This window comes from Bidens hawaiensis, unplaced genomic scaffold, assembly GCF_021521415.1.
Source record: "Bidens hawaiensis isolate Kalapana, Puna unplaced genomic scaffold, B.hawaiensis_p1.1 tig00049164_1, whole genome shotgun sequence".
NCBI lineage: Eukaryota > Viridiplantae > Streptophyta > Magnoliopsida > Asterales > Asteraceae > Bidens > Bidens hawaiensis.
The window spans coordinates 1-114,221 of record NW_027506111.1 but is presented as its reverse complement, the minus strand read 5'-3'; the positions used below and the strand labels follow the sequence as shown (position 1 = coordinate 114,221).

The following is a 114,221-nucleotide window of genomic DNA, read 5'->3' as shown; positions in this document are numbered from 1 at the left end:
GAATCAAGCCGACCATTATTAGATCTTCAATATACGAGATAACCAAGCAAACCGCGACCACACCGAACGTATAAAAGGTATGTTCTTGACCTTTAAAGTTTACGTAGTATTGAACGTTTTTACCTTAAAGGTCCAAGCTTTATAGTATATACGGGATATATATACGAACGAAAACGGTTAGGGAATGTAGGGGGTGATGTCGAACCATAACAAGGGTATTAAAATCGCCAAAATGCTTGATAAAAACCAAACCCGTAGCTGACCTGAACAACTTCGCCTGCAAAATCTTAACTTCGCCTTCAAAGCATAACTTCGCCTTCAAAGCTTAACTTCGCCTACGGCCAAGTTCGCCTAACTGGTAACTTCGCCTAAGGCCAAGTTCGCCTAATTGATAACTTCGCCTAAGGCCAAGTTCGCCTAATTGATAACTTCGCCTACGGCCAAGTTCGCCTAACTGATAACTTCGCCTACGGCCAAGTTCGCCTAACTGATAATTTCGCCTAAGGCTAAGTTCGCCTAACTGATAACTTCGCCTAAAGCTAAGTTCGCTTAAGGTTTAACTTCGCCTAAAGTTAAGTTCGCTTAGAAAATAAATTAAAAACCTAATGGAAAATGTGTTAAGACAGTTAATGTAAATAAAATTTTTCCAAGCTGACCTGGCAGCTCGACCCCAGCCAGGGGCTCTGCCCCTTGGACCCTGCTAGGGGCTGCCGCCCCTAGACCCCGCTGCCAGGGGCGCTGCCCCCGGACCCCCGTTCGTTGTGGGTAGTAGTTAAGACTAGAAAGATGATATGAGTAGTGATAGTTAATTGATACGTATACTTGTTATACAGTCAGCCGTGCATAACTGAAGAAAGGGATTACGATTAACGGTGAACGTAACCGTGTTCATGTGAGTTTCTAGCCCCAATTATGTGTTATGTTTTCGGGGCTGTGTGCATACTCGATATGTTTGTTAATACGCTTATCCTAAGAGATAAGTGTATGCCTTATGTGAATGATGTGATATGTATGAATGATGGCTTGACGGTACGTGAACGATCTTCGGATATTGCACGTACTGTCAGGTTGTAACGCTAAGTATAAGGTAAGTATGATATGTATGCTTATGTGTATGAATGTGATAAAGTTAATAAAAGAAGGAAAGGATGGTTGTATGGTTACGAAGAGGGTACCGGGCCCTAATAATACTCGAGGTATGATGTATGGTTGTATAGTAACGAAGAGGGAATCGAACCCTACTAATATTCGAGAACTAGGGAACCGAACCCTACTAATATTCGAGGAAAGAGGGTACCGAGCCCTAATAATACTCGAGTAAAGAGGGTACCGAGCCCTAATAATACTCGAGGAAGGAGGGTACCGAGCCCTAATAATACTCGAGGAAGGAGGGTACCGAGCCCTAATAATACTCGAGGAATGTAGGGCGTAATGCTCTTTATAACGTAAGATATGAAAGTAAGTTAATACAAAAGAAAGTATGAAAGTATGAAAGTATGAATGAAAGATTATAAGTTTATGTGTATTGTATAGTGTATGATTAACTAGAACTCACTCAGCGTAGCTGACTTTTAGTATGCACGCAGGTGAGTAGGATGAGGCAGCTCGCTTTAGGAGACACGTGGCACTGAATAAGAGGCTGGCATCGGAAGACTCAAGACGTTTAAGTTTAATGTTTCGTTTATTTTGAAAGACAAAATGATGTTTTAATACAAGACGTGTTTTGTTATGAAATGTTTTATGAAAGCTTTTATATTCCGCGAATGTTTTAATTAACTCTAATATTTAGAACTGCGTTTATGAGTAAATCCAACACGAAAGTAGGGCTACCGGTAACGGGGCCTTACATTACCAAATGCACCATTAGTAGTCATAGGAAAGGGTTTAGGTTTGCTATTGCAGTGTGCATGCACCTTTAATTATGGTGTTTGTTTGACATCATGAACTCATAGGGTACCGATACATAAAGAGAAATGGACTGCATCTATAGTGTTTGATATACTTTTGTGTTTAACCTTGATTTAAACATGTTATCTCTCTATATCGTACCCACATTAAAATAAGGTTTTAGGTTTGCTTGTGCATTAGGCATACTTCGTTAAATAAAGGTCAAAATAATGAGAAGTTGTTCCCAACTATGGTGTTTATTATGCTAATATGTTTAAGTTTGATTTAAACATACTATGTGTTTATAATTTAAAAATTCTTATGGAACTCACATTATACATAAGGTTTTTGGATTGCGTGTGCATTGTGCATGCACATTTTATTATCTATGCTTGACATTATAAGCTGATTAGAACCGGCAGTTCGTTAAATGAAAGTGATAATAATGACAAGTGGTATGTGATTTTGTTGTTTAATATGCTTATGTGTCTAAGGTTGATTTAAACATGCTATGTGTTTATGATAATTTAATATGCTTATCGTGCCAATGCCAAGCATCCAATGGAAACACATAAACAGCAAAAACATTTTATTCTTTTGTTTCTAACTATCAAATTATCTTATAATGTACTGCTTTTAAAACAGTTTGGGCATACCATTATTGATGTTAGTTTTATGACGACTTCTTAATCACATAAAAAGTCGAACTGTCAAATTACAAGGCACGATATCAACGTTTAAGGCTTAGGTGTGGACAGACTTGTATTTTGCATCCTAATAAGGAAACAAACAAAGACCGTTGCAACATTGAAGGCGGTCTATACAGAATGGCGGCGCATGCTATCCACAACCGAATTTCAAGAGGAACACCCATCGACTTCTTTAGCTGAAAGCACCCAAAAAGTGTTGATGGTCGGCAGGATGGGATGGAATGTTTATCCCATTGACAATCAAACAGGTGCGTATGAGCCTCCTGCAAGGATTGACTTCCCTATCCAACCATTCAACATGCTCGTCTTAATATTGGCACAACGTGTTACTGTTAGAAACCAAATAATTGGTACATTGGAACCCGAGAACCATGGATACAGATGACGACGCTCAAATGATTCCCATGTCTTTCATAACCCCATTAAAGGCAGTCTTGGGTTATACAATACCCCTTAAAATGACTACAAAGTTTTGCATATTAGACGTAATATAGGTTCCATTACCGGTCACATCTACTCAAGATAAACGGCCACTTGGAGACATATACCCTTCAACACCAAGCACGAATACCAAGAACGGCTTCAATTTGGTCGAATGGAACTCAATTTCAACATAGTTTGTACATATTCCTTTTAGAAACTTGGTTTGTAATTACGCATGATATTATTAAATTTGACAATAAAAAAAGAGCTGGTTATCGAGCTAACCTTCCCACCAGTTCCATCAAAGTCCATTTTTTGGACAGACATAGAAAACATTCACAACTCCCTACATATATGCTGCTAACTCTTGGAATACAAAACATATCACACTACCTATGATCCATGCAAGGAGATCAGAGGGTCCCCATGTTTCCGACACGTTCAATGTCACCAATATCGCTTAGATCATTGATACCAATTACCCAATACTTTACAAACGACTCATTGCTTTCTATGAGTGGCGTGACAAAGTTATATGAGATTGCCAAGGTCATCAAACCTTTATATCGTGCATACCACATGAATTGGTTTAGCAAGGACCAAGACATCTTGTTTAGCGAGACAAATACCCTTCCTAAATTAATAAATTTTACAATATCACAATATAAGTTATAACTTGATTATGAGTTACAACTTAACGTAAAATCGTAAGGTTACAACAACTATTTTTTGGAAAATGAGTTGTTTCTAAACTCTAAAGATTAACAAATATGGATACATTTGATATTTTTAATTATGAAACGTAAAATATATACGCCACAATGCATGTGCACAATCAGATCACGTATGGCCATCAGTTTACTCTTTTTACAATTCGTTGGCAGACCAATTTGTGGTTTTAATTTGAACATTTTTTTTAATTTTCTAATTAAATTTCAACTCTAACTACTCACCAATTAACACAGTTACTTTATCAACAAATATTTCACAAAACTCATGCATCTAATATATCGGCCCAAATCGCCTTACCAATAGGATGCCCCAATGCGTTACAAAATTTCGATTTAGCCAATGATCCAACCAGAGGCATAATTGGAACAATACTATCAAACTTCTTAATAGCATTATCGATTAAAAATGTATTTTCTAGCATTTGACCGCGTACCATTGAAGGCTTTAGCCGCACACTTGAACGATAACCCAGAAAGTCAAGGGAATGGTTGGATAATTGGTTTATTTTTATATAAATCCTTCCTGGGTGAGACCACAGGTAAAAATAAGATTTCCAGAAATTGACAAAGTAATATTTCCATTTAGTCATCAAAAGAAACGTCCCTTACATACGTTAATATTTGAATGCGCACTCCTGCACACAAGACAACATCCAACAAACCATATAAGCATGCGGCAGCACGCTCGCACTGATAACCCATTACACGCCTCATACAAACAAATACGAGAAGATAATTTGCGCGAACCCGCAGCAACGCGCGGGTACTTCTGCTAGTATTTCAAAAAGTCTAAAATAGTTATAAATAAATAAACTATTTATTGAAAACTAATATTCATGGGTTATATTTTCATGCTTAAAACTAAACACTTTTTGTTGGTAGTTGATGCATATATACTTCTTCAACCACCTTTGCTTCATCAAAACACTATATCCTTTTAATTAATTTAAGCATTTCAAAACCTTAAAAGTAACAAAATTAGATTAAAATCTATAGACACCTTTTTTTGACCTTTAAATAGAAGTAATTTTCAAAAGTATTTAATAAAAAAATAAAAGTAAAATGATGTGCAAACTCAAAATATGCACTAGTAATAAAGTAAAATTAGATTTTATAAAATAATACTATTATTCAATGTAATAAATTTTTTTTAATAGTTTATGAAACTTGAAAAATAAAAATACCAATAAATCAATAAAAAAGTTATTTTCTCGATTAATCTATCATCCATCCAATTCTAGTCTATTACCACATTTTGCATTTAATTTTATATATGTTTAAATTATATTATTTTATTAAATAAATTGTGTTTAAATACTATTAACAATAAATATCACAAAACTTATAGAAGTTCTAAGAATCCAAACTTAAATATAAAAAATTACGAAAGCTAAATGCTATAAAACATCGAAGAGGATATCAATTCCTTAAAAGTTTGATTTAAAGATTACAAAATTTATAAATTATTATACTTTGTAAAACCGATATTATTAAGGTTTATATATTTTAAAATAATCCATCACCAACAAAATCCCAAATTTAATCTATTGCAATTACATTTAAATATATTATAGGGATGAGCTTGATAAATGTATCGTACCAAAATACACTGATCCTGGAAATCATCAAAAGCTAGTACCGGTGCTAAAGGTATCGATCCCAAAAACTCAAAAAATGGGTACCGAAATACCTTGCACCATTTGCTCATCTCTATATAACATGGCATGGGCTAATTGTTTTTAGTAAATATTATTGATTAAAAAAACTTATCAACATTAATAGTAATCTAAAATCTTGGTATGCCACTATACTATATCATCAGTGTAGGCATTCTAGTTTCTAATACCTACACATATAATATACAAGTGTATAACCAAGTATCCCAAAAGCCATGAGTGCTTCTTATTGGGCCGGCCTTTTGTATGTTTTATTGGCGTGAGTAGATGTTTTTGGTTTTGGGTTGTGTATGAAGTTTTTTTTAAGAAAAAGTTGTTTGTGTAAGCTTTTGGTTTTGGATTGTATGAATTTTGTTACCTTGTTCGTTTAGTATATAATAAAAGGGGGTTCCGGCGCAGCTTGTTGTCCGCTTACCTGTCACTTCATTGTAAATCGTTTGGATGTTTCTATATTTCAATTAACGATTTATATGTTATATAAACAAAAAAAACATTAAGAACTTTCTACCATATATTTTACTAAACACTTGATTTGTTTACAGGCCTAGAAATTAGAATATCCTACTATTCCTAGGCATCTAAACAAATACAAGAGAGATATGTTTGTGTTAGTTCATTCAACTTTAACTGAACAGATGATTGAGCACATACAATTTTTTTTATCATACTCATTTATAAGAAAATAAGAGTATTCGTGTTTATTTATGTTCGTTCGTTAATAATAAAAAGCGAGCAATTCGTTAATAATATAAGCGAACAATTCACAAACCAAAACAAAAGAGCATAAATAAATACATTAAAATATATAATGACACATTTAAAATAACTTTTAGAAAAAAAAATGTTTGTTTTGATTTGTGAGTGCATGATTGAAATATGGGTGGGAGGGATAAAGTAGATGGTTTGAATAACAGAATAAAGTAGATAGGTTAAACCAATAAAATGTCTCTACTTGTCTTGACCTTAATCTATATATTATTAAAATGATAGGAATATTTAACGTGTAAATTTGATAACAAAAAACTAGATTATAACACTTATCATTTTTTTTCAAACTGTAAATTTCATTAAAACCATCTATCAAGACGCTATAAACCGACACAAACAACAAAGTTATTTATAAATCAATCTTATTTATAGACCATTACGTGTGTATCTATCTGCACCCAAATGATTGTATATCACGAATTAACGTTATTTTAACATAATATGATTTTTGAAGAAAAACAAGTCACCTAATGATTCCCACAAGAGAGAAAATGTAGCTAGGTAATAAAGGAAAAGTAAAAGAATATAAAAAGTGAATGTCCGAGGCTGTCTGAACATGGGTTTATATTCCTAAATTTATGCTACTTTTATTGATCTCATCTCCAAAGTCTTCATCCAACTCATATATGTTTGAAACTTTAAAAGATAACTTTGGGTTCGTTCGAGAAACTTAATTCACAAATCCATACTTGTTTTCATACTTACTAGTGGGTTACACTCGCGTTCGGGGTGGGGTGGGGGGGGGGGGTTGTTGTTGGCAGATTTTGAACAAAAACGGTCATGTTAAGTGTTAATGGCTCAACTCGGGCCGGGTCACTCAAGTATCGAAACGTGAATACAAAAACGTATCAAGCAAACTTATTCTAAAACCAACGATGTTCTACACACTACAAAACACAAAATCGAACAACACATAAACCACAACAGCAACAACAACAATCGACATTCTACTATAACGAAAATTATTCTAAAACCAACGTAATGGTCGAAGCGAGTGAAAAGGCAATGAAGAAAGCTAAAAAAATATACACACTAATAAAGGGGTATAATATGTATTCTCAAAATCTTAAGGGACTAAAGATGTAATGGTCAATAAACATGTATTCTCAAAATCTCAAGGGACTAAAGATGCAAAAATGTATACTCTAGCAAAAATGATTGTATATTTTTTTCAAAAAAAATAAACTACAATAAATGTTTTATTAAACTTAATTACTTGGATCATCCATCATCCTTGTTCTAACATGGATAAAGCAGTAGTAAGCGTTTGATTCTCTCTAAAGTTCGTGTTTAATTTTCACCGGTTCTCATGGATGTTAGAATATAAGAAAAGATAGGGTAACTAACTAGTTTGATTCTCTCTAAAGTTCGTGTTTAACTTTCACCGGTTCTCATGGATGTTAGAATATAAGAAAAGATAGGGTAACTAACTAGTTTGATTCTCTCTAAAGTTCGGGTTTAAAATTCACCGTTCTCATGGATGTTATAATATAAGAAAAGATAGGGTAACTATAAACGTGTAAGAAATGCTTCTTACATCATATGCTGAGAATCATGTGATCAATCAAACACTCGATAACTATTACACGAGATATTAAAACATGTACCCTCACCATTTTGGTGAGAGGTAGTCTTTACTACTACTTCATAACCATTAAGACCCGTGACGAAACTAGACATACATCAATAACCAACCATAAGAATCTGCTGTAAAAACATAACAAAACCACTAGATATAAAATATGTTCAATCATTTTGTTATGGTTTGTCATGAATTAGTTTTTTTTTTTTTCAATTTTTCTCACCTCTAATAAATATACAAAGGGAGTTGCGTCCCTACAAACACGTGTCTTGTATAAGAGGACACTATACATTTTTTAGCACACTATAGATTTAAACGAATCAACTACCTTGATCCAAAGGTCTAGTAAACCATGTATTCTTACCATAACACTACCCTATATATAAACAAGTATTTTATTATCTTTAGTTTGAGTATAGTGTTGCCTTAGTTTTTTTATTTAATTCAACAAAAATAACATGTTACGTGATTATCAACATCTGTGTTTCCAGTCGCATCGCGCGAGAATCTTTTTAGCTTGCATAGAGTAAAGAGAGAGAGTAGCCAAAAGTAACACGGGAAAGGGAGAATTTTGTTAGCTAAATTTTTGAAAATACATAACACCAAAGCATATGAAAAAGATGAAGAATAAAAATAACTATAATTAAGATGGAAAGATGCATGCACCCACCATAGATTCGTGTCATGTGTGTTTATAGACTAAGAATAGGTGTCCAAGAATATAGGCATCCATTAATAGAGAATTGAAGAACAAAGTGTGCAATGGGACCTGCCTTTAGATTGATAATAATAATGTTTAAAGGAGCCAAAAATTTGCTCTCTCTCCTAACAAAGCAAATAAAGAAGAGATAAGACACCACCACTAACTTATTACTCGTGCAGTAATCAACTAAAGAATATTTGCCTTTATTAAAGCAATAGTCTTTGCTTTTAAATTCAAAACATATAACCCACACTCAACCAATGCATTTGTGTAAACTCTAAACCAAACCTTTTTTTTGTTACATAAGTTCTTGCAAACTGTCTCAAATTGTTATTGATAACATATTAACATGTCGGCTCAACAGGTCGATCAAGCGCTGCTTTACCCGGTTACTGAGACAAATCCGCCTTCGAATGGTCAGTCGAAAGGATCATTTGGGGCGGTTTTTGTAGTATTGGCGGTGATTTTGGTGGTATCCGCTATTGCTTGCGTTCTTGGGCGGGTGTGTAATAAGCGGGTTAACAAGCCCAAACCGTCTAAGCGTGGCCGCCACAGTAAAGAGAAAGATATGAAACCTAGCCGTAAAGCGCTCCCGACGAAAGATGGGGATATCGAGTACGGGTTTGACAAGAGGTTTTCGAGTGCGAAGGTCGCTGCTAATGGTGAACCGAACATGGGCCCACCTAATTCGTTTCGTGAACCAAATATGGGCCCGAACCCGGGTCGGCCTAATTCGTTTCCTGAACAAAACATGAGCCCGTACCCGGGTCAGGGTATGGGTCGTCCTAATTCGTTTCCTGAACAAAACATGAGCCCGTATCCTGGTCGGCCTAATTCGTTTCCTGAACAAAACATGAGCCCGTATCCGGGCCGGTCTAATTCGTTTCATGAACCAAACATGGGCCCTAACCCGGGTCGGCCTAATTCCTCTCATGTACAAAACATGGGCCCAAACTTGGGTCGGCCTAATTCCTCTCATGAACAAAACATGGGTCGGCCTAATTCGTCTCATGAGCAATACATGGGCCCAAAACTTGGCCGGCCTGATTCGTTTCGTGAACAATACATGGGCCCGAACCTGGGCCGGCCTAATTCATTCAGAGAACCACCTATGGGCCGGGCTGACTCGTTCCATGAACCATCTATGGGTCGGCCTAACTCATTTCGCAAGGGTGAATTTAGAGATGATCATATGAGGTATGGTGGTAATGAGGATCATGACATGAAATACAACTCTGGTGCAGGACCACAATATTATTGAATGTAGAAACTAGATAGTAGTTTATTGTATTATACATTTGACCAAAGTTTGTTGTTTGATGTTATTTGATGTTATTTCTTCTGAATTATGTTACAGTTAGGGTATGGTTGTGTTACTTGTGTACCTAACATCTTCCATTTAATGAAGGATTAAATTCAAGTTGTGTTTTTTCTTTCTTATGCTTGCCTGTCCGATTAACCGACCATTCGGTTATGGTTAATGTGTATTTGTTAGCCGACTTTAACAAAACCAAACCGAACCTTGTATGTTTGTATTTTTCCAAATTTTATACCTATATTTCCATCTTTTATTACCTCAATTTCCGATTTCAAACATTTAAATTTATGTTGCAACTGTCTAAAACATAGCTTGGAACACCATAACCAAGCTTCGAAGTTCAAACGACATATTTCAGCTTCCAAACATCCTAATTGAGCTTGGAACACCATAACCAAACCATTTTCAACTTAAACAAATAAAAAGAAATGCATTGGACTAAACCATACTTAACCAAAACCGACCCATAACGGACGATAACTGGTCTTTTGGTTATGGTTAAGTCCCATAACCAAAATCTTTAGCCCAATTCAACTCATTTTTGCCCTTTTCCAATCATTGTCATTACATTCAGTAATCACATAAGCCCATTTCAAATCTTTAATACCAAGAATAACCCAATAAACTTATCCAGTTCCTCAGCTCAATTTTGACCAACAAAAAGTCAAAGTTCTCATAAAATCAAAACTACCCTTGCAGATATCTCTATACTGAAAATACTCAAACGTTTGAAGAATCAATCACTTTGGAAAGACAGTATAACTAAGATTTCACATCAAAATTTTCATTTTTACCAACAATATGCATGCATAACCTTCAGCAGCCCAATATTAAATTTTGTAAACCATAATTTCAAGTGTTCAGCTTCACTAGTTAATAGTTATAATCACCTTGTAACCTTGTTTCTATATATGCTAAAATAAATATACGATAGTGGGACTCTCGTCTATACAAAAAACAAAGATCAGAATCATAATTATAATGCCTAATCCCTACCCATAATATCTTTCACAGCATTGAGGATGCGAACATAATCATAAAAAAGAGAAGAGTGTTCACCTTGAAGTCCATCACGAGTCCGCCTATTGCCACCAGCAAGGTTGTTGCATGGACTGCCACCAATCACTAGATCAAACCCTCCAAAGGACCTGATCCACTCCTCTAATCTGGCATAAGTCACGTCTTGCACGTCTGAAATGTGAACCAAATTTCCTTCTTGGTTAGTTTGCTCCCACCAGCCCTGGATGATACCTCTGCACACCGATGACTTCTCAACTGAGACTACATTGTTCATTCGAATTCCTAGTCTGTCTAACGCGACCTCGGCACCACCAATCCCAGAAAATAGTGACAGGACATTCATACCATCTGGGTACAAATCCTTTAATACAGATAGCTGATAAGCAACTGTATCTACCTGAGGACAAATTATCAATTTAAACATTAGAGGATTGGAGATTAAACAAACTCATCAAACAACTATCTAACACTAACTAGTTACACAAAAACGAACTTCTTTTAAGAAAAAGCGTTTCAGATAAACTTTGTTGCTGAAGCACTAAATGCACATTTACAACATAGCACTTTAACAATCTAATTTGGGAAAAATAAATGTATTCTTTTAAAAACCCACAGTAGTTTTACAAGATTAAGATTATAATTGTGTGAAACATAAATGTATTCTTTTAAAATATAGAGATTAGCATGCACATAGTATATTAAGACAAGCAGTTAGGTAGGTACCAGACCCAAAGTACCTGCATCAGGTTCAACCTGGTCCAACGGGTCAGGATTTTAAAACCAGGCCCAATACAGATTATGTAACTCTGTTTCTCACCAATAGCCCGGCCCTTATGTGGGACCGGGCCACCTTAGAGACAAGGGCCCACTTGCTTATTTCCCTTAAACAGCATATTCATGAAAAGTTTTTAGATTCAAACCTGAAATGCATTCCCAAGCCCCTTATATCTTTCCATTCTGCTTACACCTCTTGTATGATTGTGTGGATAGCCCATTATCTTCTCAATCTCATTGGGCTCGAGGGGTGCGAGCCGATTCTTCCCGGTCCAAACCAAGTTCCATTTCTTGCATTGATTGATTACATGTTTTATAACATGTGGATTCGGCTCGCCTTCACAGTTCTCAATGGCAGATTTAAGCCCATCAGTTAGTTGAGCACTTCCTACACATGTCAATATGCAATTTAACTGTTCTCTTGTGTCCCATGATGGCCACCATTTTCGTGTTTCTGGAAGAGCTTCAAAGATGGTTCGTGGAGGTAACGGCTGAATCGGGAATCTGTTGTTTAATGGAAGGTTATGAATGTAACCTCTTTTTCTTGCTGCAGGACAGAAGAATTTTGAATCCACAAACTCTGGTTCGATTTCATATAGGAAATTCTTGATTGTGTTCCAAACGCCTTTTGGTGTTAGGGCGACATTTTCATAAAAGAAATATGGAGGGCCAACGGGCTTCTTTTAGGATGGTTCTTTTAATCACTTGAAACGATTCTTGAGGAACACCAAACCCGATCATTGGGTTTGGTAGGTGGAGGACATCTTCATCATCAGCCCGCCTTTTTCTCTCAGGTTTTATGATGTGATTCTTTTTTATGATTCGGATTTTTTCTTGTAGCTTTCGTTTCTTGTTATTCTGATGTCCATACACAAAAAGAGAATGTAAGTAACAAATATAGAAGCATGAGAGCTATATAATATTAAATATGATTACATGATCTAGTTGATCCATTTCAGCATCAGCCACCTTTGCTATATGAGCTGCAGTGATGAAATCCACCAGTTCTGACAATGGTGCATATTTGCCTACAAATGAGATGACACTTCATGTTTGCACAAATTATAGGTTTAAAGAAAAAATGTGGATCATATGTTTAAAGGTTAATAGGCACACACCACATCCACAAACAGCAGCTGCAGCTTCATCAGGTGAGTACCCCATATCAATCAGACTGACCACCGGGTCATCTTTATCAAGAGATTCATCAGTTTCTTCCTAGAAAACATGAATAACACTAAATATATTCAAGGCCCTGGAAATGAGCTTTTTATGACCAAGTTTGATCCAGTTTAAACATGTGAATATGAATATAAATTGTAAGTTATAAACACAGGACGAAAGCAGGACTTACACCACTAAAGTTGCTATCCAGATCTGAAAATTCAATCTCGAAATTGTTTTGAGGGTTTGGATTTTGATCTTTGGGTCTATTTTCTTGGTCAGGAATCTCATCAACAGCCTGCAAAACTCTCAGTTAGAACTTAGAAACGGCACATGTCTTTGAGAAAATATGTTTTACCATATATATAGATAGATCATAGATATTACTTAATAGGGCTGGGTAATGAGTCAAAACTGTTTATTTTCTGAACTGGCCGAATGGGCCGGGCTAAACTAGGTAGACCCGCAAACACTTCCATGCCCGGTTTTATAAATAAGATATATAATTTTCCTTATAAGTAACAAATGCACTGAAAATAATTACAGAAACAACATTGCTGCAACACTTATCTGAACCTTACGAATAACTTTACTTGGCCCGTTTGAGATAAAAAAAAAACAAAAGATCATAGATATTACTTAATAGGGCTGGGTTACGAGTCAAAATTGTTTATATTCTGAATGGGTCGAATGGTCCGGGCTAAACTAGGTAGACCCGCAAACATTTCCATGCCCAGTTATATAAATAGGATATATAATTTTCTTTATAAATAACAAATGCACAGAAAATGATTACAGAAACAACATTGTTACAACACTAATCTGAACCTTATGAATAACTTTACTTGGCCCGTTTGAGATAAATTCAAAACCAGACTCTACAGAAGTAAAGCATTGAAAATTTGAAACTGTCACCTCTAAAAGATAAATATAAGAAGTTACAAAATAAAGGCAGAATTTCTTCTAAAACATAACCATATATGTAATCAAATAGACATAAAGCAAAGGTGTAAGAAAAACTTACAGAGTAAGTAAATAATGTATCAAGTATCGCATCAGCATTGTTTTCACCTGGAAATAAATCAAATTTGAGAATATTAAAATGTGACAATAAAACATGTAATCATAGATAGAAATCAAAACTGCACTATTACTAAGTTCCCTTATGACTTTTGTCACCATTGCTTCTGGAAATCCCATTTTCATAAAGTCATTAACAATCTTCGAGGGATGACTGCTAGAAGAAGTTGCAGAATATGTAGATAATGCATCAAGTATCGCATCAGTATTGTTTTCACCTGGAGAAAAATCAAATTTGTAAATATACTAATGTAATGGGAAAACATGTAATCATAGATAGAATCAAAACTGCATATATTATTACCAAGTTCCATGATGACTTTTGTCACTAATGCTTGTGGAAATCCCATTTCAATGAAGTCATTAACAGTCTTGGAGGGATAACTGCTAGAAGAACTTGACTGCATCCACCAAATAGGAGAAAAAACAGTAAGTTTGACAAAAAGCCTAACAGCATAATAACAGCCATGTGCAACATTGTGTTAAAAACTTAAAATGTGGTGGGCTTATAATTGTATAACTACCTCTGCACGATCAGTTGTAAAGGCTGCATTAGCAGAGTTATGCATGGACACTGAGGGAGGTGATGGTATATGAGCTATCTCAAGATCATCATCGGTATCCCAATCAATGCTATCATTTCCTTCATGAGAGGAATTGTCATCCTGCATAAAGATAATCATTTAAATGACACATATAACAGGAATAATACATATGAAAGTATACATATTCTGAAACAAAAATGACCGAAATCATATTATTTGAGCTTAACACACATAATCAATGAAAGCTAATGACTAAAGTAACAAGTTGTGTATTAGTGTATTTGGCCATTTAGAATAGAAACTCTAATTATACAAGTCACCAACTTATTAAATTTCTAAAAGTTTAAAGACACGACAATGAAAAACATTTAAAATAGAAACTCTAATTACACAAGTCACCAACTTATTAAACATCTAAAAGTTTAAAGACATGGCCATGAACAGCTTTTCTAGGCTCAATCAATTAATTCTGTTTCCTTAAGTATTCACATATATGATAATATTTTTTGGTCGCTTCACCATTTATTCAATACAAAACATATGGAAACCACATTTGCACTTTGTCATTTCTAAAAGCCTAAAGCAAATCAACAGAACCAACTTACCATTTGTCCAAAATTTGTGGAATACCCTTATCCAGCAAATATATATCTGTTAAAGAGACCAATTTAGTACTTAAATGAAAGAGAAGATTAAATGAACGAAAAGATAAGATTAAGGATCAGAGTTTGATCCATAGAAATATAAATGAATTCACGTAAATAAGCTAATAATGATTAAAAAATATTGGATTGAATAATCTTGGTAATTTACATTTGATACAGGAAGTCCTATACATACATTGTTGTTGGCGGTAGTTGTTAACGAGCATAATTAACTGTTATACGGTGAAGCAAAGAGTCGTTAAGCAATCGCCAAAAACAACATTAACTACCCGAGTATATTATTTACTAATATCTACAATAATTATATACAAAACTTACATATAAAAATAACAATAATAAAAATCATAGAGTTTTGTTAACAATAATAAATACTTCATTTATAAGAACAGAACATGATTATACAACTAAAAGTCTAAACCCCCTCCTAACATTTAACGTTTCGTTCTTAGTTATATGAACCATACACAACCACAGCAAGTGAACAAACTAGTTGAGCATCTCAAAAAAAGCCGAGTTCAAGCTCTCATATGTCAAAACGAGCTGAGCTCGAGCCTAGTCAAGCTGAGGCTAGGCTCGGCTCGTTTGCACCCCTAAATTCTCCTATTATGCTTTAGATTTTGCATGACACAAGTTACCAATGCACAAATCAACCTTATCATTCACCAATCACCATATCACCGTTGTATAACCCTAAATAATAAATCTCTACACAAATATCTAACTTATCGTTATCAGCACTTGTATTGTACATGTATATCATGCATACATCACATAAACACAAAAATCATTTGCAATTTCTTCTCGCTCCTAGCATGTAACGTTTCGTTCTTAATTATATGAACAGCATACACCATTGCAAGTAAATAGACTACTTTAGCATGCCAAAACGAGCCGAGCTGAGCCTAGACTAGTTCAGTATGTCAAAACGAGCCGAGCTCGAGCCTAGTCTAACTCTGGCTTAGCTCGGCTCGTTTACACCATATATAATGCTATACACGGACCAACATTACATCAAATCTAGGCACAACATACAATAATAACCCTAATTTCATCAAATCAAGCTGACAAGCTGCAAAACGTTAATAAATCCACAAAATAATAAATATCTACACAAATATCTATCTAACTAACTGTTATCAGCACTTGTACTGTACATGTATATCATGCATTCATCATACTAACACAAAAACCGTTCGTAATAACTCATCGCTAATCCTAACATAATAACATTTAGCGTTTCGTAATTTCATTCTCAGTTATATCAATATCATAAACAAACAAACAGTTAGTTGAGTAACAGAATCGAAACTGTAATAGATCCAAAACCTAGCGATTACAAGCTGCCAGCTGAAGCATTGAAGATTAAATGATCGTAAATAGTTATAATGTACGTATAAGCATAACGAGATTGAGAATCAAAAGAGTGATTTGTAGGTTAATTAATTATTACCTTGTTCAGCAAGCTAGAGAGTATGAGTGTAACTTGGTGGCAGCGTGTGAGAATGAATGGCGTTTACGTGATTTCAGTACGAATTGGAGGGGTAAATTGGTCAAATGATGGAAAGTTGTTGAGGAAATATCTAGAAGGTTTTCGTCTATTGGTTAAAACGGTTTTGGATTTTTCCACTTATTTACAGCCTGGGATGAGTAATTATTAAATTTTTTTAAGGTAAAAAGGCAAAACATAGTAGTTCCTTAGTAAAGTTAATGTAAGTGAACTTCATGTTTCAAAACTCTATCACGTTACGTTCTTTGACACTAACCCTGTTAAATTTTCTCATTAAATCTGGTAATATGCATTAAAGATGAGGCTAATTTTGTAAATTCACATAACATACGAGTTCGAATTTATATCATAAAATAGATATATAAACGCAACTACGTATTCATATTTATACATAACACTATATTTTAAAAGTTGTAAATAGAAATTAATCGGTAAGGTTAGTAAATATTTGGGTGTAATAATAATGCCATCCATACCAAAGGGCATTTGGCCCAGTAGTATAATTTGGTGGTGTAATAGGTGTTCTCTCAAGTCGAGGGTTTAAATTATGTAGTAGACATGTTGGGTGGGTTTATGGGTAAAGCGTTACATTTTTGCATCAAAGTATAGTTTTAAAAGTTGATTATTTCATATTATATGTTTTAGAATTTAATACATACAATAACTTAAAAATGTTGTTTGTATAGATTCTACCCCACCTTTTGTGGTCTATAAACGAAAAATCTTTCGGTTGTTTCTCTTGTTACATACGTCTTAAATAAGTGCGCTACAAATAAGATTGTTTTCACTTATAGATTGACCTATGGATGAGATTGGTATCGGTACCAAAATATACCGAAAATGAATTAGAGTACAAACTATATACCATATCGATTTTGTCAGTTCGTTACCAATGGGTACATGTTTCATTGAAAGTACATAAAAGGACTAAAACCAAAAACATGAAAAAACAAAATACCACTACGGTAGTAAAAATGTTCCACGTGCCTCTCACTAATCCCGGGAAAGGTGACACCCGTGAGTAGTGGTTCGTGCGGAAAATGGGAAAATGGGCACCTGGAAAGATATCACTAACATATCAACAAACGGATATTGCTGACATATAACTATTTTAATAATCCGTCGTTGATCACAGATCACCAACGCAAGAAGCCATCGGGTGATTGTCACTTTTCTAATAGTGTTGGTCACTTTCAATTTCAAGTTTCAACAACCAGTATATGCACCATTTTTTTAATAGATCAAAATCTAGTAAAGTCACATTCATTTTGATTATCTTTTGTAGCATGTGTCTAGATTGTTTAATGTGTATGTAAGTATGTTGGCTGTTCATTGGTTGATATTCATCATATGAACTTGGCTATGTGTAGATAGATAATTGTGTCACTACATAAAATCAGGAAAACTTTCCACTAAAGGATTCTTCTAAGGATGTTAATCTAATATGTTGTGGGCCCCACATACAGAACATAAAAGACACTTTTGGACTTTTATAGTGATGCACTAGACAACTATTTGATGAGTAAAGCAAAGGTTACCTACAAAAAAAACCTTCAAGTGTTGGTCATGTAAGAAATTTACACATTTATGTACTTTTAAGCCAAGCCATGGATTCTATCTTAGCACTAATCTATTCATATAAATTAAAATCCCATGTTCCATTTGATTTATACAAATCTTAACCTTTTCTAAAACTACTAACATAACGCGTAAATCATGGGCAAAACCGTCTTTATTTCTGTTCTTGTTATGTTATTGTTGTTTCATGTAAGGGCTGTTGAAGACATTTTATCCGACAAGTTTGATGTTCTCGTCGAAAATCTTGAGTTTGAAGACGATGAAACCAAGTTGTTTGACTTTGACTTTGACATGCCATCATGGTCAAGTCAACATGGTGGCAAGATTCTTGTGAATGTGGATAGCTTTGGGGCAGCTGGAGACGGAGTTACAGATGATACAAAGGTGAATATGAATATACGACAATTATGAAACTAACAAACGTGTCGAATTAAATTTTTAATTGTGTTTTGTTATGTTAATACTTTAGGCATTTGAAAGTGCATGGACACAAGCTTGTTCTACAGCGAAATCTGTGCTTTTGGTTCCGCCTGGTCGAACTTATTTGGTTAATGCAACAAGATTCAATGGACCATGTTCTGGAAAGCTGATTATTCAGGTAATTTTACTTCAATATGCCCTAGTAGAGCAGTTAAAACTACGACTGTAAACGAGCCGAGCTGGCCTAGACTCAAGCTCGGCTCGTTTTCAGCATATTATCCAAAGCTCAACCTCGGCTTGTTAGAAAATTTTCAAACTCGAGTTCGGCACAAGCTGGCTTGTTTATTATATATTAATTTTTTAATATATATACACATATAGAATTATAATATTATATAACATTTATTTGTTTATATACGTGCGTGTGTGTGTAACATATGATTAATCATCATTATATGCATACTTATCTTTATTATGCAATTATCAATATACATAACTATCAATAAATAAAATGTTAGAAAAATAACTATTTCTCTAACATAAAAGCTATTATATATATATAATGTAATAGCTAAGGTTATGAGCATAGCCGAGCTCGGTATATGAAGCTTGGCTCGTCTATTAGGCTAGCTCATTTTTTGGCTCGAGCTCTTTAAGCTCAGCTCGATTCAAGCTTCTAACAAGTCGACTTCCAAAAAAGGTCAAAAGTGACTTGACTTGTTTATACCCGTAGTTAAAACAGATGTACATAACTATCAATAAATAAAATGTTAGAAAAATAACTATTTCTCTAACATAAAAGCTATTATATATATATAATGTAATAGCTAAGGTTATGAGCATAGCCGAGCTCGGTATATGAAGCTTGGCTCGTCTATTAGGCTAGCTCATTTTTTGGCTCGAGCTCTTTAAGCTCAGCTCGATTCAAGCTTCTAACAAGTCGACTTCCAAAAAAGGTCAAAAGTGACTTGACTTGTTTATACCCGTAGTTAAAACAGATGTACATATTTCTTTTTCCTATATATTTTAACCGGCTTATTTGAATTTTTCTGGTTCCGCCATTACTGGTTTTCATACTAGGAATGTTGCATTTATTAAGTAACTTGATCCAAATGACAAATGATTGGCTTTGCTATTCAAAAGGGGGCTGCGGCGCAGCTTGTTGCCCGTTTGCCTGCCACTTTATTGTAATCGTTTTATAGTAAATTATATTATTATTATTATACAAAAAAAAATGTGCAATTTGCATAGAACAAGTGAACATATCAACATAATACTTGTATTAAATGATTAACTAACATAATGTTGAAAATAACTGTATGCAGATTGATGGAACAATTGTAGCACCGGATGACCCCAAGAACTGGGACCCAAAAAGTCCTAGGAACTGGCTGAGCTTTTCGAACATCGAGGGTGCCACTTTCCAAGGCCGTGGAGTTATCGACGGTTCAGGCCATAAATGGTGGGCTGCATCTTGCAAAAAGAACAAAACAAATGTAAAATATTTTTTTTTTAAATTTAAATATCTCATACATTATAATTAACTTATTGACAGAATGTTTTCTGTTTTATTACAGCCTTGTGTTGGCGCACCATCGGTAAGAACTTATATACACTTAATCTTTCTTTTTTTTTAAGTTTGAATAAAAATTTGATATAAATGAATTTATGCAGGCATTTACAATTGATCATAGTTCTGCTATAAAAGTCAAAGGTCTTACATTCCAAAACAGTCAACAGATGAATTTTGTTATCTCACACTGTGATGCTGTCCGCATCTTTAGCGTTCTAGTTTCTTCTCCCGAAGATAGTCCAAACACCGATGGAATCCATCTTACCGGATCAACAAATGTTGTCATTCAAAACAGCAAAATTGGAACAGGTTTTTTTAACTTTTTCCCTTGCTTTTAAAGTTCTAACATGTAACGTTAGTAAACGGGCCGATATAGATTATGCTTATATCTTTGGTCTAGTATAATTATTTTAATTTTATGTGACATGCTAAGATTATACAAGAAAATAAAAAAAAATTGGGCCAAATGTCGTGTTTTGACCCGTTTGGACATCTCGCGCATTCTACTTGCTAAAAGTCAACACAATTCTTTTTACTTCTTGTGACTTTAAAACTGATATCTGTAATTCTATTTCATACACCACACTGCAAACATTAAATCCTTGGTTAATTTTTTGTTTCCGAAAGGCAACATCTATAGTGTTTGACCAGGGCCTGCTTAACGATTTTGGACGCCTGAATCAAAACGAGATTTTGTGGCCCTACATGACAAGTGTGAAAAAAATATATATCTATATTTAATGTGTTTTTTTTGGGATTTCGAGGCCTTAATTAAGTGCGGGCCTAAAGCCCTTGCTTGGTTTCTCTGGCCCACGGGCCGGCCCTGTGTTTGACCTCAAAAGTCAACATACACTAAACATGATCTATTTTCCCATATGTTACTCAGGCGATGACTGTGTCTCGATTGTGAATGCAAGCTCAAATATCAAGATGAAGAATATATACTGCGGGCCAGGCCATGGAATCAGGTGTGTTTTGACTTTTGATCTGTAAGAATGTTACATAATAACAAGGTATAATTTATTAATTTATATTTAGCACTAAAAGTGTATCTTGGTATTTGCAGCATAGGAAGCTTGGGTAAGGATAACAGTACAGGAATAGTCTCAAGAGTAGTCCTGGATACCGCTTTCATTAAAGGCGCTACTAATGGCCTCAGAATTAAAACTTGGCAGGTACTTCCATTTCTCAAAAATAAATAAAACACATCTCTAGTTCGACTCCCGCCAACTTCAACTCCTTTGGTTTGTGACCGCGTTTTTTTTTTAAATTATATATATTTTTTACTAGCACATTATAAGCAGTTTGGGTAAACACTAACCAGTCTCAAACAACCTTAAAAACAACTTTTAATCGTACCAAAACAGGTTATTCAGTAGGGGTGTGCGGTTCGGTGCGGTTTTGGGCTAAAACCAAACCAAAAACCAAAACTTCGGTTTTTGGATTTTTTTGAAACCGCTTGGTTTCGGTTTTCTTGGTTTTTGCCATTTTGAGCTTGAAAAATATAGGCCGAAAAGGAAGTTGGACGAAAATAATGAATTTAGTTATTAATAATTTTGTTAATTGTGAACTAATAGACTATTATTCATTTGGCCAAAGTATTCAAATTATATATTTATTAAATAACTTAAATAAATAAGAAAATAAAATTTTAAAAATTTGGTTCGGTTTGGTTTTTTCGGTTTTTATTACATGCAAAACCAAAACCGTACCGTTAATTCGGCTTTTACAAAAACATAAAACCAAACCGTCAGTTTTTGTTTCGGGTCAGTATTTTCGGTTTCTTGCACACCCCTAAGTTATTTTCTACTTTTTTTTATTTGTTTTGGATATTGTTTGAATTTGGTTTTTGGGTTAAATGGATTTGATATTTAGTTATATGGCAAAAATATTAAGTTGTGTGTTATATGAATATTACCATTTTACCCTTTTGAAAACTAATATTCATCTTGTTTCGGGCATGCACAGGGAGGATCCGGTTATGTAAAAGCCATACGCTACCAAAATGTGAAAATGGAAGATGTGGCCAACCCGATCATAATCGACCAGTTCTACTGCGATTCACCTAAAAGTTGTAAAAATCAGGTATAGTTTGTTTCATCATGTTTTCTTAACTTTATATATTAAAAATAAACAAGAAATTTTGAAATTAAAATATGTTTTCGTTTATACATTTTATAGACATCAGCAGTGGAAATAAGTCAAATAATGTATCTAAACATCACTGGAACTTCAAAGAGCGCAGAAGCGATGAAATTTGCATGCAGTGACACGGTGCCATGCAACAACATAATATTAAACAACATTAATTTACAAATGATCGATGGTAAAACGGCTAAAACGTATTGCAACTCTGTTACTGGCATAAACTATGGATCCATTACACCTTCTGCTGACTGTCTGACTTCTAATGACAAGTCAACTACTGAAGAATGTGAGGTCAACGGCACTGACACTGACACCGGGCATTTGATGCATACTGAGCTTTAGCTCTATTTCCTCGAGTCGTAGGTACTCTAGAGGTTACTTTATATAGTATTTGAATGTTATTTGAGGCTATCGCGTGTGATAGATCAAAAGATATATATATTTTTCTAGTTTACTGAAAATCTTGTAACATATACATTTGCCACTATTTTGGTTGTTTCAACTTATATAGTTATATTTTGGTCATGTATAATAAAGTTAAGTGATTCTGTGGTTGTTTCTTTTATTTTTGTGTAAGAAAGTTTGTATCTTCAAAAGATGAATAAGGGAAATAAAGAGGAGGTAACAAGTAACTTCGGTGAAACTTGTCGAACTGGCCAAATCAAGATGGACCGTTTCAAATAAGTATCAACTATTAATAATATAGTCTTATGTTTTAAACGGAGTTAAGCATTTTAAAGCATTAAAAACCGTAACAGTTCAACATCGCAAACAAACATAAATAAAAAACACAAATACAGTTAAAACATTCTGTTCAGAAACAAAAATTTAATAACATTGTGGTCTTAGGTGGACAGAGCTGAAACACCAATACACGACTAGCTTCATGGGTCATCTACGTTGAGGGCTCATCAGCTTCAGATTTCGACACCTCTACTTGAACGACATCAGCCTCACCGTCTTTTTGAGCAGACACATCAGTCAAGGGTAGTTCAGTCATTTCAGTAGGCTCAACGGTCTGATTTGCTTCATTAACGTGCTCCGTACCCTCATCTGAGATCTTTGTTGGCACATCAGTTTGAATGACATCAGCCTCACTGTTGGTTTCAAGACCGTCTTTTTGAGCAGATACCGAGTCCTCGGGTTCAGCCATATTTGCATCTTGTATGTTTGCTGCGGTTTCTTCTTCTTCTTGTTTGTACTTCTGCATGAGGTTATGAATCCTTTCTTGCTCAGCAAGTAAATCACCGTAACGGTTCTGTAAAGTTTTCTCTAATTCCTTTTGCTTTTGCACATCTTCCCAGATGCTGTTTATACGGTTTGATGCTGCTAACTTTTCTTGTCTTTGTAAAGCTTGAAAACACTCGTATTCGGTACCAGCTGTGTCCATTTGCTTGAAAGTTGACTCAATTTGTGACCAGATATTGGCAGCGCGCATCTACATATAATTAATAACTAATTAGTAAAAATATCAAACAAAATAAATGACAAAGTTTGTTAAATTGTGGCATGCTTCATTTAGCAATGTGCTTCAATGACTTTATTTGATTTCGGGTTGTGTTTTATCTCAAACACGCCAAACGGGTCAAATAAAAAAATCTAGTTAAAGAGTGTTCATAAACCGCCCAAACCAAAGTAAGGTCCGGTTAAAAACATATACAATCCGATTTTAATGGTATGACGATCTACGGTTTAGAACTTCAAACTGGTCGTGTAAACCAAACTAGCCTTTTAACATTTATTATTTAACTTTTTAAGTTTTAGGAACATAAAGTTGTGTGTATATTACAATATCATTAATAAAAAATCCTTAGGTTTAAAAAAATGTAATACAAAATTACGCATTTGACTAAAAAAGAGTCAAAAGCTGCCAAATCGAACCATCATACTGTGAAAAACAACCCGGCCCAGTTCAGCTTGTCTTTTCCCAAATTGTAGTTACCATAAACAACCCTAGCTAAAACATTAATGAGTCAAGGTCGATTGAGTTGAACAGGTAAAGAGTCAGCATAAGTTTACTTTTAATGATGATATATCTGTTACTTTTCTACTCAAAAACTTTTTTAAATCAATCAATCAATCATTGATTGATTTAAAAAAGTTTTTGAGTAGAAAAGTAACAGATATATCATCATTAAAAGTAAACTTATTAAAAACAAACATTTAAAAACTTTTTTAAATAAAAATTGTTTTTATATTCAAATTAACATTTTACTTATTAAAAACAAACATTTTTAAAAATACTATACAAAAAGCATTTGCTAATCAACGTAACTTGAGCTAGCTCGTTTTATCTTAAAATACCCAACCGCACATCCCGTACTTCAAGTAAAGAAAACAAGCAACTATGTGTAAACATTAAAGAGACAAAAAGCAAAAGGAAAATTATTTTTGTAACCTGATAGCCATTAGTTAGAAGTTTAATCTTTTGCTCGAGACGGTTTGCCTTTCTTGTATCCTCATCCATTTTCTTCTTAACAATATCAAACTCCTCTTGATAAGCAGCAAGCTTCTCCGTGTTTCCAGCAACACTTGAAAGACCATATGAGTTACGGGTTGGGAAGTACATAATATCGTTTAAGCATGTTTTGTGTGCTTCAACAAACTCATCAATATCCTCATCCTCGTGCCCCATTGCCACCCGCACAAATTTTGCCTCTTCTTTAATCATTTCATCCGCCTGCACATAAATTTATAACAAGCTCAATGACTTTCTCGACCGAATAATAACATTTTATAGAACAAAAATACAATATAACTAAAATATTACCGCTTTGAGTTCGTCTTCATCGAATTCTTCGATATCGGGAATGGAAACAGATTTCCCGCGTTTACTTCCCTTCTTTTTCTCCTTGTCATCAAGCGGATATTTGACATTATCATGTTCAAGTAATAACAAAAGTTCTTTTCTTATCATCTCGTCCGCTTGTTCAATCATAGTAGGTGGAACAAAAGAACTCTTATCTTCATCATCTCTTACTAAAGATTTCTTAACTAGGTCAAGTGAGCCAGCTGGCGGTCGAGGAAGCTCCAGCTGCAATACTTTTGATCTTTTCTTAAGTAACGCAAGCTGTCGGGCCTCCTCTTCAGCTTTCTCACGGGCAATCCGGTCAGACATGTCCTCTTCTATTTTCTCCTCGGGTTCTTCACTGTCTTCTGGAACGGGTTGGGCAACTATCTGATACTCGTTCTTGGGCTGCGGAAGACCGGTCAAACCCGCCCGTAAATTCTGCCTCATGTCCGCTTGCCTTTTTAACTCAGCTTTACCACTATCGTGCATTTCCATGTCATTAATATGAAGCTCATCCCGTAATGGAGTCCCTTTAGGTGTGACCCCAAACGATTGACCGTCTCTCGGTGTCATTCCAATCCTAGGTGTCATACCCGTGGCTCCAGGGGTCGACATTGGTGTCAACATCGGGTTTGGTGTTTGAATTTCCTTTTTCTTGGGAGTAACACCTGAAAAATCTGATGGGTGTAAATCTGGATTTTCGCCACCGAGTAACGGCGTTTGAGAGAGTCTTAATCTGGCTTGATTTTCTGCCTCCATCATAATAGCATCTTGTTTCCCAGCTGGTGTTCTTTGTGGGGTCCGCATTGGGGTCATTGATTGATGTGGGGTTTGAGTGTAATCAGCTAAAAGTGCACGTGTGGCCCGACTTCCTTCGGAAAACTCTTCATTCAAAGCGGGAAGACTAAACTTTGCAATTTGTTCCAATTCATAATCGGGAATTTGTGGTGTCGGGAGGTTCATTTTGGGTCGTTTTCTAACAGTTTCGGGGTCGTTCATTTTGTTTGCTTGAAGTATAGCCGCTGGAGCATCTTGCCTCTGTGCAATTTTGTTCCTTGCAACATCCTGCTTTCTCAAACGGGCCTCTTTATCAGCCCGCCTTTCACCTTCAAGTTCTTCAATCGTAGTCGGGAATTTCGGTTGTTCAACAACTGAGCTCTCTTCAGTGACATCATAAAACCCGGGTGGGGGCTGCTTCTCAAACGGGATTTCAGCGTTATAATCGATTCCCTTTCGCTTCCGCTTCCTATGTCGGTTACCAATCCCAGCCGCCTTTAATTCCCGCCGTTTTTGTAACGAAGCGAGCCGTCTAGCTTCTTCTAGTTGCTTCTCCCGCGCCTTTCGTTTCGCCTTTTTGCCACGTGTATTGGCTAAACGAGCCCGAGCTTCTGAAAGCATTTCCTTTTCATCTTCGTCCATGTCGACTGGGTCGGGTCGGGCCGGCTTTGACTCCGGGTTCGGGTCAATCTCTCCGGGTCGAAGCTTTCTTGGATCATCGCTCGGATCGTAATTTTCGTCTTTTGCACACGCAGCATCTAAAAGTTTTTCATAACGCTCTAAACATTGAGAAGGCGTACGACCCACAATTGGTGCAATTGTTCTCCATTGAGTTGGCATTAGCTTTGCAAGATGAAGCAGCTTCTCATCTTCTTCCCGTGTCCATTCGGTCTGTACAAATTATTAAAAAATAAGTCATATATCCATATCTAAGTAAGTAAACTAGAAGTGTTTACATGAGTCTAATATGAGTTGTATCAATATCTGTGTTGTTAAAGGTAAGTATGGATGTAAAGCTATTTACAATACAATGTTAAAAATAACTGTTCTGTACTTAGGTCATTAAAAATAGATGCAGAGTAAACTGTAATCAGATAAATAATTGTTTATTAATTATTAATTAAATTATACTTCTTTTTCATTATTTTTATATACTTTGAGAAACCATAAACGAGCCTAAGCTGGGCTCGAGCTTGTGTAGCACCTTAAACGAGCCAAAAGCTCAGCTCGGCTCATGAGTTATAAACTTTTAGCCCAAAACCGACCCAAACCAAAGCAATACTGAACATCGTTATACCTATCAAGCATCAACAACAATTAACCTAAAACCATTTGGAGCTCTTTTTCCAAAGCTCGAGCTCGGCTCATGAGTTGTTTTTCAAGATCGAGCTCAAATCGTTTATTAATTAAATTATACTTCTTTTTCTTTATTATTATATATTTTGAGAAACCATAAAACGAGCCTAAGCTGGGCTCGAGCTCGTGTAGTACCTTAAACGAGCCAAACCGAACCGTGCACACCCCTATTAATCTAATAATAATACTAAACATCATTATACCTATCAATCAACAACAGCAATTAACCTAAAACCAATCAATTAAAGTTTACCTACCTTTTTAATTGAAGGATCGAGCCACTCGTACCAACGAGCTTTACACTGTTTAGCCGATTTACGAACAAGCAAGGAAGATATACGAGCCCATTGATTCTTGCCGTATTTCATAACAGCAGCTTTCAAGATCTCATCTTCGGTGTTCTTCCAAACACCTCCCTTTATCATTATCCTCATCTTTGCTACTTCAAATTAGTACAGCTACTGAATAATTGATTGATTGAGAATGAATGAATGAATGAAGAAACACGAACCCTAATACTTGAATAGTAATAATAATATCGGCATCAATTGAGATAAAAGATACTTGAAGAACGGAATAATAATAATAATAATAATTTTGACCTAAATCTCGGTTTCTTTCGTTCGATGATATTTTAAACCGGCATACAAGAACCAGCTGAGACCAGTTATAGATTTAACTTCATAGCCCAAGCCCATCCTCTTAATAGGCCCATATTGTTAAAAGAGGGGTATTTTTAATTTTAGGAATCGAAACCGGGTAGGAAGTTCTGGGTAAGGTTAACAAAAGTTAAAACTGGTTTATGGTATAGTCGGGTATTTGTCCGGTTTGTATCGTGTTTCTGTAGGGTAGGGTCAGGTTTTGACCGGGTATTTCCGGTTCCGGTTCTGGCGGGTCCGAGTCGGTTTCGGGTATGGTACAGGGTATTTTGTGCACCTCTGTTAAAACTAATTAAAACCTGGTTACATAAACCGAAACCTTGTATGATCGAATAAAGTCAAACTCGGTTGGGTAGGAACTGGTTTCGAGTATAGTCGGGTATTTAATCAGGTTTTGACTGGGTTTTATGGGTTTTTTCGGGTTTTGATTTAGGTCAGATTTTGACCTGGTAAAGGTGGAACCGGTTCCAGCTAGTTCGGGTTGGGCCCCGAACCGAGTATTACCTATTTATTTTTAACTAGCTCAAGGTAGAGGTGGGCAAACGGGTTTTAGTAGGAACTGAACTAGTTCCAGATATGGTCAGGTTTTTGACCAGTTTTTATTGGATTTTGGTCGGTTCGGGTCTATTGTTGTTTACAAGTATGCCTTAAAGATGGACAAACATCATTCTCTTCTTCAAATATCTATTGATAACGACCTGAATCCGACCCCGGGTATTTCCAATACCCGGTTCTATTAGAAAAAACCTGATTTGTGCACCTCTAGGTAGAGGTGGGCAAATCAGAGGTTTATTTTTCAGGAATCGGATATGAACCCTAACCGATTCCAGGTGTATCGGATTTTTGACCAGTTTTGTCTGGTTTTTATCGAGTTTTGGTCAGGTAATCTTTTATGTTATGGTAAATTAAACTAAACAAAGGTAATAAATTTATTTAAAAGTAATGTTGGAAGATCTAGTAAAAAAAGTTTGAAAATAAAACATTAAAAAGATTTGAAAAAAAAAACACAGTGACGTTGTGTTTTGGATTTGCACGCATAAAAAAAGTGTATGAATTGATGAAAACCATGGGTGGGTTTAATTACAAATCCCCTGTATTGAATGAATAAAATACTCAACTAATTTGTGGTTACATGTATTAATAAGTATTATACGGGTTGATACTATATTTTATGTGTACTAATTCTACGCAATTTTTCTTTAAATACAAATATGATTATATGAATGGTTGATACCTGATATCAAATTCACATTTTCTACATGACAATTAACAAACACCAATAAGAACATGCTCGTTATATAACTAATTTTAGCTAAATAAAAGAGTATCACATAAACATTTGTACTTATTTTGATTTTGATATATAAGACAACTTAGTTAACCACTTAAATCACTATTTTCCCACCTCTCACGATATTGTGGCTAACACTATATACAAATTTCTTATACAGTTATTTATTTGTATTTAGTTATGCAATGAACATGTTCCTATATACATTTTAGTTATGTAATAATGAACATGTCCCTATATTTAGTTATGCTATGAACCTGTTCCGGTTAAGCTACGTATTATGGTTTTTAACTAGTGACGGCTACTTATAGCGTCACTGTCACGTAGGTAGTGAGATTTTAACCAAGAGGGATCACCCCACCTGAACGCTTGGCCATAAAGAGAAATCACAAGACAAGTTTGCTTAACCAATTGGACAACGAGCTTGCAATAATATATTGCATTTTGGCCCAAGTGGGACCATATGCTCAAACCCAACTATAATTCACATAAAAGAAAGAATTTTATTAATTTGTTTTGTTTTTTGAGAATAAAGAATTTAATATTGGAATGTCAGGCGCCATCAAACAATCTCTGATTAATTCTTTCAAGTCCCTTGCTTATATAAGCACCAAACAAACACATCATTTTGGCCATCTAAAGTCCACCAACAAGCATGGGTGATTTTAGATTTAGAAAGCTTATATTTGCATTTGTGATTGTGATTCTAGTGTGGGCTTCAAGCATAGAAACTTGCAATGCAAGAAGAGGCAAGCATTGGAGGCAAAGAAGAGGAGGCACTTTAAGTTCATTGTACAAGAAAGGAAAGAGTGACCATGGACACGAAAAGTCAAAACCGAAACAAGAACAAGGGCATCCATGTCCGCCTCCAGAAATACCACTCACACTGTGACATCTGCCCTGATCCGACCCGACCCAGGTACCCGTTTCTCTGACCCGATCTCTTTCTTTTATGATTTAATATTTATTTATACTTATATTTTACTTTTAATAATAATATATATTTTCCTTCCCGCCTTTTTCTCTCTCTTTCTTTCCGCCGTCCCCTCCCTCTTCCTTCTCTCTTTCCGCCTTCTTTTCCCTCTTGTCGCCGTCCCGCCCTTACGCCTTGTTTCCCTCCTCTTTGCTTGTCCTTTGGTTCTTCCCGCCTAAGGATGTCTGCAGCTCCACGCGCCAGACTCCTTACATGGAAGCCTGCGTGAAGACATCTTGTTCCTGCGATGCGTGAAGAGAACTCTTCGCAGCGCGCTAAGAATGCATGTTCTTCCCGCAATGCGCTAAGAATGTATGTTCTTCCCGCGATGCGCTTAGAATTCTTGTTCTTCACGCAGCACGCTAAGGATGTGATTCTTCCCGCAGTGCGCTAAGGTTTGTTGTGCCAGCCTTCGCGCTCGCGCACTCAGCCTTCCCGCGCTTAACCCTTGTATCTTCTGTTTAAATCTAGCCGTTTGCTTTTGTGTTGTCTTATCTTTTTAGCCGTTGACCTAATCTGCTTTATGTCTGAATAGTTACTTTCGGCGCAGCATGCGCACCAACCCCATTGGTTGACAGATAAAGTGACTGACATAATCTTTTGAGATCTGCTTTTGCCATGCTTGACCAGTACCTTTATCTGAACCGCCCATGTTTTTTTTTACTGTTCCCTGTCAGCTTTATCTTGCCCCCTGCAGCTGCCATATCTTTTGATATCTTTACTTTTCAGAACTTTTTACCGTTGATATCTTTTCTTTTACTTTTTGAGATCTTTTCCCCCTTTTTCTAGGGTTTGTGTCTCCTAGGGTTTTCCTATAAATAATAGTATTATTTTTCCTAACACTACACACACAAAACACTTACTCTCTCCTGACCTCCTCCTTGCTCTCTCTGCCGCCTCCCTCTCTGCCTCCGTCTTCCTCCCTGATCTGCCCTGCTTTTCCGGTAATATATATTATATAATAATTTACTTATTAATTATGCTAACTTATTATCAAGACTTAAAACAGATCGTTAAAACAATAATCTTAATTATAGGTTAACTTTGCTTGTTTAAGAGTTGATTCTTGCATATCTTTCACCGCATCGTTTATCAAGTGAGTTATCTCGTATCTAATCCCTTTTTATTTTAAATGCTTTGGGATGTTCATGTGTTCATACAAAACTTGAGTCTTAAACTGTTTATGAACTTTAGTCGCGCAGTATCCCATGTGTTGAGGACGTAGACTTGGCTGTTTATTTGTATGTGTGGATCATTAACCGTATGGACGGTCTATTCCGCAGTTTTCATGGTACCATTAGATGAACACGGGAGAACATTCGTTTATGATTTTCTCTTTTGTTACACTTGCACAGTTAGTCTTGTTTGTGAGCTCAATTGTGAGCACTGGCAGTCTTGTCTCTTAGAGTTGGTCCCGATCAGATTACACCCTTGTTGAAAACCAGACATACACATGTTGCGCGCAGATTTTATTGTTATCTATGTATTGTATTAAACTTGATTTCTCACCAACACGCAAGTGTTTGACGTTTATTTTAACACATGTTCAGGTTTGCAGTAGCTGTTTTGGAGCTTGTGGACACATAGGACGTTTTTACTTTTGGACCTAGATTAAAATGTATCAAGACAAGTTAATGTTGTTTGAATGTTATAATTTAAAATATATTGATTTATGTTTGATTTATGTTTGATTTATGTTCTATATTTTCCCCGCTGCGCGTGCGCGATAAAATGTGTATTAATAAATATTGACACCAATAGTGTCGCGAGTAATGAAGCAATATGTGGCGCCCCGATGTATAATCCGCCTTTGGTCGGGGTGTTACAGATTGGTATCAGAGCTCGTTGACTTTAGGATAGGTGGTTAGACGTAACGGCCTAGAATACCTAAGAGTCCCTTCTCGCGCATGAGAGAAATCTCATGTTTGCGCGCTTATTGTTAATTACTCGTTATTTATGAATATGCTCGCGCTTGCGCAGTATATGATTTTATGTTTTATTTCGCGATATTTCGATTTTTTTTGTTGAATTTCGATTTTTATTGATTTTACTTACATATTCGTTTGTGGGATTTGAAAATCCGAAAAGTCATGGTGATACATGAATAGTTGATTTTCAATTTCCATTTACGATTATGTTCTGAGGTTGGAGACTTGAAAAGTCATGGTGATACATGAATTGTCAACCTCCAATACTCATTTTCTTGTATATTTTATATTGAAGATTGGAAAGTCATGGTGATACATGAATCGTCAATCTCCAATACTCGTTTACTCGTATATTTTAAATTGGGAATTCGGAAAGTCATGGTGATACATGAATTGTCGATTTCTGATTTGAATTTGTTACCTTTATTAAGTCTGCATTTTGGGTCATTTATTTTACTTTAACTTTTGATAGCATCTAACTCCGTGAAACCAAGCTTTATAAAGTTATACTTTGCGATAAAACCAAGATATTAACTAAAATTAAAACTTTTATAGAATGCCTCCGCTATCTCGCCGATTTCAGAGAAGAGAAGCCTCGCGCATGCGTAGACAGCAACGTTCCCAGGAAATGGCCGCCGCAATAGCCCAAGCTTTGAGCCAAAACAATACCAACACCTCGAGTTATAACATTAAGTCCTTTAATGCGGGTAACCCTCCAAAGTTCACAGGTCTTGAAGGAGCCACTGTGATGCTCCAGTGGCTTGAGAAAATAGAAAACACTTTCCTCCACACCCAATGCCCCTCAGACAGACGAACCCTGTATGCTTCCAGTGTCCTGGAATCCAGAGCGCTTACATGGTGGAATGGAGTAGCTCATGCGCGTGGCGCAGAGGCTGCTTCTAGCATGACATGGGAGGAATTCAAGGAAATTCTTACGCGAGAATTCTGCCCTCCCAACGAAGTTAAGCGCCTGGAGGAGGAATTTTGGAATCTTAAGCAGTACAGTGGTGAAGCGCGAGAGTACGCGACGCGCTTCCACGAACTAAGTTTGCTTGTCCCTCACCTTGTTACCCCTTCCCGCCGAGCCATAGAGAAATTCCTTGGGGGTCTCCCCATGGAAATTCAAGATTCTGTATGGGCCAGAAACCCAGTTACCCTCTCTGACGCCATCGAGTTGGCCGCTGTGCTCAGCGACAACCATGTCAGAGCAGGAACCCTGTTCCTGCGGGGATCTGAGAAGACCAAACCCACCAAAACTGCCCCTGAACCCGCAGAAACCAAACCTGAACCCTCAAACCATAACCAGAAACGTAGGCGCAGACAAGCTTACGCGCTTACCAACCCGCCCATAGTCCAGCAACCCGCTTACCAGCCTCTAGCATACGCCCCTCAACCTCTGTCAGCCTACCCAACACCTCCTATAGGCCACAACTATGCCATAACCAATCCCGCACTCCCTGCCCCGCCTCCTAAGAAACCTTACACAGGAAACCATCCCTTTTGCCCAACCTGTAGATTTCACCACCCAACCCAAACCCCGTGTCGACTTTGTAACCGATGTGGCCGTACTGGTCACACTGCTGAAAACTGTAGAATCCTTCCCGCAAATCCAATTGCGCCAACACCACCAGTCTACCCGCAGAACCCACAATCAATCTACCAAAACCCACGACCCAGATCGTGCTTTAACTGCGGTGATCCCAGTCATTTCCGGAACGCGTGCCCAAGACTACAAGTTCAGATTACGCAAGCGAATCCGGTGAACCAGATTTCGAACCAAGTGACGCGTGGACGAGCTTTTAACATAACCGCGCACCAAGCGCAAGCGAATAATGACGTAGTTAATGGTACATTTTTACTTAACGGATTTTATGCTTCTGTACTTTTTGATACTGGCGCCGATCGAAGCTTTATCTCTCGCGCCTTCGAGCAGAAGCTTGCGCGACCGCGCAACGATTTAAAAGAAGATTTTTCAGTTGAATTGGCTAACGGTGAAACTGTTTTAATTAACTCGGTGATTAAAGATTGTACGCTTAACCTTAACGAAAACGATTTTCTGATTGACCTCATCCCTATGCCTCTTGGAAGCTTTGATGTTATTATTGGTATGGACTGGCTTTCGAATAATCGCGCCGAAGTTATTTGCGCCAAGAAATTGATTCGCATACCTCGAGAAAATGGTGATCTTCATATTTACGGCGAAAAACCCTCCCGCGGTCTTAAACTTATGTCTTGCGCCGAAGCCCAAAGACTCATGCGGAAGAAGTGTATTGCATTTCTAGCCCATGTGGTTAAACCTGCTGAAGAAAAGAAGCTTCGCGATATCCCTGTTGTGCGTGATTTCCCTGAAGTTTTTCCTGATGATCTTCCTGGTATCCCTCCCGCTCGTGAAGTCGAGTTCCGTATTGATCTTGTCCCTGGTGCTTCCCCCGTGGCTAAATCTCCTTATCGTCTTGCACCCGCTGAGATGCAAGAATTGGCAAGCCAACTTCAAGAGTTGACTGCTAAAGGATTCATTCGCCCTAGCTCTTCGCCCTGGGGTGCTCCGGTGTTGTTCGTTAAAAAGAAAGATGGATCGTTTCGCATGTGTATAGATTACCGCGAGTTGAACAAACTCACCATTAAGAACCGGTATCCCTTACCGCGTATTGACGACCTCTTCGATCAACTCCAAGGTGCCTCTTGTTTCTCGAAGATTGATCTCCGCTCTGGCTATCACCAGTTGCGCATCCGCGATGAAGATGTTCCGAAGACTGCCTTTCGAACTCGTTATGGCCATTTTGAATTCTTGGTCATGTCCTTCGGTCTAACCAACGCACCCGCCGTTTTCATGGATCTAATGAATCGGGTGTGTAGGCCTTTCTTGGATAAATTCGTGATTGTGTTTATCGATGATGTTCTGGTGTATTCTAAGACCAAGGCCGAGCACGAGCAACATCTTCGGTTGGTGTTGCAAAAGCTTAAAGCTGAGCAACTCTATGCTAAGCTTTCCAAGTGTGAATTCTGGTCTGATGAAGTACAGTTTCTTGGTCATGTTGTAAACAAGATGGGTATTCATGTCGACCCATCCAAGATTGAAGCAATCAAGAGCTGGATTACGCCATCCTCTCCTTCTGAGATCCGTTCCTTTCTAGGCTTAGCTGGTTATTACCGGCGCTTTATTTCGAACTTTTCAAAGATCGCTTTGCCTTTAACAGCTCTTACGCACAAAGGTAAACCATATATTTGGGGCTCGAAGCAAGAAGAAGCCTTTCTGACGCTCAAGCGTTTGTTGTGTGAAGCTCCTGTTCTTGCGCTACCTGAGGGTAATGATGATTTTGTCGTGTATTGCGATGCATCCAACCAAGGTCTTGGTTGTGTTCTTATGCAACGAGGCAAGGTTATCGCTTACGCATCGAGGCAACTTAAGATTCATGAAAAGAATTATACAACTCACGACCTCGAGCTTGGTGCAGTTGTTTTTGCCTTGAAGATCTGGAGACACTACCTTTATGGTACTAAGTGTATCCTTTACACTGACCATAAAAGCCTTCAGCATATCTTTGATCAAAAGGAACTTAACATGAGGCAACGCCGATGGAACGAACTCATCAGCGATTACGATTGTGAGATCCGGTATCATCCTGGTAAGGCTAATGTGGTAGCCGATGCGCTCAGCCGAAAACCCTGCCAACTTAACTGTATCTTGCCGCGCACCCAGCTTCACTTCGCGCCGATTCAAAGCAACCTTGAATCGCGTATTCGTGACGCGCAGCGCGCATCCATCAGTAATGGTAACCTTCGCGCCGAGTTAGCGTGTGGCGCGGAAGCACTCTTTGTCCCTAATCTGAGTGGAATTCTCTGCTATCTCAGTCGCATCTGGATCCCTTGTGATGAGAATCTTCGCGCTGATATCCTGAGTGAAGCGCACAAATCTCGATATTCTATTCATCCTGGCGCTGATAAGATGTACAAGGATTTGCGCATAACTTATTGGTGGCCCGGTATGAAAAAGGATATTGTTGTGTTCGTAGCTAAGTGCCTGACTTGTTCTAAAGTTAAAGCTGAACACCAACGCCCATCTGGTTTGCTCGAACAACCAGAAATTCCTACGTGGAAATGGGAATGTGTAGCGATGGACTTTATTACCAAGTTACCTTTGACAGCAAGCAAACATGATAGCATTTGGGTAATAGTGGATCGATTGACTAAGTCTGCTCACTTTCTGCCCATTCGTGAAAACTACCGTGTTGAGCAACTCGCGCAGCTTTATGTCAAGGAGATTGTCTGCCGTCATGGTACTCCTTTGAGCATCATATCCGATCGCGATGGCCGTTTTATATCTCGCTTTTGGAAATCTCTCCAATCTGCACTAGGAACTCGCTTGGACATGAGTACGGCATATCATCCTCAGACTGACGGTCAGTCTGAGCGAACTATTCAAACTCTTGAGGATATGCTCCGATCTTGTGTTCTTGATTTTGGAGGTAATTGGGATTCGCACCTGCCTTTGATTGAGTTTTCTTATAATAACAGCTATCATTCCAGTATCGGTATGGCCCCATTTGAAGCACTTTACGGTCGTAAGTGCCGCTCCCCGATCTGTTGGAGCGAAGTGGGTGAAACTCAAATCACAGGACCCGAACTTGTTCAAGAGACAACTGATAAAATCGCCAAGATCCGTGATCATCTGCTGACTGCCAGGAGCCGACAGAAGAGTTACGCAGATCGTAGGCGAAAGCCTCTCGAATTTCAAGTTGGTGATCTTGTTCTCCTCAAAGTGTCGCCTTGGAAAGGTGTTGTCCGCTTTGGGAAGAAAGGTAAGCTTACTCCTCGTTATGTTGGTCCATTCAAGATTCTCGCGCGTGTGGGAAAAGTTGCCTACAGACTTGACCTGCCGCTCGCGCTCAGTAATGTGCATCCAACGTTCCATGTATCCAATCTCAAGAAGTGTTTAGCCGACGAGAACCTTCACGTTCCACTAGATGAAGTTCAAGTTGATGAAACTATGCATTTCGTTGAGAAGCCTGTTGAGATTATGGATCGCGAGGTTAAGCAAACCAAGCGCAGTCGTATCCCTATCGTGAAAGTTCGTTGGGAGTCCAAGCGCGGAGCCGAGTTTACATGGGAAAGGGAAGATCAAATGAAGATCAAGTACCCGCACCTGTTCTCTGCGCAACCTACTTCGAGATAAATTTCGGGACGAAATTTCTTAAAGTAGGGGAGACTGTGACATCTGCCCTGATCCGACCCGACCCAGGTACCCGTTTCTCTGACCCGATCTCTTTCTTTTATGATTTAATATTTATTTATACTTATATTTTACTTTTAATAATAATATATATTTTCCTTCCCGCCTTTTTCTCTCTCTTTCTTTCCGCCGTCCCCTCCCTCTTCCTTCTCTCTTTCCGCCTTCTTTTCCCTCTTGTCGCCGTCCCGCCCTTACGCCTTGTTTCCCTCCTCTTTGCTTGTCCTTTGGTTCTTCCCGCCTAAGGATGTCTGCAGCTCCACGCGCCAGACTCCTTACATGGAAGCCTGCGTGAAGACATCTTGTTCCTGCGATGCGTGAAGAGAACTCTTCGCAGCGCGCTAAGAATGCATGTTCTTCCCGCAATGCGCTAAGAATGTATGTTCTTCCCGCGATGCGCTTAGAATTCTTGTTCTTCACGCAGCACGCTAAGGATGTGATTCTTCCCGCAGTGCGCTAAGGTTTGTTGTGCCAGCCTTCGCGCTCGCGCACTCAGCCTTCCCGCGCTTAACCCTTGTATCTTCTGTTTAAATCTAGCCGTTTGCTTTTGTGTTGTCTTATCTTTTTAGCCGTTGACCTAATCTGCTTTATGTCTGAATAGTTACTTTCGGCGCAGCATGCGCACCAACCCCATTGGTTGACAGATAAAGTGACTGACATAATCTTTTGAGATCTGCTTTTGCCATGCTTGACCAGTACCTTTATCTGAACCGCCCATGTTTTTTTTTACTGTTCCCTGTCAGCTTTATCTTGCCCCCTGCAGCTGCCATATCTTTTGATATCTTTACTTTTCAGAACTTTTTACCGTTGATATCTTTTCTTTTACTTTTTGAGATCTTTTCCCCCTTTTTCTAGGGTTTGTGTCTCCTAGGGTTTTCCTATAAATAATAGTATTATTTTTCCTAACACTACACACACAAAACACTTACTCTCTCCTGACCTCCTCCTTGCTCTCTCTGCCGCCTCCCTCTCTGCCTCCGTCTTCCTCCCTGATCTGCCCTGCTTTTCCGGTAATATATATTATATAATAATTTACTTATTAATTATGCTAACTTATTATCAAGACTTAAAACAGATCGTTAAAACAATAATCTTAATTATAGGTTAACTTTGCTTGTTTAAGAGTTGATTCTTGCATATCTTTCACCGCATCGTTTATCAAGTGAGTTATCTCGTATCTAATCCCTTTTTATTTTAAATGCTTTGGGATGTTCATGTGTTCATACAAAACTTGAGTCTTAAACTGTTTATGAACTTTAGTCGCGCAGTATCCCATGTGTTGAGGACGTAGACTTGGCTGTTTATTTGTATGTGTGGATCATTAACCGTATGGACGGTCTATTCCGCAGTTTTCATGGTACCATTAGATGAACACGGGAGAACATTCGTTTATGATTTTCTCTTTTGTTACACTTGCACAGTTAGTCTTGTTTGTGAGCTCAATTGTGAGCACTGGCAGTCTTGTCTCTTAGAGTTGGTCCCGATCAGATTACACCCTTGTTGAAAACCAGACATACACATGTTGCGCGCAGATTTTATTGTTATCTATGTATTGTATTAAACTTGATTTCTCACCAACACGCAAGTGTTTGACGTTTATTTTAACACATGTTCAGGTTTGCAGTAGCTGTTTTGGAGCTTGTGGACACATAGGACGTTTTTACTTTTGGACCTAGATTAAAATGTATCAAGACAAGTTAATGTTGTTTGAATGTTATAATTTAAAATATATTGATTTATGTTTGATTTATGTTTGATTTATGTTCTATATTTTCCCCGCTGCGCGTGCGCGATAAAATGTGTATTAATAAATATTGACACCAATAGTGTCGCGAGTAATGAAGCAATATGTGGCGCCCCGATGTATAATCCGCCTTTGGTCGGGGTGTTACACACACCTCCACCTAAAGGTTCAAAGTTTAATGTGATTGATTATGGAGCTAAAGGAGATGGTGTTTCTGATGATACAAAGGTGAGGTATCTGCTCATGCATTTAGATTATAATAATTAACAATTTTCGTTTTGTTGCATAATGTACACTTTACATAACGTAAAATACCTCTTAGATAGTTTAGGTAGTTAAATATGTGGGCCTTCTATGACACGAGGATTTGTAATCGTGCCCACAAGGGAAACAAGAAAGAAAGGTAAAACGTTAAAATGAAGTATACATATTGAAGAAACACTAACCGGACCCCGGGCAGATTACTGGTAACCTGGGGGTTAGATAGATGTTTCCCACGAGGGGTTAGACCCTGAGAAGATGGTTCTTCTGATAACCTGCAAAACAGACACCGTGAGCTTGTCACTGAGAAGGGGGGGGGTTCCTCCTTGTGACCACCCTCCGGCGTGAGAATCATACTAGATTGCTCTTTAAATATAAATGTATATTAAGAGATTGCTAGAGCAGATATCAGGTATAATATGATGATACGAGATAAGATGAGATGGTCATACCATTTGTGGTATTTATAGCCGAAGGTATGTTTCCAATGAGGTGTGGCCGGCTGCAACAGTGTTCCTGTTCCACCAACAGTGGCTTACGCACGTGCCCTGCTGGTAGTTGGTGGGTAGGCAACGGCTGATAGTGACCAGGCCTGCTGTGTACTATTCCTTTTCCACCAACTGGCGGCTACGCACGTGGTATGGCCGTAGTTGGTGAGTAGGCAGCGGCCAATAGTGACACAGTACAGGAGCATGCTGCTCGCCATACTGTTGTCAATAAGCTGTCGTATCTTTAGTCAGATCTTTTTCCCATACCTCGTCAGGTACAGTACAGAAGATCTTCCCGTATCGTACGGACTGGCTTATTTCGGCGGGAGTATTCCCCCTCTCGCCCTTGTGCGGGATTGTTCCCGGCTTTGCTCATTCCCTCAGGTGACACTGAGTGATTGAGAGCTAAGTGCCTTGTGCGTGTAGCCATGCTGCGCGGGTGGCCTTCCCTGATGGCTTGTATCCGAAGCTGCGGGAACAGGCGGAGTCCACCATCGGGAGGCATTTCCTGCGGGACCAGCTTGCGTACTGCGCGTAAGGACGTCACGTCTCTGAGCATGGTTGGTCCTGCGGATCCAGTTGGTTTCTGCGCAGACGTCCCTCTTCAAGGTGAGTCTTGCGGGTCCAACTGGGCTCTGCTGGGACCTACCTCTTCACATATATTAACCTAGTAAGCATTCGCTTTGAGTTATCTGAGGTGATATACCTTCGTTAGAAAAGTATTGTCTCTAGATGTGACAAGGATGAAGAAGTGAACACACGTCCGTCTAGTTTTAAATTAATTCCCAAGCATATCATGCATTAGTTACGATAACAAATGTATTAGCAAGTTAATATAAGCATAAGAATAGAGTAATTTTAAGATTATACAAAATAAAAAAATAATCTCCAGACGCTCATGTTTTACCTAAAAAATGTATATAAATCATTTGATCGTATAAACCAAATCGTGATCCAAAACCAACCCATAAACAAACCGAGTTTCTAACTCTAATGAATCTAGTAATCTAGGACTAACATTTTGTATTCACAATTCAATAGTATCATGCATGACTACTTGCTTTTACCACATCCACCACCTACTAACCATTTCTATACCACTTTTCAGTATAGCAAATGAACAAAAACAGTCACATAATCAAAGTTTGCATTTTATTTTGGAATTAAGTAATCCAATAAAGTTAGCATGTAGTACGTAAGGACATGCATTTGTCACAAGATTTACATTTGGTTCAATTTTTAACTCTAAAGTTTGATGCAACTTGTGTGGTTTCTAAAAGAAGACAGGTGGCTATTGAATGTTGTATGTTTTATCTATTAAAGGCATATGCATATAAAATCATAGAATCAAAAATAAACAAAATTAATTAAGTGGGACCACTCAGAAGCCTCACAACAGCAGTTTGCATGATCCAGATTCCAACAATAAATGTATACCTTCAACTCTTCAAGCCTTCAAGGTTTCAAATGCAAACTAACAACTTTATGACATAACTATGTGTAGTTGTGTAGTCATATTAAACTTTAAAATGAACAAAAACTTATAGGAAAACAATTTTAAACTAATTATAATAATCTAAACCTAGTGTACATATACACACACTAAGGCTATTCGTAATGGACGATATTGAAGGACGAAAAGGGGCGATTTCTATGGTTAACACCACCCCAGGCTACAAAGTGGCGATTTATGTGTGTGTGTGGGTGGTGGGAGGGGAGAAATAGTTGTCGCCTTACATTCCTTTTCTTTTATTATTATATTCAAATGTGTGTGATTATATATACATATATATATATAGGATCAGGATCATGAGAGAACCTTTTTGAAATTAAGAACTATGAGAACCATTTTGGATCACAAAAAACCCAAAAATAAAAAAAATCATAAAATAAAATAAAACACAAATGAAAAAAGTAAAAAAACCAAAATTCTTATTTTATCATCCCGGTTTCATATATAAAAAAAAACTCGGTTTAGCTAAATTATATACACATATGTATAATATATACATATATGTATATTTACATGTTTTTTTTGTACACATGTGTATAATTTAAGATAAATGATGTTGTACATATGTGTATATTACGTAACTAAAGATTAAATAAAATTATACATATGTGTATAATACAACGTTTTTTTTTTTGTTTTTTTTTATTTTTTTTATTTTTTTATGTTTTTAATGAAACCGGAATGAAATATAAGAATGTTGGTTTTTTTACTTTTTTAAAATTTTTATTATTTTTCGTTTTATGATTTTTTTAAATATTTTTTAAAGGTGTTTTTAGCGGTCCAAAATGGTTATCAAAGTTCTCAATTTGCAAAGGGTTCTCTTAGGATCCTTACCCAATATATATATATATATATATATATATATATATATATATATATATAGGGGCTACAACACCACTATGCCCCTAAAACAAAAACCCACATTTTATTGACTGAACGTCACATGGCACAAAACGTCATATTTTGTAATCACTCCACTACACATAGCCGAACAGAATTGTGGCCTCATAAAAACACGTGTGCGTAATGCAGGCATTTCAAGATGCATGGGCGGATGCTTGTAAAGTGGAAGCATCAACGATGATGGTGCCATCGGGTTATGAGTTTCTAGTGGGACCCATTTCTTTCTCTGGTTCATATTGTCAAAGAAACATTCTTTTTCAGGTAAACCATGTCGATTCCGATAATTTATGTCTTAAATATTAAAAATGGTTCAAAAGAAAACTGTATCGGTAAGTCGTACGTAAGTGATCCAAAATGTATTTTTAGTTCATACAACTATCATCATAATAGTATTTTATTTTGTAATTATATGTAATCCATTACTTATTTATTATTTTAAGCTATAAATAATTGACAAATTATAATGTTGCAGCTTGATGGTACAATCATAGCTCCAACAAATGTAGAAACATGGGGGTAAAGGTCTTCTACAATGGCTTGAATTTACAAAACTTGTAGGACTCACAATCAAAGGACAAGGCACCATTGATGGAAGAGGTTCTATCTGGTGGACAAAATCTAAAGTTGATGACAATGAACAACAATTAATTCTTTCATCATATAATACCACATTTAAACAAAATCCACAAGTATTATTTTATCCTTGCTACTTTTATTTTTGTTTCTTCCAAATTTTATAATCTGATACGAACTCTAACATGACAAGAACTTGAAAATCGTGTCAGATACATAAACCAGGGTACAACACAAGTATTTAAAAAATTAAAAGTAATTGTGTTTAAAATATACAACTTGTTAGTCATTTCTCTTTATTTTTGACATAGGATCTTCACACACACGGGTTGTATAGGGCTATACGAGTCATATAGGACATGATTTGTGTTAGTTTGTATCGGCTATATGAGTAGTTGAAGACCTATACAGCTCGTATAGTGTTATATGGGCTGTATAGGCTGAAAAAGCTATTTTTTGTCTCTTCCGTACATTTGTCAGCCATGCGTGGTCTATACAGCCCGTATAGCCCTATACGAGTCGCATAGGCTGCTTGTATAGTCAGCATGAGGGTGTTGTATGAAGATCACATTCCTTATTTTTTAAAGTCCGTCATAAAATACCCATTTAGTTAAGTTATAAAATTTTAATTTTCTTAATTATAAAACTAAACTGGTTAAACATTTTGACTTGTTAGATAAACCTGAATACGATCCGTTTAGCAGAAATGTTTGTGCGTTTGACCCGAAACAAATTAATTAAATTAAACCGAAACCAGTAAATTTCATGTTAGATTCTTTTCATGTTAGAAATTCACATCAATGTTTTTATATTCATCTAATCAAGTTAAGAAAAAATTGTTCATGACAGGTAAGCAGCTCATTAGATGGGAAAATGCCTAATACAAAACCAACTGTAAGGATAACATAAATAGTTAAATACATAATACATTGAATATACTATGTTAGTATTTTATGCTGACGTGTCACCTATTTTTTATACACAGGCATTGAGATTTTATGGGAGTTTTAATGTGACAGTCACAGGTAGAGGTGTTCAAAAAAACCGGTTACGGAACCGGTTTGGCCGGTTCAACCGGAAACCGGTTTTTTAAAAACCGGTTTTTTTAAAAACCGGTTTGACCGGTTTACGTAACCGGTTTACGTATCGGTTATACGTTTTGGAGCCAAAACCGGTTTTATAACCGGTTTTTTTTATAACCGGTTTTTTTTAATAACCGGTTATTAAAAAACCGGTTAACCGGTTTTTAAAATAACCGGTTTATTACCGTTATAAAAAAAAACCGGTTAACCGGTTTTTTAATAACCGGTTAACCGGTTAAACCGGTTTTCGAACGTTACCAAACGGCTTTATAGCCGTTTTTTTTTTTTTTTTGACCGTTTTTTAGCCGTTTTTTTTTTGTTTTTTTACCATTTTACCCCCACAAACATCTATATATAGTTTAGGTTGGGTATTGGTTAGATCACACTTGATTATACAACTCCAAACGCTCTAAACGTTTATTTCATACGCGATTATACAACTCCAAACGCTCTTCTTTCGTAGTCGTTTATTTCATACTCGAGTATACCACTCTTAATTCGTAGTCGATTATCATGGCCTCCCAAAGTGCTGCTTCATCGGTCAACATGGGTGCCTCGAACACGGGAGAAACCGTCGTTCGGGTCATCCCCACGAAACGAAACCAAGATATTTGGCAACATTTCGACCTATGCGAAATGTCTAACGGAACCCAAAAAGCTAGATGCAAACATTGTTTGAAGTTTTATAACAAAGAAGCAAACTCCAGTTTAAGAGCTCATGTAGAAAAGCCCTCTTGCAAGGTCTTGAAGGACGAATCCGGAAGTAGTTCGCAGCCGGAGATGACGAATCAAGGAACGGTGTTTACGTACGACCTTGAAGCGGTACGTCAACAGTTTGGCAACTTTGTGATTCAACAATCACTTCCTTTCAACCACTTCGACAACCCTCAATTCACGGAGATGATGCAAAAGTATGTTCAACCACGCTACCAACACGTAAGTCGTTCGACCCTTAGAAGAGATTGTCTTAAAGCATGGAAAAACGCTAAATCCGAACTAATTTCATACTTTTCAAACTTACAAACTGGTGTGAACTTAACAACGGATGTGTGGTCGGTACCTAATGGTTCGCCCGACTCATACATTTGTGTGACGGCTCATTGGGTTGACCCCCGGTCGTGGCAAATGATGAAACGAACCGTTGCGTTTCAATTGTTTGATTACCCGCACACGGGTAGAAATATTTTTAAACTCTTGGATAAAGTCATTCGACAATACAAGATTGAAGATAAAATCTTTTCAATATCGTTTGATAACGCGTCCAACAATACGGCCGCGGTTGGCCATTTAAAATTAAAGTATAAACCTATCTGTGATGGAGCGTTTTTTCATAGCCGATGCATTGCACATATTATCAACTTGGCCGTGCAAGATGGGTTAAACGTGATCGAAACGCAAAGAAACAATTTTAAAAGAATGTTACGAGATGTTTTTAGCAACAATTCAACATTTTCAAGATACAAAAAATTTTGTGAAGAAGCTAACTGTCAATGGTTGGGGCCTAATTGGGATTGTCCAACAAGATGGAACTCGACTTGTGAAATGTTTGAGAAAGCCATCCAACAAAAACAATCGTTAATTGCGTTTCATCAAATTTTGTCAAATAGGGGTAAATGTGCACCGTACGATCCTAGAAACTGGTTATTGATTGAGATCGTTACGGAGGTTCTTCAAATTTTTAAATCTTGCACAACTAGTTTATCCGGGGTTTACTATCCAACAAGCCCCATTGCTTTACCAAAAATTGCTGTCATGTGCACAAAGTTGACTGAAATTCATTGTAGGGGTGCACCTTATTTTGATATGGGTGCAAAAATGAAAGAAAAATTTAGAAAATATTTTCAACAACTACCCGCTGTTTTGACCTGTGCGGCTGCGTTAAACCCTTGCATCAATGTTGGTGGTGTTGAAGCTTTAATAGAAAAAATTTGTGATGAGCTAGAGTTAAACGACGATCAAAACCCCCATTATAACCAAACTTTAAAGAATGCTTTCAACACCACCTTGGCAAACATGTATGATGTTTACCTTACAAAACACGGGTCGTCTTCCCAAATTCATGACTCGTTAAGAGCTGTTGCCCAATCCCAATCCCAAACCGACCTTGAAATGGGGATGTACTACATGATTTGGGAAGACGCCGGTAAACGTCAAAGGGTAAACACCCCAAGCAGTGAACTTGGAAGGTATGGTGGTACCAACTTTGTGAAACACATGACTCCGGATGAATTTAGAAGTCTTGATATGCTGGCTTGGTGGAGAGGTAAGGAGGATGAGTTTCCGATCCTCGCCGCCATGGCCAAAGATTTACTAACGGTCCAAGCTTCCACGGTAGCTTCGGAGTCTGCTTTTTCTGTTTCTGGCAGGGTTATATCGATTAGGAGGACTCGACTCACTCCACCAGCTGTAGAGATGTCGATTTGCTACAAGGATTACTTGGACTCTTTAGATAGGGCACAACATCAACGCTCACTCGAGGGGGAAATGGAGTATGAGGCGGCCTTGTATGAAGACGAGGTCAATCAAGGACACACTCAACCAATGACCGATGAAGAAGCCGCGTACGACGATTACCTAAGGAATAGCTCGGGATCGGGTAGCGAAGAAAATGAGTAACAAACATCAACTTGTTAATGTAATCGTGTCTAAGCATTCTTTAATGTTTGTATTTTTGAGTTACGAATATGCGATAACGATTTAATGTTTGTATTTTTAATGTAAAAGCTATAAATGAAAGTTATGTGTTTTTAATCTTCCAAGCAAAGAATGCTAACAACGAAACCCTAAACCCTAAAGCAAAAAAAAAAAAAAAAAAAAAAAAAAAAAAAAAAAAAAAAAAAAAAAAACCGGTTAACCGGTTAGACCGGTTATTAAAAACCGGTTGTAAAAAAAACCGGTTTAATAACCGGTTCTAACCGGTTTCTAAACCGGTCCAAACCGGTTTGGCCGGTTTGAGTTTTCATTGACAAAAACCGGTTAATAACCGGTCCGGTTATTAACCGAACCGGTTTTTTTCTGGATAAAAAAAACCGGTCCGGTTAATAACCGAACCGGTTTTTTCAAAAAAACCGATTTGTGCACCTCTAGTCACAGGCATAACAATACAAAACAGTCCTCAGTGCCACCTGAAATTTGACAACTGTGATGGAGTTTTAGTTTATGGTTTTAGTGTTTTGTCTCCTGGTGATAGTCCAAATACTGATGGAATTCACTTACAGAACTCCAAGAATGTGTTAATCCACACTACAGATCTTGCTTGCGGTAAATAATATTTATCTCCTAAGTCCAGTTAACTTTTTTTTTTGGAACGTCAATTTTCTTTGTGTGTTAGGCTACCACACTCTTTAAATTTGGATAGCCCGTTGTACTAGGAAAAAAAAACACATATACTTGCATAGGAAATACAAGTAACATGTTTTATAATAATATGTAACATTGTTGGTGTGTAGGTGATGACTGTATATCTATACAAACAGGATGCACAAATGTATATGTACATGATGTAAATTGTGGGCCAGGGCACGGAATAAGCATAGGAAGTTTAGGAAAAGATGGCACGACAGCATGTGTTTCGAACATTACTGTTCGAGACATTAACATGCATAACACGATGACGGGCGTTAGGATCAAGACTTGGCAGGTACAGAGTACAAACTACCTATATTTTTCTCATTTTGAAAACGGGTTTTTGGACCAATGTGTGGGCCGAGCCCACTAAACTCTTTATAGGCCAAACCAGCCTATAAAAGTTCATTTCTTTTCCAGCCTATAAAAGTTCATTTCTTTTTCACATTATTAGTTTGTTACCGTATATTAAATTTTCGAAAATGGTTAAAAATTAAAAAAAAAACCAAGATGTAACAATTATTCCATGAGACGATTTTGCGAGTTTAAGTCTAATATAACTAAGATTTAACGCATCTCAAAATAATCACATGTAGGGAGGGTCAGGGTCAGTACAAGGAGTATTATTCTCAAACATTCAAGTTTCTGAAGTTGAATACCCGATCATGATTGATCAATACTACTGTGACCACAGTAGTTGCAAGAACCACACATCTGCGGTGACGGTCTCAAACATTGCATATGAAAATATTCGAGGCACCTACACTGTAAAACCAGTTCATGTCTCATGTAGTGACTATAAACCTTGTATGGATGTAAGGTTGACCGACATTGAGCTAAAACCTGTGCCTAAAGGCTACCACATGTACGAAGCGTTCTGTTGGCAAGCCTTCGGGGAATTATATGCACCCACTATACCAGAAATCGATTGCATTCAACAAGGTATACCATCAAGCAGTTGGGACCCTGACGAGACCGTATGTGTAGCATAGCTTTAGTATGGTTCGGTGTATTAGTCAGCGAGGTCGGTTTAGTTGCTAGCCTTCTTTCACATTATACTAGTGCTTGGTATGAGTATAAATATATGTAGCATTATGATATAGATTGGTTGTATTATAGGGATTCTTGATACTCATCATGTCATTGTTACATTACAAACATGTTAGCTTTGTTTTTGTTTGATATTGGCTAACTAGAGTAATTACACCGTAAAAATTGAAGTAGAGTAATAATTGTAACATCCGGCCTCTCGTACCACAAATATTGTCCGTTTTGTCTCTGGTGGATCGCCAATCCAAGAACTCACGGATTTGTTTATGTTGTCTTGATGCAGACTTTCCTGGAGGTCACCCGTATGGGTAGTACTCCCACATGAGTACGCTTAACTGCGGAGTTTTCATATGTTCCACAATTAACTAAGCCCAAAACGCGTTCATTTTTTAAGATGCTAACATTCTTTATGATCCAATAATCTCTTCTATCCACGACTGATGTGAGATTTGCTTAGGGTGTTACAGTTAGTCAGCCATTTGTTACAATAATAATGACTTTGGTTCAAAAAATAATAATTACTCTAGTTACGTATGTATTTCTCACTTTAAAAGTTGTTTGTTTGATCATAACACTATTTTTCTAGTATTAAAAAATAAAAAAGCCAATTATCATGTTATTTGGTTTCTTAAATTATTCTAAGAATGATACTTACTGCTGCAGTTGACTTTCTGGTTCAATAGTGATGGTTGAATCTTGTGAGGTATCTTGTGAGACAAACTTACAACATCAAAACTAGTATAACCAGATAACATCCGGCTCAGGAAGTTTCACCCTTATGTTGGAGGTAGTTCAAACGTCGTTAAAAAAAAGTTATACTTGTTATCGTTGCAATTTGACTATTTCTTTTTATTTAATTATATCATAGTTGATTAATATTCCCACCGTCCCATTATAAGTGTCCTAGTTTGATTTTTCAAGTCTCTCTTGCTTAACTTTGACCGACAATATTTTTGTTTGTGTTATATAATACTTGATGTAAAATATATGAATGGATTGAGTTTTAAATGTATTTTACAATGATATAATTTTCGTCAAGTATTATATGACACAAACAAAACTATTTACGGTCAAGATTACAAAAAAAAAGACTTGAAAAGTCAAATTGGGACACTTGTAATGAGACGGAGGAAATATTATACGAGCAATAATTGACATTAAGATCTATTTTAATCTATTTTAATGTCACAAATTCAAACAAACTTAAACATATATAAAAAGTCAAAATAACCCCATACAATATCTTATCTTGTAAAGATAATAAAGATAACAGAAATCTTTAACTACCATATATACCCACCACGCTTTCCCTCCATTTTCACCACCACCATGGCTGCCGGAAACCACCGTGAAACTGACCTGACCACCGTCACAAGGCGAGTTGCTGCAGTCAGCAACCACCTCAGTCCTCCTCAGCCGCATTCGAGTTACCCGATTATTAGTTCGGGTACTTGTAGTGCTTCGTTGAACGATAGCTATCATCGGGTTCATGGGGAAGTTGCGAGTCACATTCCAGTTTGGAAAGTGGCGTGTGACGAAGATGGGAAGGAGTTTACGGATATTATTTATGAGAAAGCGGAAGGAGAAGCCATCGCTAAGGTTTGACCTGAACACGACCTGTTTGACTTTTTTTTTCTTTTTTAAATGGTTTCACATATTAGTACTTGTTCAAAAAAGCTTGGGTTCGTGGCTCAGGCTCGGTAAAAACTCAAATATAACTAGTTAAAAAAACTTGTTTTGAAATAATATGAGCTGAGTTGGCTCATTTTTGTAACCGAGCTAAACTCGTCCCAAGCTCGGCTCGCTGGCTTGATCTTAGGCTCGTTAATTTCAAAATCGAGCTCGAGCCTAGCTGAGCTGTGGGCTCGACTCATGAATAGCTCTAATTAGTACCATGAATATACATTTTTACAAAAAATAAAATATAAATTTATATAAAACAATTATATTGTAATTATAAAATATTATGTCAATGTCTTTTTAGGCCTAAATTTTGGCTTAAGAGTTAAGACAACCAACCAATTTAATTTATTACATAAAACACATTGAAAAATAAAATAAAAAATAAATAGTTTAAACGAGACTACCCGCGAACCTGAACAACTTAGCTAAACGGGTTCGCGGGTTATGTCTGAAACTGACTAGAACCCGTTTTATACCAAACCCACAATTTCATGTTAGGTTCGTCATGTTCAAAAAGCTCGCGGCTCGAAGTTCGGGCTCGCGGCTCGCTCGATAAAAGCTCGAATAAAACTTGATTTGAAACAACCTGAAACAGAGTTGCTGACTTTTATAACCGAGCCAAAATCAACTCAAGCTCGGCTCGGGTCATGGTTGGGCTTGTTGGCTCGATCTTAGGCTCGTTTAACTTCAAAACCGAGCTCGAGCCTATTTGAGCTGCCACGTTTAATTTCGAGCTCGAGCTCGAAACCACCCTGGCTCGACTCGTGAACAGTCGTGTCGGGTTCCATGTTGTGTTAGAAATTTACACCCTTAGGCTACATTCAAATTTGGGGCATGAATTACAAACAAAAAATAGTTAATACTAAATTTGCAGCTTAATCTCTTGGTTTTGACTTATGCAAGTACCAAGTCTGACTTTTGAAAGTCAAAATGTAGTTTCTTAATAAAGGATATTATTGTTATCATAGTCTTCTTTCAATAATGCTTATATAGTTATGTGTCCTTCACTTAAGGGTTAAAAAATCAAACTTTATCGAATATTCGTCTTTGTATTTTGCAGATAACCATAAATAGGCCCGAGAGGAGGAATGCATTCCGACCGCATACTATTAAGGAACTAATCCGCGCTTTCAATGATGCTAGAGATGATAGTACAATAGGAGTCATTATTCTCACTGGAAAGGTACACTTTTTATCTTGACTAATAGCAATGTAATTTTTTTATTTGCTTGGTTATAAGCTAAAACCGAACCTATAACCGATGCTTTTTGAACATATGAGTGCATCAGGGAACCAAGGCCTTTTGTAGTGGCGGTGATCAGGCACTTAGAAGCGGAGATGGCTATGCTGATTTCGAGAATTTTGGCCGTCTAAATGTTCTTGATTAACAAGTAATCGTTTTCATTTCATGACACGTATCTCTTGTCAGACCCGATATTATTAATATTTATAACATTATTAACTCATTTAATAAACGCGCTTTTATCCCATTATAGGTACAGATTCGACGACTTCCAAAGCCAGTGATAGCTATGGTAAGTTTAGTTGTTTACCTTTTATGTTGCATATAATAATAATAATAATATATAATTGTGTCTATTTTTTTTATAAAAAGGTTGCAGGCTATGCTGTTGGTGGAGGACATGTATTGCATATGGTATGTGATCTTACAATAGCTGCAGATAATGCTATTTTTGGTCAAACTGGTCCAAAGGTGAGCTGGTCAACAGTCAACACACATAATAATTCATAAATACACTTATCCTCATTATCATCTAATGTCTAAAAGGTTGGAAGCTTTGATGCTGGTTATGGGAGTTCCATTATGTCAAGATTGGTGAGCATTTTTATCTTAAAAAAAGAAAAAAAACTAATTCGATTGTTTTTATAGTCGATTTCTTTTTATGGGTTAAATAGGTGGGACCGAAAAAAGCTCGAGAGATGTGGTTTTTGGCACGGTTCTACACCGCTCAAGAAGCGGAAAAAATGGGACTGATTAATACAGTAGTCCCTGTAAGTTCACTTTCACTCGTATAATCTTCTACAATAAGACTATAACACTTCATTTGCTGACGATATATTCTTAATCTCGTGTTAGCTTGAAAAGCTAGAACAGGAAACAGTTAAATGGTGCAGGGAGATCATAAGAAACAGCCCAACTGCCATTCGTGTGCTAAAAGCAGCCATAAACGCAGTCGATGATGGGCATGCAGGACACCAGGTATTCACACTTTTGTCTTCAAATACATTGTCGTTTTCGTTTTCTTTAATTTTCAAGTTAATGATAATACATATGATTGTTATTTAGGAGCTAGGAGGAAATGCAACTCTTATTTTCTATGTAACCGAAGAAGGTAATGAGGTGAAGAAACACCAGTCGAACCCCGACAGATTACGAGTAACCTGAGGGTTAGATAGACGTTTCCCACGAGGGGTTAATTCCGGCAAGATGGTTCTTCCGATAACCTGCAAAACAGACACCGTGAGCTCGTCACTAAGAAAGGGGGGGGGGGGTTCCTCCTTGTGACCACCCTCCGGCGTGAGAATCAGTCTATATTACTCTTTGAATATAAAAGTATATTATTAATACTAGAGCAGTTATCAGGTAAATTATACAAGATATTAGATGATGAAATGATAATACCATTTGATGTCTTTTATAGCCGAAGGTGGGTTTCCAAGGAGGTTTAGCCGGCCTACTACTCTGCCAACTGTGGCCTACGCACGTGCTCTGCTGGTAATTGGTGGATAGGCAGCGGCTGACAGTGACCAGGCGTGCTGTTCACTTTTCCTTTTCCACCAACTACAGGCTAGGCACGTGGTATGGCAGGAGTTGGTGAGCAGGCGGCGGCTATTGGTCACAGTGCTGTGGCGTGTTGTCTGCCATGCTGCTGTCAGTGAGCTGTCGTATCGTTGGTCAGATCTTTTGTCCATACCTCGTCAGGTATCACACAAAAGATCCTCCATTATTATACGGACTGGCTCATTTAGGCGGGAGTTTTCCCCCTCCCGCCTTTATGCGGGAATGTTCCCGGCTTTGCTCATTCCTTCTTCAGGTGACTACTGAATTATTATGAGTCTGAGCCTTATGCGTGTAGCCATGCTGCGCGGGTGGCCAGTCCCTAATGGCGGGTATCCGCACCTGCGGGAACAGGCGGATACTTGGAAACCATAGGGAGGCATTTCCTGCGAGACCAGCTTGCGTACCGCATGTGAGGTCGTCACAACTCTGAGCGTGGTGGGTCCTGCGGGTTTGGTAGGTCGCGGCGCAGACGTCCCTATGGTGAAGTCTGCGGGTTCAACTGCGCAGACGTCCGTTTAAGGAGTCTTGCGTGTTCAACTGCGCAGACGTCTCCTTTTAAGGAAGTCTTGCGGGTCCTAACCACCTCTGCTGGGACCTACCTCTTCAAGTCCCCCCAGTCCAATGTTCTGCTCATGAATGTTTAATAAAGTGAGGTGAACTTTTGGACTTAAGCAAGGGGTCTTTGAAAAGGGTTTAGTTTTATGGGTTTTCCGCGGGAAGTCTTACCCACGGGTTTCCCAATGTCACGCAGAATTTCCCAATGTTCTGCTTGATCTCTGGGATGATGCGGATAGGTCTGTAACCTCCCCGCAAGTCAGGAGCGTTTAGAACCTTTTGTGTAGATTCTCCATGAGGTCTTGGTGGTTTTGAACATAGTGATCAATCATGTTATAACCACCAATTCCATCCTGAAGTTTCAATCAATCTAGTTCTTGACGTTCCCGCTATGCGGGGATGTTAATCCCGTTTCTGCAAGCATGGCCCAGAAGATCCTTCTTGGTTTCAATTCCCATGGAGTGCTCGGTATGCGAAGGGTTTTGCCTTGACGCTGTACCCGCACTTCGTCTTATTAGTTACTTTACTCCCAAGGTGTCCCTGGCGTTAAATCCCTGCAGGGCTAGGTGCGTGAAGGGTTTTGCCTTAACACTGTACCCGCACCTGACTTATGGTTGCCGAGGTGTTCCTGGCGTTTAATCCCCTGCGGGCGCTAGGTATGTGAAGGGTTTTGCCTTAACACTGTACCCGCGCCCGACTTACAATTGGGTGCCGAGGTATGACTTTTTACGGGTGTTAGGTATGTGGAGGGTTTTGCCTTAACACTGTACCTGTGCCCGTTTTGTAGTTGGGTGGAATGCCAAGATTTTCTCGGCTTCACTTCCCTGTGGGTGCTAGGTATGTGAAGGGTTTTGCCTTAACACTGTACCCGCACCCGGCTTCATGATTGGGTTTTTCCGGTTTCCGTGCCCTGCGGGTGCTAGGTATGTGAAGGGTTTTGCCTTAACACTGTTCCCGCACCCGGCTTCATAGTTGGGTATTCTTGGCCTCTGTTCCCCGCGGGTGCTAGGTATGTGAAGGGTTTTGCCTTAACACTGTACCCGCAGCCGTCTTACGGTCAACTGGATAGCCAGGGTAAGGGGTTTTTCCCGCTTACTTTTCGAATCTTTTTGAATTTTTGAAATTTGAAAAGTTGTGAAAGGATAAGAACAGTCGTCGTGCGACGGTTTCTTCTGACTGTGTCAGGACGTGCTGGAAGTTATGGCGACGTGACATTATATGGTCATTCCAGACGCTTTTTACGGCGCGTGGGCGCGATTTTTCGGGCGCGTGGCCGCTAAATTAAATTCACTTGTCCTTTCAACAGCTGTTGCCAGCTTGCCTGGTGCCACATGTCACGGTTTCATTGCACCTTCAATTTCTCTCTCCTCCGCATTAAATTCATCGCATTAATTGCGATCACTATATAAAGGGGAAGAGGGTCCTTTGTAATTCACATCTTCACTTCTTCTCTTCATCTCTAAGGCGATTTCTGGTGAATACTCTTTTATTTAGTTGAGCATTCCTCCGAAATCGTTTCTTCTGCAATATGTCTTCTCATGATGCTGAAGCTGTAGCCGACGATAGGAGTACTGCTGGCGAGTGCCAGTGTGCTCTACCTATCGATCTGTACCAGTATGTCGTCAGGAAATTCATGCTTGAGTCTCTTGAGCCTGAGTTTCCTGAACCTCAGCAGACTGTGTACGATGCCCCCAGTTGCAAGATCGGGGTATATGCTGCATTCTTTGTTTATGGGAACCTTAGGTTCCCATTGACAAAGTTTGTGTACCGTGTCCTGGAGAGGCACGGTGTGCACCTGACCGAGGTGCATCCGATGGCGATTGCCAAGATTCGGCACTTCGAGTGGGTGTGCCGAATTCTGGGCATTGAGCCCTATGTGGACCGCCTGATGACCTTCTATACTTGGAGGTGCATCCAGGGGTGGTACACCCTGACAACCCGGATCAAGGGTTTGAAGATTTGCGCGACCGAGCGCAGTCTCCGATCGTGGAAGCGGGAGTTCTTCTACATTTCTGCCCGCGCCATCCCCATTGCCATGAAGTTTAAGAAGGGGCAAGCGCTTCCGAGCCTTCACGCTTCCAACTACCAGGAGGCGGAATGGTTCGCAAAGATATCTCGGGTCCAATCTCCGGTTTACCGGTTTGCGGAGTCCGGGATGGTGATGCTGGGGATGAGCCGGGTATGGAAGGAGGCGTCTCGGTTTCCCATCCTTCTCGAATACGGTTTGAATTCTATTCCTTATGGTATGTCTTGTCTTTCTTGCTGATATGAGTTTGTCTTCTAACTGTTTCTTTTCTTTCAAAGGGGAACGATTTGGAGTCGCTCCTGTACCCGCGGGAAGCTGACGGTCCCGTGCGGGTGGGTACTCGTGATCTAGACGAGAACGAGTTGCCCATCCTGGAGCAAACGGCGGATCGGTTTGTGGAGGTCTATCCGCTGGGCCACGAGATCCTGAGCCACCGGCGGCCAGGTAAGGCGTTATTCTCTCCTCCACCCCTCAATGCTGTACCCGCTGCTGGAATTCCTGACATCCTGTCTTCTTCTGAGGAATCCGCAGATGGTCCTCCGTTGGTGCGGAAGAAGAGGGCTGCCGGCGGGAAAGGGAAGGAGAAGGTGGCCTCCACAGCTGATCCGGTGCTTCTATCTGACACCGAGTCAGATAGTGAAGAGGTGGCGGGGAACCCCGGTGGTGAGAAGACCACTGCTCCGGAGGCTACGACTGTTACCTCCGGAGAACCAATGGCGACGACGGTGACCGGCATCAAGAGACCGGCTCCATCGGGTTCGTCCCCGCCCGTCCGTACGTTCAAGCTCAAGAAAACCCGTAAGTACAAACATCCTTCTTATCTTTGTAGATTTATCACTTTATAAATTTATTGAAATACTTATCTTCCTTGTGCAGGCGTGGATGTTGACGCATTCCAGGGTGGAGCGCAGAGGAGTACCTCTCCGCCGATGACGGTAGGCTCGGTCAGCCTACCTGAGGCGACGACCCAGGCGCCTGCGCCTGCTTCCGCTGGATCAATTGCTCACTCCGAGCCGACTGTTCCAGCCGAGATGACGTCACCGCCGGTGGTAAGTGCGATTTTTACAGCATCTTTCACCGAGCCGGCGGTTACGATTGCTGCAGATTCTGCGGCGGCGACTGCGACGGCGACCACGGCGGCCGCTACTATGCCTCCGCCACCGGCAACGACGGCCGGCCCATCAGGTACGCGCAGGGCTTCTCGCCAATCTTTGTCACCTTCCCATCTGCCCGACCTTTTGGATGGATTTCCCTTAGGTTCAGGCGATGGGTTCGGTGGCTATCGGCCTGTGATCGACCCTACAGGTGCGTAGGGTTCTTTTGGCCTTTCTTATATATCTCTTCATCTTTTTCCTAACTGCTTTGTTTCTTTTGCAGTGTCGGATTCCAATGAAGTGTATGTTCCGCGATGGAACATCCGCCGAGGAACAACCCTTCGTACCCCTGTGGAGTGCGTGGAATGGGCTCGCCACGCTGCTCCCCATGGTGCGTTGGGGGAAGCCATGGCTAGCTACCAGGAGGGTAGGCTAACCAATGAGCTTCGGGTTCTCCAGGCCCGGATGCAGCCGCGCGTCGAGCTGCTTTGTCGTGAAAACGACAAGTTGAAAGCAGCTCGCGCCAAGGAAGTATCTCAAGCGCGGGCTCTTCAGGAGGAGAACCAACAGTTGGCCGCAACTGCTGCGAAGAAGGAGAAGGCCTTCAAGGCCCTCGAGGTTGAGGTTCAAGCGCGACTCGAGGCCCGCTCCAAGGCTGCCCAAGCTGTTAACGAACAGCTTCGGCTGGCTAAGGAGACTGCGAGGAACGCAACCGAGAGGGCCACCAAGGCTGAAGCCGTTGCTGAGCCTTTACGCGTGGAGAACGAGGAGCTCAAGGCCAAATTAGAGGCTCTCCAACGTGCTCATGATGCCTTGGCGATGGAAGATGCCAAGAAGCTCCAAGAGATCCTGGACCAGAGGGGCGTGCTTGACCACACCGAGCGGAAGCTTAAGGGTGTTGAAGAGGCTGCTGCAAAGGAAGTGCTACTTGCCAACCTTAACAAAAGCGAAGCCGAACGCACCCGCACTCAAGCTCAAGCCGCCCTCCAAGAGGCTCTGGTTGCCAAGGAATGGCTTCTTCGAGAAGCGTTGTCTCAGGTATATTTAATTTTACGTCTTCACGCTTTCCTTTGTACATAGAAAAGGTGTTTGACACTTGTATTTTTTGTAGGTTGTGCATCGGGTCTTCTCAGAGACTACTTACGATGATGCCATGAGCGCAGCCCTCAACGCTTCTCATGAGGATGGGGAAAAGGCCGGCTTCCTGCTTGGTCTAGGGTTCGTTGAGAAAGGCGTCCCGCCTTCCAACTTCCCTTTGTTCGATGTGGACACCGAAGCTGCATATGACCAAGCGGTGAACCAATATGCCGCCTTCCCGCATCCGGTGGTGGAGAAGGTGAAGGAAGTCGCTGCTGCTGATGATGGACTTGCTATCCTCAAGGCTTTCCTTGAACCGCCACGCTCTGCTGATGGGGCGGGTCCAAGTGGAAGTGGTCCTGAAGCTTGATTCTGAAGATCCCTTCCCGCTGCTAGGATAGACTAGATTTTGTTTTGTAGGCGGGTAGTTACCCGGCCATTCTTGTAATATATCTTATGTGAAATACAAATCTTTTTGTGGATAAGACTGTTATTTCCTTTGGGTTCATTGCTTTATAAACCTTATATGACTTGCATACTTAGTTTAAATTAGCGATTTTCCAAGTGTTTAGAATAAGTTAACCTTGAATGTGGTTGACAGTAGGTTGAAGTTTTGCTTCCTCCTTTGTGAGTGTGCGGATATGACCGGCACTTGCACTTGGTAGGATGGCTAAACTTTACCTATGTCTGACCTGCGCGTAGGTTTTTCCTTATCCTTTCAGAATGACTTTTAACCGTTCGACGCGCGGTTGTTAATGAGTTAGTGTTCAGCTTCCGCTACCAGGATTCATGCGGGTATACCGGCACTTTCACATAGTGGGATGGCTGAACTCTTCCCCTTTAACTGTCCTGCATGAAGGTCTTGTCATTTTCTGGGTTTATGTGGGTTTTGCCGCCTTCCCCACGCAATGACTTCTTGATGCGATGACTACCGGCATTAGTGTTCGAATCGACCGTTCAACGCGTGGTTGTTAATAGGTTAGTGTTCAGCTTCCGCTACCAGGATTCATGCGGGTATACCGGCACTTTCACATAGTGGGATGGCTGAACTCTTCCCCTTTAACTGTCCTGCATGAAGGTCTTGTCATTTTCTGGGTTTATGCGGGTTTTGCCGCCTTCCCCACGCAATGACTTCTTGATGCGATGACTACCGGCATTAGTGTTCGAATCGACCGTTCAACGCGTGGTTGTTAATAGGTTAGTGTTCAGCTTCCTCTACCAGGATTCATGCGGATATACCGGCACTTTCACATAGTGGGATGGTTGAACCTTTCCCCTTTAACTGACCTGCGTGAAGGTTTGATGCTTTTGGGTTTGTGCGGGTTTTGCCGCCTTCCCTGCGCAACGATTCTTCACTTGATGCGGCGGATACCGGCATCTAATGTGCAAAGTTCATAAAATATAAATGTAAAATCATCAGCTTCAATTTGAAGGAGAATCGTTTCCATTAGAAGTGGCTCTAGGCCTTTTCTTTACAAATTTGGAATTGATCTACATACAAACTGTGTAATTGAGCTCCCATTAGGCGTGGCTTGGATGGGAGCACCATCGAGCCGACATGTATCTTGTTCGGGATCTCGTTGTTTACGCAGTATGTGGTCTCCTTTGAAGCTGCGATTTTTATTCGTGCGTTTCCCCAGCTGGGGTTCACGCATCAGCCTGCTCGACGCTCACTTCGCCACAAGGTGCGCGAGTGTCCCATCCTTGACAAATGCTTCGACCAAGTCCTTTACGTCTAAGCATTCCTCAGTGTTGTGGCCTTTGGTTTTGTGAAAATCACAATACTTTCTCCGATCCGCGTTGTGGCGATGCCGGATAAACGAAGCCTTTGGCCACGGGAGCTCCTCCGTGGCGAATATCTCGGTCACACTCTTTGTGAGTGGCGTCCACCTGGAGTTCTTCTCCGGTTTCACGTTATCTCTTCCGCCCAACCGATGTTGGAAACCGGACGGGGTGTCAAAGTTTACCCTTGACTGCCAAATGCCCAGCTTCCGCTTTTTGTTTAATCGGGCGGTAAGGACGTTGTTTTCCCTCGTCTTCTGGGTGTAGAGGTTCGTGCTCTGTGGAAGATCTCTACCCAGTTGCCTCTCGGTTTCCGCAAAGCGTTTAGCTGCGGTCATGATGGCATCCCATGTGGATGGCATGCCATCTTTGCCCGTCAGGGTGCGGATGAGTTCCGGGTCGTTTGCGCCCTGGATGAAAGCGGCGCGAACGAGATCTTCGCTAACGTTGCCCAGGCTTAGCTTCTTCGAGTTGAAGCGAGTGATGAAGTCAGGCAAAGATTCTTCCTCCTCTCGGACGCACTTGAGGATTGTCCACTGCTCCTCAGTGTACTTTCTTTGCTGACTAAAGTGTTGGCTGAACTTCTGTTGGAAGTCTGCCCAATCGTAGATGTGGTGGACCGGCAGACGGTCGAACCACGCTCTAGCTGCCCCGACCAGCGTCATTTGGAACATATAACACCACGTGGGTTCCGTCCAGTTACTGACGGTCGCCCCTGCGATGAATCTGTTCAAGTGATCGTCAGGGTCAGAAATACCATCGTACGTGCCTATGTTGGACATTTGTTTGGCACTTCTTGGGGCGATTGCTTCCGCAATGTCCCTTGCGAATTTGGACGTTCCCGCCCTTGCCGCAGTTGGCGTGAATGTTTTGGAGAAGTCCCGTGGGCTGTTGCCTACGTTTATTGGACTGAATGCTTCTCCAAAACGCCTTCTCGGTTGGGAATCCGTTTCTTTACGCTTCCCTTTCGCCCTATGACGAGGGTTCGCGTCTTCCTCGGATTCCTCCGAATCATCGTCGTATTCGAATTCTTCCACTTGTTGGAGTGAACGTAAACGTTCATCCAACTCAGCTTGGAACTCTTTTTGACGTGCTTCGGCCCATGCTTTAACCTCATCGAGTGTTTGGCAGGGGAGCCTCGTCTGTTGATTTTCTAACTGGGTATCGGTGAGTCCCAGTGTCTGATTATTTACTTCACTTGCCCCGGCTTGGGTAGCTGGGGTAGTGTTCGTAAAGTTTGTGTATTCGGTATTCCCCCTTATAGCTGGGGTCATAATTACCGGAGTCTCTTGGTTACTCGGTTTTGGGACCGGAGTATCCTTAACCATCTTTCCAGAAATTTTGAAAAAACTGGAGAAAAATAAAGTTCTAGCTTTATGCACGGATGGCGCCAATGAAGAAACACCAGTCGAACCCCGACAGATTACGAGTAACCTGAGGGTTAGATAGACGTTTCCCACGAGGGGTTAATTCCGGCAAGATGGTTCTTCCGATAACCTGCAAAACAGACACCGTGAGCTCGTCACTAAGAAAGGGGGGGGGGGGTTCCTCCTTGTGACCACCCTCCGGCGTGAGAATCAGTCTATATTACTCTTTGAATATAAAAGTATATTATTAATACTAGAGCAGTTATCAGGTAAATTATACAAGATATTAGATGATGAAATGATAATACCATTTGATGTCTTTTATAGCCGAAGGTGGGTTTCCAAGGAGGTTTAGCCGGCCTACTACTCTGCCAACTGTGGCCTACGCACGTGCTCTGCTGGTAATTGGTGGATAGGCAGCGGCTGACAGTGACCAGGCGTGCTGTTCACTTTTCCTTTTCCACCAACTACAGGCTAGGCACGTGGTATGGCAGGAGTTGGTGAGCAGGCGGCGGCTATTGGTCACAGTGCTGTGGCGTGTTGTCTGCCATGCTGCTGTCAGTGAGCTGTCGTATCGTTGGTCAGATCTTTTGTCCATACCTCGTCAGGTATCACACAAAAGATCCTCCATTATTATACGGACTGGCTCATTTAGGCGGGAGTTTTCCCCCTCCCGCCTTTATGCGGGAATGTTCCCGGCTTTGCTCATTCCTTCTTCAGGTGACTACTGAATTATTATGAGTCTGAGCCTTATGCGTGTAGCCATGCTGCGCGGGTGGCCAGTCCCTAATGGCGGGTATCCGCACCTGCGGGAACAGGCGGATACTTGGAAACCATAGGGAGGCATTTCCTGCGAGACCAGCTTGCGTACCGCATGTGAGGTCGTCACAACTCTGAGCGTGGTGGGTCCTGCGGGTTTGGTAGGTCGCGGCGCAGACGTCCCTATGGTGAAGTCTGCAGGTTCAACTGCGCAGACGTCCGTTTAAGGAGTCTTGCGTGTTCAACTGCGCAGACGTCTCCTTTTAAGGAAGTCTTGCGGGTCCTAACCACCTCTGCTGGGACCTACCTCTTCATGAGGGAAAGACGGCTTACATGGAACGCAGGCCTCCAAACTTTTCCAAGTTTCCACGACGTCCTTAAATTGACCGGACTCTTTTCCATATAATGATAATAGCTTCATTTTTGTATCATTATCTGTATTCGGAATAAGAGCTAATGCAAATTTATTTGGTATTTTATAATTATGGCCATTTAGTGACATATCTATCCATTTTCAAGTGTTTATCTTTCTCGTGCAAGTAAAATACAAAAATGTGTGTACGATACTTTCAAGTTCAGTTTATTGGTATGCTCTTAACTTTATATAACGGTTAATATGATTACATGTTGCATGCCATCATATTTTTATGGCGTGACGATGGGTTACATATAATATAAAAGTATGAGGTATGCTGCATATAACAAAACATTTACCATAATAAAAAACTTTAATGACTTGTATATGTGATTAGTAATAATTTTCCATTTATGATAATATATACATAAATAGGTTGGAAAAGTTTGTCCTAACATGAGCCGTTCTAGCTCAGTTGGTAGAGCGCGTGGCTTTTAACCACGTGGTCGTGGGTTCGAGTCCCACGGATGGCGAATTGTTGTTTTTGTTTTGTTTTGTTTTTTCACAAAAAAGGTAATGTATGGCTAGGGATGGCAACGGGGCGGGGAATGCCAATCCCATACCCGCCCCGGTTTATAAAACCCATTACCAAAACCGTCTAAAAACCCGCGGGGACTAAACGGGGAATCCCCATCGGGGATTCGGGGAAAACCGCGGGTATTCGGGGAACCCGTCTAGCATAAATGGTTTTTAAACGGGCTAAATTCCCCGTGGGGATCCCCATTTAACCGTCGGGTTCACCGTTTAAAACCCGATTGTAAGAAAATGATACAAAATTACAATACAATATTAATACACAAAAAGTTCAATATCCAAACACATTACACATACAAAAGACATTATTAATACATAAAAATGTTTATTTCTCCCATCACAACGGAAATTAACTTCATGATTGATCCTTCTTACACGTCCATACCGCACCCATTCAACCATTCAAACACTTGTCACGCCGGATTGCTATGATAATCAAACATTAACATATTAATTGGAAACTATATAAGAATCAATGTTAAACCATATTAAAATGTAAACGATAAACCATATATATATGTATTACCTCAATACCATCGTCACAATCATATTCAATAGTTTGGCAATATGCCTCGGAGGTTGTTCTAGGGTTAGGGTAAATGGCCAAATGGGAAAGTAGGAAACTGGTTTTAAACGGGTATACGGGAAAATGGGTTAGGCAGCCTTATTGGGAAAATAAATAATAAATAATATATTATATATAAATATAAAAATTATATTTAATTAAACGGGTTTTAAACGGGTATACGGGGCGGGTATACGGGGCGGGTACAGGCTATACCATACCCGCCCCGAACCCGATTAACTTAAACGGGGAAAACCCGAACCCGGACCCGTCCCCGATTAAGTGTCCCCGAACCCGCCCCGTTCGGGGCGGGTTTCGGTTTTCCCCATCGGGTTTGGGTTTTTTTGCCATCCCTATGTATGGCCTACTGGTCTAGTGTTGGGTGACTGGGTCTGGTTGAAAATAAGACTTGGACCTCTTCTAGTGACATAAACGAGCCCAAGCTTGAAGATGGCTTGGTTTTACTTACGAAAGCTCGGCTAGTGAGTTGCTTCATTTAAACTCATGCTCGGTTCGGTAATTCCTTTTAAAAACAGTTTACAAGCTTAAGCTCGACTAGAAGTTACTTAGCTACCTTAGAATACACACTAAACGACCGTTCAAAAAAAGTTACTATTAAACGGGCAAAGCCCTTTATGAGATTTTACTGGAAGTTGTTTAGAATACGCATGGTTAATAAAAGTTGGATGAAAACGAATAACATTATCGGTGATAAAATGATCATCAAGTTATACAATAGTGTGATCTAGGAGTATATTGTATAGCATAGTCTATAATTCACATCATATAAAAATAATAATAACAGAAAAAGAAAATAAGAAGGCAGTGTGGCCCGCTTTCTCGAACCGGACCGCTCAAAAACTACTCGATATCGGATCTATAAAAAAGGTTCAAAACGAGTCGAACTTTTTCGAGCCCAATCCTCAAATAAAGCTTGTTTAGTTGTCGAGTCCGAGCTCGACCCTTGTATTAAAGCTTGTTTAGACTCGTCGAGAGTTTTGCCTCTTTCAGACTTTTATGTATTAATTTCATATTGTACGTCTGAGTTTGGGTCGAGCTTTGTCTCGTTTAATATACTACACGAACACGAGCCAAGCTTGCTTAGTTAAGATACTTCTTGAAATATATAAAAATAAGTAAATAACTAAAAACTTATATTAATTAATAAATAATAAACGTTCAAACCTAAGTTTGAGCTTTATTTAATAATCCCATCTCCTCCACGTATATAATATTCGACCACCTCCTTTTTCTTTTCTCTCGTTGGCCTTTCACTCCTCGATCCCCAAAAGCTTTATTTCTTTCTGGTAAATCGAATCTTCATTTCAATCAATTATATAACAATTTACTCTCAAATTTCTGTTAATCGGACATCAGATCTCACTTATTGTTGCTAATCTTCGTGCAATTGAATAATTAGGTCACAATTACTTACAATTACGTTATATATATGATCTATATGCTGTGGATTTGTATGTTGTTGATCTGCGTGTTGTTTACATAGGTAGATCTACTATGTAGAGCTGTTATTGATTGAAATTAGATCGTAGCTTTGAGATCCGTTAGGTTTAGTTCATTTGGTTTTATTCAGATCCGATCGGTATCTTGGTTATCAGTCTTCATGTGAAATATCAGTCAGAATATCGGTACCGATAATATCGGCAATATTGACTGATATTTGATCGATATTAGTGTTTTAAGTCTTATTTTTCAACTTTTAGTGTGTTATTGTTAGTGTTCTGAGTCTTAAATCTTAATCAGTTCCTACTTGCTACAATTGTTAGTGTTTTGCAAGTTGCAAAAGGATAGTTTGTTAGTAGTAGGAGACTATACTGAATTGTTAGTGTTAAACTGCTATATATATAAATTTTGCGTGATATTAAATTACCGATATCCCACCGCGATAACCGATATCTCAATTATCGGTCGAGATCGGTATCTGAAATTTTTTCGCATTAATTGCTTAGCTTGTGTGTGTGCTTGTATGTTAGGAATTTTTTTTTTGTGATTTTAAGTTTTGATTCTGCTATGTATATTACAGTGAATTAGAACACTTGAACTCACTAGGCGCTAGCCGACCGGTGGGGTATTATTTGGGATTAATTAGATTGGAATTTTTATATGCAATTTTCAGTTATACACACACGCATACATTTTTATATGTAATTTACAGTGTATGGGCGAAATTTGGCCGGCAATTTGGTCACTAGGGGTGATTTGGTCCGACTAGACGCAACTAGGGGCGAATAGGCCAATTAGCAACTAATTTGACCGGTTAGTTAAAAATTAGTTTGTTGACATCTTACTATTGACTAGTCAGCGATTTTGTTCTGATTCTTCCAACACTATATATATATGATTGCTAATGTTGTAATCCATTTTAGATCTAAATACAGCTAGCGATTACTCCTGTAAGTAATCTACTGTTGTGTTACTTTTGCATATACTGATTTACATCCTCAGATCCAATATATTTAAACCCAGTCTGTTAATATTTGTTTTACAATTTGGTTTTCTTGTTGCAGCATGATGCAAATTTAAGGTATTTATAATTTTATATGAACTGGTTTGATTTGTAGGGATCTTCATCAGCAAAGAATGGGGCTAACATTTACCAAACTCTTTAGCCGGCTCTTTGCCAAGAAAGAGATGCGTATCTTGATGGTTGGTCTCGATGCAGCTGGTAAGACCACCATTTTGTACAAGCTCAAGCTTGGTGAGATCGTGACAACAATTCCTACCATTGGTATGTCATTTCTTTCATAGATCAATTAGTAATGCATATAACATTTTCTATCTATTGAATTGAATAAACCCTTCGTGCATTAATTTTGATCCAAATGTTTATGTTTGTTATGCTGCATCTCTATTAGCATCAGGATCATCGTGTATGAGTTATTGATAACTTTTAAAGTCTTGTTTAATCATCCTGATGATAGGGTTTGATATGTTATATATTGAATTTAGAGAAGATTGTAGGGATAAAAAGGAAGAACGGTTATATTATTATAAACGTAAAGAAAGATTACAAGATATTCCCGGGCCTAGCCCTCTCTCACCGCATACACGGGAGCCATGGCAATGCCATCTTAAACCTAAAACATACTCTCCCTCTCTATTAGCTATTGATACCTATTTATAGAAATATAATTACACTTAACCCCCTCCCAAAATAGACAAATGACAATTATGACTAAAACTAGAGTATGATTCCTATCATTACTCCCCCCCTTCAAAACAGTCTTGTCCTCAAGACTGGAACGAACAACTGACTTGATAACCAAGCGGAGGCTTCCCCGAGAGCGTTTTCAGGTGGTCGACCCTGCCCATGCACCATCCACAAATGATATGATCCAATACTTAACACAATAACAAAACTGGCATGCTTGTACCACCACTGAATGCCCGGTAGTTCTCTAGCAAAGAAAAGTCCAATAGAGGTAAACGTGCCAAAAGACAGAATCCGGTCAGCACGAGTGATCCAAAGTGTGCCTCCTTTCCAACCAAGGCGTCTATCGCCAATTTTGAATGCAGGCCCAAGGAACTCCACAAGGCAGTAATGGCAACCAACAATTTGAGTGAGTCTAACTTGAATGACCTTGAAAACAGCTGGAACAATCAAAGCAAAAGAGGAAAACGCAACCTGAGTGACAAACTGAATGCCCCCATAAAACGGGCCCAGATCTGGGGAGTATCGGCCCACAACAGTTTTCAGCTCCACATCGTGGCCCACCACTATGCCTGAACCCAACTTCCCCTGTAAGTTGTCCGTCATGACTCTATTATCACTATGTGACATCAAACAGCCATGTTCTTCAGATCTGGAAATTATTGCCTTCAATGGAGCTGGAGTGGGCAATTGAAAATCATAACTTGAAGAACGTGAATCTGTATGACCAGTCGACATCAAATGTCCATAGCCACACAAGCGGTTTTCAGATCTGGAAACGAGCGCCTCTAATTGAGCTATAACAGATGGAATACCACCAGACAAATCCCCATCGGAAGCGGATTTGGGACCAAAATTCCTATTGGAAACGAATTTGGGATGAGAATAGGGAAATACCTCACCGAAATTGCCTCCCGACCCAGGTGACCTAAGGATTGCCGGCGAGTCAGATCTGATGCCGGACGAAGTGAAATCCAAAACCGAATGTCCAGAGCTCGACGAGCCATCTACGTGCATCTTCTCTTGCGACTTCATCCAAGCCAAAAAGACCAATCGAAACTCCCTTGAATCCTCCCGATCTGCAATTAAAGTGGAGAGACCTTGATCTCAGTTACATCCGACTGAAGTTGCTGAATCTGTTGTTCATGAATATCCAGACGAGCTTGCTGATTTAGGGTTTCCATGATTGACTGAATAAAATGGCAGGTCAAAGGCAGGTCGGACCAATGATAGGGTTTGATATGTTATATATTGAATTTAGAGAAGATAGTAGGGATAAAAAGGAAGAACGGTTATATTATTATAAACGTAAAGAAAGATTACAAGATATTCCCGGGCCTAGCCCTCTCTCACCGCATACACGGGAGCCATGGCAATGCCATCTTAAACCTAAAACATACTCTCCCTCTCTATTAGCTATTGATACCTATTTATAGAAATATAATTACACTTAACCCCTTCCCAAAATAGACAAATGACAATTATGACTAAAACTAGAGTATGATTCCTATCACCTGATGTGCTGGAATCGTTTTAGTTGCTATTGTGTTCTGCTGTTGAATCAGACTTTTGCCATTGGCCTGATATGTTGAAATCCTATATTTTTTGTCAGTAATAAGTAATACTTCCTCCGTCCCTTTGAAAGTGTCAACATTTCCTTTTTAGTTTGTCTTATTACAAATGTCCACTTTCAAACTTTATTAATTAATTTCCAAATTTACCCTTAAACATGCAATCATTCAACTTTATCAAATTTTGTCTTTTTATATATGTCAAGGACATTATAGTAATTTGTTAAGAAAAAAAGTACAATCATTAAAACTTTCTTAAATTTTGTGTTTTTCAAACCATGACACTTGAGGGACAGAGGGAGTACTAATTTTTATGTGGATCAGGATGGCAGAGTTTTCTTCAAATGACATAATTTTATTCATATTTTGATAAGAAACCTGGAATACTATTAGTCTATTACTGAATTTGTTCATAGTATTTTATTAGTCATGACTCGACGTTATTATATAGTAGATAGTAGATATATGGTTTTACTTGGTAAAGACTAGGATGTAAATTCCATTTAGAGGACAAACTTTTGGTACTTTTGATCTATAATAGGCCATAAAACAACATAATAGTTATAGTTGTGGGAAATAGTTAATTAATTTTAGATACTTTATTATCTCAGTTTTGTATAAAGTGTAACTTGATGTTTCTCACCAGTGATACTATGTGGTTCTTTGCAGGGTTTAATGTGGAGACTGTGGAGTACAAGAACATCAGCTTCACAGTCTGGGATGTTGGGGGCCAAGACAAGGTAGGAATATTGTTTGACTTTTGACTTTGGTTTGAATTCATGGATGTTTATCTTATAAGAGTCATATTTATAAATTAATATATGTGCAGATTCGTCCATTATGGAGGCACTACTTCCAGAACACTCAAGGTCTTATCTTTGTGGTTGATAGCAACGACAGGGATAGAGTTGTTGAGGCAAGAGATGAGTTGCACAGGATGTTGAACGAGGTAATTTAATTATTACTATTATTATTATTATTATTATTATTTTTAGTTATAACAAATTGTTGGCTTTGGATATGGTAAATTGTTATAAGTTGGCTTTAACTTATGTGGCATATCATATATGTTTTTTTATTAAAATGTAGCAAAATTTTTCAAATCACCTCGCAAGTACGTTTTTATACTTAACTACTATATGACTAGATTTCTGTACAATTTTAAATACAGGATGAGCTTCGAGATGCAGTCTTGCTTGTATTTGCTAACAAACAAGATCTTCCAAATGCAATGAATGCTGCTGAGATTACTGATAAGCTTGGCCTCCATTCCCTCCGACAACGCCACTGGTAATAATATTGGTTGTTTTTGCAATCATAATAGCAGTAACAAGTAATTTATATAATTAAAAAATGGACAGAAACGTGTTTGTTACTTTGTTGTATACCGTTTTTCCATCATATATTAACCTCATTGGCGGTGGTTGGGTTGTTTAACAGGTACATCCAGAGCACTTGCGCAACTTCAGGGGAAGGACTTTACGAGGGTCTCGATTGGCTTTCGAACAACATCGCTAACAAGGTTCGTAAATAGACATTAATTGTTTTTGTGTCGTATTGTATCTTCTTATTTATAACCTTTTGTAACAGGCATAATCGCATGTGGATCTTGGATGCTGCGAGCTTTTGCTCTACTCTGTGTGCCGAGATTTTGGTAGCAAACGTGTCTACTGATATAATGTTTGGTTGTATTCCAGTTACTTTTTAAAAGCTTTGTCTAAAGTTTGTAACAGAGTTAATTTGATTGTTTTGTTATATGATGATGTTTCTCTTAGATAATAATTTTGTTCTACATTTTGGAGTCAGGTTTTGATGGTTTTTAGGTCAAACAGAAAGCAAATAGCTTTTGACCATTTTAAGCTAAAATTACATTATTGAAGATTAAACCGTACCAAACCAAAGCGTTTCAGCCGTTGCTAATTGATTGGTTTCGGTTTGGTTTTAGAGTTTGTACCAAACCAACTTAAAATAAGGTCAATGTATATAAAAAGTTACAACTGGTTGGTATGGTTCTAAATTTTCTAATCAGACCGATCGAATTTTTTTTAAAAAAAGCTGACCATGATTTCGAACTGTTGACGGGATATGATAGTTTTAGTTTTACAGTTTCGAATTGAACCTAATACAATGCTACCTGTACTATTTGCCTTGATCTCAAATCATGGATGAACTGAGGAACCACATCAACTCATATCATGAATACGCCGGCTGATTGAAGAACCACATCAACATGGAGGCTACATGGTAGCTCAAGTACCAATTGTAGTGATTGTAACTTGTTTGCTCATCTCAAACTATCATGCTCGTGGTCTTAAGCGGAACCAGTGTCGTAGAACTCGCTAGGCGTTAGTCGGGCGGTGGGGTAGGGGTTTAGCGATTAATCGAGATTTACATATGTGTGTGTGTATAAACATGTGTGCGTGTGTGTACACATCAAATTTTAGATATTAAATTTCAATTTTGACCGATTTTGACCAAATGATGATTAATTAGCGACTAATCGGTGCTTAAGCGCGAATTTTTCAACCATCAGCCCACATAGGATTTACAGTCAATAGAATTCACTTCTAGAGTTAGATGTACTCATGTGCCTCATTATATCTGTAACTTACAATTGTTCTAAGATAAAAAAAACAATTTACTAACTGTAACTTTTTAATATATGGAAATATTACGTATGATAGTTAGTTTGGATGTAAACATATATTTTAACCGTTTAATTAGAAGAATATGAAATAATTATTCTTTGAAAAGCACATGCCACAAAGCTCTTTTAATATTAACTTTTGCACACCTGGCTTCCATTGAAGGTAATATACTACTTTGACTTGTAGTCAACCTTAGTTCCATCATTTTCTAAATTTTATTATAAATAACTTAAAAAGCCTGCAGTTTACGAAACTTACATAACCAGCCCCTCATCATAATTATTTCTATATTTTGTTCTTGTATTATCATCAGTTATAAACATCATATTTTAACTTGTAATATGCGTATCTAATGAGTAATAAGTGCAACTTAATGATGTGTGCCTACCCACGTTTGTTTTTTCACTAATTTAGTTGTTAGTTAATTTAGTAGTTTGTTTATTATGTTTAGGAGATCATGGTTAGTATAATGGTCTAGTGGATAATTTGGTAGTTTCTTTGTATGCCTATAAAAGACTATGTAATTTTCATATGAATTATGAATGAAAATATTATGATTTGATTAACCAAAGTCTCTTCCAAAAAGTCTCTAGTTTCTATCTGGTTTCTATCTATTTTCTTGTACCATTTGATTAACGAACACGGTTCGTAACACTTAACAAGTTCTACATTTTCTAAATTTTATTATTTCTATCGTTTGTTCTTGTATCGTTAAATATTATTTGAAAAGAAATTAAGGTCTTGATATACCATCAAATAATTGTATTTGACATAGCATGTCATTATAAAAACAGTAAAAGAAGTAGATATATAATATTTGAAAATCAACTTAATAAGTTTTTACCCTGGCAAAAAAGATTAAAGGTTTATAAGTCAAACTCAATTGTATGATTTGCACCTATATTAATAGTGTTGTAAAAATTGATAGACGCTAGTCGAACGGTTGGGATAGAGGCTAGCGATTAGAAGATACCGAGCAACGTGTCTTCCCTTCATACCGTTCCAATTTTCCAAATAATAATTAAGTAAATACCCCGGCTCACTCTCGTAATAACCAAACAACAGAAACCGTAATTTCAAATAAAACTTCAAGGACTAATAATAATAATAATATATGCCTTGAGTTGGAGGATTATTTACGTAAATTGCTCATTCTCACTACTAGTGACTACTCGTTCTTCTCAAAGTCAAGTCAACCAACTTTCAATCTCAACAACCAACATCTTTATATAAATAAATAATTAAATCCATATTTTATTTATCTCTTCATCATTCAACCAACAAACTGATTATTATTGTTGAAGCTCGGAAGCTGAATCAATCTCCTTCGGATTTCGAGTTAAAGCGCGTCAGATCCGAGAAGGATGATTATTATTATTATTATTATTATTATTATTGCTGCTGTTATCTCGAAAGATCGGATTTGATTTGATTGATTCATTCGGAATACATACGATATGTATTTGTAGGGTTTAAATGCAAGCGAAAGCTTATTATAAGCTTCCTTCGTTCGTGATTTAAATTACTTTAGGGTTTCCTTTCTGATGGGGATTTGTTGGAGCGTTCAGATTAAATCAGTTTCCACTGGTAATAATAATAATAATAATCATCATTTCTTATTCATTTACGTGTAAACAACGAGACTTGTTTTAACTTATGAGAGCTCGTTTTAACCTCTTTTTCTTAAGCGAGTTGTTTTTTTAGAGCTTGAGCTCGTTTATTAAGTTATTATTATTATTATTATTATATTTTGGGAAAACTTTAAACGAGCCTAGGTCGTGTGCAGTACCTAAAGCAAGTCAAAGCTCGGCTTGTTTTGAATTATGAGAGCTTGAGCTCAGCTTGTTTCGACCTCTTTTTTTATAAATACTCGAGCTCGGTTCGTGAGTAGTTTTTTCAAACTCGAGTTCGGCTCATTTAATATTTATTTATTAATTAATTTATGTACAGTTTTTATTATTTTTATATACTTCTGAGAAAACTTTAAAGTTTAAACTAGAGTAAAGCTCGGCTCAAGCTCGTGTGCAATACCTTAAACGAGCCAAAGCTTGGCTCAAGCTCAACTCGTTATTAGCTTTTTTTCTAAAGCTAGAGTTCGGCTCAATTTTTCAAGTTCGTACTCGGCTTGTTTATTATTTATTAATTTATTTATATACAGTTTTTATTATGTTTATAAAACCTTAAATAGTGATGTTTAAGTTTTAATCAAAGATTTGGTTTAATATATTTTGAGAAAACCTTAAACGATCCTAAGCTCGACTCGAGCTCGGTTGTGTAGTATGAAATTAACACACAAGGCTCGACCTCAGGATCGATAACTAAAGGAGCTTTATTCGAGGCTCAGGCTCGTGTTGTGCTTTTTATGGATCTGATCTTGAATAGCTCATGAGCAGCGCGGCTCGTTTGCTCCCCTACTTATCAAATTCTATTAGTTTACTAAACCAACAAACTAATTGTGTATATATAGGTTATATATCTAAAACTGGAGAAAAGAATGGAGGTAGTACATTAAGTAGCAAGGTTTCAAGTGGTTCTCAAACGCAGACGCCTCGAAGTGAAGGTGAAATATTGCAGTCATCTAATATAAGAAGCTTCACTTACAATGAGCTTAAAAACGCCACTAGAAACTTTCGTCCCGATAGTGTTCTTGGGGAAGGTGGGTTCGGTTCGGTATTTAAAGGGTGGGTCGACGAGCATTCGCTTGCGGCTTCAAAGCCTGGAGTTGGTATTGTCATTGCTGTAAAAAGGCTGAATCAAGAAGGATTTCAGGGACACAAGGAGTGGTTGGTTAGTTCTTTTCACTTTCTTGATATTATCTATTCGATTTTTTTAAAGTTTATATTAAGACCTTTTATATTTTTAAAATAAGTTTTGAAAAAAATAATAATAAATAAATACATTTTGATTTATGACGATAGTTAATATATATGAGATCAAAGTAAAAGTATTTCTTATTATGTTTGTGAATACAAGAGTTTACTTGTCATAAAGGAATGTGTGAAACTAAATTATCTAGTGTAAAATCTTTTGCATACATTGGAGTCGATAGGGATTTGGTGTAAGCGTATTATATGAATATGTTTTTTACACCAAAACGCTGTAAATGTTTGATGTTGATGCATAAGTTGGAGATGCTTAGTAATTATTTACTTATATTGTAGAATTGTTGACAAAAAAGTATGGGGAAAAGCAGAGGAGGGTAGTTTGGTCTTTTTGAAACAATAAAATATAACCAGAGTTGAATATTCACAAATTGGAGAACTAGAAGAGAAGGGTGTAATATGTAGGTTAACTTATTACAATAGAAAAACCGGAAAATTTAAGCAAAACAAACTTGTATTCTTATTCAATCATTATCCAATATCTTTGAATATGCCATTGTTTTGGTGACATTATTTAGCTTCTCAGCAAATGAATATTGGGCTTGTGCAGGCGGAAATAAATTATCTTGGACAATTACGGCATCCTAATCTTGTGAAATTACTTGGTTATTGCTTAGAAGATGATCATAGGCTCTTGGCATACGAGTTTATGCCAAAGGGTAGCATGGAGAATCATCTATTCAGAAGTAAGTTAACAATGTTTCTTATATTTATACATGTTTTACTTTACAGTTTGAAAGTGGCGTTTTTGAAACATTTAGTATGATTTCTGAAAAGGGTCGAATTGGGTTGCATTTATCTTTAAAGTATTAAAATAAAAAGGGTCAAACTGCACGAAAAAAGGATCGGGGCTTCATTTTTTCTTTTTTCTTTTTTTTTTTTGTGACCAACTTTAAACTTTCAAAATAGGCTCAATATAGAAACTCACTTACATTTTTTTACAGTTTTTAGCAACCAGTCTTATTTTAACTGATTTAGTCAATAATCGGTTGATCTGACACTTTTTGTTTGAATTGACTCCATCTCAGCCACATCAGATGTCACATATGCAAGAAATGCTTATGAGGAGAGAAACAAAGGATAAATTCGTTAGTTTAAACAAAATGATGTTTTGTTAAAATAATTATTAAATTTCGTGTAAGATGCCAAATGACTTATACATATATAAGAATGACAAGTGAGTCAGTTTTGGAAAATCAGCCAAAGAAGTGACTGCTACTGGTTAAACATGTCAATTGTTGCTAACTTGCTACAAGCCTACAACCAGTAATAAAGCGTAACATGGTTGCTAAAGGTTGCCTGATAAAAAAACAGCTAAATAAGCATCCAAATGGGTTGACAAGTCAAAAAGTTTTTTCAAAGATTTTGATAATTATCGTTTTTCTTACTCATATTTAACACATCATTCAAAGAAAGCGTAAAAAAATTAACTTCAAAAGTGTTTGCTAGCCAACCCAGTCCTGTCAGGCTGTCAGCTCCTTTAAATGGATTCGATTTAGGGTGTGTTTGGGATTCCTTATTTAAGGTGAAAAGAACTTTTTGTGAAAAGTAGAAAAGGCCTTGTGATATTTGATAAGGAGTTTTAAAAAAAGTGTTTGGATTAATATAGTCAATAAGTTATTTTTTAAAAAGTGTTTGGTTTAACTTATTGATGTAAAATGAATTGGAATAAGGGTGGAAAGGGTATTTTAAAACATATAAGGAGATAAGTTAGGATTTCCCAACTTATTTAAAACCCATCTTTTAACCTTATCAATAAGGAGAAACCCATAAGTTCTTATAACTTCCCAAACACTAAAATGAAGAAAAAAGGACTTATTCAATTTCATAAGTTATAAGGAGAGAAAAATAAGGAATCCCAAACACCCCCTTAACTTGAACCCATATAATTAACCATCTGACCCATCTTGCCACCTCTAAATCTCTAAATGAAATTTAATCATATCACTCAAATGTGAATAAACAGGAGGTTCTTTCTTCCAACCACTTTCATGGCAACTTCGCATGAAAGTTGCTCTCGGCGCTGCAAGGGGTCTCGCCTTTCTTCACAATGCTGAAACTATGGTCATATACCGCGACTTCAAGACTTCAAATATACTACTTGATTCAGTATGTCTATTTTAATGAACCTTTAAATCTTACTCATTTAAGACCTATATGTTATTAGAAAACACGATGATGTGATTACGTGTATTGTGTTTGTTAATATGATTAACAGAACTTCAATGCAAAACTATCTGATTTCGGAATGGCAAGAGATGGGCCCACTGGTGATAAAAGCCATGTTTCAACTAGGGTTATGGGAACATATGGATATGCTGCTCCAGAATATCTATCCACAGGTATGTTTTTACTAGGATTTAATTTTCCTTGTAGTACGTTTAACTAGTTTGTTTTACGTATAGGTACCAATGTGACTCGTTTTCTCGTTAATAAGTTGCGTTCTTAGCTCAAATTCATCAACTAAAAAAAGTAGCCAGATGGGAACGGGTCAATTTAGGGGTGTGCATGAGGTGGTTTGGGTTGGTTTTGGGCTCAAACTGAACCAAAAACTTAATATCAATTTTTAGAGTTTTGTTCGGTTTTTGCTGTTTGGGCTTGAAATTTTTTGGCCGAGAAAAATTTGGCCCAAAATAATGAATTTGGATCACACTATGTATTAAATTCTTATTAATTACGTAAAATTCAAAATTCAATATGAAAATTTATGAATTGCGTTCGCTTCGGTTTTAGATACATGCAAAACTGAAACCTAACCAAAAGTTCGGTTTATATGAAAATGTAATAGCAAACTGTCGGATTTTGTTTGGGTTTCAGTTATTTTGGTTTAATGCTACGCGAGTTGAAGTTGCCCATATCTATATTTAATGTAAAATTATGGCCTCTTTCAACTAGAATCCATTTTGGTCCGTTACCGCCCATCTTGTAATGGATGAATTTTCGGTTTATATATTATACTCTCTCTCCTCAATAGTATATTTAATTTTCCTTTTCTTTTCAGTTCATGTTTGACAACTTTTATTTATATATTCATAAAGGTCACTTAACCGCAAAGAGTGACATCTACAGCTTTGGAGTTGTTCTTCTTGAGATCTTATCAGGAAAAAAAGCAATAGACAAAAACCGACTACCTGGTGAGCAAAACCTAGTCGAGTGGGCCATACCATGTCTAACCAACAAAAGAAGAATCTTCCGAGTTCTTGACCCACGAATCGAGGGTCAATATTCACTTGGCCAGGCCCTCAAAGTAGCCACCCTTGCACTTCAATGTCTATATATGGAACCCAAAATGAGACCAAGTATGGATGACGTGGTGTCCGAATTAGAACAACTTCAAGACGATGAGAAACGTGAGTGTAAGGACCCACATGTGGAGCCCACGACTACTAATAAAGCACGGTCATGTGGGCATGAAATCGGGAGCAAAATGGTTGCTTATCCCAGACCTTCGGCTTCCCTTCGTGCTTGAGTGTACTTGGTATATAGTTTTCTTTTCCTGAATGTAATGTATTGCTATAAGTTTTGCAAGTGGTTTGTAATGGGTTCAGAGAATATGTTGTCTTTTACTAGAAACACTGATTAATTTTGGTGATTATGCTTTAAGTTTATCAACTTGGATAGCTTTGGATAGATATTTGTGTTGTAGATCCAGAGAGTATGAATATAATAATTTCCTTTTGTTTATGATAACTGCCCATTACTTTGAAGATCATACATGTAAAAACTTTACTTGCTAGAAAACTAGTGAAACATGAAACTCTTTAGTGAAAGAATCGGTAGCTCTTTTAAAGTAAAAGTAGGGGTGTGCACGTTTCGGTCTAATGTGGTTATCGGTCAAGACTGAAACTACAAATAAATGCGATTAACCAATTTTATTAACGAACTGGCTTTTGGTTAATAATCAAACCAACATTAAGCTAAGTTTTTGCTTAAAAATACATGAAATGAAGGTGAAAATACATGAAATGTAGGTGTAGAACAACAAATACGTGAAACAAAGTTACAAACGCTAAAAGTGTATAGAAATGTAAACGGTTAGACTTGATTAATGCTGATAAACCGAGGGTACAAAAGATAAATGATTACAAATAGTCAGTTAATTTGGTTTTTGGTTTATTTTCCTCCAGTGGCGCATGTGGGCGCCATGACCCATGACGTATGCAAATGTAGCAATGTTACTAGCCGTGGAACACCAAAACAAAATCCAAAATCCATCCATAACATATAACAAATAACAAAATTCAAAATTAAGTTTAACTTAAACCTCAGGCAAACATAGGTCAGCCCACACTTGCCACAATAATAATGCCTATCAAAATGATTCGCCATAAACGTCCCGGCACCACACTCCGCATTCGGACACTCTTTCCTCAGCCTCTGCATCATATACCTTACAATGCTTTAATTGAAATAAACATAAAACTATATAAAAATGTTTTAACTGAAATATACATTACATAGTTATCTATAATGTTTTGGTTGAAATATACATAAAACAAAATATAATGTGTTACATACATCAATTTTTTCGTAAGCTTCTATATATATATTAAAAAACAATTATTAAATATAAATTTTAATATATTTTGAGTTTAAAAAACAATTATTATAAAACAAAATTCCCTGACCTGCGTTCCTGCCTAGTGGTGGTGAAACCTTCCACTAGGCAGGAACGCAGGTCAGGGAATCGAAAGTCTTTGCAATGTAGTAGCATTCAGCAAGCACTTGCGGTGTGGAAAGATGGATCTGGTTTTGCTGATTTGGTTCTTTCTCTCTTTGATAACGTGGGGGGGAGCATTTTTTCTAAAAGAGAGGTCGGAGGGGAGGAGGGTTCTGAAAACAGCCTTAATATTAAACAATGTCTCAGGAAAGTCAGGGATGGTCATTTCACAGCTGCAGTCAAGGTATTATGCTCAAGTGGGGTTGCCCCTCTCGGAGATTCAACCATGAAAGCCCTCTTTGATAAACACCCAGTGGTGCCGCCTCCGTCCTTGCCTTCTAGCTCTGTCGTCCTGCCTACTCTCTCTGTGGATGGGGACTGTGTGCTTAGATGTATCCGATCATTTCCTAAAGGGACCTCATGCGGGAGAGACGGGTTGCGGGCGCAACACTTGTTGGACGCTCTTAGTGGTGAGGGATCAGTGACTTCCATGGGTCTGCTCTCAGCCATCACTGAAGTCGTCAACTTATGGCTTGGGGGTCTGTGCCCCAAGGTGCTCGCTGAGTTTATTGCTTCGGCCCCCCTTACCCCTTTATTAAAGCCGGATAATGGAATTCGGCCCATTGCTGTGGGGGCTATCTGGCATAGGTTGGTTTCTAAAGTGGCTATGAAGATGGTTGGGAAGGAAATGGCTCAGTATTTAGGGGACTTTCAGTTTGGGGTGGGGACCCCTAATGGGGCAGAGGCGGTGCTTCACAGCGCGAACCGGTTTCTTAACTCCTTTCACGCGGACGGCTCTTTAGCTATGCTTACCGTGGACTTCTCCAACGCCTTCAATATGGTCGACCGCACAGCCCTTCTCCGAGAGGTTCATCATCATTGCCCGTCTATCTATCTATGGGTCCAGTTCCTTTATGCCCAGCCGGCTAGGTTGTACGTTGATGATAACTGTATAGGGGCTACTACTGGGGTTCAGCAGGGAGACCCCCTTGGGCCCCTCCTCTTTGCCTTAGCATTACACCCTCTTGTTCTCCGGGTACAAAATGACTGTAACCTCCCATTTCATGCTTGGTACTTGGATGATGGGACTATTATTGGTGGTGCCAACGAAGTCGCTAAAGCCCTAGACATTATCAACTCGGAAGGGCCATCATTGGGGCTGCAACTTAATATTAAGAAAACCGAGGTTTTTTGGCCAACGTGTAACGGGGTGAAAGTCAAAGATGGGCTCTTCCCTAGTGGGATTGGTAGACCAGAGAGAGGGGTAAAGCTCCTTGGAGGGGCTGTTAGTCGAGATCCCTACTTTATTAAGGAGTTGGCGAGGCGGAGAGCATCTCGTGCGGTTGATCTTATGAAACTCTTACCTTGCCTTAGGGATCCCCAGAGCGAACTCCTCCTGCTTAGGTCTTGCATGGGGGTTGCTAAGTTGCTTTTTGGGTTACGAACATGCCACCCCCATATGATGGATGATGCGGTATCCTGTTTTGATAAGGGGCTACGAGAAGCCATCGAAGACATAGTTGTATGTGGAGGCCCGTTCTTTGGTGATCTTCAGTGGCGACTTGCATCTTTACCGATGCGCTTAGGGGGTTTAGGCCTTCTTTCGGCTCATGATGTCGGGGTTTACGCTTTTGTAGCGTCGAGGGCTCAGTCTTGGAAGCTACAGAATCACATCTTAAGGAATAGCGGAGTTGTCGACCTGGACCCAGACTACGTGCAGGCCCTGGAACGCCTAAATGGCGCTCTCCCAGACTTTGACATTGGCGGTTTCTCTAATATGGACACCGCCCCACCAAAGCCTCAAAAAACTTTGGCGAATGCCCTTTTTGGAAAAATCGCTCAGAGCCTGGGAGAAGTTTTTGGATTGTCCCCCCGACAGAAGGCGGTTTTTGAATGCTTACAAGGTCCTCATGCCCAAGATTTTCTGACCGTTATCCCGATTGATGGCTTGGGCCAAAGCATGTCTGCGGTTGAGTATAGGGCCATTCTTAAGTACCGTTTGATGGTCCCAATGTACCCCGAAGACGAAACATGTCCGATCTGCCGTAAGGCCTGCCTGGATAAATTCGGAGAGCATGCGGTTCATTGCAAGGAGATGCCTGGGTTCAAATACCGACATGATTGGGTGCGGGACGTTCTTTGGGACATCTTAAGGCGAGCTGGGATATCAGCTAAAAAGGAAGCCCCCGTAAACTTCCTTACAGACCCCACGGAAGGGAGATCCACTCTACGACCGGCAGATTTGCTCGTCTTTGGTTGGGCCGGGGGAAAACACGCTTGTGTTGACCTCACAGGGGTATCTCCCTTAGCTGGTTTGAGGGATAATGGGTTTGTAGCTGGGCAAGCAATAAAAAGGGCTGAAACGAAGAAGGTGGAGAAACATGCTAAAGCCTGCGAAGAGAACCAACATGTTTTTGTCCCTCTGGCTTTTGATACATTTGGCTCCTTGGCACCGGAAGCTATCCGTTTTCTAACCAGGGTCCAACAGGTTGTGCATAGCAATGTGTCGACTCCAAAGGGGCAGGGGTATGTCTTTAGCAGGTTAGGGTTTGCAATTCAGAAAGGGGTGGCGGCGCAGCTTGTTGCCCGCCTACCTGCTATATTGATGTAATATCTATGTTTCATCAGTAGAAATAAATAAAATTTTTAATGAAAAAAAAAAAAAAAAAATTTATAAAATTACCTATTCAACCGACTAAACACACATTCAAACATATATCTACACATTACCTGAATCATCGACTTTATAAAACTGCAAGACAGACCTTCTTATGCTTATGCTTAATCTTCTTAGGCTTCGTATACGTCTTCTTCTTCCTCTTCTTCGCACCACCTCTCAGCCTCAGCACCAGGTGGAGTGTCGACTCCTTCTGGATATTGTAGTCAGCTGCCGTCTTCCAGCTGTTTTCCGGCGAAGATTAGCCTTTGCTGGTCCGGTGGGATGCCTTCTTTGTCTTGGATCTTGGATTTCACATTGTCGATGGTGTCTGAGGACTCGACCTCGAGGGTTATGGTCTTGCCCTCACGAAGATCTGCATTTTGGCTGCTAGGGTTTGGTGTTAAAGAGATGAAGGTGGTTTTATATGGGTAGGGTATTAATGTATTATTGGTATTGGAAGGTAATTGGGCTTTGACTCTGGATAATAATTAATATGAATGGGCTGTGTTGTTTCATATGGGCTTTTTTTAATATTGAGAAAATAACCTTGGTGATTTTAAATAGTAATAAGTCATTTTTTGGCACAACCCAGTTAGTGTTATAGGATGAACCGTAGTGCACAAATAGGGTTTTTCTAATAGTCAATTCTGGGTATAGAATGGGTTCGGGTATTGGCAATAGTGGGTTGGGTTCGGGTTCGGGGGTATTGTCTCTAAAAGCCATACCCTATACACCGGGTTCAAGTCAGGTATAAAATCGGGTATTTGAATGCCCAATATCCGGGTTTTTTCAAGGCATTTTTATTGTGTTTGTTAAGTTGCTGCACTTTTTCTGGTATTTTTTAAGAATTTTTATGGTACTTTTGGGTATTAGAAAATTGGATATTGGTAATACTGGGTTGGGTTCGGGTATTGTCTCTAAAAACTATTCACTATGCACTGCGTTCAAGTGAAGTAAGTGGCTTTTATGTGGTTAGGGTATTGGAAGTTCTCTGGGCTTTTGAATGTTATAATGGGTTAATAAACGGGCTTCTGATTTTGAGATAAATTAACATAGTTATACATGAGATGAAACTAGAGGTGTATAAATTGAATTGGGACGGTTAACTTTGGTTAAAACAGGTTTGGTTATAAATCGGTTTTAGAATGGAAATGAGCCGAGCTAAGCTCGAGCTTGGCTCGTTTAATATACACAGAGCTCGAGCTTGAGCTTGAGTTTGATTCATTTCAATCTATATATATCTAAATTTTGAGCTCAACTCATGTTTAGCTTTTTATAGAGGTAGGGTACCAAAAAGACCCAAATACCCTTAAGTACCACCCGCGAGTCACAAAGGAACATTCGCGGGACTATGGATCACCCGCATATCACGGTAGAAGAGAGACGTCCTCATACCACGCGCGGAAGCATCCTGGCATCCTCAGAAGTCATCCGCAGGACGGGACATCGGTCCGCCTAAAACAACTGGAGGACAGTGCTAGCGGGACAGCTGTCAATAACCAATTATCTTCTAGAAGACTTGCCAAGATGCTTTCTTGGGCAATACGTGATCCTTTAGCCAATCAGCCAGTGACATCTGGCAAGATCGTTATAACCATGCACATGGCCAATATTCCCCTGTTGGCCAAAGATAAACGTGTCCAGGTTATTATACATGCACATGCAACGTATAGCTCAACCTATCATGAGAGGACACGTGTCCAGGAAGTTATCAGAGATCTTCTAGAAGAGGATAGCAGGCCCCAATCATCTTCCATCATCCTTCGGCTATAAATACCTTGTCAAACGGTATGAGGTATTCATTCACTCACCTACATTCAGACTACACTAGTCTTTGTACTTCAGTACTTCCTTCACTACGAACGTTACTGATTCTCACGCCGGATGGTGGTTACATGAAGACCCCCATGCTTGTCCTTCCTGTAACGAGACTCACGGTGTCTGTTTTGCAGGTTCCGGTCATTGGACTTTAAGAAATCATACTCATATCATGGTGGTAATTATCGTATTGTACCCTGTGGACTCATTGGATCCAGGACCCATACCCGGGGATCGGATCCGTGTTTCTTCATTGGCGCCATCCGTGTTTTGTGTTAGAACAGCAATTGTTTTCGTTGGTTTTTTGGTTCGTTCGATATGAGTAAACTTCCTTAAGGGCCGACGGGAACCCCTACACCTGATTCACGTGTAACTAACACGGGTACACCTCAGGGTCTTAGTGTTTTTGCACGTATTACAACTCCAAGTGGCCGTAATCTTGAACGTGTCACAACCCCGGGGTCACGAATCACTAATGTAACACCTGGGAGTTTTACCCTAGAAAATGTTACAGAACCAACGGGCCCTACTCCCACAAATATGGGAAATGCCTCGGCGCCGGAAGGTTCAAATTTGGGTAATCACAAACGAATTACGGAGGAGACTCGCCGAAAACGGTCAGAATTAGATCCGGAAGATGATTCAGGAGATTCTGATATGGCGAGATCTCACCAACGTAATTCTAGATCTAGAGGAGCATTAACTCATGAAGAATGGCTCCGCGTTCAACAACAAAGTCTGGTGGCTGAATACGAACGTAGGAAACGTAACGAACGACTTCACGCTCGTGCTTTAGATTATGAGGAATCCCTTAGGGAATCTCCTTCTCTTCCTCCAACAGTGAGAGGAAGTCAAACCCGTTACAGCCATCAGACAGAGTCAGAGTTTGGCGAATTACCGAGGTTACGCCCTCGTCCTCGCATAGATATGCGGATGCCATCTTATCTGGAAGAATTTGATAGTTACGATCCGACTTACCAACCGGGAGATTACAGCATGCATACCGGCGACAGCATGATAAGTTCTCGGGCAAGAAGCAGTCGTCCGCATGACATAGTTCGCCACACCGAATACCATAGCAATGCGGAGCGAGACTTTACCAAACCATACCGCCCGGCAGCCTTTGCTGAGAAATCAAAGTTCATCGCAAGCATTGCTACAGCACCCTTTCCGGTTAATGCCAAAATACCTACATCGGTAGGTAAATACAATGGTATGACTAATCCAAGTGATCACCTCCAGAACTTTGTGGCGGTTGGCGGTGTTAGTGGTTGGACACTCCCTTATTGGTGTCACATATTCGCGTTGACACTAACAGGGGTAGCAAGAGAGTGGTTTGAAAAGTTACCTAACGGTGAAATTTCTAGTTGGGACGATCTGGTGAAAAAATTTTCTCAACACTTCAGCCAGCAGAAAAAACATACGCGAGACCAATTAGAAATTTTAGATGTCGTCCGCCGTGATAATGAGTCTATAGAAGATTTTATCGCCAGATTCAATGACGAAAGTCTGAATATCGGCAGAATCAGTAAAGACATGTTTCGCTGTGCCTTCCGCAAAAATGTTAAATGTGATGATTTAGTCCGCACACTTACTGGCAGGGATGGAATGCCAAAAGAGTGGGACGACCTTATGACTACAGCAAAAGTGTATGCTAGCACTGAGAAAACATTGAGGAATGGTAACCCGAAGCAAAAATTTAAAGTCGAGTTTCAAACTCCAAGACCTAATAGACAGGCGAAAGGCCCTATCTGGTCAAGGCTTCAGCCAAGTGCGGAAGCATCGAAACCATTCGATGCAAGATCTCTCATAGGCAACAAGAATAAAGCGGGACCCTCAAGCCGGGGCCCTAATAGTTGGACTCCTCTTTCGAAGACTCCCGCTGAAATTCTCACTACAGAAAATGTAAGTTTCAGAAAGCCACAACCATTAACAAGAAGGTCGTTCTTAGATGCCACGAAACATTGTTCGTATCACGATGACATTGGTCATAATACGAATGAATGTAGATCATTAAAAAATGAAATTGAGGCAGCTGTGAAGTCTGGAAAACTTAAGCATTTAGTGAAAAATGGGAAACCTGATAACGGTAAAGTCCCAATGCAGGACAACCAAGGTCCGAGTAAAAAACAAATCAAAGATTTGAATGTCCATGTGATACAAGGTGGATGTAACTCAGCGAAAAAGAGGAAAGAATCTGATGATGAGGAGTGGAAGAATGAGCCGGTAATTTTCCCGCGAATCAAAAGGGGCCCGAACAACAAAAACCGCTTGATCATCACTGCTCTGTTTGGACACTATCGTTCCCATTATGTCTTCTTCGATATCGGTAGCACATCGAACATTATGTACGAGCAATGCTTTGAACAGCTTGATGAAGAAGACAAGGAAAGATTGAAACCCATCCACGCCCCAGTATCTGGGTTCGGAGGGGAGATAATGCATCCGCGAGGTGTAATTTCATTCCCAGTCACTCTAAGTGACGGAACCCATTCGAGGACCGAGGAGGTTGAATTCTTGGTTTTACCTGCAACATCAAAGCATGACATTATTCTTGGACGAGAGGCAATTGGTGACTTTAATGCGCATCCGTCCACAACACACGGCGCAGTATGAGTTCCAACTTGCACTGGTATCGCAATAATTCATGTCAATCGACATTGTTTTGCAACCGAAAGCTCAAAACCCAGTAAGATCCCAAAACAAACTTTGAGAACTGAACCGGAAAAGTGGGTTTTGAACAAAAAGTTTCCTGATCAAACTATAACGATAGGACCGGCTATTTCTGAAATAGTTCGGACGTTCTTGAAACAGTTATTATCAAAAAATATCGATGTTTTCGCGTGGCAACCCGCGGATATGACTGGTGTCCCGCGGAATATTGCGGAACACAAATTAAGGGTAAACCCGTTATTTACGCCAGTTGTTCAAAAATAACGTAAGATGGGTCCGGAACAAACGAAAGCAATGAAAGAACAAGTCCAGGACCTCTTACAAGCAGAGATCATTTGTCCAATCCGTTATCAAACTTGAGTCGCCAACCCAGTTATCGTCCCCAAAATCAATGGGGCATGGCGGATGTGTATCGATTTCAAGGACATAAATAAAGCATGTTCCAATGACTGTTATCCTTTACCCGAAATAGATCTCAAGGTTGATGTTGTGGCACCATTCAAATTTAAGTGCTTCCTGGATGTCTACAAAGGCTATCATCAGATTCGCATGGCGGCGGGCGATGAAGACAAAACAACATTTCGTACCGATCAAGGCACCTTTTGTTACAAAATGATGCCTTTCGGACTGAAAAATGCGGGAGCCACGTATCAATGATTGATGGACATAGCATTTAAGGGTCAAATTGGTCGAAATCTAGAGGTGTATATGGATGATCTCGTAATCAAAAGTGTTGAGGAAGACCACATGCTGAGAGATATTGAAGAGACTTTCAAAACATTGAAAGGTATTAACATGAAGTTGAATCCAGCCAAGTGCTCATTTGGAATGGAGGAAGGAAAGTTTTTGGGAGTAATTGTCACGGATGCGGGCTTCAAATCTAATCCGGATAAAGTCCAAGCTATAGCCCGCATGCCTTCCCCGTCCTCCCTCAAGGAAGTTCAAACACTCAATGGGCGATTTGGTTGCTTTGAATCGTTTCTTGGCAAACCATGCAGCTAAATCTCATCCGTTTATCTCAACACTAAGAAATTGCCTTAAGAAAGCACATTTCAATTGGACTGCGGAAGCAGAACAAGCTTTTGTGGAGGTTAAAAAATGCTTGATGGAGCTGCCTACGTTAACAGCACCCTGTGCAGGGGAACCTTTAACTTTATACCTATCAGCTTCAGACATTGCCATTGGGGCCGTCCTTCTGACAGATCGCAAGAATGTTCAAACACCGATCTACTACGTTAGCAGAACTTTATCAGACCCAGAAACAAGATATTCCATGCTAGAAAAACTTGTTTTGGCACTAGTCTATGCTGCCCGACGCCTCCGCAGGTACTTCCAAGGGCACCCCATCAATGTCTTGACCGGATACAAGCTTAAAAACGTTCTCAGTAAACCAGAATTGTCTGGGCGGTTGGCCAAATGGGCCATCGAGCTAGGTGAACACGCAATAGAATACAAACCTAGGCCAACAATTAAAGGGCAAGTGTTGGCGGACTTCGTGACAGAAGTCCCGCATCACAAAGAAAAAGAATGTTTGATTGAGCAACAGCCCCAAGCACCTCCGGCAGCGGGACAAATTTGGTCTTTGTTTACGGACGGAGCTTCCAGTAGTGAGGGATCTGGCGCAGGCCTCAGGCTAGTCAATCCCGAAGGCCATGAGTTTACAAACGCCATAAAGCTGAACTTCAAAAGTACCAACAACGAGGCAGAATATGAAGCTTTCTTGGCAGGCTTGCGGATAGCCAAAAAGCTTGGGGTTAAGCATTTGGAAGCCCGAGTGGATTCCAGGTTGATTGCGGGACAGATTAATGGCACATATGAAGCAAAAAATGATATCATGGCCTCATACGTATCACAGGCAAAAGATTTGATACTCCAATTCCCTTCTTGCAAAGTCATTCATATAAGTAGGAGTGAGAACAAATATGCGGATGCTCTCAGTAAACTGGCTTCGGAAAACTTCGAACATTTTGCCAAAGACATCCGCATCGAAGTATTAGATCGCCCATCTGTTCCGCAACATCAAGTTCTAGTAATCCAAACGGGAGTAGAATTCTGGATGACACCCATCATAGCATACTTGTCATCCGGAGCACTTCCGGAAGGAAAAGCAGCGGCCCGGAAATAAAGCACAAAGCCTTGAACTACCAGATACATGATGGTGTTTTATACCGACGTTCCTTTCTCGGCCCACTACTTAGATGTGTGGATGCCGAGGACGCGAATTACTTAATCAGAGAGGTTCATGAAGGCATTTGTAGTCTTCACACGGGTCCGCGGATGGTCGTAGCAAAGGTAATGAACGCTGGATATTACTGGCCGGGAATGCACATGGATGCTGTACGTGAAATCAGGAAGTGTGATTCATGTCTACGCCATGCTCCTAAGACGCTTCGACCAAAGAATGAGTTAGTCCTAGTCACTTCAGCTTGGCCATTCCAGAAATGGGCAGTTGACATAATGAGACCTTTCCCTGAAGCCCCCGGACGTGTCAAATTCTAGATAGTAGCCATCGACTACTTCACAAAGTGGGTGGAAGCTAAACCGGTTGCTTCCATTACAGCAGCAAGTGTTAAGAAATTCATAATATGCCGGTTTGGCCTCCCTCTAGAGCTCGTTAGTGACAACGGGACACAATTCGCGGACAGTGGGCTACAAGAATGGTTAAAAGAGTTACATATTTCTCAAATCTTCACCTCCGTAGCCCACCCGCAAGCGAATGGTCAGGTGGAGAGAACCAATCGGACCATCAAGGTAGGAATCAAAGCAAGGTTGGGAACTAAGCGAACGGGTTGGGTCGACGAATTGCCCCATGTGTTATGGGCCTTCCGCACCCAAAATAATTCAAGCAATTCTGTAACCCCCTTTAGTTTAACCGATGGCACAGAGGCCATGATTCCAGCCGAAATTGGAATCCCATCCGCCAGAGTTCTAATGATTGAAGATAATGATCGAAAACTCCGAATGAACTTTGACCTCCTCGAGGAAAGGAGAGAAATGGCATCGATCCGCGAGCATAATTACAAATGACAGTTACAAAAATATTATGACTCGCGGGTTCAAAGATGCGAATTCGATGCGGGAGACTTTGTCTTCTGCGATAATGTAGCCTCCGGGCAAGAGCCTCCGGGCAAGTTGGCCCCTACCTAGGAAGGACCTTATAGAATCCAGAAAGTTCTATCTAAAGGTGCCTACAAACTAGAAAGGTTGGATGGGACGGAGATCCCTAGAACTTGGAACGGGGCCCAACTGAGGAAGTGTTACATTTAGTAAGTTTGTCTTTTGGCTTGCATGCCTAACTAGATGTTACGAACTTTTGTAATTTCGTTTCTTGTAAATTGGCTTATGCCTTAGTTATGAAAATTTTCGTTTCAGTCATTTGAGACTTGTACTATTGTGTAATCCTTTATTCACATACAAAGAAGATCCTACAAAACACTTATATTATGACAAGTAAACAAAGTGTACCGAATGCAAAGTTAAACCTTCTTTATTTACACAAATGGGATTACAAACAACCAAAAAAAAAAAAAATTCAAGTAACAAGAACAAAAAGTTTTATGGTGCAACATCATTATGCCCTGCACCCTTGCCTTCCGCATCTTCAGCATGCTCTTCATCTTCTTCTTCCTCGTCTCCTCCATCAAGCTCCAGAAGAGTCTTTTGCTGCTCGATACTGTCTTCCTTGTCAACAAGTTCGGATATCTGATCAGTTAAAGAGAACTTTAGCAAATCAAAATCCTTTGATTTCTGTTTAATAATGGCAGCAGTGTCTTGCCCAGATAAGACATACTCCTCCGGAAGCCTGGAAGTTGAACCAAACTGATAGCCTTCTTGAAAGCCAAGTTGGCGACCGGCCTGCTTCGAGGCCTTGAGGAGGATAGCAACGCAGTTTCCAAGTTCATCACTAGCCCGAATGTCGGAGATGACCTGTCGAAACAATCATGCATAAGTAACTCCAAACACTTAGGTTATTTATAGCATGTAAAAGGTACATACCTTGGGAATAGCTTCAGCCAATAGCCATTTTTGGTCCGCCTTGGCCCGGACAAGCTCCATTTTATGTTGAGCACATTCCAAGGATTGGTTACGGCTCTTGGAGTTAAGATCAGATAACCGCTTGTCCTTGGCTGTCGATTCAGCTTGAAGAGCTTCCACTAATCTGGCTTGTTCCTCCAATTGCTTCTAGAGAACAGCCTTGGCCTCCTCAGCAGTGGACCGAGCAGTTTTCTCTGCTTCCAGGGCCTGGCTGGCCTCCCTAGCCTCGTTTATAGCTTTAAGATTCTTCTTTAGCATCAGAAGCAGGGGCCGCCAACTCTTCCCATTCTTCATTCATTGCTAACCAGTCTCTGGTTATCTCATGGGTAGTGGAAAGGGTATTCACCAAGTAATAAGAATGCGAGTTTAGCAGTTCTTGGCGGCGACGCCTCTCCTTTTCACCAGGTGGAAGACATTCCCCCAAAAATTCAAAACAGGCGTCTACGTCACCGAACGTTGAATCTCGACACAAGGACCAGTTGGGTTGGTGCGGGGTGGGGTCTTCCTTCTCAGGAGGAGGATAAGTTGGGGAAGCATATGGAAATGTGCTCACACCCCCTGATCCCTGAAGCAATGAACATTAAAAGACGGCGATGTTTCTGCATGAACAGTTGGGTCGACCTCCTTTTTCTTCAAAGGAGAGTCATCCACCACCACGACTGGATCCTTAATAGTGGTAGGAGGTGGTGATGGCGGATGAAGAGGTGAGTCCTTCAAGCCAGAAATACCCTCAGATAAATTGTCCAAATTCACTGAAAAGCATTAACAAATGGGTTAGGAATATTCCAACTCAAAACAGATAAAAAGGTAAGTTAAGTTTTGCATATCTAACGACGGGTCTTTCGCATCAAGTTTTTCCAGTCGGGCCCCCAAGGCGGAAGGGTTTATTTTCTTAGATTGTTTCTTCTTCGGAACAAGTTTTACCGGATTAATCTTCCGCTTGCCGGCCGCCTTGGAAATGCCCACGTCAACAACTGGATGTTTGCCCTCAGCGGCAACATCACCACCTTCCGGGTCTTTCTCATCCGCAGCAGTTTCAGTCTCATTTTGACTTGCCGCTTGGCTAGCAGTGGCTCGTTGACGGGTGAGACATGCAGTTGAGTCCATAGCTTTATTAGCATCAGTTGAACTAGCTTCTTCACAAAGTGATGACTCCTCGCTAGACGAAAATAGTACGATCACTCCGCTAGAAGTAATGGCAGTTACAGGCCGAGGTTGGAGAATACCCTCACCTTTGAGTATGGTTTCTTCAACATACTTCTCACCTTTGGCATACATTGGTTCGGAAACCACTGGTTCTGTACGGACGGTAGTAGGAAACAAAAAATTGGTACGGGTACGATCCAGAAAGGATCCGTCTTTTGGATCAACCGGACGTCGCACCATCATACCCCCTTCCTTGTTCAACAAGGTGCTGAAGGCAGAACCTTCACCTACACAAAATAAATAAAGTCAGAAAATGTTTCATATTAAAAAAGACAGAGGCCATGAGCAAACTTACTCTTATCAATTTTCTCATAATACTGCTCCAATTTTGGAAATGGCCACAATCGGCTCATCTTTGCACTCACCATTGCGCCCTCATGAATGGGACGCATAGGAGATGGAGTAGACATCAGTGTTTTAAACCATGAAAGACCTTCATGAGCGGTCGCAGGAACAACAGGCGGAGGAGTGTCCGCCTTGCGTTTAGTCATCTGGAAAGGGATGACGTCCTCCCGGATTCAGAAAAATTTTGGCTTCCAGCCATGAAGACTACGGAGCCACTCCGTGCCAATGGTCCTTTTCTCAATGGATGCAAAACTGTACCATCCATCGTGAAAAGTCATTTTGTAAAAAACGGCAAACATGCCAATGGTGGGATCAAGGTTGTGAGTTTGGCAACAGAATTCGAAGTGTCGAACCCGCAACATCCCGAAGGGATGGATCTGTGAAAGATGAATTCCGTAAGCTGTCAAGATCGATCGGACGAACTTAGTAACTGGAATCCGGAAGTTACCCGTAGTGAAATGGTCTACGTATACAACCATTTTATTTGGAGGAGGGCTAGCGGCAGTAGAACCACTAGCAGGACGTTCCGGCTCCCACTCCGTCGCCAATCCGTACACATTGACAACGTCATTATAATCTTCTTCATTAAGGCAGACAGTAACTTCACCAATAGAAGGGGTACTATTTTTCTCTTTAACCATTTTAATGAAATCTCAGAAAGACGAAGAAATTTCAGAGAAGATCGAAAGGTCTCAAGTGTTTGAAGAAATATGGGAGTGAAAGTTTAATTGGAAACCACAAGGGTTGTATTTATACCAACGCAATTAATGCGACTCATAAAGTGACAGAGGAGAGAGAAATTGCAGACCGCCAGATGGACGACACGTCAGGCGGGAAATTCAAGATAATAAAAACAGGCTGTTAAAGGCGTCACACACGTCTTATCAGTTATCCCCAACAAACTTCTCTCTCCACCACGTCACCATAATTATCCAAACTTTCAAACAATTCAAAAAAGTGGAAGATTTCAGAGATATCTTTTAAATATATTTTCTTTGAACAAAAGAATATGCATAAAAGACGAGAATTTTTCTCATTAATTATCCAAGAAATAATTACAAAAAAGAGACAGAAAAATTACAAGTCACAAAAGCATATGAATTTATCTTAAAGGTTCGAAGTCGTTCCGCCTTCCGGAGCCTTTAGCAAAGTATCTTCTGAAGAATCATCTTCAGAGTCTTCACCAAGATAGACCTTTAAAAGCTGTAAGCCATCATCCGCGGACGCAAACTCCGGAAGCATTTGCTGAAGTGGAAACACCAGGTCATCATGTTCTTTTACCCGCGTAACTCGGGCTTGCTTGACGTCAACTCCATGAAGAGGATGATCTTTAAATATGCGGTTACTCTGAGCATATCTCATCCCTTCATGAAAGCCCACAACACGCCCAAGTGAAGAAGAAGCAGACATTACATTGGCAAAACTGTCATTTAGTTCCTTACTCCCTTAATATGGCGGACGACCTGTCAAGATAAAAACATAAGTCCCCAACATCAAAGGTACGAGTGAAACAACAAATGATAAAGTTTAACTTACAACATCAACTCCCCGAGTAAGGAACCATTGACGGTCATGTTCCGCACGCTCTGCCCGCACCTGGAACTCCTTTGATCCCGCAATAGCTTCCTCATGAGCTTGGAGGAGAGAATCATAAGCAGCCTGAATTTTAGCAGCACTTTGTTCCTTAAGTTTGGCCTGCTCCTTCTGCAACTTCAGCTCCGCTTCAAGATCATGAATTTGGGTACCTTGAAGGGCCACCTGATTCTCCAATGCAGAGTTAACATCTTGAACGCGAGCCAACTCATCTCTTTCCCTCTGAGCCTTAGCTCGAGCAGCTTCAAGGACAGAATTTTGCTTTTCACAAGCTTCTTTCCACCGGCGAGCAGCCTTAGCGTTGCGATCTTGCTCACCCTTAAGAGCGATTTCCGCATCGTATTGTTTCCATTTAGCAGTTTGGGCAGCAAGATGATGCTCCTCAGCTTCCTTCTTGGCAGCCTCAGCCACCCGACGAGGTTCCCCTACTTTCCCGCCTAAAGTACGCCACTCACTTAATATTTCCTGGCTACCGGCCAACGCATTAGCCAGATGATAAGCAACATTAGTATGAAGGTCGTGGCGAGAAAGGTCACGCTGATATGCCATTTCGGCGGGTGGTACACAGTGTTCAACAAATTCCATACAAGTTCTCGGTTGAGAAAACCGAGAACCGTTAGTAATACCCCATTGATGGAGAAACAACTCGTGCTTGTCACCTAGGCCTGTATTTCCGAAGTAACGGGAAGTTGAAGGCCCGAACCGAATCGGGGTAGAGGAAGGCTGTTGTAAAGGAGGACGAAGAGGAGATTCCTCAGTCCGGAAACCTTCCTCGTTAACAACGGGATTGCTTTCCTGATCACCAAACCACCCCCAGCCTGAAAAAGATAGTCAAAACGAGTATCAGTTTCAGACTGGACATGAACTTCCTCCGTCGCAGTGTCAGCCGGCGGAGTTGGCACCCTGTCTTCCACGACAGTTTCAAGGGTCGATTGACCCTCTACGTTAAGGCCACTCGGCGGGGTGGATAGTTTAATCTCAGCATCTTCCCTTGGAAGAGGAGATGGTGGCTTTCCAGTATGGGGTGTCGGTGTGGGCAGCTTCTCAGATACATCCTCACTAAAGATCGAGGGATCTACATACAAAAACTTTACTTAACCAAACATCTGTAACATAATAAAAGTAACTAAAAGGTTGACACATACCTTCAACAGTATCAATGAGGTCAGCAAGACTGTATTGTGGCTTCTTGGGACGGTGCACTATACGTTTTTTCTTCGATGGCCCCGCCTCAGTGTCCGCAGATTTCACATTTGTATGCTCCGTCTGAGAAACTACAAAAGTTCTTTTTCTCTCCAATTCTTCTAACAAAGACGAGACAGAGGAAAATTCAGAAGCACCCTCATCAGAGTCTTCTTTTACTTCCGAAGCGGAAAAATGAGAAACATCTCCATCATCATCACTTGATGATAAGATGGCAATCGTTCCGTAGGAAGTAACGACAGTAAGAGGAGGAGGGTTTAGAACATACGCACCTGTTTCAAAGGTGGCGTTTGAAGTTACAGGTTCAGCTCTAACTTTCTTGGGAAAAAGAAACTGGGATTTAGTCTTTTCAAGAATAGGCTGGTCTCCCACCTCGCGGATACTTTTTCAGACGCACCCTCTGTCCTCAAAAAGAGCATTAATCATAGAACTCCGACCTGGAAAGATAGAAGCTTAGTCATAAAAACACTCACAAGAAAGCAAAGAGACAGGGAAAGGTAACTTACGTTCGTGTACGTCTACAAAAATAGGCTCCATAAATTCGGTTGGCCACAAACGGCTCATGCCCGCCCACACTAGAGCTTCTTCTGGCAAAGCCCGCATTGGTGTTGGTTCCATTGTAAGTATACGATACCACTCTTGATCCTCATGAGCGGCGGTAACAACGTCAGGAAGGACAGAATTCAACGGACGGCGTACCATGTTTAATGGTACCGCGTCCTCAGAAATCCAAAAAAACTTATTCCGCCAGTCTTTAGATATTTTTTCAACTTCTTACCCGATACTTCAATCAGAAAACGGATAGTAAGACGGTAAAAAACTGGGAATCGATCAATATGAGGTACCATGTCACGTGCTATGCATACGAATTCATAATGACGAATCCGCATCATAGCATGGGGATGCAGTTGAGACAGATGAATCCCATATGCAATCAACACTTTCTGAAGAAATTTCGTTATGGGTAAACGGAAATTCCCATGAACAAAATAATCGGCATACAAAGCCATTTTCCCAGGCGGTGGGAAACTGGCTATAGATCCAATAGAAGGGAACTCTGGTTCCCATTCAGGTGGAATACCATACGTCTCCAGTAACTTTTCATATTCTGAGTGATCCGATGCAATTTCTGTCTCATCAACCTCAGTTTGAACATTCGACATTTTAGGAAAATTTAAGGAGGACATATAAGAAAGGTTCGATATTCTATCAGAAAGGTATATGAAGAGTTCAGAGAAAGTTAAGATGATAATCAGAAGAAAAGAACAATAAAAACTTCAAAAAGAATGAATCTCTCCTTATTTATACTCATCGCAATTAATGCGATGGGATATGAACAGCAGAGAGAGAAAAACACCACCCAATCAGTGATTGCCACGTCACGCGGGAAAGTTTGAAAAAGAGAAAAAGTTGTACAGTCGGGTACAGTGACAGCCGTAAAAAACGTCCAATCACCTGTTCACGCGCCTGCGAGTGGTTAACTTGTCCTTTTTCATGATTATCCATACCAACAGAAGATATTTTCTACCTAACTTCAAAGATTCAAAAATCCCCAACATACATTAAGTCAAGAATTTCATCCGCATGAAAGACTTCACACGAAAGAAACACCGGACTGGGGGGACTTATAGAGGTAGGGTACCAAAAAGACCCAAATACCCTTAAGTACCACCCGCGGGTCACAGAGGAACATCCGCGGGACATGTGGATCACCCGCATATCATGGTAGAAGAGAGACGTCCTCATACCACGCTCGGAAGCATCCTGGCATCCTCAGAAGTCATCCGCAGGACGGGACATCGGTCCGCCTAAAACAACTGGAGGACAGTGCTAGCGGGACAGCTGTCAATAACCAATTATCTTCTAGAAGACTTGCCAAGATACTTTCTTGGGCAATACGTGATCTTTTAGCCAATCAGCCAGTGACATCTGGCAAGGTCGTTATAACCATGCACATGGCCAACATTCCCCTGTTGGCCAAGGATAAAGAGACACGTGTCCAGGTTGTTATACATGCACATGCAACGTATAACTCAACCTATCATGAGAGGACACGTGTCCAGGCAGTTATCAGAGATCTTCTAGAAGAGGATAGCAGGCCCCAATCATCTTCCATCATCCTTCTGCTATAAATACCTTGTCAAACGGTATGAGGTATTCATTCACTCACCTACATTCAGACTACACTAGTCTTTGTACTTCAGTCGTTCCTTCACTACGAACTTTACTGATTCTCATGCCGGAGGGTGGTTACTGGAAGACCCCCCCCCCCTCTTGTCCTTCCTGTAACGAGACTCACGGTGTCTGTTTTGCAGGTTCCGGTCATTGGACTTTAGGAGATCATACTCATATCGTGGTGGTAATTATCGTATTGTACCCTGTGGACTCATTGGATCCAGGTCCCATACCCGAGGATTGGAAGATGATTGGGTTTTGAATGTGGGTAAGGAATGGACCGTGTTATATGATACATGCTTTTTGGTTCACCAAATGGACCTTTTGTTTTGAGAAACGAACCTCAGTTTTAAATAATAACATAGTTATACTTATACATAGGGGTGTCTAAAATACCGAATTTGATTAACCCGGCCCAACCCGAACAATCTAATCAGGGTTGGGTTAAATAGGGTTGAAAAGTTTTAATAGGGTTTATCGGGTATAGTCAACTTTGGTTAAAACCGATAAGGCTAGAAATCTGTTGGGTTTAGAAGAGAAATACGTGAACCTATAGGAGCAGATTAGGGTCGCCTTGAAATGGGTTAACCGGCATTTTAGAATAGGTTGGGTACAAACTGGTTTCAAGGTGCAAGAATACTATTAAAAAGCGTTTTTTAAGTATTTCTTATCAACTAAGTTTAAAAACAATTTGCGAGAAATCTATGATAATGGACGTAGTGTATTTTAGTATAATATGATCAGATGTATCGGGAGAGAAAACATATGTCGATAAAAACTGTCTTATTTATCGTACTTATAACAATAACTACAAACGTCGGTGTTATTATCGTAGTTTTCTATTTAAATTTGGTTTCATTCAATGTCCTTGTTTTCAATAGAATTTTAGTTTGAATTTAAAGGACATTAATACTTTTTAGGATCCACGTTTAAAATAATTTAAGACAGAATTACAAATTTTGTCCTTTGAAAAAAGCCAAATTACGGTTCGTGTCCTTTTTTGAGTTTCCTTGCAGGCGGTGTCCTTTAAACATTTTTTTCCTACACGTTATGTCCTTTACGCTAACTGGGTTAGAAAAACTCAGTTAAATGACAACATGTGCATGGCATGTGAGGGCTTTTTGGTCATTACAACGAAGTAGTTCAAATATACACCCACGCTCTCTCTCTCTTCTCATCTTCTTTCTCTTCTCGTCTTCTTCTCTCTCTACACCACCACCACCACTACCAACCCCCTTATCTCAGCCGTGACCACCACCAAACCAACCCCCTTTCCCGTCGTTGTCTACTTAGATTGAAGGCACAACCTCAATCGTTAAATTTCGTGGTGGTTCGAGATCTACCCGGAGCTCGACGGAAAATCAATGGTGGTTCGAGATCTGCCAGGATTACCACCACCACAAATCTCAGCAACGGTTTCCATTAACACATCCTCCTCAGCAATGGTTTCCATTAAACACATACCCGTTATTAACCACTGCCCGCCGTAAAAAACTGGTTCCGGTGGGTAAATTGACCGATAAGTTGACCAATTTTGACTTCCACCCGTCGGATGAAAGCTTGAAGAACATGGCGTCAAACTTGTTAATGTGACGGACCCACATGATTCGTATACCCAGTCGGATAATAACCGGAGTGATGACTCGATTTGGGACTTGGATAGTATTTGACTCGGGGGGCTTTTTGGGGATTTCAGATTCGTATACCCAGTCGGATAATAACCAAGCTCCTTTGCCTTTGATTGCCTTTGTACGGACTATTACGAGTCCTTCTTATCGTTTGGTGAGTGTGTTTGCCGCCGTTGACTCTGTTGACTCCGATGGTGGTGGTGGTGGTGACTGTTGTGTCGCCGTGGACATTATTATCTAGAGGTTGAAGACTTTTTGATTCCGACAAGGTGTAAGTTTTTTAAGTTAGCCGCAATTGAAAAGTGAAGGTGGCCGGAATCGGAAGAGACGGCGGAGAACCATGGTGGCTCCGACGGGGTGAAGGTGTGGTGATGGTGGCTCCGGCGGAAAAGGGTATGTTGGCCGGAGTGGTTAATGGAAACCGTTGCGGAGGATGCGGAGGATGTGTTAATGGAAACCGTTGCTGAGATTTGTGGTGGTAATTTGCAGGTGATGGTGTGGTGATGGTGGTGGCTTAGAGAGAGAAAGAAGAGAGAAATGAGGGGAAAGTGTTATAAATTTGCAGGTACTGACGAAAAGACAAAAATGTCCTCACATGCGTCTCACGTGAGGGTATTTAACTGAGTTTTTCTAACTCAGTTAGCGTAAAGGACATAACGTGTAAGAAAAAAATGTTTAAAGGATATTGCCTGCAAAGAAACTAAAAAAAGGACATGAACCGTAATTTGGTTTTTTTTAAAGGACAAAATTTGTAATTCTGTCATAATTTAATGTTAAAAAATCGTTTTACATGAATTTGATATTTAAAATGTTAAATGGAGCAAGCTGTTGAGGAAAAGGAAAAACAATTATGACCCCACCAGAATAATTATGCTCCGACTTTGTCAAAAACACCATTAAAAATGGTGTCGTTAAGTAAAACATATCTATTAGTAGACCTTTTTAAAACACAGTATTTTGGCAAAATAAATTTAAAAAAGTGACCTTTTTAAAAACCTTTTTAAGTTATATAGTGATTCACAAGTATATTTAGTAAAATGATATTTTTAGTTTATATAATGATACTAATTAAACAATTTAGTGATTAATCATAAGAAAGTTTTTGTGTAAAGAAATGACACTTATTTTGTAAATCTATTTAAGATAATATTTTCTTAATTATGATATTAGTTTTCTCATTTCAAACACCTAGTAAAAATTTTCTAAAAGTTTACAAATGATGAATATTTTCAAACTCTAAGTACCATAGACAATAGATCTATATCTAGATAGAAAGAAATTAACTTTCATCGGGTATATTTTATTCATATATTGAATGCTATAGCTAAGAACATGAATGCTATAGCTAAGAAGATATATTGAATGCTATAGCTAAGGACATGTAAGATATAGATTATATGTTGATCTTTTTATCAAATGGTTCTTTGTAAGATGTAAACATAATCATATCTCGTTGAATGTAAGGACTCGGAAACCTAACTTTTGATGCCAAGCTTTAATAGCTCGGGTATGGTGTTCTAAGTTGTTAGTACAATACCAGTAAAAAAATTTAAAAATAAAATAAAAAGAAAAACAATTTTTTTGTGGAATGCGCTTATGATTCTGAAACGTGCGTTTGTAAATTTGTAATCTCCTAAAAAATACTCTTATCCAATTTTTTCATCTTCTTCACAAATTATTCTCTTTAAAGGATCATAGCCGTCGCAAAGTACATTTTTGTAAACCTAAATTTTGAGGAATATTGATGGCCCTTGGGTTTTCTCAGATAAGTTGCAAGTGTTTAATACAACTTTCACACTAGTTGCCTAAGGTAAGATTGTTGTTTTATAATGATTATCATCTTCATGTGCTTAGAGATGGTAAATAGATGCAATTTTATGTTTGTTTTATGTGAATGTTGCAATAATGCACATTGCACCGTGCATAAACTATAATCTTATAAAACTTCTTAATAAGCATATCATAAAATGATAGCTTGAAACTGTTAAGATGCTTGTAGCTAGTTGTATAATGTGGACAAATATGTTGAGAGTACTTGAGCATGAAACCTTGTCCAAAATATGTGTGACAAACATGTAACCTTTCACTATTCGACCACCATGAATAGTAAACATGGCCTTTTCTTCTAAAGGAAAGTGAAAAGTTAACGAACCAAGTGCTGACGTGGCCGAACGAGATTATTACCTAAAGAAGTATAGTGAAAGGCATGATTATTATCGAAAGAGTATTAATAGTGATTTTGAGGATTTGTCGGCACAACCAACATGTATTACTCTAATAATTGTTCTTTTCTCTAATTAAATTTTGTAAAGATAGGAAATAAACAATTGTGTAACTATCATGAGTGTGTCTTTCAAGCAAGAAGGAGATGCATGTAGAAAAGTGGTCACTTCTTTTATTAAAATAAAAATAATAAAACAACTATAAGACATTCTCATTATTTGTATAAAGTAAACTAGTACAACACTAAATGAAAAATCAAACGAACATAAGCATAAAGATTTTGTAACACGAGAACTTCAACAATGCTATTTTGGGAGTAGAACAACAACCTTTGGTTGATACTCTCATTTTACAATACCAAGTTGTCAAACTTATATATGTTTGGGACATTCTCCGACATAACTCAAAGTAGACAATGTTCTCAAAACCCTTCAATAAACGAGTAACTATAAAAACGAGGACGTTTAGGACACTCAACTACACGACTAGTGGTTTGAATGCATGCTGTTAAGTGGATATTAAAAATGATACTGACAGTCTGACATAACATCGAACAAACCACAACGCTCGAGTGATCAGAGAGAGTTAAACTGTCAAAAGTAAATAATCTTGGTCACACATCCACCATTTGTGGCCTAGTAGTAGAAGACTTAGGTTCTCTAGCAGAAACTTAAGTTTGATCCCCGCTTAAATCACTTTGGTGAATTATGGCAATGAAGGATTTAAGCTAAGTCTTGTGTAAGGTTGTCGGTTCGAATCACGAGCCCACCTGGGTTTTTGTCCCACCGTGCGTTTCGCCAGAGAGTTTTGCTCTTGTGTGGCGGCACAACAACTGTCAAGTGGCATCCGACGGTATGGTTTTTAGGGTAAACGTCCAAACCAAACTCTGAAGCCAACGTGAGCCCGGTTAAGATAACATAATCTAACCAGAGTGTGACAACAAGACTCTCCAAATTATAAAAAAATAGTAACTAAACACAATAAATCTTAATTTACTTGAAAAGTGAAAACTGTAACTGTTTTCTTCTCTCTCTATCTTTAAACTTAAAATCTCCACCAAATCCAAAAACATACATGATACATACACTAATTAACCATCAATTAAACTACAACTCACTCAGCTAAAACCTAAAACCTGCATATTCACTCACACACCTATATACACACACATAAATACATATATATATATATATATAAATATAACCGCCCTAAGCCAGAAGCAACTTATCATTGCATTCTGTTGATGGATGAAATATACAACTTCCAATCCACATCATCCACTCCACCGGAAACCTACCTGATTTCCGATCACTACTGGCCGTACTTTTGCGGATCCATTGATCATCATTTATTATCAATCGTAACGGATCAAGCTGCTGATTCCATTCAAACAAATCCTCCTGATGATGATGACGCTTCTGTCGATACGATAAAGGCGAGAATCGCCTCTCATCCTTCGTATTCCAAATTGCTCGATGCTTATATCGATTGTCAAAAGGTATTATTATATATCAAATTGTTCGTATTGATTATTATTCAATACAGTTCCTTACAATATATAATATATATATATACTAGCAACGCGATGCTGTGACGGTGGCTATTTAATTACAAGGCTATATTGGATTTTGTTGATTCAAAAATAATAAATAATCAACGCGAGATATATTGTGTAATAGTACTTAAATTATTGCGTAGTTGATAACCGCGCGATGCTGTGATGGTGGCAATTTAATTACAAGGCTATATTGGATTTTGTTGATTCAAAAATAAAAACTCGTGATATATTGTATAATAGTACTTAAATTATTGCGTAGCTGATGACCGTACGTTGTGACACACACAGGTAGGAGCGCCACAAGAAGTAACTAATTTGTTAGATGATATCCGTCATGAAAACGACGTTAGTGAACGAAACTCGACATGCTTAGAAGTCGATCCTGAGCTCGACGAGTTTATGGTTAGTAGTCTTGTATTGCATATATTGCACACACAAATAAAACTAGCTAATTACTTATAACTTGTTGTATAGGAAGCTTTCTGGCAATTATTGGTGAAGTATAAATCCGATGTTACAAGGCCCTTTGATGAAGCTATGGTTTTCATTGGTGACATTGAATCGCAACTCCGCAATCTTGCCATAGGTGCGTATAACACTCTGCACTTGATCTAGCTCCTCTTCTGTTAAATATGTTGTGACTGATTTTGTCGGCGCAGAATAACATAAGCGGAGATATTATATATTATTAATCAACTATATAGGTATGGACACAATTGAATATAATTATAAATGAAACTTAATAACATTTTAATAATAGTAATAATTAAAAAGAAAAACCTAATTTAAATCAAGTTATACATCACATTTATGATAGAGATAATTAGAATAAACCATAACTACTATATTTTATCTATAATTTAATTTGTATTAAAACCTGGATCACAATAGTGAAACTTGTTTCTCCTTTTTCTGTAGTGTGAGAATTTATATGACTAGGTATTTAATTAGCAAAGAAGATAATATCATAGTTTTCTCTCTAAAAAGTGATGGTTTTCACGCCATATTAATGTATCATAGTAATGTATCACAGCTTAAAAATCTCAAGGACATGTATAATGAAAAACCCTAACTATTAACATAGTTATCAAATGCGTTAGACGCACTCAAGGTGTATAGGCATCGTCTACGACCTAGGCGCGCAAAGCTAACAAAAAGCGAGTGCCTGAAGGGTAAAAACTGACTTAAATAAATAAAAAAGTATATTATGTATATAAAAATAATACTATTTTTCAAATAAAATAAACAAAAGCTATTATATAACATTCAATATCATCAAATTAGTACTAAAAGTTCTAAAATAGTTAAGATTTAAATGTAATTCCAAAACTTAAATAACAATACGTTCAATGTAATTCATTTGATCTCTCATGGATCTAAGTTTCAGTAGCATTCATTGTGTTTCTTTCGCTCGACTTTTATCTTCTCATGTTCCTGTCATAGAGAGTGTCAAAGCGCACGCCTAAGACTAGAAGCGTCTTTATTGAGCCTTGTCTGAAAAATAGGCATTATTATTATTATTATTATTATTATTATTATTATGTAATACACTTGCATGAGGTTTATGGTCACTAGGTATATCTAAAGGGAGATATCTTCTATTATTCTATACAACAAATATATAACTAGTAAAGATCCTGTACCAGAAAGAACCTAGTAACTGATACGGATATATGAAAAAAAATGTGACCATAAATATTATCGAGAGAGACATAACACTTCATATTTCTTTCTGCCTCATTTCATTTGTATAAAGTTTCAAGTCAGTACTGGAAGCTAAAATTGCGTTATATGCATAAATGTCTGTGTACTGGTAGTTGATCAGTGATATATCACTTTTCCATGTTGTACGTAGTTTAAGAAAAAATGAAATATAGTGTCAGGATGTCTGGAATCATGGACCAATATTAAACAGTAACTACAGTTAAAAAACGTTTTTATTTTTCATGTTTGGTTATGTTGTGTCATGTTTGGAGTGAATGAGGTTAACAGTTTTAAAGTATATATGATTGTTATCCCATTCTATTTTTTTTCGCTTTAACAAGAACTTTTAATGACAGAAAATATAAAAATCTAAAAACTTTCTGGCTAGTTAATATGGAGATAATTAATAAATAAGAACAATAAAATAGTGATACGTGTGTAAAATATGCACATATATAATATATATTGCTGATAAATTACATGAGTAAAACTATGTGTACATGTTGATAATTGACATGCTACTCTTTCTGTTTTTCTTATATATATAACTTGATTATAATATATATGAACGAATTAGTTTGATGATTTTCGTCTAAGTAACATATATAACATTTATATGTAATGTAGGTAAGAAGTATATAATGTGATAAATAATGAACCATTGATGATTAAAAAATTAAATGGTTTAGACTTGTTGTACATGGTTTAACAAAATTATAGTGTTTTGAGACGATTCCTCCCTGTGTATGTACTATGTATGGACGATCCGTAGATTTTTGGAAGCCCTATGTTTAATAAAGAAAAAATTGAATTTTTGGGCCCCATTGAATAATTAAGAAAAAACAAATTTCTTTATCTTTCGTTTACTATCTAATTAGTAGATTTATATTAGTACAATTTTTAAGTTAATTTTTATATGTATACTATATGCACTATATATGGGTTTATTGTGATATTATCCCTTCCTTTATCTTCAGCTTATTTAGTCAAGGTGTTCATATTTTTAGGTTGATTTTCATTTTTAGTGCATTAAATTCCCTAGGGTTCTTTGAATTTAAGTGTCACTTGTGCATTAATTTCACATGCTTGATACTGTATGTGAATACGAAAGCTACAAAGTTTTGAAGAAATGAATTTTAAAAGGAGATGCAATATTAATTAACTTTAAAAAACAAGCTAAAATGTAATGTTATTTTTCAAATATTATGCTCTTCACTAGAAGGTTGAAACTAATTTATAACACACATTTATAAGACTAGTGACTTTCAATAGAGAATGTAAAACTATAAATTATTAATTACAAAACTCATATATAAATCTAAATTGTTTCATGGTATTTTTGCTAGTTAATAAATAATTATATATAATAGGTTACAACAATAATTGAAGTATGGAGTACTGAGTAAGTTGGAAATTAATAGGATGTATGGATAGGGATTGTGAAGCAAGGGTGTCAAGTTGACTGGTCTAAGAATATTGGAGATGAAAGATACAAGTAGATGTTTGGAGATTATTGATATTAACTTGACTTAATATTGCATTCAACACATATTTTTTTATTTTAGTTTTCTTAACTACGAATCTACATGATAGTAGCTTTAAAACTAAAGAAAACTTTTTTTCTTAAAAGAAATCTATTAGAGATCTTTAACATGTTTGTTTTATCATGAATGGTTAAGAGTGTAAGGTGATGGATGAAATTTGTGGGGGACAAACACCCACGAATGGAGGTTGCGAGAGGCGGATAAGAAATTGTTGGTGCTTTTATTAGTTGAGTTGGATTTAATAAGTAAAAGTTTTGTTACTAGTTAACTCCGAGGTGCGAAGTACACTAGTACAAGTACAAGACAATGGCATTCTAACATTTTAATATCACACCCCCCTCCCCCTACGCGCGCAAGATCCAATGGGCAACCCCCTTGGCAGGGATTGACTCTCGGTGGCAACTGTGCATTGGTTTAATTTTTGGCGTAGCTCTTAAAGTTCTTACTAGTGACGTTTTTTCATACAAAAGAAAGTACATTATAAACGTAAGAAACTAACAATCATTCAAATATGCTATTGATAATATTAAGACCATTATTTATGAACGACCGAGGGGGGGGGGGGGGGCACATCTCTCTCTCTCTCTCTCTCTCTCACACACACACACGCATATAATGTGACGGTAATGAGGCTTTAAACCGCAGCAGATTTTTTATGCAGAGGGGCTTCAGAACCACGTTTCCTATGTGGCAGTAACGTGAACAGGCGATGATGAAGCCCCTCCACAAGGAATGTTCTAAGGTGCTTAATTTTGTGGATGAGAAAACCACATATATTATCAACCAAGTGATTTGAACACCATTTTTAAACAAGATCGTATCTATCCACTGTTTATAGACCATATATAGTGTTAAATGATAATATTATTATTATTATGCTATTGGATATGTGAAAGAAAGTATGCCCCGGATAGAACGGGTGGTCTGAAGAACTTTCACATGGACTTCCGGGATTTACGCTGCATGTTTTTTATATATGTGTTGAGCATTCAATGCACATTTAAATTTAACTACTCTCATCCCCACTAGCTCACACGTATGGATCAACCAACCCTAGGTTACTGTTGTGGTACACTGCACTCCATTAATTTTATACTTCACTCTAATTACATGGGGCACTAAGCTTTTAATGTCTAGCAATGGGACATGTTGTGAATAAGACATCATGTGCACTGTTTTGATGTTATTCTAGTGTTCTTCATAGTTAGATAATTAGATATCATATGGAACATACATGAGACCAGGAAACCCTAAATTTCTTTTTCTCATCAAACATGCAAATTAACTACTTAACTAGCAAGGAGAACCGTCAAAAAAAGTGCATCTGGTCAAATGGTAACTAGTGGTGTAAAGGTTGAGAATTCAAATCCCATAGCAGACGAGTTTGATGGATTTAGTACACTACAACATGTGTTGCCTATCCAGACAACGATTTTTGAAGTTTTCCCGACGACATGTTGTTGGTATAACTTTTAAAAATCTTGTTCCAACATTTGTTAGTTCTTTAGAAAAACGAAAGACGAAACATAAATAGACTAGTCAACACACTCGACCCCTTGACAATAACCATGGAGGCCAAAAGCTCAAAATATAAAATAAAACATACATAACCCAATATTCAAGTATATCATATAAAGAAAAACATATACATAACCCAAAAGCTCATACATTATATAAAAGATTATATAATGTATGAGTAGGGTTCAGCGCGTCGTACACGGAACCTCTTCAGCTTCTAGGTCTCAAAGCTTCGTTTTTAGCAGGATTGGCTTTGCTGTTCAAAAGGGGGTTGCGGCGCAGCTTGTTGCCCGTTTGCCTGCCACTTTATTGTAATCGTTTTATAGTAAATTATATAAAACTTCGATTATTTAAAAAAAAAAAAAAGATTATACATATTGCAAATTTGGGTTACCTAAATCAAAACAGTCGGAGTGTATTTAATTTCAAATTCAATTTGAACGATGAGTCAGTTCAAGATATATAATGCGAATTCGTGCTATTTAGTTGTAGAAGCAATGTGTTTTCATGAAATCACACATTTGGTGATGATAGCAATTGAAAAGTTGTATCACATACATTAAAGTCAAAACATATAGCTATGAAAACATATACTATTGTTAATTTACTCTAAAATGTAAGGACAAGCAACACTTGTTTTCTCTTGTAAACCATGAAGTAGCTTAGTATAGGGGTGTTCATGGTTTGGTTTCAAACCGTGAAACCGGCCAAACCGGACATCGGTTTGGTTTCGCGGTCGGTTTTTTTGTTTAACTTTCGGTCGGTCGGTTTTAGAATTTTTTAAAACCGTAACAAACGGTTTGGTTTACGGTTTATACCGGCAACCGGCCGTATAAAACCGGACTGGACCGTTAGATTTGACAATATATATTTTAGATTTTTATATATATGTTTTATATTCATTTGTTTGTTGTTTATAACGGGTTTAACTAAAATAATTCTAAGGCTAGTAGTTTATTTGGATTGTACTAGGAAAAAATTTGACAATATCATTTTAGCTTTTCATATGTATTATATTACATAGGTTTAATCTTTACTGAGTTTTTATTCCTTATAGATTGCAGTTACTTCAAGACTTATAAACTAGTCATTAGACATTTAGACTACTATTGTTTTCCTAGTTGTTTGATTCAAATAAAAAGATAGATGTAATGTTATGACATTTAGTTGGCAAGTGATTTTCATATAATAAAGATTAATAAGCCTAAACCGTGAAACCAAACCGGAACCAAACCGTTAGTAACGGTTTGGTTCGGTTTTAATTTTCAACGGTTCGGTTTTGGTTTTTGAAGATCAAAAACCGTTACTAACGGTTTAGTTACGGTTTGACCTAAAAATCGTAAAAACCGAACCGCGAACACCCCTATCTTTGTGTCTTGTGGTGACTGACTTTGATTTGATGTTGGGGTATCTATTATAAAAAAAAATAAAATTATAAAAAAAAAATCTATCTGTGTGCATTATGTCCTATCACTTTAAAGTTAGTAAAACACTGACATTGAAACGACCAAACGAAGACTTGTCCTTCCTTAGTACAAAACATTATCATCATTTTCCCACCTTTGACGATGAGAATCCTGAAAACATTTGACGTTTGCTACTTATTTTTAGTGTTCTACTATTCACCAGTACAAAGCATACATATGTCTTTATTTGGTTCCTCTTGGCTGAGGTATTATTCGCTTATTAGTTATTTGTGCACCAATACATTTTACCATAGGAAAATCATATTATCCCTTGCATACACTTGTACAAGATTTTGATCTCATATTATCCTCTTGGCTGAGTCAAGTTGACCATTGACTAGTTAACGTTGAGGCTCGAGAGAATGTTCATTTGACCAGCCTCTTCTCACTGTCCATGCTAAGTTAAGTCAACCCGCTGACTTTTAATCATTAACTCGACGAAATATTGTTGGCATCCGACGAGTTCATATTTTGGCTTGCAACGAGATTATTTTGGACAAGTGGCGGAATCTGTTTGGCTAAAACTCCCGTCGAGTTGCTGATATTAAAGTCAATGTGGTCAGCGGGTTTTAGCATGGATATTTTGGGAAAAGGTTGGTTAAATGAATATCTGTTTGATGTTCATTAGTCAAATGAACATTCTAGCCATTATCTATTTTTTTTTCTTATATTTTACAAAACAGTCATTTGAAAGAAAAAAAAAAGCCCTAGTCACTAGACATATGAAGATAAGCCATACATTGAGAGACAAAAGTTTTAAAAACTAGTGAAATGTTAATATATCATATGTATAATATTACTTATGTCTCACATTTAAATCAATAGATACATATGCTCATAATTAAATCAATATATGCACATGTTCATACTAACCTTGCTCTTCTTTTCATAAAATTGGTAATTAGTTTGTATATCTGTCATTGTATTATGTATGGTAACTTATATATGTAAGAATACCAAGAAAAACGAAAACAAAAGATGATTTGATATATGGTTTAATTTAGATGAAGGCTGCATTTCATCATCAGAAGAAGAGGTTATAAGTGGAGGGGAGACCGCGGAAAACACACAGGAACTGAAGGATACATTGTTGCGCAAATTTGGAGGCCGTCGCATAAGATCCCTAAAGCAAGAATTTACAAAGAAGAAGAAAGGAAAGCTCCCAAAGGAGGCAACAACAATATTACTTGAATGGTGGAATTCACATTATACATGGCCTTATCCTACTGTAAGTATATGCCTCTTTACTCCATCAATATGTCTTGTAGAGACAATTAGAAAGTGTTTAAACAAAAAATTATAGTAACATAATATGAGTTTGAGAATAAGTTTGGATTTCGTTTCACGATTTTAATTGTTCTTAAGAAGTGTAACCCGCGTTTTAAATTTATATTTGTTCCCTCACTTTTTTTTTTATTAAATTGTGCTAGGAAATTCTTAAATGGGACGGGTATTCAGATATGAGACTGCATACTCGTCGGATTACCCTAACCAGTTTACATGTACGTATCATAAGCCAATATAATAATATAGTATACAACTTATAAGAGTATAATAAAGTGTATGCTGATTAACATCATCAAACTTATAAATTGTTAAAAAGCATACTTGAGTGTTTTATCTTTTAAGTAACTTTTAATCACATAAGACCATAAACGGACTAAGTGTGTGATACACTAGTATAATTATGTATGGTAGGTTTTTATTAGGGGTGGCAACCTTGACCCAAACCATTCCAAATTGGTCAATTTGGGTTGTTTTAAAATTCAAATGGGTTGAATTGGGTCATAGGTTTTAATTAAATTGGTCAAAATGGGTCACTTGAAATTCCACATTCTTATTTTTGGGTCAAAATGGGTTGACAAATTTAACTACATGGGTCGATGTGGGTTAGTGTATTAAGGAAAAGTGACATGTTTGGGTTGAAATGAGTTTTAGATTGGAACGATATCGGTTTAGGTTTCGGCTCGGATCAGCTTTCGTGCCGACACGAGTTTTAGCACTTGACGGGTTCGGTTTCGGTTTCTTTCGAGTTTTCGCACTAGATGGGTCGATTAAGGTTTTTGATTCGTTTTCGTCAACATTTCGGTTTCGGTTAATTTGTCGGGTTTTTTTTTTTTTTGATGAACGAGGTTAACGGTGAAAATATTTTGGTTTTTTTACTTTTTTCGTTATTTGTTTATATTTTAAGTTATGATTTTTTATTTGTTTTTTTTGAATTTTTTTTTAGGGATTTTGATCTTAATAGAAATCATCAAAAAATATTCAAAAAAATTAATAAAAAAATCATAACTCAAAAAATAAAACAAAAACAAAAAATGTAAAAAAACTAAAGCGTTTCGTCCGTTGTCCTCGTTCAAAAAAAATCGACAAATTAACCGAAACTAAAATGTCGACAACAACGAAACAAAAACATACTGAAACAAGCTGTTATGTGATGAAAGGAACTGAAAAATCGCTAAAGCAAGCTGTTAAGTGCTGAAACGACCTGAAAAATCGCTTAAACAAGCTGTTACGTGCTGAAACGAAGTGAAAAATCGCTTAAACAAGCTGTTACGTGCATAAACGAACTGAAAAATTGCTTAAACGAGCTGTTACGTGCTGAAAGGAACTGAAAAATTGCTTAAACAAGCTGTTACGTGCTGAAACGAACTGAAAAATCGCTTAAACGAGCTGTTACGCGATGAAACGAACTGAAAAATCACTTAAACGAGCTGTTACGCGATGAAACGAACTGAAAAATCGCTTAAACGAGCTGTTACGTGATGAAACGAACTGAAAAATCGCTTAAACGAGCTGATACGCAATGAAACGAACTAAAAAATCGCTTAAACGAGCTGTTACGCGCTGAAATGAACTGAAAAATCGCTTAAACGAGCTGTTACGCGCTGAAACAAACTGAAAAATCGCTTAAACGAGCTGTTACGCGCTGAAACGAACTGAAAAATCACTTAAACGAGCTGTTACGCGCTGAAAAGAACTGAAATCACTTAAACGAGCTGTTACGCGATGAAACGAACTAAAAAATCGCTAAAACAAGCTGTTACGCGCTGAAACGAACTGAAAAATCGCTTAAACGAGCTGTTAAGCGATGAAACAAACTGAAAAATCGCTTAAACGAGCTGTTACGCGCTGAAAAGAACTGAAAATTTGCTTAAACGAGCTGTTACGCGATGAAACGAACTGAAAAATCGCTAAAACGAGCTGTTACGCGCTGAAACGAACTGAAAAATCGGTTATAAACGAGCTGTTACGCGATGAAACGAACTGGAAAATCGCTTAAACGAGCTGTTACGCGCTGAAACGAACTGAAAAATCGCTTAAACGAGCTGTTACGCGCTGAAACGAACTGAAAAATCGCTTAAACGAGCTGTTACGCGCTGAAACGAACTAAAAAATCGCTTAAGCGAGCTGTTAGGTGCTGAAACGAACTGAAAAATCGCTTAAACAAGCTGTTACGCGCTGAAACGAACTGAAAAATCGCTTAAACGAGCTGTTACGCGCTGAAACGAACTGAAAAATCGCTTTAAACAAGCTGTTACGCGATGAAACGAACTGAAAAATCGCTTAAACGAGCTGTTAAGCGCTGAAACAAACTGAAAAATCGCTTAAACGAGCTGTTAACGAACTGAAAAATCGCTTAAACGAGCTGTTACGCGCGGGAAACGAACTGAAAAATCGCTTTAAACGAGCTGTTACACGCTGAAACGAACTTTAAAATCGCTTAAACGAGCTGTTACGCGCTGAAACGAACTGGAAAATCGCTTAAACGAGCTGTTACGCGCTGAAACGAACTGAAAAATCGCTTAAACGAGCTGTTACGCGATGAAACGAACTGGAAAATCGCTTAAACGAGCTGTTAAGCGCTGAAACAAACTGAAAAATCGCTTTAAACGAGCTGTTACGCGCTGAAACAAACTGAAAAATCGCTTAAACGAGCTGTTACGCGCTGAAACGAACTGAAAAATCACTTAAACGAGCTATTACGCGCTGAAACGAACTGAAAAATCGCTTAAACGAGCTGTTACGCGCTGAAACGAACTAAAAAATCGCTTAAGCGAGCTGTTATGTGTTGAAACGAACTGAAAAATCGCTTAAATGAGCTGTTACGCGCTGAAACGAACTGAAAAATCGCTTAAACGAGTTTTGACCCAAACCCGTTTTGACCTGTTCCAACCTTGACCCGTTATAACCCGAACCTGTTGACCCTAACCCGTTCCGACCCGAACCAAAACAACCCTTTTTTTAAGTGACCTGTTTTGACCCTAACCCGTTTCAACCCTAACCCGTTCCGACCCATGACCCATTTTGACCCAACCCAACCCATTTGCCACCTCTAGTTTTTATAGAACTCATACCAATATATAGACTCTTTAAATTTAACAATTGAGTAGTTTTAAACATTTAAACACACGAGTTTTAACTCATTTTACTACAACCAATTTGGTCTTAATCTACCTATTTAACCCATTAAACATATATTGTTATGAATTTATGATCCAAACATATTAGCAGAATATATATATTCTAGCAGGTTTAATAATACTATCATAAATAAAAATGCAGGAAGGTGATAAGATATCGTTAGTGGAGACAACCGGATTAGATCCTAAGCAAATCAACAACTGGTTTATAAATCAAAGGAAACGACACTGGAATCCACCCGAAAGCATGCAGTTAGCCATCATGGGTGCTGTTTCTAGCAATAACGATTAAAATGCACTAATTTTGCATGCTTTCATGCATGTATGTATCTACATTCAAAACTATAAACCATAAATTATGGATTTGTAAATGAATTTTTTTCTTTCCGGTTTTTGAAATGGTTGATAATTTATTTGCATTTTCGTCAATATGATACTTTTTTAACAAGAAAAAAAACACACACATTGGAAGGTCGACCCAAGTAACAGTGTAAACGGGCCGAGCTTTTTGTTAGCAACTCGAGATCTGCCCATTAAAGTTTGAATCCAGCTGAGATTAAACGATCTAGTGCTCGAGCACAAGCTTAATTATGCTTGCTCTTTTAACAAACGAGCTCAAGCTTCACTGGACTTACGACCTTAATTAACGAACTTTTTATTTACATAAAATTTTATTTAATATGTTAAATATTTATTTACATAATAACTAATGTTCTACACAAAACTATGATATAAAGTAATTAAATTACATATATTATGTCATATACAAAAGTTATTTTACGTAAATAAAATTATTAAATAATTTAATGTAAATTGTTCAGGTGTTTTGTAATCAAATCAAAGAGTTAAGTGTCATTTTAGATTTGTTTAATTACGCAACTTTAATACTGTTTTTGAATTTAATGCAAATGGCTACATTAGTGTTCTAAAACTTGCAATTTTAGTACATTATTCTAAGTGCGTCTATTTTATTTGTTAAGTGAAGGGTACTTTGGGTTTTTCTTTTAACAAAATTCCCCATTTTTTATACTTTCCTAACCCTAAATCCCTGAAACTCTGTCCTCTTCATCTCCCACAACCAACTCAATCTCTCTCATGTACTTGCCACAAGAACCTTGATGGTTACTATTCTCACCTACCATCGTCACTGTTTTCTTCTCTAGCAAGGAATCAAGCCCTCACAAACTGAAAATGAATCCGACTCCTCTGCAACAGCAACTTTCTTTGACTTTTTCAAGGGAGTGTTCTCAAAGGTTCCTCTTTTCTTGGCCGCCTTTGATGTTGTCACTGTTTTTGTGAGGGAGGTTGGTGGTCCCTGGGCTCAAGATTTACTTTAAAGCATTGTGGTCATTGTAATGGTGTTGTGTTGGTAGAGGAATGGGTTTAGTTGCAGAGAGCAAGGTGTTAATGGACGGTTTGTTATTTTATCTAAAGAGGGTGGGGATTTGATTAAAAGAAAAGAAAAAATACATAAAATAACTTAACGGACAAAATAGACGGAGTTAGATTAAAAGTTTGCATACAAAATTACAACTCATAAACTCACTACATTTCTAGTTGCTGGACCTCTTTTAATTTACTTGTATATCACTCTCATTTATACACGTTTTGTTACATAAGTAGTAGTTACCTTCAACTCGCTACTCTCACACTCCTCGTTTTTACTAAATATGCATACCGACGAGGCGAGTTTGATCAATCGGATCAGAAAACTTCCAAACTTTAGCGGTTTGATCCGCTGTCGCGAACTTATTCCAAGAGAGCTCGGATCGAATCGGTATTGCTATCCGAGCTCTCTTATTGAATTGCTCATTGAATTAGCATTCTCAATATTATGCCTTGAAGAGGACTCGAACCTCCACGCTCTTTAGCACGAGATTTTGAGTCTCGCGTGTCTACCATTTCACCACCAAGGCATCTTGAAAGTGAATCGTATTCCATGAATATGATATCTATCTAGTGTGATGTATGGAATAGTGGAGTGTTGGAGTCTTTCTATTGATCGGTCATGTCATATAGGCCCGAATTGGACATCCAATTGCTTCGATTTGAATTATCCGGAGAATGCCTTATCTTATATAGATATCCAATATATCAAAAAGATGGACAATCAAACCTATTTCTCGATTCAATAGAAGCCCAAAGAGGTGAATAGTATGCATAAAACAACAATGTAGTTTTACTTTTTGTCTCGTTTTTACCTTTTAAATACATTCGAGCACTGAAAAGATGGTTTTGTCCTCATGACCCATGGTATAAATATAAAACCGTCTTAATGACTAAAACGAGTACGAAAGTGAAAACCATTGGTATTTTATACAAAACAAGAGCACCTAAACGGTAATGTGTTACCTCGGTGAGAACTGACTATGGGAAACAGTAGCAACTGAATCAAAATCAGTGTCATTGTCATTATACCGTTGTATATTTTCTTCTAACTCTTTAATTTCATCATCGTCGATAAACGGGGGACTTGAGGGTGGCGGTAAGCGTTCATCGTCTTTCACCAGCATTTTTAGTGCCATTGATATTGTCGGTCTTAACGTTGGGTCTTCTTGGGTGCACAAGAGTCCTACATGTACCACTTTGATGGCCTCTTTTTTGAAATTATGGTTCGGATATGTGT

The 114,221-nt window shown here is 38.6% G+C and overlaps 5 protein-coding genes, 2 non-coding genes and 3 pseudogenes across 10 annotated transcripts; 7 read left to right on the top strand and 3 right to left on the bottom strand.

Annotated features, from left to right (window-relative positions):
• Positions 1–10,487: 10,487 nt before the first annotated feature.
• LOC143616736 (DNA (cytosine-5)-methyltransferase DRM2-like) lies at positions 10,488–14,548 on the bottom strand (annotated as a pseudogene). The gene is made up of 8 exons (XR_013150709.1): positions 14,361–14,548; positions 14,141–14,237; positions 13,781–13,827; positions 12,947–13,054; positions 12,711–12,810; positions 12,543–12,620; positions 11,739–12,476; positions 10,488–11,215 (listed from the first exon to the last, which is right to left on the bottom strand). The product of XR_013150709.1 is annotated as a DNA (cytosine-5)-methyltransferase DRM2-like (transcript).
• A 3,112-nt stretch (positions 14,549–17,660) lies between these two features.
• LOC143616735 (putative polygalacturonase At1g80170) lies at positions 17,661–22,774 on the top strand. Its single transcript, XM_077089484.1, has 9 exons — positions 17,661–18,515; positions 18,601–18,729; positions 19,877–20,047; positions 20,129–20,149; positions 20,226–20,433; positions 21,011–21,092; positions 21,191–21,299; positions 22,093–22,209; positions 22,306–22,774. Exons 1-9 carry the CDS (start codon positions 18,270–18,272, stop codon positions 22,612–22,614), a joined length of 1,392 nt encoding a protein of 463 aa, XP_076945599.1. The 5' UTR covers positions 17,661–18,269; the 3' UTR covers positions 22,615–22,774.
• A 192-nt stretch (positions 22,775–22,966) lies between these two features.
• Positions 22,967–27,743, bottom strand: LOC143616739 (cell division cycle 5-like protein). Its single transcript, XM_077089486.1, has 4 exons — positions 27,454–27,743; positions 25,043–26,731; positions 24,671–24,952; positions 22,967–23,710 (listed from the first exon to the last, which is right to left on the bottom strand). Exons 1-4 carry the CDS (start codon positions 27,628–27,630, stop codon positions 23,168–23,170), a joined length of 2,691 nt encoding a protein of 896 aa, XP_076945601.1. The 5' UTR covers positions 27,631–27,743; the 3' UTR covers positions 22,967–23,167.
• A 2,022-nt stretch (positions 27,744–29,765) lies between these two features.
• On the top strand, positions 29,766–48,175 carry LOC143616738 (polygalacturonase At1g48100-like; annotated as a pseudogene). The gene is made up of 9 exons (XR_013150711.1): positions 29,766–30,033; positions 39,170–39,246; positions 42,313–42,444; positions 42,656–42,872; positions 43,606–43,650; positions 43,742–43,781; positions 46,932–47,099; positions 47,288–47,478; positions 47,780–48,175. The product of XR_013150711.1 is annotated as a polygalacturonase At1g48100-like (transcript).
• Positions 48,176–49,419: 1,244 nt separating this feature from the next.
• Positions 49,420–61,760, top strand: LOC143616737 (1,4-dihydroxy-2-naphthoyl-CoA synthase, peroxisomal-like; annotated as a pseudogene). Its single transcript, XR_013150710.1, has 10 exons — positions 49,420–49,832; positions 50,977–51,099; positions 51,206–51,307; positions 51,413–51,451; positions 51,532–51,630; positions 51,706–51,753; positions 51,834–51,929; positions 52,015–52,137; positions 52,225–52,278; positions 61,698–61,760. The product of XR_013150710.1 is annotated as a 1,4-dihydroxy-2-naphthoyl-CoA synthase, peroxisomal-like (transcript).
• Positions 61,761–62,194: 434 nt separating this feature from the next.
• TRNAK-UUU (transfer RNA lysine (anticodon UUU)) lies at positions 62,195–62,267 on the top strand. The gene has a single exon. It is a non-coding gene; the product is annotated as a tRNA-Lys (tRNA).
• Positions 62,268–64,106: 1,839 nt separating this feature from the next.
• On the top strand, positions 64,107–69,426 carry LOC143616741 (ADP-ribosylation factor 2-like). Its single transcript, XM_077089488.1, has 6 exons — positions 64,107–64,200; positions 65,473–65,639; positions 68,303–68,373; positions 68,463–68,582; positions 68,805–68,923; positions 69,074–69,426. The coding sequence occupies exons 2-6, from the start codon at positions 65,492–65,494 to the stop codon at positions 69,165–69,167; spliced, it is 552 nt and encodes a 183-aa protein (XP_076945603.1). The 5' UTR covers positions 64,107–64,200; positions 65,473–65,491; the 3' UTR covers positions 69,168–69,426.
• Positions 69,427–71,514: 2,088 nt separating this feature from the next.
• On the top strand, positions 71,515–76,632 carry LOC143616734 (putative serine/threonine-protein kinase PBL10). The gene is made up of 6 exons (XM_077089483.1): positions 71,515–71,868; positions 72,749–73,068; positions 73,714–73,849; positions 75,130–75,272; positions 75,382–75,505; positions 76,202–76,632. The coding sequence occupies exons 1-6, from the start codon at positions 71,826–71,828 to the stop codon at positions 76,630–76,632; spliced, it is 1,197 nt and encodes a 398-aa protein (XP_076945598.1). The 5' UTR covers positions 71,515–71,825.
• Positions 76,633–100,560: 23,928 nt separating this feature from the next.
• LOC143616740 (homeobox protein knotted-1-like 6) lies at positions 100,561–111,887 on the top strand. The gene is made up of 5 exons (XM_077089487.1): positions 100,561–100,879; positions 101,228–101,341; positions 101,414–101,525; positions 108,176–108,399; positions 111,738–111,887. Exons 1-5 carry the CDS (start codon positions 100,625–100,627, stop codon positions 111,885–111,887), a joined length of 855 nt encoding a protein of 284 aa, XP_076945602.1. The 5' UTR covers positions 100,561–100,624.
• Positions 111,888–113,430: 1,543 nt separating this feature from the next.
• Positions 113,431–113,511, bottom strand: TRNAL-CAA (transfer RNA leucine (anticodon CAA)). The gene has a single exon. It is a non-coding gene; the product is annotated as a tRNA-Leu (tRNA).
• Positions 113,512–114,221: the final 710 nt, after the last annotated feature.

Excerpts from the sequence above, each read along its gene's own strand:
- LOC143616735 (XM_077089484.1), top strand. The coding sequence starts at position 18,270 with ATGGGCAAAACCGTCTTTATTTCTGTTCTTGTTATGTTATTGTTGTTT. Across the intron at positions 18,516-18,600 it reads GAGTTACAGATGATACAAAG|GCATTTGAAAGTGCATGGAC; the intron begins GTGAATATGAAT and ends TTAATACTTTAG. Across the intron at positions 20,048-20,128 it reads GCAAAAAGAACAAAACAAAT|CCTTGTGTTGGCGCACCATC; the intron begins GTAAAATATTTT and ends GTTTTATTACAG.
- LOC143616739 (XM_077089486.1), bottom strand. The coding sequence starts at position 27,630 with ATGAGGATAATGATAAAGGGAGGTGTTTGGAAGAACACCGAAGATGAG. Across the intron at positions 24,953-25,042 it reads ATGAAGACGAACTCAAAGCG|GCGGATGAAATGATTAAAGA; the intron begins GTAATATTTTAG and ends ATTTATGTGCAG. Across the intron at positions 23,711-24,670 it reads TTCTAACTAATGGCTATCAG|ATGCGCGCTGCCAATATCTG; the intron begins GTTACAAAAATA and ends AATTATATGTAG.
- LOC143616741 (XM_077089488.1), top strand. The coding sequence starts at position 65,492 with ATGGGGCTAACATTTACCAAACTCTTTAGCCGGCTCTTTGCCAAGAAA. Across the intron at positions 65,640-68,302 it reads GACAACAATTCCTACCATTG|GGTTTAATGTGGAGACTGTG; the intron begins GTATGTCATTTC and ends GGTTCTTTGCAG. Across the intron at positions 68,583-68,804 it reads TGCACAGGATGTTGAACGAG|GATGAGCTTCGAGATGCAGT; the intron begins GTAATTTAATTA and ends TTTTAAATACAG.
- LOC143616734 (XM_077089483.1), top strand. The coding sequence starts at position 71,826 with ATGGGGATTTGTTGGAGCGTTCAGATTAAATCAGTTTCCACTG. Across the intron at positions 73,069-73,713 it reads AGGGACACAAGGAGTGGTTG|GCGGAAATAAATTATCTTGG; the intron begins GTTAGTTCTTTT and ends GGGCTTGTGCAG. Across the intron at positions 73,850-75,129 it reads GGAGAATCATCTATTCAGAA|GAGGTTCTTTCTTCCAACCA; the intron begins GTAAGTTAACAA and ends GTGAATAAACAG.
- LOC143616740 (XM_077089487.1), top strand. The coding sequence starts at position 100,625 with ATGGATGAAATATACAACTTCCAATCCACATCATCCACTCCACCGGAA. Across the intron at positions 100,880-101,227 it reads CTTATATCGATTGTCAAAAG|GTAGGAGCGCCACAAGAAGT; the intron begins GTATTATTATAT and ends TGACACACACAG. Across the intron at positions 108,400-111,737 it reads ATACATGGCCTTATCCTACT|GAAGGTGATAAGATATCGTT; the intron begins GTAAGTATATGC and ends ATAAAAATGCAG.